This window comes from Balaenoptera physalus (genome assembly GCF_965194825.1).
Source record: "Balaenoptera physalus genome assembly, chromosome: 3".
Classification (NCBI taxonomy): domain Eukaryota; kingdom Metazoa; phylum Chordata; class Mammalia; order Artiodactyla; family Balaenopteridae; genus Balaenoptera; species Balaenoptera physalus.
In genome coordinates this window covers 2,240,682-2,379,197 of record NC_138890.1, presented here as the reverse complement: position 1 = coordinate 2,379,197, position 138,516 = coordinate 2,240,682, and the positions used below count along the sequence as shown (strand labels likewise).

General features: G+C 55.8%; 5 protein-coding genes and 1 long non-coding RNA gene across 11 annotated transcripts; 2 read left to right on the top strand and 4 right to left on the bottom strand.

Moving 5' to 3' along the window:
* Window positions 1–38,233: 38,233 nt before the first annotated feature.
* Window positions 38,234–104,549, top strand: NFIC (nuclear factor I C). 5 transcript variants are annotated; one of them, XM_082456977.1, is made up of 11 exons: window positions 44,601–44,761; window positions 54,093–54,624; window positions 80,441–80,512; window positions 84,212–84,286; window positions 85,082–85,205; window positions 85,839–85,963; window positions 92,806–92,931; window positions 94,704–94,888; window positions 95,472–95,619; window positions 97,618–97,703; window positions 101,857–104,549. In XM_082456977.1, exons 1-11 carry the CDS (start codon window positions 44,732–44,734, stop codon window positions 101,872–101,874), a joined length of 1,521 nt encoding a protein of 506 aa, XP_082313103.1. In that variant the 5' UTR covers window positions 44,601–44,731; the 3' UTR covers window positions 101,875–104,549. The 5 variants fall into 5 exon arrangements, with proteins under 5 accessions (XP_082313105.1, XP_082313103.1, XP_082313104.1 ...); XM_082456979.1 differs by lacking the exons at window positions 44,601–44,761; window positions 95,472–95,619 and adding an exon at window positions 38,234–38,391; XM_082456978.1 differs by lacking the exon at window positions 95,472–95,619.
* Window positions 104,550–110,238: 5,689 nt separating this feature from the next.
* On the top strand, window positions 110,239–118,630 carry LOC309658029. Its single transcript, XR_014262000.1, has 2 exons — window positions 110,239–111,068; window positions 118,181–118,630. It is a non-coding gene; the product is annotated as an uncharacterized lncRNA (long non-coding RNA).
* LOC309658027 (small integral membrane protein 24-like) lies at window positions 110,482–113,318 on the bottom strand. Its single transcript, XM_082456116.1, has 3 exons — window positions 112,610–113,318; window positions 112,409–112,520; window positions 110,482–111,556 (listed from the first exon to the last, which is right to left on the bottom strand). Exons 1-3 carry the CDS (start codon window positions 112,686–112,688, stop codon window positions 111,457–111,459), a joined length of 291 nt encoding a protein of 96 aa, XP_082312242.1. The 5' UTR covers window positions 112,689–113,318; the 3' UTR covers window positions 110,482–111,456.
* SMIM24 (small integral membrane protein 24) lies at window positions 114,078–116,810 on the bottom strand. Its single transcript, XM_082456115.1, has 4 exons — window positions 116,682–116,810; window positions 115,914–116,025; window positions 115,588–115,653; window positions 114,078–114,492 (listed from the first exon to the last, which is right to left on the bottom strand). Exons 1-4 carry the CDS (start codon window positions 116,746–116,748, stop codon window positions 114,360–114,362), a joined length of 378 nt encoding a protein of 125 aa, XP_082312241.1. The 5' UTR covers window positions 116,749–116,810; the 3' UTR covers window positions 114,078–114,359.
* A 101-nt stretch (window positions 118,631–118,731) lies between the features above and the next one.
* On the bottom strand, window positions 118,732–119,407 carry SMIM44 (small integral membrane protein 44). The gene is made up of 2 exons (XM_082456117.1): window positions 119,172–119,407; window positions 118,732–119,028 (listed from the first exon to the last, which is right to left on the bottom strand). Exons 1-2 carry the CDS (start codon window positions 119,371–119,373, stop codon window positions 118,790–118,792), a joined length of 441 nt encoding a protein of 146 aa, XP_082312243.1. The 5' UTR covers window positions 119,374–119,407; the 3' UTR covers window positions 118,732–118,789.
* Window positions 119,408–122,755: 3,348 nt separating this feature from the next.
* Window positions 122,756–132,061, bottom strand: DOHH (deoxyhypusine hydroxylase). 2 transcript variants are annotated; one of them, XM_082456066.1, is made up of 5 exons: window positions 131,937–132,061; window positions 127,475–127,799; window positions 125,737–125,813; window positions 124,391–124,631; window positions 122,756–123,130 (listed from the first exon to the last, which is right to left on the bottom strand). In XM_082456066.1, exons 2-5 carry the CDS (start codon window positions 127,746–127,748, stop codon window positions 122,811–122,813), a joined length of 912 nt encoding a protein of 303 aa, XP_082312192.1. In that variant the 5' UTR covers window positions 127,749–127,799; window positions 131,937–132,061; the 3' UTR covers window positions 122,756–122,810. The 2 variants fall into 2 exon arrangements, with proteins under 2 accessions (XP_082312192.1, XP_082312191.1); XM_082456065.1 differs by lacking the exon at window positions 131,937–132,061 and adding an exon at window positions 131,750–131,873.
* Between the last annotated feature and the right edge of the window lie 6,455 nt (window positions 132,062–138,516).

Below are 138,516 nucleotides of genomic sequence, written 5' to 3'. Positions count from 1 at the left end.
CTTGAACAACCTCATTCTCTTTCCAAGCCTCAGTTTCCTCATCTGTAAAATACTATGCACCATCCAGGATTGTTGATACGATCAAGAAGATTAATGCACACGAATAACAGCCGTTGTCATTATAATATAACATTGAGAGAAGGCAACACAGGATCTCCCGAATCAGAAACGTGAACTCTCAGCCATCACTCCTACTGGATTCGAACGTCAACAGGCATTTACTGAGCGCCTGCGGTATGCCAGGCGCTGCTGTACGTAGGTACTGGAGACACAGCCGGGAACAAAATGCACCAAGACACCCCCTGACTACGCCCCCAGCGCATCGCCCCGCCCCAGACCCGCCTCCTCTCCGCCCCCTCTTTCCTGAGCCTACCAGAACGAGGTAGAGGTGGAGCTTATCTACATATTCATGAGCCCATCAGCCAATCCACAGCCTGAACTCAGGCCTGTCTTTGGAGCCCGGGTGATTGTGACGTCAGGAGTGACGCAGTCAGTGATACTTAAAGGCGCAGTAACCTCCTATAGAGTAGGGAGTTCGGAACAGATTTAGAGCGACACACAACTGCCTCTCTTTGGGGGTCTGTACAATACAGGTTGGGATGTGCGAGGCATAGAAACCAACTCAGACTAATAGCACGGAAAGAGTGTTGCTTTCGTGGGTGAAGTCAGGGATACCTTTGGCGCGCGCACTCCCTGCCAGGCACTTGTCCAGCGCCGGGTTCTTGCCTGGAGCTGGAGCTTCAGCACCGGGGGTCGCGGACAGCTCCAGGGCCCAGACAGAGGGCCCTGAGTGGGTGGGTGTGCGGGTATGTAGAGGGCTCTGGGGACAGGGTCCAGAAAGAGCCCTAGGCCCTCAGCCAGCCCACGGGAACAAGGACCTACTCTCTCTGCCTGTCTGCCCCCCTATCCAAGCCTCAAAGGAGCCCAGCCCCCCATATCTATGAATCCACCTGACATCTCCAGGCGGATGTTCATTAGGTCGAAACTGTTCCTGGTCCCCAGTCCTGCTGCTCCCACGTCGTCTCCATGTCTGCAGATGGCAGTTCCATCCTTCCAGGTGCTGGGGACAGATATCTTGATGTTATCCTTGACTTCTTGCTTGCTCACTCCATAACCAATCTATTGGTAAGTCCTGTCGCCTCTGCTTTCAAAAGTCTATCTTAAATCTGTGCACTTCTCCCCCCACCTCTGCCTCCCCTTGACGCAGCCCTAGGATCTCCCACCTGGACCAGTTCAGTCTCCTCCATCCAGGCCCTCAGCTCCAGCCCTCACCGGCGCCCCCCCCGTCTGTCCTCCCCGAAGCAGCCACCAGGGGGCGCCTGTGAGCACCTGAGTCAGGGCCCGCCCCCCCTCTGCCCACAGCCCTCCAGGGTCCCACCTCCCTGGGGGTAAAAGCCCAAGTCCTCCCCGCGGCCCACAAGGCCCTGCACGGTCTGCCCCGTCCCCTCCCTGCCCTCCCCTCCTCCCTCTCTCCGCCTCCCTCACTCTGCTCCAGACACACGGGCCTCTTCGCTGATCTTCCAACATGCCAGGCATGGCTCTGCCTCAGTCTTTGCACTGGCTGCGCCCTTTGCCTAGAACCCCCTTTTCCCTGGATATCACCTCCTTTCCACTCACAGCGAGTGAGGGTGGGATAAGTTAGCAGAGGGCTAACTTTCAGGCATCATAGGCCCTGGAGACCTGGTGGAGATGTTGGTCTCTATCCCAAAGGCAATAGGGAGCCATGGAGTGTTTTATAGGCGGGAGAGGTGAGACAATCACATCTGCATCTTTTAGTTTCCCTCTGGCTGTTGTGTGAAGAACAAACTGCCCAGGAGACTATGTAAATAGAGGAGGCTTGTGCCGGCTCCCAGGCGGGCAATGGTGTGGCTTAGATGAGGCCAGGGCCCCACAGAATTCCCCTTGGGAGAATCTGGGGTCTGCCTTGAGTGTGCTATGTCCCCCAGAGCTCAGTACAGGACCTGGCATACAGCAGGTGCTCAACAAAAGTCTGAGGAAGGAAGGAAAGAAGGAAGGAATGTCCCATGCCCAGAACCCTGGCTTGGAGACATCTGACATTGCATTGGGACCTCACAGCAAAGCCGCGAAGAGGACATCACTGGATCCATTGTACAGATGGGGAAATTGAGAGTCAAAGAAAGGAATATGCCTGAGCAAACCCAGGCTGACTCAAGGGTCAAGGCCTCTGGTGGTAATGGAAGGTTTCCAGGGGGAGGTGGCATTTGAGTGGGGCCTGGAAAGACAAGGATGAAGGTCAAGGGCCAGAGGAGGGCACTCTTGGCTACAGGAAAGGCATGAGCGAGCGTAACGTCGTGCGATGGTAGGAGGATGAAATCCAGCTGGAAACCTGATGGAGAGATTGTGCAGGTCTGGAGGTCGGGGATAAAGGTCCTGAGCTGGGAAGGTCTGTCCGGTGCAGAGAAAAGAGCTTCCGTATCTGCCCCGCGCCCAGACTGGGGGTCAACCACTCCCCTTGAGCGTGGGAGGGGCCTGCGACTTGCTCTAACCAATGGAATATGCGAAGGTGATGGCGTCACTCCCACGGTTAGGTTACTTTTTCCTCCCTTGTGGTTTTTCCAATTGTAGTTAAATACATGTAACATAAAATTTACCATTTTAACCATTTTAGGAGTACAGCTCAATGACATTAAGTACATGCATATAATTTATAATATAAGCATTTAATGCTATGACTTTTCTCCTAAGCACTGTTTTAGCTACATCTCACAAATTTTGATTTTCATTTTCATTGAATTAAAAGTATTTTCTCATGGCTCTTCCATCTAGGTTAGTAAGAAGTTTATGGTTTAATCTCCAAATCTTTGGAGAATTTTTTCATATAGCTTTCTGATTTTTTTTCACATAGTTACTGATATCTAGTTTAATTGTGGTACATACTTTGGATTATTTGACTTTTCTTAAATTTAAGGTTCGTTTTATGACCTACCTTGGTGCATATGATTAAAGAATATGGTCTATCTTGTTGAATGTCCCATGTTAACTTGAAAAGGATGTATATTCTGCTGTTGTTGGGTGGAGTGTTCTAGAAATGCCATTTCAAGTCGGTTGATAATGTTATCAAGGTCTTCTAGTTCGTTGCAGATTTTCTGTCTACTTTTCCCACCAACTGCTGAGAGCATAGTTTGAAGTCTCCAAGTATAATTGTAGATCTGTCACTTTTCCTTTCATCTTTATCAGTTTTTGTTTTGTGCGTCTTGACTGTATATTGTTGGATTGTTTGCTGGTTGTATGTGGTGAGATGCATACACATTCAAGATGGGTAAATTGGACCTTTTATCATATATGTCCCTTGCTATGATGTCTGCTTTGTCTGCTTTTTAAATTTTATTTATTTATTTATTTATTTATTTATTTATTTAATTTTTGGCTGCGCGCGGGCTCCCTCTAGTTTCGGCGAGCAGGGGCTACTCTTCGTTGCAGTGCGCGGGCTTCTCATTGCAGTGGCTTCTCTTGTTGCGGAGCATGGGCTCTAGGCGCGCGGGCTTCAGTAGTTGTGGCACACGGGCTCAGTAGTTGTGGCTCGCGGGCTCTAGAGCGCAGGCTCAGTAGTCGTGGCGCACGGGCTTAGTTTCTCCGCGACATGTGGGATCTTCCCGAACCAGGGTTCGAGCCCGTGTCCCCTGCATTGGCAGGCGGGTTCTTAACCACTGCGCCACCAGGGAAGCCCCCAGTATATTTTAAATGACTGTTTTCTTGGTATATTTCCCCCGTCCTTTTGCTTTTATCTATGTCTTTATATTTAAAATGGGTGTCTTGCTAATCATGAATTTCCTCAGCCTTTGTTTGCTGGAAAAGCCTTTATTTCTCCTCCATATTCAAATGATATTTTCACTGGGTATAAGCTTCTGGGTGGACAGGCTTTTCCTATCAGCACTTTAAAGACATCCTTTTTTTTTTTTTTTCCCACAGTTAAGTCTGTGATCATTCTTGTCTTTGCCCCTCTGTAAGCCATGTGTCTTTTTCTCCTCAGCTGCCTTCAAGAATTTTGTCTTCATTTTTAAATTTCTGCGTTTTGAGTATGACATGTCTGGGTATGTATTTGTGGGAATATTTATTCCGTTTGGTATTTTCTGAGCTTCTTGGAACTGTGATTCGGTGTCTTAAATTTTGGAAAATTATTGGGCCATTCTCTCTCTCTCTCTCTCTTTTTTTTTTTAAGACAGTTGAGGGAATCCCCTGGTGGTCCAGTGGTTAGGGCTCTGAGCTTCCAATGCTGGCCATTCTCTCTCAAAATATTCTTCTGCCCACTTTTCCTTGTCCTTCTGAGATTCCAGTTACACATCTGTTAGATCATTTGAGCTTGTCCTATGGCCTTCGGGGGCTCCCAACCTGTCTACAACACCTCTTTAATGCTTGATCATCTTTTTAGGAAAGACAGAACAGGTTTCAGGCTTGTTTTCTGGTTAGAGTTGGATAGGACTGGGGAGGATTTTTATTGTATTTATCGTTTCAGCTGACCTTGACTGGTGGCAGCCTGTAGTGGTGAGTTGTACTTTTCTCTTTAAACACATCCAAATCTTTTTCTAGAAATGGTCGGATGGGAAGAAAAATGTTCAGTAATACTCGGACACAGACAAAAGGGGGAGGGTGGTCTGTGAGTGGCAGGAGGTTGAGGGGGGCTTTCCTACCTAACCTCCTCTTTTGGCAGCTGGGGAAACTGAGGCTCAGAGTGGCCCTGGGCCCTCTGTCCTTGGGATTGGGGGGTGGGAAGTGGGGGAGGTGCTGGGGGGACCCTCACTGGGCCCTGGTCCAGCTCAGCTGCCGCTGAGGGTTTGGGCATCCAGCTGGCCCGCAGGGGTCTCAGTTTCCTTGAATGGAGATGTAGCTGATGAGCCAGGCCCCTCGACCGGATGTGTGTATGTCGGGGCGGGGGGGGCGCCCAGAAGCCTCACCAGCCCCCCTGTCGCACAGGGCATGGCTGGGTCTCTAGGCCTTTCTTGTTCTGTCTGTCTGTCTGTCTCTCTGTGTCTCTCTTTGTCTCAGTCCCTCTGTCTCTCCCTGGCTCTCCCTGTGAAGTCTCCTTCTCTCGCCCTTCCCGTTTGAAAGCCACCTCCTACATCTGCCTTCCACCACGGGGCTCTGACCCACTGTCTGAATGGCTGACCCCCAGTGCACATCTGTGGGGTAATGGTCTCCTACGATCACAAGGTACTGAGGCAAATTATAGTTACGGGGCGGGGGCCTCCATGCGGGTGAACTGCGTCTGCTGGGCTGGGCCCTGCCGGCCTCAGCTGGGCAAGCTGGCTGAGGCGTGGCCCCGCTCGGGCCACGAGAGCTATGCCCAGCCCCTTGCCCCTCCCCACCCCCCTTGCCAGACCTGCAGCTTTTGTGCCAAGAGGAAAATGCCTTTGGGGAGAGTCAACAGGAAATGCCAATGTTTGCAAAATCCTGACCCGCTCTTCATTCATTTATTTCAACAGATAGATTACCGAGCGCCTACTCTGTGCCAGGCACTGTTCCGGATACTGAGGCCAAAGCCGCGAAGAAGACAGACAAAAGCTGACATTCCCCTCCACCAGCTGGGGGCCGCAGACAATCAATAAGTAAAGTGATTAAGGGAAATAAAGCTGGGAGGGGGCTGCATGTGCGTGGTGGCGAGCACTATTAAGCAGGGGGCTGGGCGGGCACCTTCCTCAGGAGGTGTCATCTGAGCTGAGACCCGAAGGAGGTGAGGGTGGAAGCTGGGTAGGTGTTCAGCATTCCCCCAAATCACAGAAGTGAGTTCTACTTGCTGTGTGTCCCTGGGTTCGTGACTAAACTTCTCGGAGCCTCAGTTTTCCTGTCTGTACTGACCTTACACGGCTTCTGGCGTGTAGTAGGTGCTCAAGAAACAGTTGCTGTTAATAACAGTGATCTGAATAATCAAATCTGATCCACACCCTCACGCTTGGTCAGGGATCATTGGAGCCTGTTGTGTGTGGGAGTCCCAGCTAGGGCTCAGACACAGGTCCTGTCCTCTGGGAGTCCCCAAGCCAGACACAGAAACTCTCAGTCCCGTGTGCTCAGGGTTGGAACCTAGGGCCAGAGGGTGTGGGTTGCACAATGTCTTTCCAACAAGAAAAAGGTGGCTGAGGGACTTCCCTGGTGGTCCAGTGGTTAAGACTCCGCCCTCCCAATGCAGGGGGCCCCGGGTTTGATCCCTGGTCATGGAACTAGATCTCACATGCCGCAACTGAAGATCCCGCACGTTGCAACAAAGATCCCGCGTGCAGCAACTAAGACCCGGCTCAGCCAAATAAATAAATAAATATTAAAAAAAGAAAAAGGTGGCTGATAATCCAAGCCTCTCAGGGTGGGAGGTAAGAGCGTGTAGCCCAGACAGTGGACAGGGCATGGCTGGGTGTCTCTCTGTCTCTCTCACTCACTCTGTCTCTTCATCTCTGTCTCTCTCTTAGTGTCTCTGTTTCTCTTTATCTCTGTCTGACTCTATCTCTCACCCTCAGGGACAGGTGGGGAATATTGGGCTGGTTTTGAAGGATGCATAGGAATTCCCAGGTAACGAAAGGAGGAAAGGTGTGCCGGACAGAGGGGACCAGGAGGAAGCCAGGCCCAGTGTCACTGGGGGCCTTAACCTGGGGTCACTGGGGAGCATGGAGGGTGGTAGGCAGGAAAGAGAACCCGTCAGAGCCATGTTTGAGGAAGAATCCGCCAGGTTGGTGGCAGAGCAGAAGGGGCGGGCCTGGGGCAGCCATTCCCAGCGTGCCACCGTGCTCACTCCCGATGCCACCGGGGTCAGCTTCGGTCCCCATTCATGTCCAGTCCTACTGCCACCATCTCCCACTCCCTCTGTCCACTCCTAATTGGCAGGCTTAAAGCCCAGTGGAAAACCAGATGCCACACGCTCTCCAGCCAGACCCCGCTGCTCTGCTGCCACTTCAGAGCTCCCAGCAGCCCCTGGCCAGGCCGGGGGGTCCTTCAGTCTCTCCTACTGCCAGGGCATCAGCCCACACAGAGCAGAGACCAGCCCCTTCTCATTAAGCTTAGGCACACCTTTGGCGCTCCATAAATGCACAACAACCATTAGATGATGAGACCAAAAGAATCCCCCTGGCTGGCTTCTGCTCAGAAGTTGGGAGAAGGAAGGAAAAAAGTGAGATGACGATCCCACCCCCTTCTATGCGCATCTGCGTTTTGTCTCATCCCCCATCCCCACCTGTACCACTGTCCTCAGTGGTCAGCTGACATCTTCAAGACAGGGAGAGTGAAGCCCAGAGAGGCCCAGGGGCTGGTCCGAGATCACACAGCCAGGACTCAACGATCCAGGGCCCTCGGATGCCACCCTCTTTGTGCACCGAGAGTGCCTCTCTCTCCCCACCTCTCAAAACGTACCATCTGCTGTGCCTTGGCTTCAGGGCCCCTGCCTGGAATTAATGAGGCCTCGGGGCCTGGGCACCTCCCCAGCCGGCATCCAAGACAGGGGTGGGTGGGAGGGAGGGAATGGGGGTCGATGCCCCCCGCTGCACGCACCCCAACTCCCTCCCGCCCCCGAGCTTTCTTCCCTGATGGAGTTGATGGGAAGCTGAATCAGCAGGGGAGGGGGAGAAGGAAAAGCCACACGCCTTCCGGGGGTGGGAGGGGGGTATTCCCAATCAGAGGCTCATTCACAAATCCACGAACTGACCGCTCTCTCTCTCACACACACACACACAGACTCACGGCCTGCGACGGCCTCCTTGGGCTGTGGGTGGCCACTTGCAAGAGACCGGCCTGGTGTGTTTCAGACCAGTGCATCTGCATCCCTCCCCCTCTCTCTCAAGCCTGTGATCTCCAGCTCTGAGAGTCCCCGGCACCCTCTCCCGACTCCCCTAGAGAAAGCCCCTCGCTAGGGGCTATGGAAGTCTGGACCCCGGACCTGCACCCCAGGCAGCCGGCCCAGCCTGTGCTTCTGACCGAGTGAGGCAGCTCGGGCTGCCCTTGCCTCCTTCCAAGCATGGAGGTGCCCAGGCCCCTGGTGTCCAGCAAGCCGGGCGAGACCTCGGTCAAATGGCAGCTCTGCTACGACATGACGGCCAAGATGTGGTGGATGGTGAGTGGGAAGGCACCCACCAGTGCCGGGTGAGGCTCGGGTGGAAGTCTTGGGGGGCAGGAGGGGACAGCGGGGAGCCGAAGAGCTTCTCACCCCGTTCTCTGGCCTCTTGGATTTGGGGACACTTGGACATTGGTGAAGGGGGTTCAGACGTGGTTGGCGGCAGCAGTGACCCCTCCCTGGGCATTTGGAAAAGGAGAGGTGGTCAGAAGGGGGGAAACCAAAGCCAGACAATGGAGAGAAAGCCATTCCGGAGTCTTCCATCTGGAAGCGTGGCCAGGGCTGTCCAGAGGCGATTAAGAGTCCAAATGTGCCGGTGTCTGTGGCCAGGAGGGTGCCAAGGCTGGCCGTCCTCTGGGAAGGTTTGCAGTATGTTAGCTGGATCTGAAACCTTGCAGTAGCCATGACTCCGTTGCCCCAGGGCCTACGATGGGAAGTTCTGAGTCGAGCGAGGTCTGGGGGCTAGGGGCGCTGGGTGGGGGGCTCAGGTTAACAGACAGGAGACAGGAGACTCAGGTCTGAGCTGCTGTGGGACTCTGGCCACACCTCTGCCCGTTTCTGTGCCCCCAGACCCTGGGGAAGGAATGGGCGCCCTGTAGCATCCGCCCTTAAGACTGGGCACCCTTCTGGAAACTTCGAGGGGGATGGCCATGTTCCCTGTGTTGGGACCCAACTGATGGGAGAGAAGACATTCTGGGGCAAGGCAGGCTGTGGCACCTGGGGGCTGGGTGTTTGCTGTCCGAGGCTCTTCAGCCAGCATGAAGCCACAAGCCTGTGCACCATTGTCTGTCCCGCCGTCCATCCATCCCTCTGTCCCTCCAGGAGCTGACCTGACACCCAAAGTGGAACTCTGAAATCTTCTACCTACCTATTCAGTTCTAGGTCTGAACCTGGGTGTGCTGTGTGACCTTGGGCCTGTGGCTTGCCCTCTCTGTTCCTCAGGTTCCCCTATCAAGGAAATGGGTTTGGGGCCTAGATGTCTCAGGCTTCTCAGCAAGTGTTCTCCAAGGAGAGCTGGGCCTTGGGTGGATGACCTCCCACGACCCCTCATTACTGCTGCCCCTGGGGTTCAGGTGACTCAGGTGGGTTGGGTGAAGTGAGAGTTATAGAGTATCAAGGTTTTGGGGTCCATGAGGACAGAGATGTTCCCCCATCCCTGAGTAGCGTCACACGTCGGTTTCATTTTTCATTCCTCATTTAGCCAACATTGATTAAACACCTACTGTGTCTCCAGTCCTGTTCTCCTGCTGAGGACACAGCAGTGACCCAGACAAAGACCACTGTCCTCTTGGGGCTGATGTTGCAGTGAGGGAGACGGAAAATAAAAGTATCAGTGCACAAAATCGGACTTAATTATGATTGTGGAAGGGGTTCTAAGGAGCTGGGGGCTTTGAATTAGGCTGGGCAATCTAGGAGGGCTTCACTGAGGAGGTGACATCTCATCTGAGACCTGGCAGATGACAGAATTTATTAGAAGAGAAGGGGGGAGAGCATTCCCAACACGAGGCACAGCCCGTGCAAAGGTCCTGGGGCAGGACCGGGCCTGGCGTGTTGGAGTAACAGCCAGGAGGCCCTTGTGGATGGAGCAGAGTGAGCGAGGGGGAGAGAGGGAGGAGGGGAGGGCAGGGAGGGGACGGGGCAGGTTGTGCAGGGCCTAGTGGGCTTGTGGGGAAGACTTGGGGTTTTATTCCAGGGGCACTAGGGAGCCCTGGGAGGGCTGTGAGCAGGAGAGGGCCCCCCCCCATCTGCCGAGGGGGTCCCTCTGCCCGTCTGTGAGTGCCACCCGCTCTCTCCCCTGCCGTGTGCCCGGCGCTGGGGTGGGATTCGGGGGGCACGTAGTCTCCCCAGCCCCCGGCCCGTGCCCGCCCGGCCGCCGCCCACTCTGCCCACATCTGAGGGACCGAGGAGCCGGAGCCGGACAGTCTGCTGCAAACCACGGAATGTTTCCCGGAGTGTGCGAGCCGGGAACGTCGGCGGTGAGGAGGGGAAGGGCGGGGAGCCCCGGAGAAGAGAGTTGGGGAGACACAGAAAGCAGGGCCAGGGAGGGGGGCGGACCCAGGCAGCACAGAGGGCTGAAGAGGTCACCATAATGTCCCCCCCACTTTACAGACGGGGAAACGGAGGCACGGGGCGGTGAATGGACTTGTCCACAGAGCTGGGGTGAAGCAGCACAAGGATTTGAACCCGGGCTACAGAGCTTGTGGGCTTAACCCCTAAAGGAGTCAGTGCAATTCTTTCAGTGAATGCATGAAAGAAAGAAAGAATGAATGAATGAATGAATGGTCTCTGCAACGGAGTGAATGAAGGCAGCCAACACCGCCGGCCCCGCCTCTCACTTGAGCCTGAGACAACCAGTACCTGACCGCACCCCGTCAGCTCCCCACCCCACCCCGGCTCCAGGTCCCAGCACTTTCCTGCCTTCTGGAAGTCTTTCCTCTCTTCCGTCCTTTCTTCTCCTGGGCAGGCAAACATGGGGTGTTCAGAGCCTCCCCTGGGGGCTCCTGAGGCTGCCCCTCCAAGAGCAGGGTAGAGCCGGGCTGCTGCTCATTCTAGAAGTCAAGAGAAGGGAAAGCCATGGCTCAGAGAGGGACAGTACTTTCCCCAAAGTCACACAGCAAACTACTGTAAATTTGCAGCACTGAGCCGAGAGCTCAAGATAATAGCCAATTGGAGTCCTCCCAAAAAGCCTATGAAGAAGGAACTGCTATGATCACCATCTTACAGATGGGGATACAGGCTCGGAGAGGGACGGTCACTGTATGATGACAAAGGGATGTGACAGGATAATGCGGTGGTTCAGAGTTTACCCTCAGGACCAGCCTCTGTCTGTCATCCATGAGAGGCTGCTATTTTGGGAGGTCACTTCACCCAGGTAGTGGGTGTCACACCCCAGCACCACACAAGCTGATGACACAGTGCTTCTGTCCACCTTTGCCCCTGGTGGCCTTGAGAGGCTCTGAGAGCCCGAGGCCTAGAGCCAAAGACAGGGTGGCAGTGCCTGGTCTTTGGATGGAAACTCAGGGAGCAGGGAGCGGGCCCTGGCCGGGGGCGGCGGGGGAGCTCCCTGGAGGAAGTGGCATTTCAGCCAAGCCTGGGGGGATGCTAAGGCTTTCAGCTCAGAGAGATGGTGGTGTGGGCATTCCTGGCAGAAGGAACTGTGCAGACACAGGTGTGGCGGTGGGAATGTGCTGGGTGTGACAGAGCTAAAGGCAGGAGGAGGTGAGTGAGGTAGCAGAGGGAGGCGAGAGAGAAGTGTGAAGCCAGACCCTGGTGGGCCTTGCATGCCGGGCTGCAGAGCTGGGCTTTCCCTCCCGGGCAGCCGGGAGCCATGCGGGGGTGAATGAGCGGAGAGGGGCATGGCCAGATCTCAGGCAGCTGTGGGATTGGGAATGGGGGCTGGGAGGAGAGTGAAACGGTGATCCAGATGTTAGAAAAGGAGACCTGAGGAAGGATGGGGGAGAGCCCCGAGGGGGAGAATGGGTAGAACGTGAGGACCCACAGGCTGCGGAGAGGGAAGGGGGAGGAGGTGAGGTCGATGCTGCGATCCCAGCCTCAGGGGCGGTGAGCAACGGTGGAATTGTCCCTGAGGTGGGGACATGGGGTGGGGGAGGGGCAGGAAGATGCTGAGTCTAGGGACCCTAGGGGATGTCCCTGGGGGGATGCTGAGTAGGGTGTGGAGAAAACCACTGGGGCCTAAAGTAGTGCGTGGTACCTCTTACGTGATCAGTAACTGCTTATCCATGGGAGGGAGGGACAGAGGGTCAGGGAGGGATAGATAGAAGGATAGAGGGATGGATGAGTGGGTGGGTAGATGGATTGTGGATGGATGGATGGATGGTTGGATAGATGGGTAGATAGATTGTGGATGGATGGATGGGTGGATGGATAGATGGGTAGATGGATTGTGGATGGATGGATGGGTGGGTGGTTGGATGGATGGATGGATGGATGGATGGATGGGTGGATGGGTGGATGGATGGATGGGTGGATGGGTGGATGGATGAATTGTGGGTCGGTGGATGGGTGGATGGATTGTGGATGGATGGATGGGTGGCTGGTTGGATGGCTGGATGGATGGATGGGTGGATGGGTGGATGGATGAATTGTGGGTCGGTGGATGGGTGGATGGATTGTGGATGGATGGATGGGTGGGTGGATGGATGGATGGATAGATGGGTGGATGGATGGGTGGGTGAACATATGGACGATTGGATGGATGAATGGACAGATGGGTGGGTGGAGGCTGAAGACAGAAGTGGCTACCCTGAGTGTGAAGGCAAAAGGGCCCAGCACAGCCTGGTGAGGGCCAGGCCAGTGAGATTTGGGGGGCGGCCCAGAAACCATGTCAGTTTCCCCATAACTCTCTCGCAGTGAGGCCCCCCCAAGTCCTCTCCTCTGTCCTCACTCTCCATAGACAGCTGTGGGGCTAGATATTCCTCTCCACACACACATGGCTCAGCTCTGGGGGGCCCACCGCAGACAAATCAGTGGAAAATTAAAATAGTGCCTGTGTGCTGGTTATCGGCAGCCTCAGCTGGGCCACTTAATGACCGCTTTCTGGGGATTGTTACCAGCTGGAGGTGGCTGGGGGTGGGCATCAGCGCCGAGCCACCCAATCTGAAAGGGAGAGGGAGGGGGTGGTCCCTGGAAACAGTGCTGCCGGGAGAGGGGAAGGGCCATACGGTGGTCACGATGGGAATCCAGGAAAAAGATGGTGCTGAGCTCTAGGTATGGACCAGCCTGGGCCCTGCATTCTGGTGGGTCCTCCCTCAGGGCCTCTGCCCTGCAATTCCTCCTGCAGGGGTGCCTGGTAGTTTCAGCTCATCTTTTAAGTCTCAGGCCCAATGGCACCACCTCCTGGAAGCCCTCCCCAGACCAGATCAACTCCTCCAATCATTTACTCTCTGCCCTGCTCACCTGTATGTATAATGTTATCCTCATGGATACACAGGTGTTAAGAGCAAGAACTTCACTTTGCCACTCGCCAGCTGTGTGTCCTTGGGTAAGTCACTTTCCCTCTCTGTGCCTCATTTTCCTCATCTGTAAAACAAGGATGATAATAACCCCTTCCTCAGAGAACTGTTGGGAGGATTCAGTGAGCTATTCAGGGCAAACTGGTAATTACTGAACACTTACTATGTGCTGGGTAATCCCATTTTAGGGATGGGGTCACTGAGGCCCACAGTTAGATAAACTAACCTGATACCGTCATTATGTTGTGTGCCTGGACCAGGACAATCCCTTCTGCCCTGATTCCCCAGCTCCCACCCTGGTCTCCACAGTCTGTCCTCCCCATAATGACCACCAGAGGGTGCATGAGCACCTGAGGCAGGTCCTCCTCCCTCTTCTGCCCACAGCCCTCCAGGGCTCCCACCTCCCTGGGGTAAAAGCCCAAGTCCTCCCCACCGCCCACAAGGCCCTGCACGACCTGCCCCATCCCCTCCCTGCCCTCCCTTCCTCCCTCTCTCCCCCTTGCTCACTCTGCTCCAGACACGTGGGCCTCCTCGCTGTTCCTCCAAAGGAACCAGGCCTGGTCCTGCCCCAGGGCCTTTGCACGAGCTGTGCCTTCAACCCGAGATGCTGTTCCATATCCTTTGGCCAAATTGGCTTTGTCTCATTCCTCAGTTCTCAGCTCAAATGGCCCTCGGACAGTCCCCCTTCCCAACTAAAGCAGGTCCTTCTGCTGTTCTGTCCTTACCCCTCCCCAATTCTTCTCCTGAATGCAACAAATGCAAGTTGCAATTATATTCTGTGTAATTCTGTATCCCCCACTGGACCACAAATGAGAGCAGGGATTTCTGCCCTGGCCTTCTCTGGGTCCCCAGCGCTCCACATAGGACATGGCACACAGGAGGCGCTGAATAAATGTTTATTGAAAAATGAACAAAGGAGTAGATAAACATCACACAAATAATGTGCATGACAGAGCAGTCACAAACTCCCATCTCTCCAAGCTCAGCACCTTTATTCGCCCTGCTCTGGCTGACTTGATAATAATTTTAAAATAGTAGTTCATAGATGCCACTCTTTTTTTTTTTTCGCTTTCCATTTTTAAGATTCAGTTACATACGGGATAAGACAAATCCAGAGGGCAGAAATAGACCTCGATATATTTGGGGACTTTTCCAATTGGTGGAGAAATGATGGCTTCTTCGATAAATTTTGATCGAAGGACAGCTTTAAGGAAAAAAACTCCAACATTTTATTTTGGTATAGTTTTAGAGAAAAGTCACAAAGGTAACACAGAGAATTCCCATATACCCTCACCTGACTGCGCTGATGGGAAAATCTTTCTTAACAGCTGTGCATTTGTCACAACTAAGAAATTAACATCAGGATAGTAGTATTAACTAAACTCCGTCTTTTAACATCACTACCTGAGTTTTACCATTTTTTCTATTAATGCCCTCTTTTTGCTCCAGGGTCCCACATGGAGTTTCGTCATCATGCCTCCTTAGGCTCCCTGGGCTATGATAACTTCTCCATCCTTTCTTGTTTATCATGACCTTGACTGTGTCGAGGAGGACTGGCTGACGTCCTGAGAACATTCCCTGATCCAGGTTTCTTGCATATTTTCTCATGATTAGACCGGGATTTTGGGGAGGAAGACACAGAGGTGAAATGCCCTTCTCATTACACCCCATCAGGGGTCCCTGACGTGCACACAACATCACCCTGAGGATAACCTTTTTAAAAAAATTGAACAGTAGTTGATTTACAATATTGTGTTAGTTTCAGGTGTACTGCAAAGTGATTCAGTTACATATATATAGTCATATATTCTTTTTCAGATTCTCTTTCGTTATAGGTTATGACAGGATATTGAATATAGTTCCCTGTGCTATACAGTAAATCCTTCTTGTTTATCTATTTCATATATAGTAGTGTGTATCTGTTAATCCCATACCCGTAATTTATCCCTCCCCCCACCTTTCCCCTTTGGTAACCGTGAGCTTGTTTTCTATGTCTGTGAGCCTGCTTCTGTTTTGTAAACAAGTTCATTTGTATTATTTTTTAGATTCCACATATAAGTGATGTCATATGATATTTGTCTTCCTCTGACTTACTTCACTTAATATGATCGTCTCTAGGTCCATCCATGTTGCTGTAAATGGCATTATTTCATTATTTTATGGCTGAGTAGTATTCCATTGTATATATATACCGCATCTTCTTTATCCATTCCTCTGTCAATTGACATTTAGGTTGTTTCCATGTCTTGGCTATTGTAAATAATACTGCTATGAACACTGGGGTGCATGTGTCTTTTTTAATTAGAGTTTTCTCCGGATATATGCACAGGAGTGGGATTGCTGGATCATATGGCAACTCTATTTTAGTTTTTTAAGGAACCCCCATCCCATTTTCCATAGTAGCTGCACCAACTTACATTCCCACCAACAGTGTAGGAGGGTTCCCTTTTCTCCACACCCTCTCCAGCATTTCTTATTTGTAGACTTTTTGATGATGGCCATTCTGACCAGTGTGAGGTGATACCTCATTGTAGTTTTGATTTGCATTTCTCTAATAATTAGCAATGTTGAGCATCTTTGTTTTTTTGATATTGAGTTGTATAAGCTGTTTGTATATTTTTGAAATTAAGCCTTTGTTGGTCGCATCATTTGTAAATATTTTCTCCCAGTCTATAGGTTGTCTTTTCATTCTGTTTATACCCTGAGGTCAACCTTGATCACGTGGTTGTGATGGTCCACCAGGTTTCCCCACTGTCAGGCTACCCTTGTCCCCTTTTCGTGCTTTGCTCTTTGGAAGCCAGTCACTAAGTCTAGCACCCCTAGACTCACCTCCAAGAGGGAGGAATAGCTACATGAATTATGTAAAATTCTTCTGCAAGGAAGATTGTTCTCATCTCCTCCATTTATTTATTTATTAATTCATTTATTATGATCAGTATGGACTGATGACATGTTAATGTTAGGTTCTAGTTTATCATCTGATACTGCATTATTCATTTTTTTGCTTTGATTTTTTTTTTGGCTTTGACATTGGAGCTCTTTCAGGTGGCTCCTGTGAGGGGGAAGGACAATTTTTTAAGCCTCGGAGAAGAAAACTTAAATTGCCTCCCTATACTATATCTTTCAGCAATATCCATTACAAATGGGTCAACAGTGAAGCCATAAAAAAATTAAAACACAAAAGTACTAGAAGAAAATATGGGAGAAACTGTTTATAGGATCAGAGTGGAAAGGCCTTTCTAAGCAAGCACAAAGTCCCCTGAAGTCATAAAAGAAATGTTTTATTACATAAAAAATAAAATTTCATGGAGGGCAAAAAGGCCCCAAAATCAACAACAAATGTGAGAGAAATATTTGCAACATACTTGCAAAAGATTTTTGCCAGACAACAAATATGTAAAGAGTGCCTACAAATCAACAAGAAAAGACCAACTGAAAAAAGATGCAAAGGATATGAACGGACCATCCCAGAAAAGACCTGAAAGAAATAAAAATGGATTCAAAATCTGTGAAAAGATGTTTGACCTTATAGGGTGGGACATTCATAATAAAACTACTACTATCGTTCGGATTGCTAAAAAGCTAAAGTTTTCTTGTATGCTGCATTGTAAGTCATGGGGCACTGGTTCTCAACCAGGAGTGATTTTGACCCCAGAGGATACTCTGCGATGTCTTAAGACATTTTTGATTGTCATGACTAAGGGGAGGAGGCTACTAGAATCTAGCGGGAGGAGGTCAGGGGATGGGGTTCAACACCCGGCAATGCACAGGATGCCTGCCCCTCCCCCAGCAAAGAATGGTCCAGCCCAAAACGTCAATAAGGAAGCAAGCTCTTTTGTGTATTACTTGGGAGAACATACATTTTTTAGAGGCAATTTGGTATTATAGCATCTGCCAAAGTTTAAAGTGCAAACATCTTAAAAAACATTTCTTTTTAATTGAAGTACAGTTGATTTACAATGTCGTGTTCGTTTCAGGTGTACAGCAAAGTGATTCAGTTATGTATATATTCTTTTGCAGATTCTTTTTTTTTTAATTTATTTTTCTTATTTATTTTTGGCTGCGTTGGGTCTTCATTGCTGTGCAAAGGCTTTCTCTAGTTGTTGTGCTCGGGCTTCTCCTTGCGGTTGGCTTATCTTACTGCGGAGCACGGGCTCTAGGTGCCCAGGCTCGGTAGTTGTGGCTCGCCGGCTCTAGAGCACAGGCTCAGTGGTTGTGGTGCACGGGCTTAGCTGCTCCGCGGCTTTTGTGGATTCTTTTTCCTTGTAGGTTATTACAAAATATTGGGTCTAGTTCCCTGTGCTATCCAGTAGGTCCTTGTTGGTTATCTATTTTATACATAGTAGTGTGTATATGGTTTTTTTAAAATATTTATTTATTTGGTTGCACCAGGTCTTAGTTGCAGCAGGCGGACTCCTTAGTTGCAGCAGGCGGACTCCTTAGTTGCGGCTCACCAACTCCTCAGTTGCGGCATGCGAACTCTTAGTTGCGGCACACATGTGGAATCTAGTTTTCTGGCCAGGGATCAAACCCGGGCCCCCTGCGTTGGGAGTGCAGAGTCTTAACCACTGCACCACCAGGGAAGTCCCTGTAGTGTGTATATGTTAATCACAAACTCATAATTTACCTTTCCCCCCAACCCCGCAAACACCTTTTAACACCACATTTCCAATTCTTGCAATATATCCTCCATGTCTGCAGAGATACATGTGTAAAGGTATTTGGCACCATATTGTTTGTGGTAACAAACACTGGCAACAACCAAAATTAGCCTCAAGAGAAGACTAATTTATAGAAACCGTGGTCAGCAGAAAACAGGATGGTGGTTCCTCAAAAAATTAAACATAGAATCACCATATGACCCAGCAATTCCACTCCTGGGTGCATCCCCAACCGAATCAAAAGCAGAGTCACAAAGAACTATTTGCACACCCCATGTTCATAGCAGCATTATTCACAATAGCCAAAAGGTGGAAGCAACGCAAGTGTCCGTCGACAGATGATGGATAAACAAAATGTGGTCCATCCATGCAATGAAATATATTATTCAGTCTTAAAAAGGAAGGAAATTCTGACATGCTCTCCAACATGGATGAACCTTGAAGACATCGTAGTGAATGAAAAAAGCCAGACGCAAAAGGACAAAGTGTGTGATTCCACTCACGTGAGGTCCCTAGAGGAGTCAAATCCATAGAGACAGGAAGTAGATGGTGGGGACCAGGGGCTGGGGGGAAGGATGGGACGTCAGTGTTTAAAGGGAACAGAGTTTCAGTTTGGGGAGATGAGAAAGTTCTGGAGGTGGATGGAGGGGATGGTTGCACGGCAATGTGAATGTGCTTTATGCCACTGAGCTGTGCACTTAAAATGGTTAACATGGTAAACTTTATGTTATATATCTTTTACCACAATTTTTTTTTTTAAAAAAGTGTGCATCCATGCAGTTGACTTCAGTCCTTTACAAGCTGTTTTGGCTGTTGATGGGCAACCACCTCTTAGGACAAACCAAGTGATAAAGGCTGCAATGCTTATGGGTCCCGCGAGAGGGCAGCACATGACCGGGAGACCCGCCTTAACGCTTTGATCCACGTTCGCACGTTACTGAAGGTTTCCTTTCTGTTTCCCACCTTTTTTGTTTTATTTACCTCTGTATTTCTATCCTTTTTTCCTATTACTGTCCCTCCATAGGCAAACGTCTCAAGTGTTCAGCGTGTGTCTTTTTTACATCTACGTGTCATTGAAAATGTATTTTGTTAGGTTGCATGCATAGGTAATATGCCTGGAAAGATGATGCATGAGTGACTGTGTGGCTGTGTGCCAATAAAACTTTATTTATAATAGCCAGGGATGGGCTGTGTATTGGTCAGGGTTCTCCAGAGAAGCAGAACCAATAGGGTGTGTGTGTAGTGTGTGTGTGTGTGTGTGTGTGTGTGTATAGACATAGACAGACAGATAGATGTAGAAATAAAGATAATTATTTTAAGGAGTTGTCTCATGCCATGTGGGAGCTGGCAAGTCTGAAATTTGTAGGGTAGGCCAGCATGCTGGAAATTCAGTTATGAGGCAGTGTTGCAGCCTTGAGCCTGAAATCTGTAGGCCGGGCAGGCTGGAGACTCAGGCAGGACTTCTGTGTTACAGTTTTGAGGCAGAATTCCTTCTTTCACCAGGAAACCTCAGTGTTTGCAGTTAGGTCCTTCGACTGATTTGACGCGGCCCACCCACATCCTGGGGGGCCATGTCCTTCACTTAAAGTCAACTGATGCAAATGTGAACGGCATCTACACAATCCTTGCACAGCAACATTTAGACGAGGGCTCACAAAATGTAACCATCCCAGGCTGAATTCGATCCATAGGCCACAGTATGCCAACACCCATGTCTTAATTTCCTGGGGCTGTTAGAACAAAATGTCACAAATCAGGGGTCTCGAGCCACAGAAATTTGCTGTCTCACAGCTCTAGAGGCTAGAAGTCCAAAAGCAAGGTGTCCGCAGGGCTGGTTCTTTCTGAGGCCACGTCGAAGAATCTGTTCCACATCCCCCTCCTTGGCTTGTAGACGTCTGTCTTCATGTTCACACGGCCTCTCCCTGGGTGCACATCTCTGCCCAAATTTCCCCTTTTTAGAAGGACACCAGGCATATTGGATTAAGGCCCACCCTAATGACCTCATTTTTAGCTTGATCACCTCTGTAAAGGCCCCATCTCCAAATACCGTCACATTCTGAGGTCCTGGGGTTTAGGACTCCCGTGTACACATTTGGGGAGGATACAATTTGCCTCGTAATACCCCATTATAAATGTGGATGGTTCTTTCTCCTTACTGTGTAATATTCCATTGTATGAATATACCTCACTTTTTTCATCTGTCCTAGTAAGGATGGGCATTCTGGTTGTTTCCATTTTGGGGTTGTTATGAGTGAAGCTGTTATGGCCGTTCCTATATGTGCCTTCTGGTGGATAGATGCAGCATTGCTGTTAGGTGTGTACCTACCTGTGTCAACCGGTAGTGACGGGCTGCTTCCCAGGGGGCTGCCGCAGTCCACACACACACACACACACACACACACACACACACACAGGTGGGCTCCCAGCAACCCTCAGCATCATCCGTCTTTCTCATTTTGCCCCTCAGACAGGTGTAAAGTGATACAGCTGTGCTACTCTGCATTGCTCCTGGGTTGACCATTTCTGCTTTCCTCTGAAAGTCGCCTGTTCACACACGTTGTCCATTTTGCTCTAGGGGTGCCATCTTTTTGTAATGGTTTTGAGGAGCAGGGCCACTGTATGGCACACCTCCAGGGCAAATATTCCCACTGGGATGTCTTAGAACTCAATTAGACTAGAGTGAGAATGACTTCCCCTGCAATATGCAATACAGCAGCCCTGGGTAGGAGTTCCTTGTATACTCCAGCTATTGGCCCTGCCATTTCTCCTCCTGTCCCGTCATCTCTCTATTCACTCTGTTCCTAGTGTCCTTGACTGGACAGAAATCTTTATTTTTAATGTCATGGAATTCACACATCTTTTGCCTTCTGGCTTGTGCTTCCGAGGCTTTGTTTAAGAAGTTCTTTCTCACCCCCAGGTCCTAAAGTTCTTTTCCTACATCTTCTTCTATCAATGTTCCTGTTTTTTCTTTCACATTTAGGTCTTTAATCTGGGGGGCATCCATCTGCAGGTGACATCAGCCAGGGAACCAGTTTGAGTTTTCTCATGGAGCAAGCCAGTTTTCCCCAATGCCGTTGGTCCAGCCACCCCAGTCTTTTCCTCGTTGGCTTGAGGCATCACCTCTGCAGATATCCAAGGATGCACCGCTGGGCTCTCAAATCTCTCTGATGGGCTCATTTGATTATTTTAAACATCTTGCCCCATTGGATGCCGTTGGTGAGGTGTGGACACTTACTCTATTTGACAGTTGGGGAAACTGAGGCTCGGGGAAGGGAAGAGAGCTCCCAAAGTCATACTGTGGGAGGATGAGGGTAGAGTCAGGACCGGAAGCTGGGGCAGGTTGAGTGTTTTCATTGGTTCTGTTTATATCCGTTAGTGTAAAGCAGGGGGTCGCAAGTTTTTTCTATAAAGGGGTAGATAATCAATATTTTTAGCTTTGTGGGCCAGTCAGCCTCTGTCATGACTATTCAACACTGCAGTTCCAGCATAAAAGCAGCCATAGATGACATGTAACTAAATGAGATGGCTGTGTGCCAATAAAACTTTATTTATAAAAACAAGTGGTGGGCCGGACTTGGCCCCTGGGCTGTAGTCTGCTGACCACTGGCCTAAATGTTTAGCAAATCCTGCTGGGTGTCAAGCTCTGTTCTGGGCACAGGAGATAGAGCAGTGACCAAGACAGATGTGCACAAACACAGAAATGAATAACTTCTAACAATGAGGAGGCTATGAAACAAAAAACAGGATGACAGGTGGGTGGCAAGTGGGAGGGGAGAAGGGAGGGAAGGCCTCATAAAGAAAGTGTCCTGAAAGATGAGAAGCCAGCCTTGAAGAAATTGGGGAAAGATGTCCCTGGCCAAGAGCACAGCCCATGCAAAGGTCCTGGGGCAGGACTGGGCCTGGAGTGTTGGAGGAACAGCGAGGAGGCCCATGTGGCTGGAACAGAGTGAGCGAGGGGGAGAGAGGGAGGAGGGGAGAGCAGGGAGGGGACGGGGTAGGTCGTGCAGGGCCTTGTGGGCTGTGGGGAGGACAGTGGGATTTTATTCTTAGGGTGATGGGAGCCATGGAGAAATCGAGGGCCTTTTTACAGATGGGATGGGGTAGGGGCAGGAGTGAAATCCAGGAAACCAGAAAGGAGCTGCAGCAGCCCCCCCTTGGGCAAATGGCTTCACCTTTCAGATTCTCAGTTTCCCCATCTGTAAAATGGGACCCATGAAATCCACTTACTCCACAGCAAAGCAAGAGCCCACGGTATGTTCACACGCGCAGGTCTTGGAGTCAGATGAAGATCCGAGGTCTAACTTGAGCTGCTGGAAACCACCTAGGCCCGGTCAGTGCCCCACACACAGTAGGCCTGCAGGGGTGCTACAGGGTGTGAGCAGTGGAGGAAACTGTGTAAATGCCCAATTTCAGGAAGACAGAGGCACGGGATGGGGGTGCAGAGCAGAGGGTGAAGGGTTGAGGCCGTTCCCTGCTTGGCAATTCCTCGGGGGCAGAACCCCTCCTGTCCTCTCCCGTTTCACTCTCCCTGGGTCTGTGCCAGTCACGGGGTGGGGGGTTCCCCAGAACTTCCTGGTAGATTCAGTTACTATGACGGGTGTGGTTCCTGAAAAGGCTGGGGACTGGTGGTCGGGATGGGGGGGAGTGGACCATGGGGTGAGCCAGCACGGGGACCACCCTGTGGCACGGCCTGGGCCATATAAGGAGCCTCTACTGCCCCCTCCCTGCCTCCGGGGACATCAGACACCTGCAAGGGGCAGCGGGCAGCCAGCCCGGGAGTTGGGAGGAGTGGGAATTCCAGCCTCTCCCTCATCCAGTCCAGTTACTGCTGCCAGCCGAGGCCCTGACCTTTCTCCCAGAGCCCGGAGCTGAGTAATCGTTACCGGAAAAATAAGTCAGGCAGCTGAGTGGCTGCAGCGCATCCTCATGGGGTTGGGGTCACTCTGGGTCCCCAGTCTGGTTGCTGGAGACCAGGGTACCATGGCCACGATGTGTATCGGGTCAAGGTTCCTCCTCCCCTCCCCCTGCACTCTCTACCCCCTACTGTGCCCACACTGCCCCCAACACAGGTTCCCCACCCCCCAAAAGTGACACTGCCCACCCGTCTCACAGCTCCCTGCAAGGTCTGACAAGTGGGTGCAGAAAAAGGCCCAGGCATCCCTGGCTGCCCCAAGCATTCTCGAGCCTTGGTCCCGCAGACGCCTGGGTCCAGGAGGAGCAGGGCAGCAACTTGGCTGGGAGTCTTGGATGTCAAAGGGAGCTGGATTTGAACCTCAGCTCTGTCATTTCTTTGCAGGGTGAGCTTGAGCGGGTGAGCTTGAGCAGCTGACCCTCCCTTTCTGAGCCTCAGTTTCCACCTCCGGGAAATGGGAACAATAAAACAGCCCTTCCTGGTTTTGTGAGGCTCCCGAGGGATGCCCACGTGAGCATCCCAGAACAGAGCATGGTCCTGAGCGGCTATGCAGTACACACGAAGAGCTCCCCAGGTGTGTGCAGGGTGCTTCCCGGGTGCCGGGTCCCTGTGGAGCTGGAATTCCAGGGAGAGAGACAGACCACAAAGGAAAAAGAACACAGTGTTGAGGGACGCTGAGTGCCATAAGGAAAACTGAAATGATCGTTAGACTTTACTACTGTTTCAGCTGGCGTTGTTGATGGCCAGTGGGTAGTGTGGATAGCCCATGTTCCACACAAGGCCTCCCAAGGCCTGGGATTATTTAGTGCCAACTGTGTACCATGCTCCAATCGCGGCTTAACCCTGCAAAACGCATTTCCCAGAAGAGAGTGTGAGGTCTCGGGTTTGTCCAAGGTCACGAGCCAGTTGTGCAGGCAGGGCCTGGGAGCGGACCTGCCGGGCAGCACACTTCCTGGACCTGCCTCCCCTCCTTGGGCAGAATTGGCATCCTCCCAACTGCACCGGCCCCACCAGCCCTGAGCTTCCCCCAGTAGGGGTCCAGGAGGTCTGGACTGGGGAGGGGCGTGGCCAGGGCGGACACTGGGGCAGGGCATAGAGGGAGCAGGGTGCCGCCACTGACCCCCAGGGCTGCCTGGGAAGCGCCAACGCCTAATCCTGGCTCCAGAGGACACGTTGTACTAGAGATTATATAAACCAACCTCTCCATTCGTTGGCTTAATTCTTTCAGGCTTTTCCCCTCATCTGTCATTCTTTAATCGCCCTGTTAACGGAGCTCCTGGCCAGGCCTCTCTCTGCAGCCTGACCCCAGCCACTCCCGTCTCTCTCCGTGAAGATCCAAGTGGGGGCCTCTGCCAACCCCCAAGGCCAGGTCGAGGTGGTGGAAGGGATGCCGGGGGGAGGGGTGGGCATGGCGGATGCAGCGTGTCTGAGAGACGGGAGCATAGGGCCCAGAGCAAGGGCGCCCAAGTCAGGCTCTGACCCCACTCTCAGTTTCCTCCTCCAGAAAGTAGGGGTCCCGACCTCCAGGTTGTGGAGAAGGCCACGAAAGAAGCGAGCACATAGTAGGTGGTCAGTTAACGTGGGCCGGTCACCATTCTGATGAACCAAGAGGTGGGATGCCCACCCCCACCATGGGGCAGTGGGTACAGGACAGCCCGGGACTGGCCCTGGGACCCCATGACACTGGTGGCCCTCGCCAAGACTCGGTGCGTCCCTCTGTGAAGTGGGGAGGCCACCTCCCCTCAGCTAAGCCTGTCAAGAGAGTAAATCCTGAGAGTTCTCATTATAAGGAAAAAATTTTTTTCTATTTCTTTAATTTTGTATCTACATGGAATGATGGATAAATATATGGTGGTCATCTGAAAAATTAAAATAAATTAAAAAGCCTCTTATCCTTGAGAAAAAAGAAAAAGTTAAAACCTAAAAATAAGTAAATAAATACATAAGCCAGGCCCATTGCACAGACGGGCAAACTGAGGCTCAGTTCCCCTGTGCGTCCGGGACAGGGCTGGGAGTTGGCGCCCAGTGGAGGGGAGGCTAAGATGGAGAACTGAGCTGAGGGCATCAGTCTCCATGGCCCGATTCCAAGTCATGGCCACCCCTGCTCTGAACCTCTGTTTCCCTCCTCCAACAGATGGGCCGGGTGGGCGGCGATGTCAGGGTGCCCGCCCTCCCCACCCTGCCGCTCTACCCCTTTACGTAACCCAGCAGCACAGCCGGAAATCATGGTGCCAACGACTCTCTCCCTCTGTAACCGACTTCCTGCGGTTATGGCCCACCTTGGATGCCAGCCGCCCTCTCCCCACCCCACACCCCCGGGCCGCAGAGCCAGGGAGTCCAGTCCTTATCCGAGGCTCCCACTCCCAGGAAGCCAACCCCCTCAAGTGGCATGTCTACCTGGGTGACCGTGGCTGCCTCCTAACCCACAGCTGGAGGTCAGAGGGCAAAGGGCAAAGGCCAAGGAGTTCCCTTTTCAGATCTAGAGGAGCAGGAGTTGCCTCCTGATTTCTGGAAGGGAAAGAAACCTCCTATTTGGCAGGACTTTTCTGAGCTGCTGGCAGGAAGTGGGAGGGAGCCCCCACGGTGGGAAGAGGAGACCCCAGCCCTGCTCAAGGGACATGAGGAGGCATCTGTGGGGACACTCCTCCAGCCAGCAGGGCAGCCTGCAAATAATGGCAACCACGGCCATCATATGACTGTGCCCATTTTACAGATGGGCAAACTGAGGCAAGGATGCCTCCTGCCTGAGGCCACGCCATCTGTGAGCAGCAATGCTAGGGTCTGAGCCTCCAAAGGCCTGACTGCTGGGGCCTGGCGGGTGAGGGTGAGGGGAGGAGGTCTCCTGGGCTCTCTGGGGCTGGAAATCACAGTGCCACTCTGCTCCCATTGTTGCATGGAACTGGAAGGTCTCTTCCCTGCAGTGGCCCCTGCCAGGCACGTCAGTGAGTTCCTCTGGGACAGATGGGGAAACTGAGGCCCAGAAACCGGAAGCAGCTTGTCTGAGTTCCCACGCAACAGTGGGAGACGCCTAAGCTGGGCAGTACTGGGGGCCAGGTGGGCAGTGTCCCCACACCCGCCCTGGATGGCTCAGCAACTCCCACCCCGTGAGATCCAGCCTCAGTTTCTCCAACTGAAGGAGAGATGGCAGAGAGACATGAGCAGGACCTTGGAGGCTGGGCCCGGGGCCGGCGTGTGTGGGCAGGCTTCGGAGTTCCAGGCGGTGCCCGAGCCTACACCCAGGTGCCCGCGCCAGGCCCTCCGGCAAAGGCGCTGGGTGGAGGCCTTCCCCGATCGCCTCCATGGAGGGCTGGGCTTGACTCCGGCCGCCACATTCCATGGTCTTCTCGCTGTCCCCAAACATGGCAAGCTGCCCCTCCAAGTCACTGGGCAAGCATGTGGCAAAAGCGGGATTTCAACCCAGCTCAGCCCGACTCCAGAGCCAAGGCGTCTGGAGAATTTCAAAGCATTCAAGGATACAGCTCGCCAGCCAGCCAGGAGTCCCCTGCCCACAGGCAAGGGCTCACATCTTCCGGAGCCACAGTTTCCCTGTCTCGTCCAGAAGGGTCATCATACACCTGCTTTTTGCTCTGCTCCACTTTCAAGGGCATGAAATGTGTCCAGAGGGGGAGAAATTTGGGGTAAATTTCCTGTTCCCCGGGTCTCCAAACCCAGGAAGTTCTACCAGGTGTCTAGCCCCAGTCTCTCTTTCTGTTTTGCTTCCCTTCCCTGCTGTTTGGAGGGCTGCAGAGATGAGCCCAGGGAAGCCGGGGGCGGGGGGGTGCTGCACCCTGAGCAGGTCGACAGCAGCACCTCCCACATTCTGGGAGGGTTGGGGTGAAGGGCTAGGGAGGGCCCAGGTCGGCAGAAACAGGGGTGCAAGTCTGAGGTGACCTGGGAACTTGTATGTCGCATGGGGCCACAGAGCCCTGGAACGGACCTGCTCTTCTCTGGGCCTCAATTTCCCCATCTGTAAAGTGGGGGCAATAGTACTACACCCCCCCTCATAGGGTGGCTTTGAGAATCCCCGCATTGAGTGTGTAAAAGATTTAGCACAGGGTCGGGCTCCCAGCAGGTGCTGGTTGATATCGGCTATTGATGTTCCTATTATGATACAAGTGAGCGAGTCTGTCTACACTGCAGGCAGTGGTGCTACGCAAAGCATTTAACAAGTACCAGAGCCCAGGCTGACTAATAAGAATAGATTTCAGCTATGGACGCTGGGAACCCACCTCTGGATAGGTGAAGAGGAGGCTCTGTGTCCCAGGGAAGCGACCCTTGTGGGGGGTGGTGGGTGAGCTGGACCACAGGCCCGCGAATTGTGCGCTCTTGTGGAGCCCAGGGCAGCCTGGAGAAGCAGACGCAGTGGTCACAGGGCAGAGGACAGAGAGCCCAGGACAGGACCAGGGCAGTGAGGCGGAGGGAGCCTGAGCTGGTCTCGGGCTCAGTGTGTGATTGTGGGTAGGTGCCTCGGTTTGCACTCCTGTGAAATGGGTTGAGGAGAAATGGGCCCGTCGATGGGGGATGTGTGTGTACGAGATGGAGTCACATGTAGAAGAGTCATGGGAGGTACCTGGCATAGAGTAGGTGCTCGATAAACCTGTCGTGCTTTCGTTGTCCATGCCTCCCACAGCTGTCAGGAGGATCAGTGAAGTCCACCCTGTAAGGGCCTGGCCTGCGGCAGCAGGCAAATACGTGTTTGTTGAGTAAATGGTGACGTTCAGGCAGCCTCTTTCTCGCACACAGTGTTTTCCAGTTTCCAAAACGCCTAGACCTCTCCTGCAGAGATCCTACCCCCGGGGACCCTGTGGATATTTGGGGCCGCATCATTCTCTGTGGGGCTGTCCTGGGCGCTGTGGGTGATGAGCCGCTTCCCTCTCCCCCCGACCCGTCATGACAACCACAAATGTCCTCAGACACGGTCCAGTGTCCCCTGGGGGGCAGAGCCGCCCCCTTGAGAACCTCCATGGCCTCATTAGCACCCTCACGTTCAGAGATCTCCTTTAGCAGAGGAGAGAATTCAGGCTCAGAGAGGGCGCACAGCACATCAGGGTGGAGCCAGCCCCTGCTGCTGCCCCAGGCGCCCGCGCTGCGCAGGACTCTGGTCCCACCTGGGGAGAGGTGGGCAGTCAACGCCACCGGCCATGCCAGGGTTCCAGGAACTGGCAGAAGGAGCCCAAGACATGCCACAGTTGCAAAATCTAAGGGCGGCATGCTGGCATGCCTGGGCAGTGCCACTGCCTCGGCCCCGTGGGCACCGCCAGGAAAGAAAAAGCAACTCAGAACTGGGCACCAGCACAAACGGTAGAAACCCAGGCATGGGGATGCGGGGGGTGGGGGGGGCGGAGAAGAAGGATCCAATCAGAGACTGCGCCTTGCTGTGTGGCCTATCAGGACACGGCTGGGTACGTGCTGACCAATGAGAATGCCACAAAGAGTCAGGCCCCATCTCCAAGCGAAGCCCATTGGCCCAGTGAAGGGGTGCGGGGTGGGTCCATTTGGTCCCCCAAATCTAGCACTCTGGGTCCCTTACAGACATCCCTTTGCTGGTGCTTCTTAATTTGGGGGCCTCAGGGTTGGTTTGAGGGAGCTCCTTGCTCAGATATGTGCCCCAGGGCTGTTATCACCTTATCAAAGCCAGAATTATACGTAAAAGTTCAGTAAGTCATTCACTAAACACTTATTGATCAATTGCCACGTGCTGGGCAGTGAGCAGGTGAAGATGAGCAAGGCAGATGTGGAGGAAAAGCCACACTGGAAGGAGAGGAGTCTGGGAAGAGGAACAGCCCGTGCAAAGGCCCTGGGGCAGGACCGGGCCTGGCATGTTGGAGGAACAGCTGGGAGGTCTATGTGTCTGGAGCAGAGTGAGCGAGGGGGAGAGAGGGAGGAGGGGAGGGCAGGGAGGGGACGGGGCAGGTCGTGAAGGGCCTTGTGGGCCGCGGGGAGGACTTTAGTCATCCTGAGGGCAACGGAGCCCTGGAGGTCTTTAGACAGTGGGAAGATGTGCTGTGCCACCGAAGGACTGGGGTTTGGGGTACGGTCCTTCCTTTCTCTGGGCCATAATCTCCTCATTCATCAAATTGGGGAGTGATAATACCTACCTAGGGAGCTGATGTGACGGTAAAGGAAGGTTCCAGCAAGGTAGCTGGTACATGGTGGGTACACAGCCTTCACCTGATCCAGCCCAGCCCCCATTACCACCCACCTGGACCAGCACATCCCCTCATCCTTGTCCCCAGCTCCCACCCGTGCCCTCAGTCTGTCCTCTGTCCTCCGTGCAGTAGCCAGAGGGCCCCTGTGAGCGCCTGAGTCAGGCCCCGCCCCTCCTCTGCCCACAGCCCTCCAGGGCTCCCACCTCCCTCCCAGTAAAAATCCAAGTCCTCCTGGGACACACAAGGCCCTGCACGACTTGCCCCGTCCACTCCCTGCCCTCCTCTCCTCCCTCTCTCCCCCTTGCTCACTCTGCTCCAGACACACAGGCCTCCCCACTGTTCCTCTATTGCACAAGGCATGGCCCTGCCCCAGGGCTTTTGCATGTGCTGTGCCCTTTGGAACACTCTCCCCCCAGACACCTACATGGCTCCCCGTCCACCTCCTTTAGGTCTCAGCTTATTATATTACACCCCCAAGCTTGACCCCCACTTCCCCTCCCTCTCTCTCCCTTTCTTTATTTTTCTCCGTGTTGCTCATCACCACCTGACATCTCCTTCCACATCTTGCTCCCCATCTGTCTCCCCCACTGCACCATCAGCTCCATGAGGGCAGGAATTTTGCCTTTTTTGTTCCCTATGGCAACCTCAGTGCCCAGAACAGCGCCTGGCACAAGAAGGTGCTCTATAAATGTTAACGGATGAATTAATGAAAGAAGACTTTAATTATCTTTACCCCCCTCCCTGAACTGTTCCAGCTCAGCCCCTGTCCCCCTTCCTGTATCCCCTCCAGCCCACCCCTTCCCCACCACCCCCAGCCCTGGGGGCGCCCCTGGGGTTCACTGGGCCAAGAGCGGGAACAGCAGGTGTGGCGAGAAGAACCAGGCAGGGGCCCCCCAGCGCTCCGGAGTCTGGACAGGGCCCCCCATCGCTGGCAGCAGGGCAGCCCCCTCCAGCAGCCGTCAGCCACTTCCGCTGTCCACAGGATTTGCTTTTTGAATTAGAGGAGGGGGAGTAATCAGGGCGGGCCGTGTTTGTGTTTGTGGGAAGACTTCGTGGCCTGGCGGCCTGGCGCGGCCTTGCTAGGCGGCTGGCTGGGACTCAGTTCTGGCCCGATTCCCGGGAGGGAACCGAGCAAACGGGTCCATGTGGGTGTGTGCAGACGTGTGTAGGGGTCTTGACCCCCCATCCGGCCCAGAAGCCCAGCTTGGCTCATCTTGGGGGGCGCTGAGGCCTGGGCAAGCCCTCTGCTCCTGTATTTGGGCCCAGGGTCCCTGCCCCGCAGCTCCAGAATCTCTGCCAACCAAACCCCGGTGCTGAGGTTTTCGATGATGAACAGATGGTCTCAGGCCTGGCGGGGAGTGGGGTGCCGGGCTGAGCCCTGGAGGGGCACCGCGGCCCCCTGGAGGGATCACCAGGGCAGGGAGTGCCTCTGCGTCCGGGGTTTGGGGGGGTGCCATCCTCGGAGGGTCCCCCGGTTTGGCCACGTCATGGTTGGCAGAAGACAGCCTTGTGGGGAGGGCGGAGGCCTGGGCCCGCTGCCATGTCAAATTCCTCCCGGCAGCAGTTGGGGGGTGGGGGGAGGGAGAAGTTTTTTTGTTTTTTGTTTTTTTTCCAACAGAATCCAAAGGAGGAGAGAGAGCTTTTGGCAGGAGGAAGGGATTGGAGCTAAGCCTGGGCCCGGCTCACTCTGAATCACGCTCCTGGCCTTGCGCTCGGCAGCTGGAGGGGGCTGGCGGGAAGGGACAATGGCACTTATCCTCTGCCTGCACCACCTTCTCAGAAAAGGGGTGGCCTCCTCGAAGGACAGCAGATCTGGCCTTCAACCAACCCCCAACCCCGGCTGCTGTCCCATCTCCCACCAGCTGCTCAACGGGCTTTGCTGCTTCCACACCTTTACTTAGGCTGTTCCTTCTGCCTGGATGGCCTTCCCATCCATCTCAGGGTCTCCCCAGGCCACCTCGGATCTGGTCTTCCGTCCCCCTGGGCCTAGAGGCCTGAGGCTGGAGCCTGAGGCCAAAAGAAAAATAAAAAAATCAACAATACCAATCCTGACTTTATTTAAACATGACATTTTGTTTGTCACAGATTTTCTGCAGATGCTTTAACAGATTAGTTGTCTTGATGACTGAGCTTTTGGTGCCCCCTTAAATATTGTACCCCTCTATAAGTGCCTCTACTGGCCTCACCCACGTTTCAGCCCTGAGGATCTAGTTTGTACCAGGCTGAAACCAAGGCCTGGGGATGGAGACAAGGCAAAGAATACAAAGGTCAGGCGTCTGGCCCCCATTACTGGAGATACACACTGAACAGGAGAGAGCCACGCGGGCGCTAGCGATAGTGGAGAAGCGCCAGCACTGAGAGGCCCACTGGACACTCAGCTTACCTGCTGTGTGACCCTGGGTAAGTCATTTCCTTCCCTGGGCCTGAATGATGCCTCTTCTATCACACAATCTAATAAGGGTTTCCCTGCCGGCCCCGAGGGCTGTTTGTGCATGAAATGGCATAATAGCCGGAGATGGCTGCCTACACAATGTAAGCTGTTATTAGGTTTTCAGGCCCACCCTTGGGCCTCAATTTCCTCATCTATAAAATGGGCGTAATGATACCTGCTATGGCTAACCTCCCAGGGCCCTGGAGGATTCAAAGGGAATAATGATGCTTTGCAGAGGGACCTTGTGAAGGCTGAGAAAGTGGGGACAATCGCTTCTGTTGGGAAGTCTGGACCCCCCGCCCCTCCATTAGAATAACACCTCCTGCAGAAACATTGAAAAGGCGTACTGGCTGTGTGACCTTGGGCAACTCCCTCAACCTCTCTGGGCCTCAGCATCCTTATCTATACTATGGGAATGATGACAGTACCTTCCACTCGGAGCTGTAACAGTGAGTTAATGCAGAGGTCAGCAAACCACATCCTAGGGGCTAGATTTTTCTGTTCAGCGATCGAGCTAAGAATGTTTAAATGGTTGAAAGAAATCATAAAGAATAATATTTTGTGACAATTATGTGAAATTCTCATTTTGGTGTTTGTCAATAAAGTTTTATTGGCACCCAGCCATGCCCATCCGTTGACATGTTGTCCAACGCAGCTTTTGAGCTACAAGGGCAGAGCTGAGTGGGTGCAACAGAGACCCTCTGGCCGACAAGGCTGAAAAGAGTCATTCTCTGGCTCTCTGCTGAAAAAGTTTGCAAGCCCTGGCTTCCTTTGAACTGCAGTGGGCACAAAATGAGCTTGGTCCAGGTGTGTCCACTGCTGTTATTAAATCTGGGCTACTTTTCCCCTGTCAACGTCTAATCTCCAGCTTTTTCCCCACACCACTGAGGATTCTTGAAAGTCTGCCTTACTCCCCCATCCTGTGCCATCTCCTCCACAATCCCCTGCGGCTGGGCACTTAGGTTGTTCCTATTTGCTAAGGCAGAGCTGCAGTGGACAGCCTCGTGTCTCAAGCTCGTTTGTTTTTATGCAAAAAACGCCCTCCATCATTCACTGGGTGCTAGGTCCTGTTCTAGGCACTTGGCAAATATCAACTTATTTCATCCTCGGTATGACTACTGTGTTCCCCTCCCCCATTTTGCAGATGGGCAAACTGAGGCTCAGCAAATTGAGGTGACTTGCCCAGGGTCACACTGCTGGGATTTGAACCCAGGCTGGGTGACTGTCTGTGCCTTGGGCCGCTCTCCTCGTTCCTTGAGGTAGAGACCCAGAAGCCCAGTCCTTGCAGCAGAGGGGACAAGGATTCAAAGACTCCATTGGTTCACTGGCAAACTGTCCTCACTGGATATATTTGAAGATCACTTAGGGCCAACGTGGCGTTTGATGCTTGAGCCCCACCTAAGGCCTCCCGAAGGCAGGCCCTGGACTCTGAGATTAGCCAGGAGAACTGGCCATTTCTGCCAAGACAGGGAAGTGACAACCCTTGGGTAGAATCCAGGTGTGGATTTGGGGGCCCCGCCCCAAACCAGTAGCTGCTTTTCGATTGGGCCTGGGAAGGGGGGCGGGGCCAACAGGGCTCTGCAGAATCCAGCAAGCTTTGGATTTATCCCTCACCTTCCCCGCTCCCCCACCCCTGCTGCCATCTGATTGGCACTCTCCCCATCACTCACCAGGTCTGCAATGATGCATCTGCTCCTCTGTTTGTTCAGTCTTGGCCACCGGATGTGGGGCAACTGAAATTCCCCATCCCTCTGGAGGGCGTGTCAGATGGTGCAACCACTTTGGAAAATAGTTTGGCAGGTTCTTAAAAAGTTAAACACACACCTGCCACCGTGGGATCCAGCTTTTACTCCTAAGTCTTTGTTCAAGAGAAATGAAAGCCTATGGCCATGAAAGACTTTGACATAAATGCACTTAGCATACGACTCAGACTCATTCCACTGCCAGACATTTACCACCACGAGGAACAAAAGCAAATGTTCATACGAAGGCTTGTGCACGGAGGTTCATAGCAGCTTTATTTGTAATAGTCCGGAACTGGAAACAACTCAGGTGTCCCTCAGCAGGTGAAGGGATACAACGTTAACACATCCAGACAAGGGAATACTAGCCAGTGATAAAAAGGCATGAGCTATTGGTACATGGAACAATGTGGATGAGCTGCAAAATAATCATGCTGAGTGAAAGAAGCCAGACACAAAAGAATGTTATTGACACTTGACCACGCCCATTGGTTTACTTACTGTCTGTGTCTGCTTTTGTGCTAGAGACAGAGCTGAGTAGTAAGTGACTTTGGGTAGTCAGTAAGTAACTCTCTGGGCCTCAGTTCCCACATCTGTAAAAATGGGGCTAGGCATATCACCTACGCACAGGTGTGGGTATCTGTGTGGCTTTCTTCATGTTCTTACGTAAATGTTGGACGCATGTCTTTATCATTCAGCGATTTGGGTTTTCTTTTTTTTTCCTCTGCATAATAAAGGATCTTGGAGATTAGCTCATATCAGTGCTGTGGTTGAGGAACGCTGGTGCGTGTGTGTGTGTGTGTGTGTGTGTGTGTGTGTGTGTGTGATTCTTTTAAATATACATTTAACATATACACATATAATGTACAAATATAAATTATATAATATATAATAATTATACATGTGTTCATAATATATACTACATAATACATGTTTAGTACACATGAGTTTTATATGATTCATTTTTATATGTATATAAAGACTTAAGATACACACACATATGATTCTTTTTAAAAATGGGATTTTAAACAGGCGCTGTCCCTCTGAGACTTCCACTTATTCAACAAATCTGTATTGAGCACCTACTATGTACCAGGCACTGTTCTCAGTGCCAGGGACACAGCTGTGAACCATACAGACAGCGCCCCCTCCCCTGACATGGAGTTGACAGTCTGTTCCCAGCACATCCTAATTTTGAGTTCGTGATTTAGCTGTTTATTTGGGCTTTAGATGCTGGCATGAGTTTAATCCCAGTCTGACTCACGACTTGCACTTATCATTGTTCCATTTATTAGTAACTTTAAATGTTTGCTAATAGACTAAATACCCAAATCCTCAAAATAAATACCACCAGGGTAAACAGAACTTTCACAATAACACCTCAAAGTGCTTCTTCCTCATCCTACTTTCTGGGCTCCTCTCCCCAAAGTTAACCATACTCCTGAATCCTCTCTTTTCTTGAAAATAATTGTATCTCAAATATATATTCCCCCAAAATGTTGTCTCATTTTAGTTACTCTGAATTCGTAAAGAGGGACTCATGCTGCGTCTAATATTTGGGAGTTTTTTGTTCCACTCCATGTAATGTTGCTAAGTCTATCCTTACTGTTTGCCTGTGGCTGAGAACACCACTGTGGTTGCTGATTAATATGCCACTGGATGAATTTCCCACAATGCATTTCTCCATTCTCTCAGCGATGAGCACATTTGGGTTGTTTCTGGGTGTCCGCCTTCTTCACAGTGCAGTAATGATGATTTTGTGGCATGTTTCCTGGGGCAAAAAGCCAGGGTTTCTTGTGGATATGTATCTGGGCGAGGAAAGGCTATGTTATGTGGCACATGAATGTTCAGTGTTGTCATTAATATCAGTCTGTTTTCCAAAGTGGTTGCAGTGTGGAAGAGCCCTGTGTACCCACAGCCTCTCCATCGTTTGGTATTGTTGGACGTTTTAAATTTGGGGCAATGATAATGGGGCCTTGATGTGGCTTTGTCATGCATTTCCTTGATCCTTAAAGAGGTTGGACATCTCTTCATGCACTTATTGGTCACCCATGTTTCATTGTTTGCGTGCTTTTTGCACATTTTCTTTTGGGGTAGCTGCCTTTTTCATACTGAAACTTCTTTTTAAAGGATTGTGTCATCCCATCAGAAGGCTATACCATTATTAATAGCATGCATTCTCAGCAAGGACAAAAATCAGTTCTTGGGGGGGGTGAAAAAAAATCTTACTCTTTTAATGTACAAAACACAGATATACATACAGTATATAAACAAATATTCAGTATATCTGGGTATTAAAATTTCATAAGGGGTGATTAGGAAAAAAATGTCCAAAACAACTGGGGGGATAATGAAAAAAAGGCTGAGAAACACTGATTTATAGCAATTTTCACAAGTCTATGGTGATTAGGGGTATACATACCTTTTCCCAAGTTCAGGATAGACTCCCGGGAATTGGACCATAAGGTCTGAACTTGGCTTAGGCCTCTGCCATGCCTGCCAAACTGCCTTCCCGTTCATATACACATTTACCTCCAGGCAATTTATGAAAACGCCTGTTTTACCACATCCTCACCAGCACTGGGTTTTATCAATTTAGAAATCTTTACTGATTTTGATGCGTGCCAAAGCATGGTAGGTTCTTATTGTTCATTATTCTTTCTTTGGTCTCTGTAAGCCTGGACATTTTTTATATGTTTACTAATCAGTCTGTCTTTTGGGAATGTTCTAGGGTGGAAGAAATGTAAGCCAACACATCTGGAAGAAAGGGGATCTTTTATATACAGTGGCAGTAACTTAGCAGAGTTGTGTCCTACAGTTATACAGAAAGCAGAACTTGTAAGTGATGAACTTGGATATTTAGCAGAGGGGACTTTCCAGTCAAGTGTCGAAGGTGCAGCCCCGTTTCTTCTCGCTGCTTATAGCAAAATGTGAGAGGAAAGAGATAGATAGATAGAGGGAAGAACTGTTAAGCAAAAAGGAACCAGGACTTGATAATTTGGGAGATTCTCGCAAAAGAAGCCAAAATCAGGAGATTCACTGTCAGGAAAGCGTCCTCCGGACCATCACTCATCACTTACTGACTGTGTAAAATTGGGCAAGACTCTAAACCAGTCTGAGCCTCAGTTTCCTCATCTGTGAAATGGGGATACAAAGGTAATAGCAATCAACTACGTGCCAATAAAAATTAAAAAAAAAAAAAAGGTAATAGCACCACCCACCTCATGGGGCTGCTATGAGGGTAAATGCGTAGCCTCGTGTAAAGCATTTAACTCTATGCCTGCAGGCCCAGGGGTGGCCTTGTGGGGAAAATGATGGGTGGGGGGGCAGCTTCTGTGCCCCCACTACTGCCATCTGGACCCGAATCCCTGCCTGGCTGACATCAATCCACCCCCCCCACCCCCCACCCCCCGCCTCTCCTCCCAGGTACCTAATTTCCTGAGGTAGGGGAGGAGCTGAAGGTTCAAGCTGGGGATTAACAGAGGCCGATTAGAGTCGAGCTGAGAGCAGGGGGTCTCTATCCTCTTGACCCTTTCTTCTCCGGAGCCAGAGCCGGTGTATCCACCCTGGCTCCTTTTGGCTTCAGGTGTGTGAGAGGGGAGGCCACCTCCAGAACCTCCCCCCTCACCTGCAAAGCACCCTGGAAGAGCCGTTAGGATTAGGACCCTTGGGCTTCTGACGTGCTGGTTGAGGAGCTCCCCCTCTCTGGGCCTCACTTTTCTCTTCTTAAAAATGGGGAAAGGAATGTGCAGATGAAGCCGGAAAACCTCAGCGTCCCAGAGCGAACGCTCCCTGCACGCCTGAGATATTGGCTACATACTGAACACCTACTATGTAGGCAGAGCTGCTGTTAACCACCGTTTGCCTGAGATTTTCCGGCCCCTGGGGTGCCCAACCACGCACAGAATTAACTTCCAGAAGACCCCAGAGTCAGCCATGGCTCCAGAAGGGCGGTCCAGGGCCTGATTCTGCTCCCGGGGTGCTGCCTGCCCCCGCCCGAAACCCTGGCGTCCTCCCTGGGGGAGCTGAGAACCACCTCCCCAAAGGGGTCCCTGAGTCCTGGAGCCCCAGTTGGGGGGAAGTGAGGTCGCACGCAGGGGGAAACCCAGACAGAAGGACGGCAGCAGAACCTCCTCCACCCCACCAGGTCGCGGCAAGCCCCCCTCCCGTCGTCCCCCAGTTGCGCCAGACGCAGAGCCTGAGAGGGGGCGGGGAGAAGGGGGCGGTGCCTACTCTGCGGCTGCCGGAGGAGGGGGACTGCGGGAGAGCGCGTGGCGGGGGGCGGGGGCGCTGCGGCACGGCTTCCCAGCCCGCAGCAGCCCGCGCAGCAGGGGCGGGGGCGCTGACCCTCCACGGCCCGGCCCCTCCCCCCGCTGCGGAGGCTTCTCCCTTAATCCCGACCCGGGGAGGGGGCGGCCGCTCCCCCCCACACCTACCGAGCCGCCGCGCGCGCTCCCCGCCCCCCGCCCCGCCTGGAGCCCCTGCGGGACCCCCAGGGAACCCCTGCCCCCCAGGTCTGTCACCCTCAGTGTCCGAGTCTCTGTCTGTGTCCCCATCTGTCCCGTCTCCCCGCTGTGCGTGTTTGTGTCTGTGTATCCGGGACACCTGCACTCAGGGGCAGGGGTGGCTGCTGCGATGGCCTGGGGGAGGGGTCCGGGGGGGTCGGCGTGTGGCTCAGTCCGCGGTCTGAAATGTCTTTCTACGATTGTCAATCTGTGTGCGTGTCTGAGTGACACCCTGCTGGCTGTGAGTCTGTGTATGTGACAGCGTGGAGGCTGTGGGTGTCTGGGTGACACCCCGAAGGCTGTGAGCATGTGGGTCCCCCTGTGTCTGTCTGGGTGACACCGCAGGTTGTGAGTGTGAGTCTGTGTTCGTGGCATCCTGCAGGAGGTGTGAGTCCAAGAACCGCATCGGCTGTGAGCGTGGGCCCCGGTATATCTGGGTGACACCCGCAGACTGTGTGTGTCTGTAATACGCCGCAGGCGCGTCGGTGTGCGTTCTGTGTCGGTGTCGGAGTCGAGGAGGCCCGGGCCCCGAGTGTCCCCAGCTGTCTGCGTGTGTGTGTGTGTGTGTGCGTGTGTGTGTGTATGTGAGCGCGCGCGCGCCGTGAAGGTGGATCCGCTCCCTCCGCAGCGAGCCCGACCCGGGCCCCACGACCCGCCGCCGCGGCCGTTCGCCTGGCCTCCCCTCGCGCGGGCCGGGCCGGGGATGGAGCCGCGGCCGGAGCCGCCGGAGCCGGGGCCGGGGCGCGGAGCGGCCTGAGGCGCGGGCGGCGCGCGGGACCCGGGGGAGGGCGGGCCGAGGGGAGGGTCCTGGGCTGGGGGGGCGGGAACGGCGCGCCCCCTCCCTCGCGCGCTCGCTCCCTCCCCCGCGCGCCCTCCCTCGCCGCCTCCTCCCGCCGCCTCCGGCCCCCCCTCGCCGGGGACCGAGCGCGCTCGCTCCGGCGCCGGCCTCGCCTCCTCGCAGCAGCGCCATGGTACGTCGCCGCCCCCACTTTCGTTTTCGCCCGGGGAGTTTTTGGGGTGGTGAGTGGGCTCCGGGCGAAAGTTGAGAGGTCTGGGGGGGCAGGGGGCGGGGGCCGCCCGGGGGAGGGGCTCGATGCGGGGACCCCCCACACAACCGCCGCCCCGGGACCCCCGCCCGCCAGTCCAACCCCCCCCCGCGGCTGGGGGCGGAGCTGGCGCGCGGGGCGCAGCGGGGGACCCCAAGTGGGGGGCCCCTCGCGGGCACCATGGAGTTGGAGGGGAGGGCGGGGCTCCCGGGAGAGGGTCCCCCCCAGGCCAGGCCTCCGCCCCCTCCCTGGCCCGGCGGGAGAAGGTAGGCGGGAGGGCGCGGCTCCGGGCGCAAGACCCCCAAGCGCGCAGCCGGCTGGGAAGCCGGGCCCAGGGAGGGGGCGCCCGACGGGGCCGTGCGGGGTGGGGGTCGCGGCGGCCCTCGCGGGTTGCCCCGGCCCGGGCAAGCGCTGCGCGCCAGCTAGCGGAAAATGGCCGCTGCGGAGAGGGGCGGAGAGCGCGCAGCGGCCGCCGCCGGGCGCCTTGAACTTGGAGCCGGGCGGGCGGCCGCTCTCGGCGCCGCGCAGGGGCAGCCACCCGGCCGGCCCTAGCGCCGCCTGAGCCCCGCCCCCCGGCCGACCCCAGCCCCGCCGCGGTCCCAGCCGGGAGGGGTCACCGGGTCTAGGCCGGGCGCGCCCCAGGCCCGCAAGCGCCGGTAGCTGCACTTGAGGGTTCCGGTGTCCGGTCCGCTGGTGCAGTGGCATCTTCACTCGAGGGGTGCGTTTGGGGGCCCCTGTGCTCTCAAACGAGTCAGCACGGGAATCCGGGGGTGCATTCGCGGGTCTGTGCAGCTAGGTGGTCCCATGCCTGTCCGTGGGTCCGTGGGTCCCCGGGCGTGGGGTCCTCTCCTTTATGTATCTGTGTGTCTGCACATCCACGTGGCTGTGTGTGTGTTGTGTTGAGTGTTGTTAAAGCATTGTGCGGCTATGGGACAGTGTGTGTGTGTGTGTTAGGGTAACTGGGCGACTGTGCCACGGGTCCCCGTGGGGCGGTGTTGTGAAGCTGTGTGGCTGAGTTGGATGTCCCGGGGAACGTGATGTCCCTGGATGACCATGGGGGTGTCCACGTATGAGTGTGTGGAGGTTAGGGGGTTGCCAGTGAGTGGGGAACTGTGTCGCGTGGCTGCGTCTCAGGGGACAGTTGGGTGTCGCTGTGTGCGTTTGACTGGCGCTGAGTGACTATTCCTGGGGATGGGTCTACACTCTCCCCCGCACCCCCACCCCCCCGCCCAGTTCCTTTTTTCCTGTAACCCGGGCTGCCGGATGGGGAACGGGTGCTTCCTCCACCTCGCCAAAGCTCTGTCCCCTCCTCTCACTCCCTACCCCGTCCGCTCCAATTACCCCTGCCTCGGGGTCCCCTATCTGCATGTCCCCAGGTGGTCCCAGCTTGAGGTTCGGGCGCGAGGTGGCGCCGGGACGCGATCACTCGGCGGCGATGTCTCCCGCCAGGGGCTGCGCGTGCGCGTGGCCCAGAGGGGGCGGGGCGGCGGGGGGGTCCCCCCTCCCCCCCAGAGGAGGTCTCGAGGGATGGGTGGTTACCGAAGCGCGTGGGTTAAGTCTGGACCAGGGGGGTGGCAAAGGAGACCCCCCTCGCCCGGATGGGCAGGGAGACGCGCCCCCAGCCCTACCTCCCAGCGCTTGCCCGGGACCAGGCCAGACCGGGCGGGCACACAGGGTTGTTTTCTCCCCTCCAGGGGAATCCCCGTCGCGCCCCCATCCCCACCCCAGGGCGCTTTATATAATTTTCTAAATATAAAAGCCCCAAGGCCAGGTGGGAGTCTCTGCTTTCAACTTTCAACCTGCATTCCCTTTTGGGGGGCTGTTTGGGAAGAGGAGAAAAGGGGTTCCGCGTTGACACAGGGATGCATCCATACGCAACACTCAGGGATCCCAGCTCAGGTAAGATCACCCATCCTCACCCCCCTCCGTTCCCCGTGCTCACCCTGCCCTACACCCACTGCCGGTGCTCAGACGCAGCGCTCCCCCACCCCACGCCCGGACACTGCCCTCCACCACACTGGCCTCCATCCCCACCTGTCACCTGGTGCGCAGTCAGCAGCACACGCTCATGACACGCTCTTACAGCTATCTGTTCACAGCCACACGTGTACAGAATTCTGCCCCCACACAGGTGCACACACAGCCACACACAGAGGCACGCAGACACACATACTCGTAAACAGGCACCTGCGTTTGTGGGAGGGGGAGGAGCCAAGCCCATCGCGCCCTCCCCCCACCTCCACGTCTGAGCCAGGTCCCTGCAGGATCTGGAGAGCAAAGACCCCAGCTGTGGGCGCATTTGGGGGGAGGACAACCATGAGGGGGAGCAGGAATGCGGGTGCTGTGTGTCACCGTGTGTGTGTGTGTGTGTGTGTGTGTATGTGTGTGTGCCAGTGTATAAATAGTGGGAGGGGTTCTGTCCATGGGTTAGTGTGCTTGTAAGTGTATACTTGTGTTCTGGCATGTATGTGTTATTGTGGCTGATTGCACGTGTGTTGTGCTTGGGCTGTGCATGACCTCATGTGGGCCTGTGTGTCTCTGTGTGAGTCTGCATGAGTCTGTATGTGTCCCCTCGGGTCTGGGTGTCTGTATCTGCTGGAGTCTGTGTGATGTGTGAGAATCTGTGTGTCTCCGTGTGGTGTGTTTCTGTGTGTCTTTGTGTCTCTTTGTGGCATGTTGTGTGTGTGTGTCTCTGTGTTGTGCCTGTACCAGCCCATATGTCATACCGCATTACTTCTCAAGGCTGAGGACCTTAACATCCCCTTCTGCAGGCTCAATTTCTCATCTGTAAAATGGGAACACACAGGATGCCCCACAAGGTTGCAGGAGGGGTGGCAATGTCAGCCGTGCATCCACAGGTCCTGGCCCCCTGGCTGTGTCCTCTATTCTCTGGGTAAGGCCGCTGTGGAGTTCCCTGGTGGTCTCAGGCTTTGATCATCCCTCCCTGAGCTGCTCTCACTTTTGAAAGTGCTGCTGTGAATTCCACTCACATGTTTTAAGTTTGCTTTTTAATAACATGAGCGACTCATGAACATCTAAAGAGGATGCAAAAGTACCCAGAGTAAAAATCAAACCTTCCTCATCACCCCCACCCCGCTGGGACCCCCCTACTCCAGAAAAGCCCTATTTCATCCAGCTTTGTCTGAGCAACTCCACATGTAACAGATACACATTCTTATAAAGGATACACATATATTCTTATAAAAGATATATGTATATTCTTTTTTTAAAAATCCCAAATGAGATCTTGAGTCTACTTGCTGAGTCTACAGCAAGGGTTCTTAACTGGGGTGGTTCTGTCCCAGGGGATACTGAGTGATGTCCGGGGACACCTGTGGTTGTCACACTGGGGGGCTCCTGGCATCCAGGGGGTGGGGGCCAGGGATGCTGCTCCACCCCACAGTGCCCAAGACGGCCCCACCAGCTATGGTCCATAATGCTGAGGGGGGAGGAGCCCTGCGCTTGCAGCATGCTTTCCCCTGCGCGTTTCTTGGAGGCATCTCCATGTCGGGGTCCCTTGTTCTTTTGTGGAGCTCCATAGTATTCCAGCCTGTGCCCCCAGGTGGCATTGCTGAACTGGTCCCCACAGATGGACACGGTGGCTGGCTCCAAATTGTTGGCATTAGTGTTACAGGGTGACAGTCAACACCCTCATGCGTCCGTATCTGGGACAGTCACAGATACAGTCCGTATCTAGCCTAAGAGTGAGTGATGGGCAGCGTGCATTTTTCAACTGAAATGAGCTAAACTGTGCGCCAAAGTGCCAGGAGCTAAATCATGCAGCCCCTTTCTGGGATGTTATACACACAGGTCCAATCCAGCAATTGCTTTGTTTAGAAAACACTAGGTACGGTCCAAACACTGGCTGGTTTACCCACAACAACCCAGAGGGGTAGAAACTATTATCATCCCATTTAACAGAGCGGGAAGCTGAGGCACAGGGAGTTTTAGCTCCTGGATGGAGAAGACATAGACCCAGGCTGCAACCCTGCACTGCAGCTGGCCTGCTTTGGACCTACTGTGTACACTGTAGGGACCACTCCTGCTAAACTGGATGATATATATATATGTAACTCTTCACTGATGTTTGTGAACTGGTATCTGCCACCACTAATATATTAACACAGTCTTCCCACATGTTATCTTAAGGATTCCCATCCGCCCAGACTTCCAAAATGCGAGATGCGTCTATTGTTGCCATTTTACAGATGTGGAAACTGAGGTCCAGAGAGAGAGAGAAAGAGAGAGTGTCTGTGGTCTCTCCAAACTGTGCCTTCCAGAGTAACCTAAACTGCCTTGGGAAGGCTGCCCGTGGGGCGGGCGTGGTGGGCAGTCTGGGGGTCACTGCCACCTGGGAGGATGCTCCAAAGCCAATTTGAACTTGGAAATGTCTGTGAATTGGGGATTCTGCCCTCCAGATGTTCATGGCATTTTATTAAATAATAAAATATTGCTTTATGTTACGTCGGCATTTGGATTCCTAGACACCTGCCCTTCCCTTTCTTTCTGGGGTTTAAATGCCCCCCATGGCTGCACAGTGGATTTTTTTAAAAAACCATCTGTGAAGTGCTATTTGAATGACCGTCACCCACGTGCAGGGGGAGCCGGCGGGACGGAGGGCATATGTGTCCTGTGTGAATCCTGCTCACTTCTGGTCCAGCTCCAGGGCCCCAGGTCAGTAGCATCCGTTCCTGGGGTGTCGGTTTCCTCCCCTGTAACACGGGAGAATAACAGAGCTGTTGGCGTCTTCCATGCCCCTGGGCATGGGGCAGCTGCCTGAAGTTGGCGAGAGGTTATCATTTGTACTCGGGACACACGGGGCAAAATGGCCAAGCTTTCTAAGAATGTCTCTGTGCATATTTGACGGAAGGTCAAGGCGCTGCTAAGTGCCAGTATTCTTATGCTGATCAACCCCATGGGGTGGGCACTGTTCGTCCACTTCACAGGGGAGGACACCAATGGGGGAGCATCCTGGTCTGCTAGGTGGCGGAGGCCTCTGAGAGAGCCTGGGAGGATTCTCGGAGTGAACTGGGGGAGGGGTGAGGCTAGGTCATCAGCAGCAGGTCTGTGCCCATCTATTCCAGAGGCAGAACAACCGAGCTTGCAGAGTGTGGGCCCTGGGGCCAGGTAGCCGGGCTCCAAGCCACTCCGCATGCCTCAGTTTCTGGATCCGTGAAATGGGCACACTGCGGGGGTCAGTAGGAATTACCAGACACCCGGGAAGAGGCTGCGAGGTTTTATCTGGCCAGCCTGAGGTACTGCCTGGACATCTTCCTCCTGGGGTAAGGGGGCGACATATGGGGGAGGCCGAAGCCCCCCCAACTCCCAGTTCCCCTTTGATGCTGGCTGAGGAGGAGAGAGCAGATTTCTGGAGGCTCCCCTGTTGGTTGAGGCCCTTCTGGCCACGGAAGGGCAGTTGTAGCCAAGCTCCTCTGCCTAGGAACTGCAGACCCTGTCTGGCTCTCGGGAGGAGCAGGGGGAGAGGATGCCGTGGGACCCCTTCTCCCGCCAAGCACCCCGGGTTGTACATCTTTAAGGGGAAAGAGGCGCGCTCGCGCCGGGCCTCTGCACACGTCACTTCTTCGTTCTTTCCCAACCCCCCCACCCCCACGCCGCTCCTTTCTCCAACTTCCCGGCCCGCTCGGGGCGGGTTGGGGGGGGGTCTTCAGAATCCACCTATGGCCCCCAAATGTCCTGCAGCAGCCCACCCCCTGCCCACTAGACTCGGGCTGGCGGTCCAGGGGGACCCGCTGTGGTCGCGGTGTGCATGGGCCCGTGGGTCCCCGTCCGGTGGCCCTGCCCAGGGCGGCTGGAAATTCGTAATAATAAGCAACGATGGGGGTTCAGGAGGCATGGAGAGGGGGAGGCGGCTTTCGTTCCTCGCTCGCGCTCTTTTTTCCCTCGTTTCTTTGAAAGTTGGATGTTGAGAAGTGGGAGGTTCGGGGTGGGAGGGGAGAGAAATTGGGGGAGGGAGAGAGGAGGTTGCCAGAGGGAGGAGAGACAGAGACACAGAGAGAGACAGAGACAGAGGAGGAGGTGGGGGGGGACAGGAAAGGAGGAGAGAGAGACAGAGAGAGGGAGAGAGAGAGGGAGTCGGGCGCAGGAGGGAGGGAGAGCGCGGGAGGGAGGAGGGAGGGAGACCGAGGGAGGAGGCGGCGAGGAGCGCGCCGGCCGCGGCCGCGGGGGGGGGGGGGGTTTGGAAAAATGACTCAGTAAGTTCAGCGCGCCCGCTCCGGCCGGCCCTGCGCCTCCCGCCGCGCCCGGGATGTATTCGTCCCCGCTCTGCCTGACCCAGGTACGCCCCCCGCCCGGCCCCCGGCCCGCGCCCCACCGCGCCCTGGCCCCGCGTCCCCCGCAGCCCGGCCCCGGAGTTTGGAAGCCCGAGGAGGCGGGACGAAAAAGGCGCGCGTCCCTCCCGCCGCCGCGGCCGGGATGCCCCCGCCGCCGGCCGGGGTCCGGTGGGGGGTTGGGCTGGGCCGGGGACACCTCCCCCCAGCCCGGGACCCTCACCGGGGACTCCCGCCCCGCCCCCCGCGACCTCTCCCCCTGGCTCGCCCTACAGCCTCGCCCTCCCCGGACGCAGAACGCGCTCCCCCACCCCAGCCAGGAAGGTCGGGGGGCGCCCGGGAGAAGGCCAAAGGTGGGGCTCTGCGCGAACCCCCGGCCTGGACCCAGGCCTGCTCCTAGGAGGAATCGAGGGAGTCCTGGTTGGACCCTGGACGCCCGGGGACTCTTGAGACGAGGACCCCTCTGATGCGTTCCCCGGACCACCCCCCAAGCTTGTGCGCCGCCACCCCGGCCCTGGGCAGCCTTTCCCCCATTATTGGCCCACGTGTGCGCGGAGGGGGAGGGGGCCCGCAAAGTTGGAGGCGCCAGCAGTGGGGGGAGGGGTGCCCCGACGTCCCGGCTCGGTCTCCCTCTCCCCCCCCTCCCCCCGTCCCTCAACCCCATCCCCATATTTTCGCCGCATCGATTGTGAGTTATTGAGCCGCCGCCGCCGGGAGGAGCCGGGAGGCCTGGCGTTCTGGGGTCTGGCCTGGGCACTGCGGCGCTGCGGACGCCCTCGCCAGCCCGGCACCTGCCCCTGCCCCCGCCCGCTGCCTCTTACCCCTGGCCGAGCTCCCAGACTGCCCGGGGCTCGGCCGTTGTGCAATGACCCAGGGGATGTGTGGGAAGGGGGCGGCTGCCCCTGTCCCGGGTCGCCCCTGGGGGACCCCTTCCCTCCCCCAGCTCCATGGCAGGGAGGGGGGGCACCCTCCCAGGTCTACTGGTTCCACCCTCCAGCTCTGCCCCCACCCCGGGTCCTTGTGTGTACTTAGGCCATTGGGGTCCCGGCCTCAGTTTCCCCTGAAGTGACACGGAGCTAAGGCAGGTTCCAGAGAGGGGCAGTGTGGCCTCCAAGCTGTAAAGTGCGGGGCACAGGGAGGTGGGAGTCAAGCGGGTGGCTGAGTGTCCTGAGGACCACTGTGCAGAGAGCACGTGGACGCCAGTCTCCAATGGGGGGCCCCCCTTTCCTGATCCTAGGGTGCCCCTCACTCACGGCAGGCTCCCTCTCACCCGCCCCCTCCAGCTCCTCCAGTTTCTGGCTCCCCAGGGGGGAATGTGAGGGCCGGTGCTTAGGGGGTCTCAGGGCCTGTCCTACCCATCATCCCCGGGGTGACCTTGGGCACGTCCCTGCCCCTCTTCAGACCTTCCTTCCCCTCCAGAGCAGCTTTGGGGGTCCCCCGACGCAGTCATCACTGGCCCCCCTCTGCCTCTTGTGTCCCGAAGCTCCCCAAGAACCACGAGGGTCCTAGTCAGGGTTGCCCGGTGACCTTGGACCTCCCAGTCTCTGGGCTCAGGGGGTGGCCTGGGTGGCCCCGGGGTGCCCCCGCCTCCTCCACCCTTTCCTCGCGCTCGCTCCCAGAGCCGCCCAAGGGGGCTGAGCCCAGGGAGGCTATTCCAGGCGAGGAGGTTGGACGGCAGCCTATTGTCACTGGGCCCTGGAATTCCCCCGTCAGGACTCCTCGGGAGACAGGCCCCCGTCCACGTTGCCCAGAGTGGGTGGCAGTGAGAACCAGAGCTGGTGTTGTGCTCCCCGGGCCTGGCTTTCCCTGGGGCGCAGGGCAAGGATCAGCCAGGCGGGCTCTTGGTGGAAACGTGACAATAAAAATACCTGAGGTTGCTGTGTGCGAGGGACAGGGCGACCAGGAGACGGAGACAGGCAGAGAGGACCAGGGAGCTCCCAGGCTCGGATGGGGATGGGGTGGCCCAAGCGCAGGGGGCTCCCCCTCCTCTGCTTTTTCTCCCATGGGTGCCCCCACCCTGGAGGGGAACCCAGGTCCCCCTCCCAGGACCCCCTCAGTGTAATCCTCGCAGCTGCTTGCAGGCCCAGCCTGGTCTGGGGTCTCCAGCTGGGGAACCCGGAAGGACCCAGACTACGCATACAGGACCCCCACTCCTGGCTACCTCATCGCGCCCTACCCATTCCTCTCTGTCTCTGTCTCTCCCTCTCCCTGTCTCGCTCCCTTTCCGTCTCTGTCTCTCCCTGTCTCCCCCCTTGACTAATTTTACAACCTGAGCCCATCCTAAAATAGCTCCCTTTTTAGCCGATCCGACCCGGATCCTGAACCGAGACCGGCTCAGGGCTCGGGGAGTGTGAAGTGGGGGGGGAGGGGGCTGCTCCCGTGCCAGCCTACCCTGTGCCCCCGGGGTCCTGCCCACCGAGGGGGTGGCAGCCGCGGCCCGGGTGGCCCTGGAGGATTCTGGGAGCCCCGTCCCTGTTTCAGTGGTGACTCAAGTGCTTTTCACTTTTACTCTGAAGAGGAACTGTGGAGCAGCCGTTACTTCCATAAATCCTGCCGGCGGGAAGGCCGGCCTCCCCGCGCTTGCCCCGCTCTGGGCCTCCCTCCCACCCGCCTCCACCGCCACGTTAGTTATTCCGGGTTTGGGGCCAAATCCCTCTTGGCTGCAGTGCCCAGGATTCCCCGGGGCCGCAGGCTGGGCCTGGGCTGCAGCCACGGCAGTGCGGCCGCCAGGGCCCCCTTCCTCATTCATTCATTCTTTCCTTCATTCCTTCACCTCGTTGCCTTGCTGGGCAGCACTCTTTTTACCCCATTTCTCCAGTGGGGAGACTGAGGCTGGGAGAGGGTCCCCGACTTTGGCTTGATCGAATATAATAGATCTTCATTAAGCACCTCCTATGGGCCAGGTGTCTGTTGCGGGTTTGGGGGGGAAGGCACGAGGGGCCAGCCTGGTGTGGGTTCTGGGAGGCTCTGCTGGGATTGAGGGTCCCCCAGCACCTCAGGGCTGGGACAGGGGCCAAGACCAGAGAGGGCTAGGGCCTGCCCGGGGTGGCACAGCATGGCTGGTGGGGCTGGGGATTCGGGGCCACTGCCCACCTGGCTGTTTAGCCAGGCCTGGGCAGGTGGGTGCTCCCTGTGCCCCCCACACCCGTGGTCTGATGGCCTCTGATTGGCTCCTGTACGCACAAGCTCGCCCCACGTCTCTCTCCCTCTTTCCGTCTCTCTCCGTGTCTGTGTCTCTCCCCCAACTTTTCTCTGCGGCGGAGGTGCCTCGGCGCGTCAGGGTCGGGCGCCTTGTAAATCACGACGCTGGGATTCTGGCCGAGTCAGCGTTCTCTCCCTCCCTCTCTCCCTCTCTCTCTCTCTCCCTCTCCCTCTCTCTCTCTCCCTCCCTCCCTCCCTCCCTCCCTCCAATATCTCTCTTCTTTCTCTCTCTCCAATGTCTCTTTCTCTGCCTGAACCTCCTACCTCCCTCACACCAAATGGATGGGACACGCCGAATGTCCTGGGACCTCCTGCCCCACGAAAGCACGTGTTCACAGCGACCCGCACGCGCGTGCACTGCCTCCTCACCTGGGTGTGTGTAGACCCTCGGCACGTAGTGCCTGCAGCCCACGCTCCCACACGTGTGAGCATGCAGACGTGCACACGTGCGTGCCCTGACGGGTCACCGAGCAGAGACCTAGGGCGGCCTTGGATCTGCATGCAGATCTCGCCCAGGTGGCTGTGTGTCTCTGGGCAGGTGACCTAGCCCTTCTTCAGATGTTTCACCCTTAGCACAGGGCCTGGTATACAGTAGGTGCCAAATAAGCTTGGCTGTGATTGTGGTTGTCTCTAATGTAATAACTGTATTAAACATCCCATAGGCATTTTCCAACTTACCCTCCTTTCCTTCTGTCGCTATCTGCTCAGCTTGGGCCGGGTGACAGGGACAGTGGTGACTCCCCCAAACCTTTAGCCCTGAACCCCCAGCCAGGATTTTTCTCTTGGTCTTTCCTCCCCGCTCGCCCAGCCCTGTCCAGGGTCTCCCTGAGTTTGGCCAGACCCACGTGGGTACCAGCATCCTTTGTCCGTCGGGGTGTGTGCATAGGTAACAGGCAAAGGATGAGATTGCTCCTTTGCTGATCTGGATGCTGAGGACGCAGCAGTGGATGAAACAGATCAAAGCCATGCCCTCGAGGGGCTGCAGTGTAGGTGAGGGGCTGTCAGGACCGTGCTGCCGCTTTGGCACGTGACCCAGGGCTGAGCGGGGAAGCGGGCCACACGGGATTCAGAGAGAGCAGGTGGGGTGCAGAACGGGCGTTGCTGGGAAGTCCCGAGGATGGGGCCAGACCCTGTACTCAGGGAGCTGGCAAGTGGGGCCAGGGAGTCAGGAGGCACCCAGGTCCAAGTCCCAGATTGGCTCCTTCCTGGCTGCGTGACTTTGGGCCGGTGGCTTCAGTGCTCAGTGCCTCAGTCTCTCCCTCTGGGCAATGGGCACATCAATTGTTCCCATTTCGTAGAGTTGACAGTTCAGTACATGCTCCGCCTCGCTCCCTGTCTGTCTCCCCCACACCGTGGCCTTCTGGCTCAGCCCCCAGCATCCACCCAGGACACCACAGCACGGAGAGGGAAGTCAGGAGGCCCAGGGCTCAGACTCGCTCGTCACTTTGGTGGGGGACTTTCCACTCCCTGGACTTAGTTTACCCAAAGTCTTCCCAGGGGTCCTTACCTTCCTGCCCTCACCACCTCCACTTTCCCTATTGTTCACTCAGCTCCAGCCTCACTGGCCTCCTCACTGTTCTCCCCAAACATCAGGCATGGTCCTGCCTCAGGACCTTTGCATGTACTGTGTTCTCCACCTGCAAAGCTCCTACCATGGAGTGTCATCTTGTGGGTCTTTGTTCAAGTGTCCTCTCCTATGAGAGACCCTCGCTGACCCTCCCTAGCTAAAAAAAAAACAACCCCCGGCCCCCTCCTCAAACTCCTTTAAATTTCTCCAGAGCATTTTGTTCAACCTGGTATTTTATTCCATGTTTATTAGCTTGTTTAATATCCATCCCTGCCCACGTCAGGATCTGGGTGAGGGCCGAGCCGAGGACACTGCTGGGTCTCCAGCATCATGCATGGAACTGACACAAAGTACATACTCAGTTAATGTTTGTTGAACAACCATATGAATCTCTCCCTCATTGGATAAGAGCTGTTCATAAGCTATGATGCTCTGAGCTTGAGGGGAGGAACCACTCTAGGTTAGGAACACTTACTCTGGCACCAGATAGGCCTGCGTTCGAATATGAGCTCTGCTGTTTGACACTTAACCTGGAGGAGGGGACATTGGAACCAGGGCTTTGAAGGGTGCATAGGGGTTTGGGATAAAAGCTTAGGGATGGATAAGAGATTCTCAGTAATGTTTGTTGAATCACTGAGTGAATGAAGGAGAGAGAATCCTTCGTGGAAAACTTTTGGTTTGGGAATTGGAGTTTCACGTCCTGGTTTGCTGCCCTGGACTGTCAGGATGGGAGGGCTACAGGGAGGCCCAGAGTGGGGCACAATCCAGTGCGCAGTTGACCAGTTCATAGCGCCCAGCAGGGGCTTGAACCCAGGTGTCTACCTCCCAGCTTCTGCTGTCCTCTTTGGCCAGGAAGTCCCAGCAGGGAGAGCAGGAAAGGCTGCCTGAAGGAAAGAACACTGAAGACAGGGTTTTGAGGGATGTGTAGGAGTTCAGGAGGATTCTTGGCATCTAACTTGCCTTGGCCAAGTGAGGTTTCTGGGAAAGGCCTGGTCTTGCTGCCTCCCCTCACCTTGCAGCTCTGATTACCAGGGCAATGGATAAGCCCCCCCACCAACCCCCAAAAGGGTGCAATGTCTTTTTCTGCCCTTTGTACAGAATGAGAAACAGGCCCAAGGTGGAACAGTGATTTGTTCCTGGATCATACAGAAGGTGAAAATGGAGGCTGTTGTCACCCAAGCTCATTCCCTCAACAAGTCTGTCTGGCAGCGAGTGCCTCAGCCCTGGGCCTCAGGGTTGGGGGAGAGCAACTGAGCTGGACTCAGAGACCCCAAGTTGTGTGGTCCAGGCTGGGTCTGGGAGAACCCTGAGGAGAGCAGGAAAGGCTGCCTGAAGGAAGGAACGCTGGAGAGAGGGCCTTGAGGGATGTCTAGGAGCTCAGGAGGATTCTTGGCATCTAGCTTGCCTTGGCTGTCTCCCTTGCCCTGTCAGCCAGTGAGGGCATTGGGAAGTGCCTGGGGAAGAGGCCTTGGTTGTCACAGGTCTTATGGGACAAAGAGAGTGACAGGCCTGCCTCTCACCTGGGTTGACCTCCCCAAGAGGATGTGGGAGGCTAGGGCAGCAGGTCCATGACCCAGTTACAGGCTGTTTGTCTTCCTCCAGGACCAGCTGGGGTCACCAGTGACGTGGGCTCCCGCCCCTGCCCGCCTCCCTGGCATCTTTCCCCAGAGAGGGCCCGGGGAGGAGGGGGTAGGGATAAGGCAGGGGCACGGGGGCTTGGAGAGGGGAGGAGCCGGAAGAGGAGAGGAGCTCGGAAAAGGGGGAGGGGGCTCAGAGACAAAGGGGTTCAAGGGGAGGAAGAGTCTGGGCCCAAAACAATCGTAACAACAACATCAATAATAATAATAGCGCGATGCAAGCTTTTGAGAGCCGGGCAGATAATGGGGTTCATGTGCTAGGAAGAGATGGCACCCCGTTCAAGAAGGCCTGCTAGCTGGCACTCCAGCTGCCCCTTCCCAGCTGCCTCTTATTACCGCCCCAATAAGCTCCAGGCCTCGGGTGGCAGCCACAGCCACTGCCCAGGCCTCCTGCCACCCTGGCGTCCCCTCCACAGGGGACAGTGTCCTGCGCCTCCATCGATTTCCCACCCCAGCTTCTCTGGCCAGACGACCTGGGCTCTGCTCCCGGCTCTGCTGACCGGCTGTGTGACCCTGGGCGAATCGCTCCCCACCCCTGGGGCTGGCATGTCAAGTGACATGATGACACAGAAAAAGCACCTCTGAGGTTGGATAGGACCTGACAGGGGACCGGCCCCCTCTATCCTCCCTCTGCCTCAGCAGGTCAGCTGGGGTGGGGACGGGATGGGGGAGCGGCTGAAAAGGGCCCCGAGGTCCGGTCCCCACCACAGCTGTTACGGTGACTCACACGTTGGGTGCCGTTGGCATGGGGGAGCTGGGCTGGCACAAACGGAGCCCCGTTCCGCCCCACCCCGCGAGGGCAGGAGGCTATTTTCAGAGCCTCAGTAATAGGGGAGATCTGAGGTCATCCCCCAGCCCCAGCACCCCATGGCCAGAGGTGGCCCAGGGGAAATGGAGCTCAGGGCAGGGAGGGGCGCTGGGTGGGTGGTACCGTGGGCATCCAGGCCTGGAGGTGGGAGCAAGCCTGGCCACATCCATTTAGAAAAACCAATGCGTGGCCCAGAGCAGCGGTTTCCCTGTCTCCCCGAGAGACCCTGGCCTCACAGAGAGCAGACTGCTCTGAGAAAGGGGCCAATGGGGTCCTGGGTTCTTGTTCTTACACGGACTCTGAGACCCTCCAGGACCTTGGCCAGGTCTCTGCCCCTCTCTGAGCTTAGTTTCTCCATCACACAAGGCGTAGTGGAGCCTCGGGCCTTTTCCTGCCCCTGGGAGATTGTAAGCAACTGAAATAACCTTTACAGCGACAACAATGTCAATAACAATAATAATAATAATAATAATAATAATAATAGCATAACGCAGGCTTTTGAGAGCTGGGTGGATAATGAGATTCACATGCTAGGAAAAGACATCACTCCCATTCAAGAAGCCCAGCACAGGCCCCAGGCAAGAGCGGGGAGGGGGGACCAAAGTTTCTCTTCTCTGTCTTCCTTTCTCCTTGAATTTCTCATCCCTTGAGGCTGAGAAACCAGGTCCTGGATGTTATGCAGACTCAGTTTCACTTGCTGAAAAGTGGCGAGAATGAGACAGCCCCCTCCCACCCCTGTAGCAGGGGATGGGGGCCTCCCATGGCCCCACGTTATTCTCTGAGGGGCCCGATGGGGGCTGCCGTTGTTTTCGTGGGGAAGTCAGATGGGTGAGGGTTCCTGTCTCAGCTCTGCCCCTCATGATTGGGTCCCCTCTTGGGGTCTGTTTCTTCATCCATAAAATGGGTGTTGTGGCCACCCAGCAGCACCACTCAGGCAGAGGGAGGGGGATGTTGAAGTCACAGCTCTGGCCAGGTCGCTGAGCCTCCCAGGCCTCGGTTTTTCCATCTGTGGAATAGGTCTGTGGGGGACAGGGTAGGGTGAACTGGCCCCCAGGGGCCTCTCTCTCCAGCTCTAAACCTCCATGGCTGAGATCCCCTTTCTCTGGTGCATTCTGTTGTCTTGCCTCCTTGGGCCTCAGCTTTCCCTGCCCCTGTAATGGGTCTATGCAGGAACCACCCCCTCTATGCAGGAACCGCCTCCCCACCCTTCCATCAGCCCCTGACATCCAGGTGGCCCATCTTGGCCTGTGGACCTCAGCCAGTCCTGTCTGTACATCTGGGCTATAGGAATGACGTCTTGTCCTCATTTTTTTCATCACTGCCAAGAGCCGGTTGAGGCAGCCCTTGGACCCCTGTCTGGTGTCAGCTTCCTCTGCTGAGCAGTAGGTCTGACAGACAAGCCCCAAGTGACCCTCTGAGCCTGGTTGCTCCTGGAATCGTGAGCATCCAGTGTGTGCTCAGCCCTGCTCTGGACATTTGAGCTCACACTCTAGTTCAGTGGTTTGCAAACTACAGTCACAGGGCCCAGTGCCCACCGTCTGTCTTTATAAATAAAGTTTTATTGGAACACTGCCATGCCCATCCCTTACATCTCCTCTGTGGCCAGTCTTGCACTACAGTGCAGAGTGGAGCAGTTGAAACAGACACAAAAATACTCACTATCCGGTTCTTTATGGTACTTTTAAAGTTTGCTGACCCCAGTTCTAGAAGGCAGAGAATGGATCCGTGCCACCAGCATTCCACCATCCTCAGTTTTCCCCATCTGTACAAAGGGTCCCCATCAGCCTCCACCTGGGACCACCAGCTTGTCCTGCCTGTACATTGGGGTTCAAGACAGTCCTCCATGAACGACTGCCTTGGCCTGTGCCTCCCACGTGGTCCAAGCCTCAGTTTCCCCATCTGGGCAATGGGTTCTCAAACGACCCAGTGAACCTCTGCTGGGTCCCCACTGGCCTCCACTTTTTTTCCCAGGACATGGAGGGATCTGCAGCAGCCCCTTGCACACCTCTGCCTGGCCCTCCTTCTAGCGGGTCTGCCTGGGGCCCCTGCAGCCTCATTCTTACGGGCGGGGCAGTGGGTCCACGGGCCCCAGCGCCTCCTGACCTCTGGTCTCTCCCGCCCCGCAGGATGAGTTCCACCCGTTCATCGAGGCGCTGTTGCCTCACGTCCGCGCCTTCGCCTACACCTGGTTCAACCTGCAGGCGCGGAAGCGCAAGTACTTCAAGAAGCACGAAAAGCGGATGTCGAAGGACGAGGAGCGCGCGGTGAAGGACGAGCTGCTGGGTGAGAAGGCCGAGGTCAAGCAGAAATGGGCGTCGCGGCTGCTGGCCAAGCTGCGCAAGGACATCCGGCCCGAGTGCCGCGAGGACTTCGTGCTGGCCATCACCGGCAAGAAGGCGCCGGGCTGTGTGCTCTCCAACCCCGACCAGAAGGGCAAGATGCGCCGCATCGACTGCCTGCGCCAGGCTGACAAGGTGTGGCGGCTGGACCTGGTCATGGTCATCCTCTTCAAAGGCATCCCGCTGGAGAGCACCGACGGCGAGCGCCTGGTTAAGGCGGCGCAGTGCGGCCACCCGGTGCTCTGCGTGCAGCCGCACCACATCGGCGTGGCGGTCAAGGAGCTCGACCTCTACCTGGCCTACTTCGTGCGCGAGCGAGGTGAGGCGGGGCTTGCGCGTGCATGCGGATCTGGAGGCCGAAAGGGGGTGCGTTGGAAGGTCCTCGAGGTGGGGGAGGCGGGCCCACGCGCGAGCGGTCTAGGTCTACCCGAGGTGGGGAGGTGGGTGCATGCAAAGGTAGGAGCCAGGAGGCTGGCCTTAAAGTCCGAGGGCGGGGACAGGTGCAGGGGGAGGATGTGAGCCCTGTGAAGGGCCAAGGGGACGAGGTGCGGTTCAGGGAGAGTCTGGGGTGGGGGGCAGGTGCGTCCTGGGGCTCTGAAGGTAGAGGCAGGCCCTGACCTTGGTGGGTCAGGGGTCCAAGGAGGGTGGCAGGTCTCAGGAGGTGAGACCCTGTCCCAGGAGGTCTGTTGGCAACAGGGGTGAGGATAGGCCAGTGATGGATGCGCGGGGGACAATCTTATCCCTCCTGGGAAAGCTGGAGGAGAGCTGGGGTTGCACTTTGTGACTGATGGTTGATCGACTCTCGGACTTCCCCCAGAGACCTGACAGGTCCCATATTTCGGCCGAGTGGGAAGCTGGGGCGCTGTGTGACTTTGGCTAGGTCAGCAGTCTCTCTGGTCTCCAGCGGCCCCCACCAGCCAGCTGGGTGTTTGCTGGCTCTGTGATCAGATGGCCCACATGGAGACTAGCAGGGTTTGCGGATGGGGAAATCCACGGCAGCTTCCCAGAGGAGGGGGCTCCACGGAGCTGAGCTCTGCAGAACGACTGGGCAGTGATGAGTGTGGGGGTATCCCAGGAGGTCAGCCGCCTGTACAGAGATGTGGAGGCTGACGGTCGGCAGGTCTTGGTGGCCAAGGGCAGGCCCTGGCTGGGAGGGCAGTGGGGTCTGTTGCCCCGCTGTTCCTGGTGGTGTGGCCAGTGGAGCTGTCAAATGGAGGGTATCAGCATCCTTACCTGGATTGGGCCTGGGGAGACTCGCCGATATCGTGTGTGTGTGTGTGTGTGTGTGTGTGTGTGTGTGTGTGTGTGTAGCACGTTGGACTCTGGCCTGCCACGTGGCGGGTGGCAGCTGTGACTATCTTCAGGCGGATGGAATCAGGTGTGCCCGGAGACCCTAACAGGCACATGTCCCATGCCCCACCGTGCCCACCCAGGCTGGTACACACGTGGGTGCGAACCCGCACACACCCGGGGGTGCCTGAGCGTGTCAGGTGGGTGCACTCGGGTTGCAAACCCAGCCCCAAGCCCCCGTAGACCCCACAGGAGCCCATGTGATCACAACCAGAAATGATGGAGGAAGGCTGGGGGAGGGGTGGTGAGAGGAGAGGGAACTCCGGGGCTGGACCGCCCAGATTCCGAACGCAGCCCTGCCAGGTGGTGTGCTGGCTGTGTGACTTTGCCTCAGTCCCCGTCCTGTGCCTCAGTTTCCTCCTCTGTACAGTGGGGGTAACAACCTTGCCAACTCTTAGCGATGCTGTGAGGATTCCATGAGGTCTCCTGGTCTCCACTGTGTGTGGGAGGGAGAGCTGGGGCAGAGTTTCCCAGTCTTGACCTTGATTCCTTGACCTTGACCCCATCTGCCCCTCCCCCGCCCCCACCAATTAGCACTGAACGCAGGGGGGCCAGAGGCAGAGGGGTAGACAAGGTGACTGTTTGCTGCGGGCGGGATTGGGGGTGTGGGCAGGGGCAGCCTTGGGGGCTGCAGTGCCCATTACCATGCAGGTCCTGGTCTCTCTCACCACATCCATCCTCCTCCTCCGCGCTGAGCTGATAAAATTTTGAAGCGAGTTTTCTGCCAGCGTCAGCACAATCTCCGGGCGCCTCCCCTCCCCCAGCGGTCCCCTCCCCCCTCAGCTCAGCAGGCAGGCCAGGCCTCCAGGCCTCCCCAGACACCTTCGCGTCCGACTGCCATGACTTTGCTAGCCGGTCTGGTCAGCATCCTCACGTGAGGGCCGGGGAAGGTCAAGGCTGCTGCGCCCGCCCGTGCAGGCTCCATCATCCCAGGGGACCACTGCTGCTCAGACAGGCCCCAGCTGACCCAGCTTCAGCTGGCTGGGAGTGAGGGTCGGGCGTGAGGGCCGGGCCAGGAACCCACGCCCAGCTCAGCCGCCTGCCTAACGGCTGGGTGATCCTAAACAAGTCACTTAGTCTCTCTGTGCCTGCTTTCTTTGTTTTTAAAATGGGGCGCTCAAAAATAGCTGTCCGGTAGGAATGTTGTGTTCTCATGGTAAGCGTTCAACAAATAACCCCCATGCGGTCGTGAACACAGGTACCAGGCACAGGGCTAGGGCTTTGTGGACCGTTGTTATCAACGTTATCGTCCTCATTAGGATTATGATTTCCCGCCTCCATGCATTTGCCCATGCTGTTCCCTCTGCCTGGAATGCCTTTCCCGTCTGGAAGACTCCTACTTGTGCTTCAAAACCCCAACTCCCAGCTCCACTTTCTCTCCGTCAGGCATTTTTTCTGAGGACTTAGCAATTCTCTTCCATTCTCATGGCAACCCTGCAAGGCAGGGATCATTGTACCCATTTTACAGATGAGGAAACCAAAACCCAAAGAAGATAACTGCCCGGTGCAAGGTCACACAGCTAGGAAAGGGCAGAGTTAGGGTTTGGACATGGGCAGGTTCTGTTGCTGACACCCCTGCTAGCCTTCTACGCTCGGTGGCGGAAGGGGATGGAAGTAAATCACAGTGTAGGATGTGGGTATCCAGTCAACGTGGCTTGGCCACCTCCGGGCTGAGTCTGTGTTCTAGGCTCCTACCAGCTAGGGCCTCATCCGGGGTTCCCAGGCTGAGGCTGGCTCCCAGAACCCCCCTGCTGAGCTTCAGCTCCCCAACTTCCACCGCAGGACCCCCGTCTTCATCTGGGCTAGAGTTATGTCTCTCTTCTCAGCCAGGTAGTCATCTGACCTCAGAGACAACTGGTCACCTCCCTCCTCTCACCTTGTGGGTCCCAGGGCTGCAGGGGGTCCAGGCCAAGGCCAGAGTGCTGTGCCCACTCAAATCAGCCCTGCTAGGAGGCCATGGGACTGATGGGGAGTGGGGGAAATGGGCCTCGGTTGGCTTCTGGGGGCGGGTGTCACAGGGTGGGTGGTGGGACAGGCACCCGCCATTCGGCTGAAAGGAGGTACCACCTCTAGCGTCAGAAGCGGGGCCTTGGAGCCGACGGAATGACAGTGAGAGAGAGAGACAGAGAGACCCAGAGACATGGGGAGACACAGAGAGACCCACAGACGCATCATACGCTCGACCCTTCCCTGTCCCAAGACAAGGGGACGAAGTCCAGCTCCCCACACGGCCTCTGTCCGTATCTCTCCCAGGGGGTGTCAGGCGGACTGCTGGAACCGCACCCCAAAGGGGAATCCCAGGCCTCCATCCTCGGGTTTATTTTGGAGGAGAGAAGGGTGGGGACGAGCCGTGAGGAGGTCCCTTTAGCGCTGGGGCTGCCAGGCTGATCAGAGCCCAGGGCACCGCCTGGAGCCAAATTTGGCTTCTCCAGGCATCCATCTGGCACCGTTGTGGACACAGGGGCCTGATTCCAGGGGTGGACTCCGTGTGTGCCCTGGAGGTGGGCTAGGGGGCAGCTGGGGGGCCATGATGAGGGGGAGACATGAGCTCCACCTTGGGACATTGGAGCTGCCCACTCAATGCATGCACTTTAGGGGGAGGGATGTGTGCAGTTAAGCAGGGCATGGGCAACCTGACAATTCTCAGTTAAATTAATAAAAACCTAATGACAGGGAAGGGTGTGGAGAGGGATGGCAGGGCAGGCACTCTCGCCAGGGAGGGCCTGAAAGAAGTGAGGGAGCTGCAGAGGGATTTGAGTGAGAGTGTGTGGGGCATTGGGGGGGGGCACAGTCAGTGCAAAGGCCCTGCGGCTGGAATGGCCCCGAGCACAGGTGCTAGAGGGGGAGGTGAGGCCCTGTGCCTGGCGATGGGGAGGCCGGGAGTGGGTGAGCCGGCTCGCCTCTCTCCTGCCTCCCATTTGAGAAGGAGTCTGGAGAAAGCAGGGCCCAGAGAGGGAAGCCGCCTGCCCAGCCCCGAAGCCCAGCCAGGCCTCCCCACCCCCTCTGGCGGCCAGAGAAACCTGAGGCGCGGGCGGGCACCGTGCCAGGGCGGGAGGGGGAGGGGCTGCCAGGCCCGCCCGCTCCGGCAGCTGCCAGCCCGCCCCGAGCCCCGCCAGCCCAGATGGTGCCCATCTGCTGACGCTGCCGTGGGCTGGCCTCCCGTTCCCGCCTCCTGTTCCCGCCTTGTTCGGTGCCAACCTCCCGGAAGGGCGCTGTGGGCAGGGGCTGGCTTGGGAAGCTCGCAGCTGCTAGAGGAGCTGCCCAGGGTGCCCAGGGAGGGGTCAGGAGGAACTGGGGGCAGGGGTCCCCGTCGCCTCCTGGATGGACCTGGGAAACAATAATAACAACAGCGATAATAGTAACAGCAAACACATATCGTGTGTCCGGTGCTGAGCCCATCCTACATCTGGTTTCATTCTCTCCACCACTCTGGGAAGGAGGGACTATTACCTTCTCCCCTGTTTCTGATAAGGAAGCAGTCCCAGAGATGGTCAGCCACTTGCCCAAGGTCACACAGCTCCTAAGAGGTAGGGCGAAATTAGAACCCACAGATCCTGACTCCTTGAAACCATTAAAGGAAAAAACCTAAAAACCGCTTTTGAGGTTATCAGATGGAACCCACACCTTCCTAGTTGTACAGATCATGAAAAGAGCTGGCCCGGAATACACAGTGAACAAATGAATGAATATCGGTGAACGTTCCCGAAGTGCCTACCGTGCCCAAGCCTGGGGGCTGGGGTCTCCATAAAGCGCACCCTGGGCTCGGATGGCAGGAGAAAGGGCCTGGAGCAAGGGGGCCTGGATCAGTCTCAGCTCTGCTCCTGGCTTGCTGTGTGACTTAGGGCAGAGCCCTGCCCTCTCTGGTCCGGGGTTGGAGGAGAGCTGAGGCCAGGAAGGTAGGGCCTTGTGGGGCCACAGAGAGAAACAAGCCAGACCCTGACTGAGGGCGCTGCCGTCTCCTCCAACCCCTGTTAATCTTCATCCCAACACTGGCCCTGTGCTGGGGAGACAGAGGGCGGATGTGGACCGGAGCGCGTGTGAGGGCACCGGTTGGCTTGAGTAATGAATACAGTTTGTGTCCACACGTGCTCCAGGCTGTGTGAGGTGCATTCCCCTCTCTGCGCCTTAGTTTTCCCATCTGGAAAGTGGAGAAAATAAGAGCTATGTCCACTGCATTGATGATTGGAGTGATCCCCGGACAGCACACAGGAGGCCCTGGATAAACGCTCAGTCCCTTCCCGAATCCTTTTCCCAGCCCCAGGTGGCAAAGGGGAAGAACCTCAGTGCATCTAGTGAACCAGCAGGGGCACCTGTGACCCAGGATGGGCCCCCACTGGAAGCCGCCTCTCCAGGTGTCTGGGTGGCGGAGGGGTGAGGGGCTCTTGGCAGCCTTGACTCCCCCGGGGCTGAGCAGCCAGGTGGACCAGCCGTCTGTCTGTGCAGAGGAGGTGGCTACCCGGGGGTGAGGTCCAGACACCAGCTGACGATGTATTTATAGTGGCAGCAGGAGGCCTCTGGGCTCCTGGTTCGTGGTGCTGAGGGAGCCGCTAACCCAGCAGGTGGGAGCCCAGTGTCCGGAAGAGGTAGGGGCACGATCTGTAGCCAGATGGCCCAGGTTCAAATCCCGCTGCTCGTGAGCTGTGTGACCTTGGGCAGGTGACGTCACTGCTCTGGGCCTCAGTTTCCTTCCCTCTGAAATGGGCATGATACAGATGGTGCCTGCTTCACCGGGCTGGGTAGGGTTAAATGAGTTAATGCATGAAGAGTGCTAGGACAGGGCCTGGCGCACAGTAAATGCTCAAACATGATTTGGTGCCTTAAAAAGGAAGGCTATTCTGACACCTGCTACACCATGGATGGACCCGGAGAACATGATGCTCAGTGAGAGAAGCCAGACCCAGAAGGACAAATACTGCCTGATTCCACTCACAGGAGGTCCCTAGAGAGTCACATCCACAGAGACAGGAAGTAGATGGTGGGGGCCAGGGGCTGGGGGAGGGGCTGGGGAGTCAGTGTTTCATGGGGACAGAGTTTCAGTTTGGGAAGATGAGAAAGTTCTGGAGATTGATTGTGGGGATGGTCGCTGGACAGTGTGAATGTACTTAATGCCACTGAAGTGCACACTTAAAAATGGTTAAAATGGTAAAGTTTATGCTACTGATATTTTACCACAATTTAAAAAATTATTTGTTGTTGATAATAATAATTTGTAAATCAACTAGACTTCAATTTAAAAATTCAAAAAAACCGATAATAATAATGAATAATAGTACATCGTCTATTATACTGCAATGATAAATAATAAAAATAAAATCAGTGATGGTAATATAATCCTAGTTATTATTATCACCACCTTTATTATCATCATCATTCCTTTGTTTCTAGCCCCAGCTCTGCCCTCTGGCCAGCTGGGCAACCTTAGGCAAGTTAGTGCCCATCTCTGTGCTTCTGTTTCTTCATCTGCAAATTGAGCATAGGGAGTGTCCAGCGATTGGAGTTAAGATCGTATCTATGAGAAAGGAACCTCTTAGCACAATGAGTGCTCAGAAATATTTGGAGTTCTTTCCTGAGTAGCGTGAGTAGGTCCTCCCTCCCCCATGGACACCCCTGCATGGGCGCCCAGCTTGCACGCCTGCACCTGCCAAGGCAGGGCCGCAGAGGATCCTGAGGCCCCGAGAGGTGCGGAGCCCTCAGAAAACGGGAGGCAGCTCGATGCACCTGTGGCGGCCACCCCGGCGTGGCGGGGCTGCAGTTGCCACCCTGGCCCTGTGCCCAGCGAGCCAAGGGGAGGCTGAGGGCAGCTAGGGACATCTCCGGGCCCCCCCTCTTCCGCAGACAGCTGCCAGGCCGGCCCCTCTCCCTCCAGCTGGGCGTGGGCAGGAAGTCACAGATGGTCAGAGTCGATGAGGGACAAGGGAGGGGGCACGTGGGAACACTGGATGTCTTGTCCAGATCAGGAAACTGAGGCCCAGAGAGGGGCGGGGCATTGCCCAGGGCGGCCCAGTAAGGGCCCTTCCTCTGGTCCATTCTGTCCCATCTTCTGTCCCAGGCTGACTTGGATGGGTGCCAGGATGGGAGACCCTGGTACTTCAGGGTAAATGGCTTGCAAATGGGAAAGGGGTTTCAAGGCCCAGGGCGGGGTTGGGGGGGCTGTGGCTGGTGGTGCTCTAGATTGCCAGAGCTGAGGTCTGCTCTAGATCCTCCAAGGGACAAGTTCTGGAATTTCCAAGGCCTGAGTTCTAGACGCTTCAGAGCTGGGATCTTTACCATCTGACAATTCTAGAATTCTCCCGGGTGGGTTCAGAGCAGCACAATTCAGTAGAAATACAACTCGAGCCATACAGGTAATTTTTCTGGTATCCACACTTAAAAGTATAAACCTACAGGGGAAATTAATTTTAACAGCCTATTCTGTTTAACCCAGGACATCCAAAATATTGTCATTTCGACACATAATCAATATGAAAAATTTATTGAGATGTTTCACCTTCTTTTTTGTCCTAAGTCTTTGAGATTCACTGTGTGTTTCGGACTGGCCACATTTCAGGCGCTCAATGCCACACGTGGCCAGTGGATGCCGTGTCAGCACTAGAGCATCTGCGTTCCAGAGAATTCCAAGGCAGATCTCAAATCTCCCAAGTTGGGTTCTTGAGAATGTGAGGTCCGATTCTAAAACTCCCAAATCAATCATCAATTATCCAATCAAGTATTGGTTTTGTCAATATCCAAGAAGCCCTTAAGTGTATTCGTGACCATGGACGACAGTTTCCAGAATTCCACTCGTTGGGTTTTCACACGGCCAAGGACAAGCTCTAGAATGTTCTCGAGCAGGGTTCTAGAACATCCAGGGCAGGTTCTAGAATTCTCTGAGGCAGGGATCCAGAAAGTTCAGGTCAGAGTCGAGTAAGCCTGTCCTCAGACCCCGGGTGACTGAGCAGAACATTACAGAAAAGATGCCTGCAGAGGGAGAAGGAGGTCAATTTTCATTTTTTTGAGGCTTTTTGCAGACTGGCTGAGTCAGGGGCTGTGTGCTTGGGGGCAGCAAGGTGGATGGGGGCCCTGTTGTGGGAAAAGGTTTGGGAGCAGTTTGTGAGGATACATTACTATGAGAACCTGGGACTAGGGGGGCCCAGGAATAAGAATCAGGACTTTGTTTAATCCCCAGTAAACGTCTGTTATTTATTAGATGTTTGGACATGGAACCCTGCGTGTGTTTCCAGAGGCGCTTGTGGGGCTGTTGTGGGGAGGGGGCGCTTAGTAGGTCCTCGCTGGAAGGCAGCGGCTGTAGTTGGGGATTGTGACATTTGGCAGGAGGCAGGGGTTGTCTGTCTGTGTTTGGGGTGTTGGGGTGCATTTATGGGGGAACTGCAGGCATATTGAGGGCTTACTAAATTAAATTCTCAGTAAATGTCAGGAATTGTTAGTACCATTTCGTTTCACCTTAATTCCACAAAGGTAGAGATTATCATGAACCGCATTTATCACATGGGAAAATTGAGACCCAGAGAGGTTAAGACACCAACCTGAGGTCACACAGCTGAAAGGTAGCATCTGGATTCAAACCCAGGTCTGAGGGCAGATCTGAGGGCCTACAATGGTCCCTTGGGAAGGGGCTGTTTGGGGTGTGTCAGGGACCTCCCCCAGAATGTCCCAGGATCCTTCCTTTGGGCCTAGAGGATTTTGGTGCTGGTGAGTGGATGCCAGGTTCAGCTGGATCAAGGAGCACCTTTGGGGGCTGCAGCCTGGCCGGGGCCCGGTGAGGGGGGTGGCTAGCCTCAAACCCTCGACATGGGGAAACCAGGAAGGCGAGAGATGCAGCCAAGGTCACGTGTTCCCTTTCAGTCTCTGTCTCTGGATCTCTTTTTCCGTCTCTTTGTCTCTCTCAGCCCCTGTCTCTGCCCAGCCCCAGTCTCTCCTGGTCTAGGCCAGTCTCCTCCCCTCACCACCTCCGGGCAGCCTGTGGGCTGCCCGGAGGCGGCAACAGCAGCTGAATGGGCCCCTTGTTCCTGACCACACCCTCCCCTTAGGGTCACCCCGGGACAAGCTCTGGCAGCCTGCTGTCTTAAAGAGCCAGCGCCCAGAGAGAGGGGAAAAGAGGGGGCCGCTTCGCTCTCAAGCCCCACCCCCCAGCCTCCCAAGGATGGAGGAACTGAAGTGCATACATGCGGGGGAGCATCGCACCTGGACATCCCAGCCCCACGTGATCAGACGGTGGCCCTGGGGCTGTGTGTGCATGGTGGGGCTTGGGTTTCATCTGGGACAAATTCCTTCTCCTGTCTTGGCCGCCGTTTCCCCATCTGTATCTGCAGCTCCTTGTGCCCACCCGGCGGGGGAGGGGGGTGTCGTTGGGCAGATGGAATAGTATCTGGGCCAGGTTTAGTACACAGTCGGCGCTCTTCTGTGCCCATCGTGCAATTATGTAGCCCCATTTTACGGAGGAGCTGAGCGGTAAGGCTCTGGCTGAGGCTACGCAGCCCAGACTTCACCCAACTCTGCCACCTCCACCCTCCGCTTGGGGCTGTGAAGCTTCAGGTTGCTCGCTTGCCGTCTCTGGGCCTCAGTTTCCCCTTCAGAGCAACGGGAACCGCCCCTGCCCACTTTCAGGCTAGAAGCCTTTCACTTCTCCCGCCCCGAGGATGCTGTGGCTGGGAGTTCCGGGCATCCCCCAGATAGGAGCCAACCCAGAGGGCCTCGAACGGGGCTGCACCCGGTAGCCACTCTGGGCGGCCTCGGCGCTCCTGTGCCCCAGGCCGGCCCCACAGACAGCCCGGGACAGGTTGCTGCCGGATGGACAAGCCTGTTCCCTGCTTCCTTATGTAACCAGGTTATGCAAGGGCAGCTGGCCTGCTTACATAAGGGGAGGCCGGGCCAGCCCCAGCTGGGGAGGGGGAAGCTCTTAAAGGGGCTGGTGTCTCCCGAGTCTCCCCACCAGGGCCCTGTGCCAACCCACGGAGGGGAGCCTTATAAACTCTGGCCGATTCTGTACCCATCAGCGCCATCATTGCCATCATTATTATTATTGCTGTTGATGTTGTTTATCATCACTCTGTTCTTTCCCAGGAGGCACAAAGCCCACTCTGCTTCTGACCCTCGGCTAGTGCCTTTTCTCCCTGAGCCTTAGTTTCCCCATCTGGGCAAGGGGGGTGGTGTCAGTGAAGGAAGGCAGTGGGGCGTAACGGGGGTGCTGGCCCCGCCATCTGCTCGCTGTGTGACCTCAGGCAAATGGCGATCCTCTCTGGGCCTTGGTTTCCGCATCTGTAAAATATGCTTGCCTCTCTAGGTTACTGAGAGGGAAATGAATTCAGACATGCGAAGGGTTAAGATGGCATCGAGCACACACTCAGCCAGTACAGCTTCTTGGTAGTCAATAAATATTTATTAAGCGCTTACTGTGTGCCAAGCCCTGTACTGCGAACAAGACAGACAAAATTCCAGGCCTTGCAGGGCTCACAGTCTGGTGGGGGAGATGGACAAAGAACAAGTTCGTGATAAGGGCTATTGAGAAAAATAAAGAAAGGCAAGGAATAGAGAGTGGTGGGCTATTTGGGGAGGGACTGTCTGAGGACTTGACATTTGAGCTGAGACCTGAGGGTGAAGAGGAAGCAGTTGTGTGAAGAAGTGGGGAAGGGCAATTTAGGCAGAGGGCACAGTCTATGCAAAGGCCCTGGGGCAGGACCTGGTGTGTTGGAGGAACAGCCAGGTGGCCCTAGCGGCTGGAGCAGAGTGAGGGAGGGGGATAGAGGGAGGAGGGGAGGGCAGGGACTTGGGCTTTTACACCTAGGGAGGTGGGAGCCCTGGAGGGCTGTGGGCAGAGGAGGGGCGGGGCCTGACTCAGGTGCTCACAGGCGCCCTCTGGCCACTGTGGGGAGGACAGACTGTGGGGGGTGAGGGTGGGAGTTGAGAGACCAGGGCTGAGGCCACCGCACTGGTTCAGGCATAGGCGGGCGACAGTGGGGGCCAGCCAGGCAGAGGCTGATTCCAGAAGCGTGAGAATTCAGTGGCAGTGGTCATCCTGGGTGGAGCAGGACAGGGCACGTTGGTCACCTGGATCATGGGGCCCCTTCGGAGGCTGGCGCTGGCCCCGTTACCTCCTGCTTGGACCTAGGCAGGGAAAGGAGGGGCGGGCAAGCGCAGGGCCCCCGGTCACACCCAGGGCCCCTCCTGGAGTCAGGACGTTGTTTGCGGGCAAGCTGGGGTAGGGCTGTGGTGCCTGGGTGGCCCGCGGGGCTCTGGGCGGGCTGCGCGGGCAGCTGCCGGGTGCCCAGTCCCAAGCTGGGTGTTCCACCTGCGTGGCTGCATTGTTCCCGTTTTTATTCCCCATCTCGTCAGGTGAGCTTGGGCTGGCATCTGCCCCGCCCTGCACCTCAGTTTCCTCATCTGTGAAATGGGAATGATCATCTGTAACTGCTCGGTGGGTTCCAGGAGCACTGGCACACAGTAGGTGCCCATTCAGTGACCAGCAGCAATAGTGCAGGAGGCTTGGGAGTGAGGGAGCCCCCCCGGTATGGGAGGCAGGCATGTGGAAACCCACGGTACTCACTGAGATGAGCCACTGGGCAACTAACTGAGTCCCCGCGACTGAGCCCCTGTTTTGTCCCTGCAGAATGGGACCACAGTCACAGAACCCCTGTGACACCTGGTCAAAGGCCAGCACAGAAAGGCATGTAGGCTGCTAGCACACTGTCCCAGCCCCGTGTGACACCTGGGGAAACTGAGATCCAGAGAGAATGGGGGTGCTTAGCCTGGAGTCACACAGCCAATCGGGCAAGGAGATGCCCCTGGAAGAGATGGCCTGGCTTCAAGCCATTCAGAGGGCCTCAGTTTCCAAATCCGTGAAATAGGAACACTGCGGGGGTCAGTAGTAATTACTGGACACCCAGGAGAGGCTGCAAGGATTTATCTGGCCAGTCTAGACACCTTCTTCCTGGGGTACTGGCATGACCTATGGGGGGGGGGTCTTTGGTCTCCCCCCATCCCCATCACCCAGTTCCCCTTAGGTGCTGGCTGAGGAGGAGATTCCTGGAGGCTCCTGGGTTAGCTGGGGCCCTTCTGGCCAAGGAGGGGGCAGTAGGAGCCAAGGCCCCTCTGCCTGGAAACTGCAGCCCTGTCTGGTTGGAGCAGGCCTGTCCTCCTCTGCCCTGTAGAAGGGCTGGAGCTGGACAGTCTGGCCCACCCCAGACAGACAGGGCTGTCTGTCTTTGCTGCATACCTACCATGTGCCTGCCTAGCCTCTGCCAGACCCAGACACGTTCAGTGAGGCAGCAGGTGGTGCGGCCAAGTCTGTCTGCGTGGGTCGAGTCCCAGCTTTGTGCACTTGGCCCAATTGCCTAACCTCCCTGAGGCCTCCTCTGGCCCTCTGTAAATCTGTGTGTAGCTCCTAGGATTATATGTAGCTCCTGGCAATATAAGCTCTCAATAAATGGAAGTTATGATTATTATCATTTTCATACACTGTTCTCTCTCCCTACAAGCCCCTTCTGTGCCTGGCAAACTCCTACTCAGACATCAAGGCCCCAGCTCCAATGTCGCCTCCTCCAGGAAGTCCTCCTGGGCCCCCAGGCCAGGTTTCTGTTATTTTCTTGGGTTCCTCCTGCCCAGAGGTCCTGCCCTCTGATATCCAGGACCTGGAGCAGTTGGGTGGGCTTCCCAAAAGAGGATTTCTGCTGATCCTCAAACAATGAAAGGGGCCCCGAGATAGGCAATGCTTAGGTGATATTCTATACCCTGCCCTCGGCCTGTTGTAGAAATCCCTTGTATCACCACTGGTTGGAGTGCACGCCCTTAAACCTGGTCTTTCCCTCTGAATATCCCCCAGTTTTCCCAACATTCCTCAGATTCCTTTGTCTGACAAGCATATATTTTGCACCTGTTGTATGCCAGGCCCTATCAGGATCATCCCAATTATTCATGCAACAGGCATGTATTGGGTGCTGTGTGCCAGGCTCTGCTGGAATAATCGCACTCACTTGTCTGCAGACATCTGTCGAGTGCCAGCTATGTGTAAGCATTGCTTGAGCACCGACTGCATGCCAGGCTCAGGGAAGAGAGGAAGCCCAGGGGAGGAGAAAAGTCTCCCACTAACCCTCCCTCCGGGCTTGGGCCCTCTAGTCTCCACCCTCCTCCTGCATTCCAGGCAGCTGGTTAAAAACGTGGGCGCTGGAACCAGAGTAACTGAGTCGCCATCCGCTTGTCCACTCACTGGCGTGAGACCTGGGGCGAGCCCCTTCCGATCTCTGACCCCCTCTGTAAAGTGGAGCGCCCAGCAATCTGCTTGCAGCTCAAAACCTACTTTCTGCAGAGAAGGAAACTGAGGTACTAAGCAGGCAGGCTCCCCAGAAACCCCTCCGGGCAACACTGGGAGGGAACCCATCTTAGCCCAGAGAGGGGCAGGGCTGGCCCGAGGGCACACAGCTCTGGTCGGGACCCTGCCCTGTTCTGGAGCCCTCCCCTTGGTGCCCGCCTCCCTGGCCTGGCTGCCAGCCTCCGGCCTTCCCCCCACCCCACCCCCGACTCCCGCGGGGCTGCCGCGTTGGTGACGCAGCCGGAGAAACTTCAGAAGGAAGGGAAGCTGGGAGGGGCCGGGCTCCTCGGCAGCCCCTGGCTGGCCGGCCGGGTGCCCCCACCCCGTCCCTGGCAGGGGGGATGCTGCGGGCTTCCGCCGCCTCCATCCACCGCGTGGCCGCAGACGGCTTCCGGGGCCGCGTCCCCTCCTGCGGCCACACGTGAGCACTTAGCCCGTGGGCACATGTGGCTCCCCGGCTCCCACCCCCCAACACCCCCCCCCCACCACCCCGGTCGGGCTGCCAGGGAGGCAGGCCGAGGCCTTGGCTTGGCTGCTGGCAAAGCCAAGAATTTGCTCCAAATGTAAACAGCGAGTTATTTTAAGTCTGCCCCCCTCCCCGGGTGGCGCTGACACATTTGACATTGGAGGGGACCGGGAGGGGGGAGGGGGGGCCGAGGTTGCGCGTGTGGGTATTTTTAACCTTGTTTTTCACATCCTTGGTGCCACCCGGAGTCTGGTTTGTGCCGAGCGGCGGCGGTGGTGGGGAGCGCGGGGCTCGGGTGGCAGTGGGCGGGCGCCTCCCCCCGCCTGGCACGGCTGCTGCCCTCCTGGCACAAGTGCCTTTAACCCGCGCAGGCCGCCCCAGCCCCCCCCCAACCATGGCCACCCCCCCACCCCACCCCGGGAGGGGAGCCTGGGCTCCAGGCCCCGCCAGCCCGCTCCTCCCGCGCCTACAAAATGGCCGCCAAGGCCAGAGAAGCATCTGGAAGCCGGGAGGGAGCGTTGAGAAAATGGCCGCCAGAGCGCTGATGTCATCGGTGGCGTGGCCGCCAAGAGCGGCCGGGGTGGGACGAGTCCCGGCCTGCAGGCCTCAGAGTGGGCCCCGCGGCCTATGGGGGCCTCCTTGCTGACTTTTCAGCCCGGACGCCCCCAAACCACCTGTGCCAAAGCCCCCCTGGCGCCCGCCGGACGCCCCAAGTTCAGCCCAAGGCCGCGCGTTCACCGCCCGGGCCTGCGCTGGGGCCGGCGGGGGGCGGTGGACGGCCGCTGCCCTGACCCGCTGGCCCGAGGTGTCCACCAGTGCCCGGCAGGGCCTGCAGCCAGGCCGCGGAGCAGGCGGGGGTGAGAGCCAGGCCGGGTGGGAAGAAAAAAGAAACTTTTCTTTGAAAGTGATTCCGAAGCAGGTTGGCTGGGGCCCAGGCGGCCGGCGGCAGGGCAGAGGGAGATGGAAAGTGTGGTCCAGACTCGAGGAACGCGGCGGGTCAGGAAGGACAAGGCGGGGGAGGCCCGGGCGGGGGCCGGCGTCCGGGAGGTCACCCCGGCCGTGGCCTTCTGCCTCTCGGCCCTGACGCCTTATCCAGATTTCCCCCGGGGGCGGATGAAGGCCGTGAACGTCTAGCATCTTGCTTTTTTCCCTTGGATTTGTCCAAACAGCCCTTGGAAGAGTGTCGCCTGGGGGTTTTAGATCCCGTGTACCAGGATGTGGAGGCTCAGAGAAGGAACGTACTTTTGCTGAGGTCACACAGCATTGGTGAGACTGACATCCATTTCTCGTGATTGCTGGCCTTGCGGGCCTGCGGTCTTGAGCCTGCAGGGGCAGGACGGGGTGTCTCCAGGGAGAGTCAGGGTTTGTACTGGAACTGCTTGAAGCCCAGGACAATTTCGGTTCTCGTCCTCCTGCTACACTACCAGGGAAGTCCAAGTTCAGTCTAGCCTGAAGCCTTCGTGCTGTGACGCAACTCCTGGACCTCCTCAAGATGACCAGGAGGAAGCCTTGACCATGAACCTCATGCGGCAGAACTTTGTGTCTGTTTTGTTCGTTGCTGTGTCCCTGGATCCTAGGACAGGGCCTGGTACACAGTAGGTGCTCAATACATGTGTTGAGTGAAAGAATCACCGTTTCCCCTTATGCTTGGGTTTGCACAGACACTCATATGGGATGGGGGTGGAGACTCAGGACACAAAACAGGTTGTAACATAGCTGGACATACACGGGAATCCTTTGTCACAGTTCTTAGAAGGGATACGAGGACATGAAACCCAGACTTCCAGAGCGTCAAGCCCAGGTCCTGTGGACACATAATCCCCCCCTTGGTCTCTTGGGCAAGAGAGGGAGCTAGACCAGGCAGGCATTTGCAGGAAAGGCATTCCAGGCAGGGAACAGCATGTGCAAAGGCCCTGGGGCAGGACTCTGCCTGGTATGTTGGAGGAACAGTGAGGAGGCCCGTGTGGCTGGAACAGAGTGAGTGAGGGGGAGAGAAGGAGGAGGGGAGGGCAGGGAGAGGACGGGGCAGGTCGTGCAGGGCCTTGGGGAGGACTTGGAACTTTCATACATTTAAAGACCCAGACTCAGTCCAGTGTGATGAGAACTAGGACAAGATTTGCACAAGGGGCCAGGGGAGGGTGTTCCAGAGAAGGAGACGTTAGAACCGGGCTTGGAGAGATGGTTGGAGTTTGCCTGAGAGCGAGAGGGGCAGGGAAGGTTCATGGCAAGAGCGAGAAGGATGAAGGCCAGGGTCGCGTGTACGGCGTGGCCTTCCAGGACAGAGAAAGTTGAACCTCAGCCGGCGATGTTTAAAAATGGCCGGTGACACTGGGGAGCTGGGAATTCCAGGGCCTGGCTTTGGTTCTCTCTCTAGCTGGCTGGTGTTGGGAGGCGGACGTGGCAGCAAGGCAGAGCCAGCTACATTTGGAAGCCCGCTAAGGTTGGAAGAGAAATCCTGCGGGCGAGCTCACCGTGGCAGCCGAGGCGGGTCCAGCGGACGCACCGCTGGGCCCCAGTGGGAACCCTAGGCTCTCCCGTATCCCGCCAGGTTTAAACAAGTGCGATTATGGTATCAGCAAGTCCTGTCCTTTGTAAATCCCAAAAATAAATTAAATATGACCCCCCTCCGTACACCCCAGGCCATCACCCTGGGCCAGGCTGTTATGCGCGCGCTTTATTGTGGTAAAATATATATAATATAAAATTCACCATCTTAACCATTTTTAAGTGCACAGTTCAGTGGCACTAAGTACATTCACATTGTCATGCAGCCATCCCCACCATCCATCTCTAGAACTTTCTCATCTTCCCAAACTGAAACTCTGTCCCCATGAAACACTCCCCATCCCCTCCCCCAGCCCCTGGCCCCCACCATCTACTTCCTGTCTCTATGGATTTGAGTCCTCTAGGGACCTCCTGTGAGTGGGATCAGACAGTATTTGTCCTTCTGTGTCTGGTTTATCTCACTGAGCATCATGTCCTCAAGGTTCATCCATGCTGCAGCGAGTGTCAGAATTTCCTTTCTTTTTAAGGCTGAGTAATATTCCACTATAGGGATGGACCACATTCTGTGTATCCATCACCTGCTGATGGACATTCGGGGTGTTTCCACCTATGGCTGCTATGAATCATGCTGCTGTGAACATGGGTGGGCAAGTATCTGTTTTCAATTCTTTTGGGCGTATACGTGGGCGTGGGTCACATTGGTGATTCTATGTTTAACTTTTGGAGGGACCGCCAAGCCATTTTCCGCTATGGCTGCACCATTTTACATTCCTGTCAGCCGTGCATGAAGGTTCCAATTTCTCCACACCCTCATCACCAGAGACGTTTTAAAACGTAGCATAGATCATCGCCCTTGAGACTAAAGCCCAAGCTTCCCACGCGGCCCACGGGGCCCTGAGTGGTCTCACGTCTCCCTGCTTTGTGTACGTGTTGGGGCCACGTGCTCTCTCTGTTCCCCAAACGTCCCATGTTTGTTGCTGCCCCGGGGCCTTTGCACTTGCTGTGCCATCTGCCCTCAGCTCTCCCCATGGCAGGCTCCGTCCCATCCCTAGGCCCTTAGAGAGGTTTCGCCTGACTTTTCCGTCAAAAGTCACCTCCCCCACCCCCAGCCACTGTCTGTCCTCTCACCCAGTTTTATTGCCTCGGTGGAACTTAGAACCACCGAAATTATCTCGGGCTCCTTCTGTCGGCTCGTTTCCTGTCTGTCTCCCCCGCCTTGGCTCCCTGCCATTTCCCCAGTGCCTGGCAAGTGGTAGGTGGTCGGTAAACATCTGGGACATGAATGCTGGGGCGGTGCCTGGATCTCCCAGTTAGGAACTGCAGGAGCCTCAGCAACCAGGATGGAGGGAGTTGTCCGGTGCAAAGGGGGCGGGTGCTCTGGGGCGGGAAGGGCTGGACCGGAGGCCACGGCGGCGCCTTTGTCATGGGCTGGGACGGACCAAATTTGGGCTCGTGGCCACGGACAGGAAAGAACAGTTTGTACACTCCGTCAATGGGATCCAGTTTACATTTCTATTGTCGGTATGGTCATGTGTTTGTTTGAGGGAAAGGCCACAGGCGGTGGTGACGTTCCAGCCGCCTATGAACACCCAGCAGACCTGGGAAGTCGAGAAAACTGGTCCCAGGCCAAACCAGGGTGTCACTTGAAATACAGCCGCTGTCCGGGGCCAGTCTCACTTATACTAGCATGAGTGTGGTTAGCTGTGCTTCATGCATCGTGCTGGAGAGCCTTTTGTGTGTGTCTCGGGAAAAAAGACCTTTCAGGAAGGTCCCGGCGTGAGGGGAGAATGTGAGCCACATAGATACAGAAGGAACCGTGTTGTGGGCAGAGGGAACCACATGTGCAAAGGTCCTGGGGCAGGACCGTGCCTGGCGTGTTGGAGGAACAGTGAGGAGGCCTGTGTGTCTGAAGCAGAGTGAGCGAGGGGGAGAGAGGGAGGAGGGGAGGGCAGAGAGGGGACAGGGCAGGTCGTGCAGGTCCCTGTGGGCCACGGGGAGGACTTGGGCTTTTACCCCCAGGGAAGTGGGAGCCCTGGAGGGCTGTGGGCAGAGGGGGGACAAAGTTTGTTTAACTTCTGAGTTTGGAAAAATGCTGTCACCCAAACAGTATTTATCCCTTTGTGATTGGCCCCTCCCCTCCCGGGGCTCCTCTGATTTCAACCTCACACCCGTATAAAGTAAGGCAACAATGGAGAAAGCCCACTTTACAGACGGGGAAAGCTGAGGCTCAGAGGGGAGAGAGGCCTGACTAGTCCCAGGTCACACGCCGGGTTGTGCCAGGGCTGGGGCTTCAACCCAGGTTTCAGGGTATGACTCCAGCTTCTACAAGATGCCCCAAGGTCATACGAGTTTGGAACCTGGAGCCTCTTCTTCACCACCCCAGTGCATTTGAAAGACTTTGAGGAGTCCAACAGCTGCCCTGAGAAACCCGCAGCGATGCTCATGCTTTTTGACCATGAACCCCACGCTCGGGTGGAGTCTGCAGACACCCCCAAGGCACACCCATAGAAAATCCCCCAAATCCCCTACTCGGCAGCTGAGAGCGTGCATTTTGGTTCCGTGGTCCTGCTCTGGCCTGTTCATGTTTTCCTCGTGCGGTCGGGAATGTATTCTGAGCAGCACAAAGCACCACATCGAACGCCTGATCTAAGCAGGGCTGCAGAAAGCCACGTATTCAGGGATGGGCAGTGGGGGATCTGGGGGACAGCGACCAGGTCAGGAAAGAACTCATTAACGGGCAAACGTTTTAAAGCCGGTGATGGACATGATATAAAATTCAGTAAGACATTCAATAATATTCCCCCCCTTTTTTAAAAGTAAATCTTATTGGAGTATAGTTGATTTACAGTGTTGCATTAGTTTCAGGTGTACAGCAAAGTGATTCAGTTATACATATACATATATTCATTCTTTTTCAGATTCTTTACCCATATATAGATTATTACAGAATATTGAGTACAGTTTCCTGTGCTATGCAGTAGGTCCTTGTTGGTTATCTATTTTATATATAGTAGTATGTGTATGTTAATCCCAACCTCCTAATTTATCCCTCCCCACCACATTTCCCCTTTGGTAGCCATAAGTTCATTTTTGAAATCTTTGAGTCTGTTTCTGTTTTGTAAATAAGTTCATTTATATCATTTTTAAAATTAGATTCCACATATGAGTGATAGCGTATGATATTTGTCTTTGTCTGACTTACTTCACTTAGTATGATAATCTCCATCCATGTTGCTACAAATGGCATTATTTCATTCTTTTTTATGGCTGAGTGATATTCCATTGTATATATGTACCACATCTTCTTTATCCATTCCTCCGTTCATGGACATTTAGGTTGCTTCCATGTCCTGGCTACTGTGAATAGTGTTGCAGTGAACACTGGGGTGCATGTATCTTTTCAAATTATGGTTTTCATGGATATATCTTTGAGAGGAGCAGATAAAACCTGGTCGGCCCATCAGCTTTCCTTGCTGTATGGCCTTGGGTAACTTACTTACCCTCTCTGGGTAACCCATGGTTGTCAGCCTTGATCAAGGATTGCTGGAGGGTGTTAGACAAAACTGTTAAATACGTAGCCTGACATCTGGAGTTCAGTAAGCTGTCTGTGCTTAGCAGTTGCCATTATTATTGTTGTTATTGTTATTATTATTATTATCATCATCATCATCCCATATCTTCTCACTCTACACCTCAGTGAGGTGGAGGTGCTCTGAAATTTCCCTGGCCTGTGCATCAGAGTCTGGGGCCTCTGCTCCCATGGAAAGTAGGGTCTGGGGGCTCTGCTTCCATGGGGTGCTTTTCAGCATAAGTGGAACAGAGATATGCAAACAATTTATCTGCCCCCAGCTGTCCCCAGCACCACAATTAGTGACAGAAGGGACCTTTGGCAAAAGCAGAGCAGCAGGGGACCCCCAGCTGGGGCCTTTATCTGACTGGTCAGACAACAGGGTCCAAACACAGGGGGTCACTCCAAACCACTGATAAGAAAGGGGTCCTGGAGTTGGGGCAGGACCAACTGAGCCCCCCTCCAAGGGCCCACTGGACACCTCCTAGTCAAAAGCACAGGACCCAATTGTGAGGCCTCGGGGTGTCTGGGGGTTGATCCCAGGCCCTTCGGTGCCACCTGGTACTGCCTGAGTTTGAATATGTCGCCTGCCTCTCTTTGTGCCTCAGTTTCCCCATCTGGAAAATGGGGATGATAATCGCATATCCCTCTTGGGGGAGTTTCGAAGATTAGATGAGTCAGTGGAGGGGAAACTTGTAGCTCAACATAGTCAAAGGAGTGACTCACCACGTATTAACTATTGGGATGTACCATTTCACACGGTGTGACCTTGATGACCCTCCCAGGAGCTCCAGTCACAGCCCCTCACCCACCAGGGGCTGCCACTCACATCTCTGGGTTGCATGGCCTCCCTTGCACCTGGCACAGCCTGGAATTATACTCCTGGTTTATTTGCTTACTTGTTCATTGCCTGTCACTCCACCATTAGGATGTCAGTGCCACGAAGGCAGGGAATTGTGTCCATCTTGGTTGCTGCTGTGTGTTAGACACATGGCACCCTGGAGGTGCTCAGCAATCAGTTTGCCAGGTGATCAAAGGAGAGAAGTAAACGGTAGTGCAGTTCAGCTCTAATTTATGGATGAGGAAATGGAGGCTCAGAGATGTCAAAAGTACTTTGCACAAGGACACACAGCAGAGGTTGGCAGACTTTCAGTGAAGTGAATGCTTTAGACCTGGTAGGTCACCTACAGTTTCTGTTGCGTACTCTTCTTTCTCTTTTGACAGCCCTTTAAAATTGTACAAGACCCTTTTCTTTCATTATTGCCTCCCCCTAAAGAGCCCTTTTAGACAGTTTTTTTCCCTAATCACTGCACCTCATGAAATTTTAATAGCACAGGTATATTATATATCTATTTATATACTGTATCTATATCTATCTATGTTTTATAAATAAAAAGAGCAAAAATTTTTAGCCCCCTCCATCGCCCCAAGAACCAATTTTTGCCCCTACTGAGAATGGACGGATCTGGAACAGAGTCCCTCCGCCTCCGCACTGCTGACACTGGGGGCCGGATGACTCTGGGGGGCTATCCCGGACCAGCCTCCCTGTCCCCGCCCCCTCGATGCCAGGAGCCCCCCCAGTCGTGACAAACACAGATGTCCCCAGACATCGCCTAGGGGTGCAGGATCACCCCAGTTAGGAACCTCTGCGCTAGGCAGACAATTTCTTTGAATTGACATCAGCTTTGGGATATAGACTCCCCGAGCTGGGCCTCAGTTTACCAACCTCATCAGTTGGGTAAATTTAATCAGATGGTGCTATGGCGCTCCTAACACAGTAAAAACTCAGCAAATGAAAGCCGCCCACTTGGGGTCTGGGGCATCTTGGGGCATTGGGCATTAGCTGGCCTTTAGCGTTATACGCTCTGGGTCCCTCTGTTCAGACCAAAGGAAGGTCCATTTTAGGACTGGGCCTCTAGATGGGAGGAGGAAGAATTATCGGTGTCCTCTTGTTTTTCTTTTTTCTTCCCTTGATTTTTCATGGAAACATCCAGAGCAGCTCAGCCCGATAGAACTTTGTGTGGTGATGGTGGGCGTATTCGGTGCCGTCCAGTTCGGTCGCCACCAGCCACGTGTGCCTGTCGAGTATTGAAAGGTGACTGGTGCGGCTGAAGTCCTGAAAATTTAATTTCAATTTAGCCAATTTAAATTTCAAGTTGCATGCGACTCGGGGCTCCCATACTGGACAGCTCCAGAAGACAGGGTTTCCAGGAGCCAAATGACAGGCAGGTGGTTAGCAAGTGGGTGAGAAATAGTTCGAGGTTTTAGAGGTGATTAAAGATAAGGTGGCAGGGACTTCCGTGGCGGTCCAGCATTAAGACTCTGTGCTCCCACTGCAGGGGGTGGGGTTCAATCCCTGGTCGGGGAACTAAGATCCCACATGGCCTGCGGCATGGCCAAAAAAAAAAAAGTAAGATGGCACAATAAAAAGGAAGGAGATTCTGACACCTGCTACAACATGGATGAACCTTGAGGACACGATGCTCAGTGAGAGAAGCCAGACACAGAAGGACACCCAGTGTGTGATTCCACTCACAGGGGGTCCCCAGAGGAGTCACATCCACAGAGACAGGAAGTAGATGGTGGGGGCCAGGGGCTGGGGGAGGGGTGGGGAGTCAGTGTTTCATGGGGACAGAGTTTCAGTTTGGAAAGATGAGAAAGTTCTGGAGGTGATGGCGGGGATGGTCACAAGATACTATGAATGTACTTAACGCCACTGAACTGTACACTTAGAAATGGTTAAATGGTAAAGTTTATGTTATGTATATTTCAACACAATCTAAAAATCAAATTTAAACAATTTTTAATGAATGGCGTATAATTACAGCATCATATTATTTAGAAACTACACTTATTTAAATTTAAAAAGAACTACCGGGAGTATAGGAGTATGGGAGAAAAAAGAGAGAGAGCCTTCTTCAGCCCAGTAAAGGGATCTGCAGAAACCACAGCTAACATTATTCTTAGTGGTGAGAGACCGAATGGGTTCCCCCTAAGATCAGAAGCAAGACGAGGACACCTGCTCTCACCACTTCCAGTCAACAGGGTTCTGGAAGTCCTAGCCAGTGCGATAAACCAAGAAAAAGAAATCAGAGGCATACACATTAGGAAGAAAGAAAGAAAACTTGCCCTATTTGCAAGCGACATGATGGTTTTCATAGAAAATCCCAAAGAATCTACCAGAAAAAGAAAAAGACTCTTAGAACTAATATGTGAGTTCAGCAAGGTTGCAGAATACAAGATTAACACCCCCAAACCAATCGCATTTCTAAATGCTAGCAATGATCAATTAGAAACCAAAATTAAAAACACACTCTCATTTACAATTGCTCCCCAAACCTACCATGTATTGAATATCAACCTGGCACCAACCCTTTTACACTTGTTATTAGCTGACTTGGAGACCCAACAAACCCTGGGAGGTGGGTTTTATTATAGTCCCATGTTACAGATGAGGAAACTGAGGCTCAGACAGGTGATATGGCTGGCCTGAGGTCAAGAGCAGTGAATAAGGGCTCCAGACTAGAGCCAGCCGTAGCCTAGGGCCATGGCTTTCAAGGTACAAAGTAATAGCACCCAAGACAAAAACAGCAAGGAGATAGCAATAATAGTAATAAAACCCTCCCTCCAGTTGGTGAAGTGCTTACTACGTGTCAGCCACTGTTTGGGGCCCTTGATTGCATTCATTATCACCTTTTCCCTCCCGAGCAGCCTCTGAGGGAGATTCTGTAATTGTGCCCATTTCACAGATGCGGGGAGTGAGGCACAGAGAGATGAGGGGTGGCGTCTGAGGCCCACAGTCTGGGCTGCTTGGTTCCAAAGCATAAGCACACAGGCAGCGCTCAAGAAACATCCCCCTTCTCGGGTAGGCCCCTGAGTGCCAGCCGGGCACTGTTGCCCGCTGAGTCCGTGTGTGTGCCGGTTCCGGAAGAGGGTCTGTGCCCAAGGCCTGGAGCCCGACGGCTGGCTGCCCGGGCTGGGCCCTTCCCAACCCAGTGGCCACCCGTGCCCAGCCATGCGGCCATCCAAGCAGGACGGGCCGGCTCCAAGGGGCCGCTGGCTGCCCGAGCCCGGGAGCGGCCACAGGGCGCGGGGCCGAGCCGGGCACAGCCCTCTCACCACTGCCCAGCCTAGTCGGCCACGCGGGGGCTGCTCAGCCCAGCCAAGGAGGGCTGCCTGCATCCGCTCCTATCGTGGATGGGGAAACCGAGGCAGGTGGGGCCGCTCCTGTGCTGTTTACAGCATCCCTGGGTCTTGCCCGCCAGTAGGTGCTCAGCGCACAGCGTGTGCAAAGGCAACAGCGCGATGCCAGGCAGACGGCGAGGGCCCAGTGACTGTTGTGCGAAGTGTCATCATTATTATTATCCCCAAAGCAACCCTGGGTGCACTGAGGCCCCAGCAGGGGAAGTGACCCCCGCCCCCCGGGACAACGTGTCCTTGGAGGCTCCCAGAGCTGGGATGGGAACGCGCGTCTCATCGCAGAATGCAGGCGGCTCACGCAAGCGCCGTTCTGGATGTCGGGATGTAAGCACTAGCTACCGAATTAAAACAACAAGGGGCAGGGAACTTCCCTGGCGGTCCAGGAGTTAAGACTCTGCTTTTCCACCGCAGCGGGCAGGGGTTCGATCCCTGGTCAGGGAACTAAGATCCCTCAAGCGGTGCGGACAAAAAATAAATAAATAAAATAAAATGATACACTACTGTGTAAAAAAACAACAGCAAGGGGTGTGGGGCGGGGCACTTTTTCGTCATTCTAACCCTCCCTTTTCCTTGTGTACGAAATGGGTACACTAACAATGCCAGATTTGTGGCTCTCTTCATGATTTAAGGGAAAGTATGAAATGAGAACAAGAAAACACATTTGTGGTCATGTTAGGGACTTAAAAATAACAGTAATAATAATAACGGGGTGGATGTTACCGTGGATCTAGAGCTCAGTATGCCCTAAGCGCTTCATATGTATCAGCTCCTTGCCACCTCCTGGCAACCCAGTCAGGCCTGTGAGATGCTTTCGCACATTTGAAAGAGAAAACTCTGAGGCTCAGGGAGGTTAAGCGACTTGCCTAAGGTCACACAGCAATTAGCTCTGGGCCTTGGAGTATGGCAGGTGGGAGGGGCCTGATTCTCTTTCTCTGGCATTTGATGGTGATTCCCGCCACCTTTGTCCTTGACCTGAGAGACAAATGGGGGGGGGGCTAGGGGTCCTGTCTGGCTGGGCTTGTCCATTTCCTCCCCCCCGCCCCCACCGCAGTCTGGGGTGGAGGGTGTGAGGGCTGCAGAGGGGACTGGCTCTACTCACCCTCCATCTAGGCCTCCGGAGCCAATAACGCTGAGCTCAGCGTCTGTCTGCTTCACCCGGCTGCCAAGGAGCCTGATTATTTTTAGATAAGATGGAGGGGCGGGCGCCGGGGTGGGAGGGAGCCCCCAAGCCCGGCGGGTGGGGCCGGAAATGTCACAGCTGCAGAAATATGCCCCTCGGCCCCCTCTCCGGGGATCCTGAGTGGCAACTCAAGACCACAGGCTGGGCCCCCAGGACTCGGAAGGCAGAGGCGGTGGGGAGGGGGCCCGAGGGGCCAGGGACTCACCTCTCTGGCCCTCTGTTTTCCTGTCTGTGAAATGGGCATGAAGAGTTCCCACCTCATACGGCAGAGGCAGGATTAAATGAGTTATCCTCACTTGACAGATGAGGAAACTGAGGCTCAGAGAGCACTTCCCCACGACTGAGCCAGCCCCTCCACTCGGGTTCTCGCCATGGTTCAGGACACAGGCAGGCTGGCGCTTAGTGACCTCAGACGTCCATGACCCCCTGGGGCAGCAGCCAGGGAGGGGGCCATGCCATGCTCCAGACCACGGCGCTGGCCCAGCCTAGCACTGGGCTGATGTCTCCTCCCCTCCTGAGTGGGGGTCCCTGCGATGTCACCAACTCCCCCTCCCTCTCTTTGCAGATGCAGAGCAAAGCGGCAGTCCCCGGGCGGGGATGGGCTCCGACCAGGAGGACAGCAAGCCCATCACACTGGGTGAGTCTGGAGGTGGCGGGGGTAGAGGGCACGGGCCCATCCCCATCTTTTATTTAGGAATTGTTTCCGGAGCGCCCCCTGTGGGTTCTGTGTGGTCCTGTGTGAGCACCTGAGTCACTCCTCCCAGCCATGCTGTAGAGTAGGTGCTGCTGTTGTTCCATTTTGCAGAGGCGGGGACTGAGGTCCGGAGAGGAATATGGGCCTTCCCAGGGGCATCCAGGGAGCTGGGGTTGGAACCCACGACCCTGAGCTCCAGCGTCTGGGCTCTGAGGTGCTCCCCCCATGGGAGAGGCCCTGGTGGGCCCTGCAGTCTCATGGGACATTGAGTGGATGAGTAGGACAACTCAGTTCTGTGTTGCGGGTGTGGGAGCAGAGCCAGAAGGACAGAGAGGATTTGGAAGCTTCAGAGTCCCTGCTTCTACTCTGGTGCCCTGCCTACTCCCTCCCACAGTCTGTCCTCCCTGAAGTGGTCAGAGGGTGCCCGTGAGCACCTGAGTCAGGCCCCGCCCACCCTCTGCCCACAGCCCCCCAGGGCTCCCACCTCCCGAGGGTAAAAGCCCAAGTCCTCCCTGCCCTCCCCTCCTCCCTCTCCCCCCGTCGCTCACTCTGTTCCAGACACACAGGCCTCCTTGCTGTTCCTCCAGCACACCAGGCACCATCCTGTCCCAGAGCCTCTGCACGTGCTGTGCCCGCTATCTGGACAGCTAACTGCTTTCTCTCGCTCCAGATCACCCAGGTCTCAGCTCAAATGCCTCCCTCTCAGAAAGGTCTTCCCTGAGCCCCTCAGCTCAAGCAGCCTCAGTCACTCTCAATCTCAGCCCTCTGTTTTATTTCCTTTCGAGGAAGTTAGTGATTGCGTATGTATTTGCTTAGTTGCTTAGTGATTGCAAATGTGTTTGTCTATCTCATGTAGTGGAACATCACCTCCTCAAGGGCAGAGGTGTTTGTTTTGATCACTACTGTGTCCTCAGTACCTAGAACAGGACCTGGTACACACTAGGTGCTCAAAAAACATTTCTAGAAAGCAAAAAAGGAGAGAAGGATGAAGCAGAGGGAAAAAGAGAAACTAGAGGGATAGTATATTAGGGGCAAGGAAGGAGGAGAGATGAAAAGGGAGAAAGGAAGAAACAGTCAGTGGATGAGGGCATCCCCGTTGGAAGGTCTGTCACAGGCATGCACAAGGAGGCTGGATGGTTCCAGGAGGTTCACAGGCCCCCAGGCCACACCTCACTGGCCATCTGTGACCCGAGTCCTCCTTGACCTCCTGTGATCCCCAGGCGCCTCCCTCCAAGCCAGATGTTCAAGGCAGGCGGCGGGGGCCATGGCGCTTGGCCTGGTCCCGTGGGGAGCTCCAGCGTCTGGTAGAGGAAATCACTTCCTCCCCGCCCGCCAGGGAGTCCCCTGGAGATGGAGCTGGGCGAGCACTGCACAAACAGGAAACCCCGGTGGGGGTGGGGCGGAGGGGCGTGCTGACAGCAGCCGGCCAGCTGGATCAGCAGGAAGTGGCCACGGCCACTTCCCCCTGGACACTGGGAGCCACCACCCTGTCCTCCTCGGGATGTTGTGGTCCCGAGACTCCCATCATGGGCCTGGGCAGGTAGTAATTGCTCAATGAATGGTGGACACAAAGCTCATAAGCAGGGGGCTTGGGTGGCAGACAGCTGGGGAGCTGGGCACTGCTGTGAGCTCCCTGCGGCCACTGCTGCCCCCTGGGGGCCTGGACAAGAACTGCTCCCACCCCCCCGCCCCAAAGCCAAGAGCTGCCATTCTGTGGGTCCCACCTCCACTCTGACCACTCTCTCTGGCTCCTTCAACTCCAGCCCTGTTGGCCTCCGATTTGCCAAGTGCATCCCAACCCCAGGCCCTTTGCACAAGCCATTCCCGCTGCCAGGAACATCGTAACCCACAGGGAGGTGGCAAAACGTCGAGTTTAAGATCATCCTCATCGGGGTAGCCAGTTCTCACAAGGCAGTTTCCCTGTGCCAGGCGCTGTCTGGGCACTACCCAAATTTTAACTCACGTGTTCGCCTTATCCACCCCTACCTTGAGATCTTGGTTGAATGTCACCCTCCCAGAGAAGCCTTCTCTGAGCCCTTCGTGTAAAATAGGTCCCCTCCCCAGCAGGCTCCCCCGACCTTGACTGCCTCACCACTGCCTGACACATCTCACATTTAACTGAATCATCTTTAATAACTTTCTTTTTAAATTGTGGTACAACACACATAAATGTAGAATTTTAACCCTATTCAAATGTACCGTTCAGTGACATTAAGTACATTCAGAGCTGTGTACCCATCACCTCTGTCTAGTTCCAGAACATTCTCATAAACCCACAAAGCAACCCCATTTCCATTAGTCACTCCCCCTCCCCGAGTGACCATGAACCCACTCTCTGTGTCTGTGGATTTGCCTGTTCTGGACGTTTCCCATCAATGGAATCACACACTGTGTGTCCTTCTGTGTCTGGCTTCTCTCACTAAGCATTGTGTTCTCAGGGTCTGTCCACGTTGTAGCGAGTGTCAGGGCTTCACCTCTTTTCACGGCTGAGTGACGTTCCCGTGTGTGGAGGGACCACATTTTGTGTATCCATCATGGTTGATGGACATTTGGGTTGTCTCCAATTTCAGCTACTGTAAATCATGCTGCTGTGAACATTCATGTGCAAGTGTTTTTGACTTCCTGCTTTTATGTGGCGTCCTTCGCCCACCATGGGCTGTGAGTCCAAGAGGGCAGCTGCTCCTGTACGTCTTGTTCCCCACTGTGTCCCCAGTGCCCAGCTCAGGGGGCGGACACTAGAGGTGCCTGGTAATGGGTCCTGCCTGTGAGGGTCTCCAGGTGGGACAGGCCTGCTTCCAGCTGTCTTGGGTTGGCCAGTGCTCCTGCCCTCTCGAGGCCAGCCTCAGTTTCCAAATCCGTGAAATGGGTCTAAACCACCCCAGCCCAGAGAGGAGGGTCCCTCTTCCTTTGACATTAGGCGGGAATGGGTCCGGGCACACTGAGGATTTTGACTGCTGTCTGTGGACCCTCCATTCACCCCATGGTTCTGAGCCCCTGCCGTTTGCCAGGCTCTGGTCCGGGCACTGGGGACACCACAGAGCTCACAGCCTGGAGGCAGAAGGCTAAGAGACTGCAGCACTGCATGGGGTGATGAGTGAGGTAAAGGAAGCAAGCTGGTCCCTCCTAGGTAGTAGCATTCATAGCTCACAACCACCCAAGACGACAGGGTGTATGGTCCCCACTTTTGAGATCACGGAGCATCAAAGCTCAGGGAGGTAAAGTGACTTATCCAAGATCACACACCGAGCGGGCAGCTGAGATGTGAACCCAGGTCTGGCCTCCACTTGTGTGTGCAGCCTGCCACAGCACGGGGGCTCCCGAGGAGGGCTGGGAGGCGGTGTGAAGTCCCAGGCTGGAGAAGGGGAGGCTGGCTGAGGCTGCAGTGAGAAGGACTGAGCAGAGACTCAGGAAGGGAGATCCGCTCCAGCTGTGTTAGGGTGGAGGAGTCCCCGTCGGCTTGGAGGGGCTGAGCTGGCCATCCTCCTGCTGCAGGGCTGTGGTGGTTGGGGAGGTGGGTAGACAGGGTGACTGGCCAGGCTGGGTCCAGCCCCCGGAGTCTGGGCAGCCCAGAGGTGTCAAGGCGGGGAACAGACCCAGCTCAGCTGGCTGCCTGCTGACCCCCATCCTTCCTCTCTTTTCCAGACACCACCGACTTCCAGGAGAGCTTCGTCACCTCCGGTGTGTTCAGCGTCACTGAGCTCATCCAAGTGTCCCGGAGTAAGTGTCCCCGCCCACCCTGTGCTGGGACCCGAGGTCGGGGGGGTGGGTGGGCTCACACAGGGGAGGACTGTCGGAAAGGAGAAGTGGCTTCGGGATGGGGGCTCTAAGAGGGAAAGGGACTCGGGGAGGGAGGAGCAAGGAGCCCATCACCCTGCCCCACTCCCCCACGTCCTCTCCAGCCACCCTTGTCACCAAGCCTAAGTCCCTAGGAAGGGCAGTATCCAGGCCTTTCCCAGAGTCCAAGGTCAGGGTGACATGCTCTTCCCCAGAAAAGACTCCAGATGCTGGGTGGAAGGGCTAAAGAACCTTCTGCCCCAGTATCCCCCATTCCTGGGACCTCCCTCACCCCCACCCAGGAGACCCCAAAGGGCCCCCCCCCTGCCTATTTCACCTCTTGTCTTACCTATGGACCTGCTGGGGACCCACCCCCATCCCCAGACACCCCCATTTGAATCCTACCCCAGGGACCTCTGGGCACTATCCTGCCTTAACCCTAACCCTTGCCCTCCCCATCCAGATCAGCAGAGCCTGGCCTCTGAGAGTTCTGGGAAGCTTGGCCTCCAGCTCTGGCTATGCCTCTGCCTCACAGTGTGACCTTGGCCTCTCTCAATGGCCTTGTTCTTCTGACCCATAGTATAAGGCCAGTTTCAGCCAAATTAGGAATCAGGCCAATTTGGGAAGCGGTTCCTTTTCGTTCTGCCAGCCCCCAGATGGCTCTCCCCACCACTCCAGGGCAAAGTGCAGCCCTGGACCTTGTTCCTCCCTCATCCTCCTCTCTGTCACCCTCCGCAGCACCTGTGGTGACTGGAACAGGACCCAACTTCTCCCTGGGGGAGCTGCAGGGACACCTGGCGTATGACCTAAATCCAGCCAGCACCGGCATGAGAAGAACGCTACCCAGCACATCCTCCAGCGGGTATGTCCCCGGGACCCCACCTCTGGGCACTTCACACCCCACCCCCACCTCCATCTAGCCCCAGCTGGTTCATTCCTCTCCCTGTTTTCACGTTCCACCTGGGAAACTCTTATTCATCTTTCAAAACCCAGCCCCCAAGTGACTCTTTCCCCAGCCCTGACATCCCACGCTGGACTCCCACAGCCTCGAGTCCTACAGCCCTAGCCCCTGCGACTCCATGAGAACACAGACACCGGTTCTTGCTGAGATATGCTGTGTGATCGTCAGCCGGTCACATTCTGTTTGCCTCGGTTTCCTCACCTGCTAAGTGGGATCATAATCCTACCAGGTTGTTCTGAGGATTACAGTAGGTCAAGCGATCAGCCAGGCTTTCAGGGCTTTAGTCTCCACTCTGCTAGCTTGCTAGCTTGGCCCTCTGCTGAGTCCCTCCCTGCCTATTGCCCTAGGTGTCCCATCCAAGTGATGGGCAGGTTAAAGCGGATGTCATCTGAGAAGCAGCCGAAAGTCCGCGGCTCGCGTGACGTCTCGCGATAGCACCCTCCTCGCCCTGCCCCCTAAGAGCCGGAAGTAGCAAAGCCCGCCGGGCCCGTCTCCGTGGTAACCGGTCTGCTGGCTTCCTTCCTCGCCCCTTAGGAGCAAGCGGCACAAATCGGGCTCGATGGAGGAAGACGTGGACACGAGCCCCGGCGGTGATTACTACACCTCACCCAGCTCTCCCACGAGTAGCAGCCGCAACTGGACGGAGGACATGGAAGGAGGTGGGGCTGGCGGCGGGGGCTGACCGACCTTCCGGTCTGGGTTACCGCGGCAGTGACTACGTGTTCCGGCAGGCACTGCGCGGGCGCCCCGGGGCGGAGAGTCGGCCTGGAGCCGCGGGGCCTCCTGGGAATTGTAGTCTCGCAGGCTGCGCGCGGTTGGAAGTAAAGTCCGGGTTCGCGTTCCCGGAGCTCTTTGGTTCCGCTCTGGCGGGGGAGGATGGAGATTATCCCTTGCCCGACTTTCCTGCCCTCTGCCTGTTAACGGCCCATCTCTGTGGGGTTCCTGCTATACAGAATTGACTCAGTAGCGATTCTGATCAACAGGGTGCTTCATCCTCGGGTCTGCCGTAGACCCTCAACTAGAGCGTCCTGATACGTGGGTTCCCTTTCCACTGGGGTCCTCCCTGGAGTCCTTTTTTTTTTTTTGCAAGATTCCCATCTCCATGGGATCTTGCTCTCTGTGAGTCCAGTTCCATAGGAGCCCCGCCTCTTTTCTTATAGCGTCCTTTTCCTGGTAGATTTTCTTGTTGCTCCTCTGTCTTCATAGGGTCCTCTCCAGAGTGTCTGTCTCATGTGGCTCCTGTTCTGTAGGGTCAGCAGTTCCGTAGAAGCTTTTTTCTGTTGAGCGCTGGCTCCTCCTGATTCTTTGTTTACTTACCGTCTCCCTAAGGGCATTCTCCAAAGATTTCCCTTCTTTGGAGTCTCCATCTCCATCACGGTTCTAATCTAAAGAATCCCTTTCTGGGAAGTCCCTGGTGGTCCAGTGGTTAGGACTCGGGGCTTTCACCACTGCTGTGGGCCGGGTTCAATCCCTGGTAGGGGAACTAAGATCACGCAAGACGCGCCGCGCGGCAAAAAAAAAAAAAAATATATCCCTTTCACCTTAAGATTCTGCTCTCCAGCGGACCAGCGTTGCACTTAAAGGAAATGGTTTGCAGAGTAGCCTGTGGGGAGGACGCCCCTGGCATTCCTCAGATTCTCAGCGGGGTCTGTGCCCCCCAGTTTTAGAAGCATATCTCTACCCGGTCCCTTATCCCTTAACAAGGGTTCACCCCACCGTATAGCCCAGTGGTTATGAACGTGGACACTCGAGTCCCCCAGCCCTTACAGCTTCCTGGTGACCCCACCTCTCTGGGCCTCGATTTCTTCATCTGTAAAATGGGGGTGTTAATACCTGCAGTACCCACCCCATAGGGTTATTGTGGGGATTAAGTGAATTAATACATTCGATGTCCCTAAAACAGGCCTGGCACATAATAGGTACCCAGTATACCTTAGGATTTGTTTTCTTCTCTGCCCCTCCTTCTCTTTCCCTCTTCCCTGTAGAGTCTGATTTCTTATAAAGATCTGTCTATACAAAGTGCCATACCTATAGGATTCTTGAAAAGCAATATAACATTACAATTCAGAGGGCAGGTTCACTATAACAGAAAAGAATCTGATATATATATATATATATATATATATATATATATATATATATATACACACACACACACATATATATATCTATGGAACTGAAACATTTTGCTGTATACCTGAATTATTGTAAATCAACTCTTCTTCAATAAAAGAAAGAAAGAAAGAGAGAGACAGAAAGAAAAAGAGGGCAGGTTCAGGCATCAGAGAGACCAGGGTTCAAATCACAGCTCTGTCTTTGTCTCACTGTGTGGGCTGTGTAACCTTGGGCAGGTGACTTAACATCTCTGAGCCTCGGTTGCCTCATCTTTAAAGTGGGAGTGATGAGAACCATCATTCTTTTGGAGAGTTGGAAGGAGGACACGGTAGAATGTGACTTAAGCAACCATCTGGCACATAAGTGACCAGGAAACAGGAGAGTTTCTTTGGTGTTCATGTCTTTATAAAATTCCCATCTCTTGGAATCGGTCTCTAACACAGCTGGTTGTGACATTTGAGGTCCCAGGCCTCCTCCCTCTTCCTCAGTGTGGGCTCCCAGGTATCTAATGCTGGGAGGACCTCTCTATTTATTAGGCTTTAATTTATGGGTCAGAGTGTCTCTACGGTTCTGTCTCTGTGGTTTCCCTATCTTTCTAAAGTTTGTCTCTATAAAGACCTGTATTCAATAAGCTTTAAGTCTGATTGTAGATAACAGAAAATACAAAAGGAAGTGCATTTCTCTCACAAATAAATGTCCAGCCATCAGCCGCCCTGGGCAAGTGTGATGTGAGGGACTCAGTCTCCTGCCTTATGCGCCACTGAATGTGGTTTTCATCCCTACCTCATGGTCCAATATAACTGCTGGAGCTCCAGCCATCATGTCTGCTTTCCAGCCAGTAGGAAAGAAGGGTCAAGTCTGGGCATGTCCTCTCCCTTTAAGAATAATTTTCAGAAGATGCACTTACCCCTTCTGCTTATCTCTGGGCCCCTGAGTTAGTCCTAAGGCCATACTCTGCTGCAAAGGATGCTGGGAAATGTAATCTTATTTGGGCCAATTATGTGCCCATCTCAAATCAAGGGTTCTGTTACTAAGGAAGAAGGATAAAGCAGATATTGGGAGACAGTTAACTTCTGCCCTATCATTTACTGATTGGGAACTCAAAAGCACTTCTCACTAACACTGTGATTGAAGAGGTTGTCTACATATAAAGTGAATACTATTTAGAGCTGAAAGACAGCCTGTGCTGATGTAGCCACAGCAGCCCTGAGAGGAAAAATTATAGCTTTAATTGGAAAAAGAGAAAGGCTGGAAATAAAGAACCCAGCATTCAATTCAGGATGCTCAAAAAAGAAAAACAAAATTTTAAAAGGAAGGAAATGCTAGAGGGAGTCACTGGGGCTTGATCCAACCTTCCTACACTGAGAATAAAGTGGCCATGATGGGGGAGGACAAGGAGGAAGCCCGTACCAGCTTCTGGTGTGCGATGGGGAAATCACAGAGCTGGAAGGGAATGCCAGAGGGAGTCAGTCCTCCTATAGCTCCCATTGGTTGCCTCAGGTGATGGCAGACTCACTCCCCGCTGTGGGAGTCTCAGTACAAACCTCTAGTCTGTGCCTGCCCCTGCCTTCCGGGTGCTCACAGGCTCGTGGGCAGATGAATTCTATCTTTTCCTCCCCCTCCTCTTCTCCCTCCCTCTTCTTCCCCTTCCTGCCCCTCCTCCTCCTCCTTTTTCTCCTCTTCCTGGCTTCCTCCGGCTTCCTGTCTAGACAGCCCCCAATTAGCTGTTCATTAAGGGGGTTAAGCTGATTAGAGTACTCTCTCCCTTCCTCCGCTGTGGCCACCATGGGCAGCGCCCAGCTAACCCCCCAGCCCCAGCCTCCTCACTCCAGTGCCCTGGAGGGGCAGACGCCTGTGGGGGCAGAGGCCTGGGGGAAATCTTGCCAGCCCCGCCCAGGCAAGACCCCTGCAGCCACATCTCTCATACCCCATACACCAGCTTCCAGCCCTTTGCCCCTCCCGGGCCCGGGCCAGAAGGACCAGGAGTGCCCCTTCTCCTCCTGGCCACCTCCTCCTGAGGCCTTCCCTGATTACCCAGCCAAGCGGGGCAGAAAGGGGGTCCCAGAGTGCTTTGCTCTTGCTGCTTCTGTGGCCCTCCCCCAGGGGACATGGGCCTCCCACAGGCAGTTATTATACGGAGTGAAGCGGGGAACTCCCATCTCTCTCCTCTTCCCGCATCCCTTTTTGAACTTGGGGGGCAGGAGGGGGTGTCAGAGTGTGGCCTGAGGAGTTACAGAGTTGCCTTTGAATCCCAGCTCCACCACTTCTTGGCTCCCCAGGACCTCACAGAGGGTCACTTCTGCCCCTAGAGGACACTGGGCGGTGTCCGGGACATCTCTGGCCATCATGACTGGGGGGCTCCTGGCATCCAGTGGGTGGGACCAGGGACGCTGCTCCACACCCCACAGCGCCCAGGACGGGCCCGCTGAGGATGACCAGCCCCCGTGTCAGCAGTGCTGGGGGTAGTGGGGGAGGCCATCCCATGTGGTAAGTGCCCAGTGAGTGGTGGCCGATCCCAGCAGAACTGCGCTCCGTCCACCCACCCGTACACTCCGCACACTCTCTGCCCACCCTGTGTTCCGGGCCCTGGAGACCCACTGGTTGGCTGCAGTGGGCCCCCCAGGGGAGCTGGCATTGCAGGGGGACAGGCTAGTTTGTCAAGCAGACGGGTGGGTGCTCAGATGGGGGATGTACAGGCCCACCTGTTAGATGAAGCGTGTGTGCTTAAACGGGGGACAAACAGGCACGCGTGACAGGCAAGTGGAAAGATACTTGGGGGTGGGCACCTACAGGCACGTGCGTCCGTTAAGGTTTGTATCTTCGACAGGGGACGTAGGGATACTTGACGCGGACGTGGAGATATGTATGTTAAGCAGAAAGATGGCCACTCGGATCGGGGAGGTCAAGGGCACGCCTGTTAAATGGAGAGACGCGCGCTTTGATGGGGCATATACGGGCACTGTGTTAACCAACATCGGTTGCTCGTGTGGGGCCGTTCCCAGCATGTTTGTTGAACGAACGGGGGACATTCAGACGCAGGAACGCAGGCACGAGGGTGACTCTTTCTTGCAACACCAGGCGCCCTCCGCCCCGCTCCTGGACCCTGGCTCCCGAAGGCCCCATCTCAGGAAGCTCTAGAAGGGCCTGTGGAGGTGCAGCTGGGGGCGGGGTCCACGCCGGGCTATTTCCATCCAGGACAGGCTGTTCTAGGAAATCCTCCTAAGTGAGCGTCTGACAGCCGTAACCTCATTCCCCCTGCAGCCCTGAGCCAGCCGGGAGCCGAACATACACACACACACACACACACACACACACACACGCACGCACAGCAGGGCCGGCCTCCTCCCTGCCGGCCGCCTTGGATGCCACCAGCTCCTTCTGTCCCTGGGAAAGCCCGGGCCTGCACCCAAGGCGCCGCTTGGCCGCCAGGTCCCTCTGGGGCGCCAACTGCATCCCAGGACACGCTCCCCCACTCACACACTGATGCACACCCAGAGCCGACCAGGGCAGCAGCGTCTGTAACAGCAAAAGCAGATGGTGGCCTGAGTGCCCTCGGGGGGCTGGTTCGCAGATCCGGCTCACCCCTGGCCGTGCCATCGCGGAGGATGAAAGCACCCCACGTGGAAACGCCACGGTAGGGGTGGGGGAAATGCAGCAGCATCCCAGGTGGGACAGCCCTGGGGACCCACGCAGATGCCCACTCACAGAACCATCAACCCGAGACCCCAGAAACAGTGGTGGCAGGCCTCGGAGGAGGGCGTGGGTCCTAACTGGGGTGGCTCTGCCCCCAGGGGACACTGAGCCGTGTCTGGGGACATCTGTGGTTGTCATGACTGGGGGGGCTCCTGGCGTCGAGTGGGTGGAGCCAGGGAGGCGCCGAGGGCGACCCACAGAGAATGACCCCGGCCCTGGTGTGTGCAGCCTGAGAGGCCACCTTTTGCGGGGTGGCAGGCAGTGTGTCCCTAGAGACTGTCATACTGGGTGAAGTAAGTCAGAGAAAGACGAGTATCACATGATATCGCTTATGTGTGGAATCTAAAAAAAAAAAAAATGGTACAAACGAACTTATTTACAAAACAGAAGTAGAGTCACAGATGTAGGAAACAATCTTATGGTTACCAGGGGGCAAGGGAGGGGGAGGGATAAATTGGGAGATTGGGATTGACATATACACACTACTCTGTATAAAATACCTGGCTGATAGGGACCTGCCGTGTAGCACAGGGAGCTCTACTCAGTACTCTGTGGTGACCTATGTGGGAAAGGAATCTAAAAAAGAGGGGATATATGTATGTGTATAACTGATTCACTTTGCTGTGCACCTGAAGCTAACACAGCATTGTAAATCAACTATACCCCAATAAAAACTATTTTTTTAAAAAAAACAACCCTCACCATGTGTGAACCCACTGTGGGCCTCAGTGGGTGTGTTTCACTGTAAAATGAATTTTAAAACAATTCCTAAACATGTCTATCTCCAGTTCCCCACTTCCCCCAGAGCCCAATTCCAGAGAAGGGGCCAGGCCAAGGACTCTGCCTTTTTCAGACACGTCATCATCCTTTACTGTCACTAGAAAAAGCCTCTGCAGAGGGTGGTGGGAGTGGGGGGTGGGATGCAGGGAGGCAGGCGGGGGGCATTCATGGTTCTTCAGGGCGGACGTGTGCCCCGCATCTCTGGGGTCCGTCTTCCATGTCATGACAAGGCTCCTCCTGAGCCAGCGTCCGTTCTGTGCCACGGCCTCCACGGAGTCTGTATGTGCCCATTTTACACCTTTTATTCATTGAGGCCGAGCTGGAGACCGTCTGGGCTCCCCAGGGCCACCAGGGGAGGTAGTGAGACCCCCGTCTGCTGAGGAATGGCAGCAAGTAATTCCAGTGCGTGGGTGTGTGCCAGGCCCTGATCTAACGGCTTTACATGTTGTATCGCATTTAATACTCACGATGACCCTACAGGGAAGGTTCTTTCCCCCGGGTAAGGATCGGTGGGGGGGGAGGGGCACAAGCACAGAGCCACTTGGGCTTTGGGGCTTTGGACCAATCCCTCTTCTCTGCCCACCCTGCCGCCTTCTCCAGGGCTCTGGTGTCCCTGGGGGGCAGAGGGCAGCCCTGAGCCGACTTATGTCTGGAAGGAGAGAAGGTGGGGGCCGGACTCTGTCGTCCAGGGGCCCGTGTGGCGTCAGACTCCTCCTCCCGTGGGCCGTGTGACCCTGGGCGGCCCCCTTCCCAGCTCTCAGCCTTGGTTTGCCCCGCCTTACAATGGGCTCCCAGCCCCTCGCCCATGGGTTGCTGGGAGAAGGGGGGGCAGGGGCTCTGCGGGGAGGTCCAGGGGTCCTGGGAGTGGAACAACCCTGCCTGCCGGCCCTTGACCCTCTGGCCCTCCCCGCAGGCATCTCATCCCCGGTGAAGAAAACAGAGATGGACAAGTCCCCTTTCAACAGTCCGTCTCCCCAGGACTCGCCCCGCCTCTCCAGCTTCACCCAGCACCACCGGCCCGTCATCGCCGTGCACAGCGGTGAGCGCCGCGGGCCCCGGGCGGGGAGGGGCGGCTGAGCCCTCTAACCAGGCCCCTTATGGCCGGGGAAGTCCCACCGGCCGTCTGACCACGAGTCCTCTTGCTGTAGCCTCCCACCCGGGCAGGAAATCCTGCAGCTGCCATGGTAGAGAGCACCTGGGCCTGACTCTTTTGGGGCCTCAGTTTCCCCTTCTGTACATGAAGGTGCAACCTGGGACTCACCCCTCAACCTGCTCCCCACGTGCCACACTCGAGCGACCCACCGACAGACCCCGGGGCGGGATGGCCGCGATAGGAGGCAGACACCCAGAAGGACACACACAGGCCACGCAGGGGTATGGGAGCTCTCAGGAAGCAGCACGCTCACAGCGTGGGGTGTGAGCTGAGCCCGTCACCCGTCCACTGGGCTCATAAACGACCCCCTCCCAGGGCTGTCCGTAGGACCAAATGAATTAAATCAGAATGAGTTAAATAAGAGCTTGAATGTCACCTGTTGCCCCTTGGTTGTGATAATGATGATTTAGTTCCATACAAGGGCAAATACACATACAGGGCAGAGGCAAACATCAAAATAGCACAACAGTTTAGACTAGGAGCCAGCCAAGCAGGCCCCCCAATTGCCACCGTTCTTGTAAATAAAGTTTTATTGGCGGAGGGCCACACCCATCTGTTTACATGTCATCTGTGGCGGCTTTCAGGCAACAAGGGCAGAGTTGAGTAGCTGCATCAGAGACCCTATGGCCTGGAAAGCCAAACGTATTTACTGTCTGGCCAGGGGCTAGAGAGAGAGGAAGGGGGAGTGACCACTAGTGGACACAGGGCTTCTTTTGGGGGCAGTGAAGTGGTTCTGGAATTACAAAGTGAATATACTAAAAGTCACTGACTTGTTTAGAAAAAGAAAAAAAAAAAGCAAATACCACACTGGAATATTACTCAGCCATGAAAAGGGGTGAAGTATGGACACTCGCTACAACGTGGATGGACCTTGAGACCACAGTGCTCAGTGAGAGAAGCCAGACACAGAAGGACACACAGTGGGTGATTCCATTTATGAGATATCCACAGACAGAGAGTGGCTTCCCGGTTGTCAGGGGCTGGGGGAGGGGATGGGGGTGGTGCTCATGGGGACGGGGCTTCCTTTCAGGGGGATGAGAATGTTCTAAAAACACACAGTGAATTGTACACTTTAGAAGGGTGGATTTTATAGTGTGCAAATAATATCTCAATTAAAAAAAAATATTGACCCACCAGCCATTTATGGAAAGAGCTAGCCAAGCCTTGGGTCAGGGTGTGGCCAGTCAGGCTGGGCTCGAACCCCGGGTCTGCCACCTGCTTGCTTTGTGGCTGGGGCAGAGGACATTCCCTCTGAGAGCCACGGTCATACTCTGTCTTAAAAAAAGACGTGATGGGACTTCCCTGGCGGTCCAGTGGTCAGGACTCAGCAGTTTCACTGCCGAGGGCCCAGGTTCAATCCCTGGTTGGGGAACTAAGATCCTGCAATCCAAAAATAAATAAATTTAAAAAAATAAAAATAAATAAAAGTGCTCAAAGGGGTGACACCAGAACTCTGTGGGGTCTCAGTAGAGTCATCGAATCCGGGTGTGTAAATGACAGCAGGGCCTGGTCACGGCAGGTGCCACTGGGTCTCCACATATTCGTATTATTAAAGGTGCCGCAGCGTGGGCGTGACGCACACCCACAAACACAGTCACTCGGAGACAGGGCGGCCTGGCGGGAGCCCCCGGTGACCACTGCCCGCCTCCTCTCCACAGGGATCGCCCGGAGCCCTCACCCGTCCTCGGCCCTGCACTTCCCCACCACGTCCATCCTGCCGCAGACGGCCTCCACCTACTTCCCGCACACGGCCATCCGCTACCCACCTCACCTCAACCCCCAGGACCCGCTCAAAGATCTTGTCTCGCTGGCCTGCGATCCGGCCAGTCAGCAACCTGGACCGGTGAGTTTGGGGGGCACGACCTCCCTGGGGCCCTGGCGCGAGTGTCAGGCAACCCTTCCTCTGCCAGGGCAGCTTCTATTTTACAAACGGCGGGGTCCGCAGCCCCTGGAGCCAGACCGGGTGGGAATTCAGGCTTTTTCAGATGTCTGAGCGGACGGTATTTTAGGAAGCCCCCAAATCAAACACGGTTACGGCTGAGCTCAGGCCGCCTTTGGCCAGACTTCCACCAAAGCTTTTGGTGTTCGGAGCCTTTCAGATCTGGGAACCGTGGGCGAGGTGGTGGATGAATGAATGCGTACTCGCGGCAAATGCGGGGAGATGCGTCTAGGCCGCCCGTGAGGTCCAGCGATGCTGTTTAGGAGGCGTGGAAGGAAAGCAAGTGGGTACACAGTAGCCTGAGGAGGCAGGGAAGGCATGGCGATCCCAGGATGCTGGAGGCCTGCGGGGTCAGGCGAGCACCGGGCACCCACCAAACTCGTCCCGGCCGTGCCCACCAGGCCGGTCCACAGCCCTGGGGTGGACGGCAGCCCGAGGCGGAGGGGGCACCCGCCGCCTTAACCACCTGTCTCTCTGTTCCCCCCAGTTAAATGGAAGTGGCCAGCTCAAAATGTCCAGTCACTGCCTTTCTGCTCAGATGCTGGCACCCCCGCCCCCCGGGCTGCCGCGGCTGGCGCTCCCCCCCGCCACCAAACCCACCTCCGAGGGAGGAAGCTCGTCGCCGACCTCGCCCTGTAAGCACCCGGGAAGGCGTCCCCGAGGGGCCCCTCCCCTCCCCGGCCCTGCTTCTGGGGTCGGGGTCTCAGGCGCAGCCCAGTGGGTACCGGCGAGTTTGGTGGGTCCCCAGACGGAGGCCTGGGGCCCACGTGGTCAGGTCCACACAGGGCCAAGGCAGCCTGAGGGGATGGCCAGGGGCAAGTCTGGGGTCCACCCCCGTTGGCCGAGTGGCCTGGGGCCCCCGTGTCCCCGCTCTGGGCCTCTGAACCCTCTTCCATGCAACAAGCAGCTGGCAGTAGGTGAAGATCTCAAACTGGAGGTGGGAGGGCCCGACTCGGCCCCCAGAAGCCTTTTGTCTGCGGAAAATGAGAATCTGTTGTGGTGATGGTGGTTTTAAAATCAGGACATCTCACATAGAAATTCCAGAGTTCCGGATTCTCCGGGGAAACTGGCCCCAGTGGGCCCTGTTCCTGCTGGTAACCTGGGCTGGGCCACATCTTTAGACAGGACACACCCTGCCTGCCCACCTGACCCCAGGAGGCCCTGGGTTGGCTGCCTCGCCTTCTACAACTTTCTGCTCTCTGGACGTGGGTCCAGGTGGTAGCCTGGTGGGAGGCCCTGGCTTGGTCTCCTAATCTGCTAGAACTTTCCACTCTCTGGATGTGGCTCCAGATTACGGCTCGCCAGCCCCCAGGGCACCTCCCCCCCACCCCGCCACCCCCCACCCCAGTCCAGGGCTGCTCCAGGCTGGGAAGAGGTTCCTAGAATCCCCATCCTGGGGTCTATCTACCCCATCAGTGGTGGCTCTGCCCCCAGCCTCTCCCTAAACCCCCTTCCTCTCTGGGTGTCTCTCTCTCCCTCGCTCCCCAGATGAGATTCCTCACCCCACCCAAGCAGGAGGGGCCAGCCCTTCCATCTGGGCCCCATCGGCCCCCCTCCCCGCATGCAGCACCCCAGTATTTCTTCCCCAGCATCCACTGCCTGCCGAGACCCGGGGCAGCCTCACGTGCAGACGGGCTTTCTCCAAACACCATGACGGAGCGCAGGGCACTGGGTTGCAATCCTGCCCCTGCATCTTGCTCCCTGTGTAACCTTAGGCAACCGTCCTCCCCTCTCTGAGCCTCAGTTTTCTCAGCCGCAAAATGGGAGAGTCACCAGAGGGTGGTGGCGAGTGAGTCAGTGCAATAGATCAGGGAGAACATTTAGCGGGAGGCCGGGCGCAGAGGACAGAGTTGGCATGTGGCGCTGGTCTTCACCTACTCTCCCTGCTTTCTCATCTGTGAAATGGGCATAATGATCACGTCTGCCGCGTTGAGGCTGCCGAGGGTTAAAATGGGATGGTGCCCAGTGCCTGGCTTACAGTGACGCTTAACAGCCGAGGGAGAAACATGGATTTCTTCTCCTTCCCCTGCACCGGCTTCTGAACTGCAGGTGCAGCCTGCTTCCCACCACCGCCCCCCCGCAATCCCCTAAGCCTCACCACCTCCCACTTATCTGCGCTCTGGTGGAGACCACATGGGGACCCTCCCCCCACCCCCGTCCCCTCCCCAGCCTGGGTTGCAAATCATTCAGTCACCGGCAAAACATGGTGCGATTAAAATATAATCATATATATATGTGCGCACACGCAGCCTTCCCCATGGCCTCTCCAGGAGGGAAATTAATAAATAAAACGCCCTCAATAATTCATGGCACCCCACGCGGTGGGATGCAGGCCGCAGGAGCAGGATGGACCAGGCAGTGGAACACTCTGAATAATTCACAGGCGGTTTCTGGATTATGAAACTTTCATCCTGCGCCTTCCCTCTCGGCAGACACCTGCCCGTGTGACTCCGGGGGCCCGAGACCGTGGGCTTTTCGGGGTGCCCGGACCATTGGGGGAGGGCGGCAAGCTCGGAGGCACCGGGTGCTGGGTGTGAAGGCCTGGCTGTGTGACCCTGGGCAGCGGCCACCCTCTCTGGTGCTCCCGCGCCGCCCCCGCGCTAACGGGCTTTCGGTCTCTCTCCTCCCCGCAGCCTACTCTACGCCCGGCACGTCCCCTGCAAACCGTTCCTTTGTGGGATTAGGACCAAGGGATCCAACGGGCATTTATCAGGCACAGGTAGGGGCCAAGAGGCCGGCTGGTGGGTGGGTGGGAGGGGCAGGGCAGAGGGGCCGGCCTGGGCGCGCAGGGAGAGGCCAGCCTGCTGGGTCCCGTGCCGCTCCCGCCAGCTGCACCCCTGGCACGGTGGCCAGCCTCCCAGCCCCTTCCAGGGCCTCGAGCCCACGCCCGGGGACGTGGTATGGCCCCAAATCCTGCCAGGGGACGCTCCTGGCAGAGCTGCTGTGGGGCTGGGGTTTTCACCGCCCTGGCCCCATTTGTACCTATGGGAAGACTGAGGCTCGCAGAGGCAAGGGGATTTGCCCAGGATCACACAGCGCGTCAGCCCAGGCTTTCAACCCCCCAGCCTTCATCCCCTCCCACGCCGGCCGGAGGGAGGGACCACAGGAGAGGGAGGTAGGGGGTGCCAGAGGACCCCAGGATGCCAGGCGCAGGTGGGAAGCTGAGGCAGCCCATGGCAGGGGGCGGGGCCTCCTGGTAGAACATGCAAGCCCTCCCCCCTGGCTGCAGCCTGCGAAGTGGGAGTGGGGCGGCAGAGCTGGGGTTGGCACCACCGCAGCTGAGTGTGCACCAGGGTCGGGGGCATGAGGCTGGCTGAAGACAAGACAAGGAGGCTCAGAGAGGAGGAGTGAGTTGCCTGAGGCCGCACAGCAGTGCAGGGCAGAGCCTCGATGGGTCTGGAACTGAGACTCATGGCTCCCAGCTTCCCTCGGGGTGGGAGGTGGCCTCAGCCCCTGCCCACGTGTCCCTGACATCCGCCTTCGGGCCGGGGTCCACATCTGTGTTGCGTGCAAGCCGGGAGTGTGTTGGCGGGGGGTGTTCAAGGGCGGTGGCTGGACCCCAGAGCCGTGCTCCTTGGTGCGTGTTGGGGAGGGGGTCACGGGGTATGAAACAGCCAGAGGGCAGCACCAGCTGCTGCAGGCCCACTGAGGCCCAGCCGCACAGAGAAACCTCTTCAGGGCTCCCCAGCTACTCCAAATCCCCAGAGCCAGAGAGTACGGGGATTTGTGGGGTCCCCAGGGGTCAGGTTCGGATCCTCAAGCCACTCTGGGAGGGTCCCCTGCAGTGGAGTTCATCGGGAGGGGCTGACCAGGCCCAAGGAACCTCCCGCCACAGCCTGGGCCCCTGGCGACCGTCTGAGGCTGGCCAGGTTGCTGCTGGCAACTCAGGGGGACAGAGTGGGTGGGCAGGACCTGGCTATCCCCCTCCCTACCTGCCCAGACTTTAGCTGGGGGTGCTGGGGTCAGGGCACCAGGGCTAACTGCGGGGAGCTCTGAACCTCAGTCTCTTCTTCTGGCCTTGGGCACCTCCTGGGAGTCTTCGAAGGGTCTGGAGCATTAGGGGACCAATTTTATCCAGAAAGGGCACTGAGAGGCCAAGACCACCCCAACTCACCCTCACACACCCAAAATATAAGTGTCCTGCTTTACAGAGCCCCAGCCAGGATCCAGACAGAGGGATCACTTGGTCAGGGTCACCCACCGAGTTGGGGTGGCCCCAGGATTCCCCGCTTTGGGTTTTGGGTTCTGTCCCGGCCTAGACACCCCTGCCCCCCGCCCCCGGTGCTCAGGGAGCCAGGCGTTTCCTCTCCCACCCCCACCTGACAGCCCTCCCCGCTGGAGGCTGGGAATGTCCTAATTGCTGCAGAAAGCAAAGCTAATAAAAGTGACAGGGAGGGGGCCCTGGCCCCTTAACCCTTCCCCAGCCTCCCCCCAACCCCATTGTCAACCCCTGCATGGGGGGATGGGGGACCACCCGGAGCCAATGGCCTGCAAGGGGGGGGGAAACCAAGGTGCCAGAGAGGGGGGCACCTTTGGTCACCACCCCCCTTGGCCAGCAGGCCCCGCTGGGGACCCAGAGAGAGTGGGTCTGGGGCTGTGGAGGAACCTGGGGGTCGGGGGGCGCATCCAGGGCCCTGCCTGGGTGGGGAGGGGTAAGAGCCTGGTGTCAGGTAGAGCAGGGTGTCCAGGCAGGGGGATCAGTGCTGCCAAGGGCTGGAAATGATGGGGAAACAGCCTGAATGTGGAAGACCTCAAATGTGGGCTGTGGCCTGGGGGCCAAAGGGAGCCACTGAAGGGATGAGAGGGAGGGAGGAGCACAGCCAGGGCTGGGAGTTGGAAAGAACTTTGTGGGGCTGGTGGGGGAGGGTGGCACGGAAGGTGACAGACGGATGAGAGACCCCAAGGCTTATGGGAAAGGCGAGGCCCCCCATCTAGGTCTGGTGGAGGACCCCGCCAGCACCACGCAGGCAGGACCACCGGTCCCTGGACTAAGGGCGCCCAAGTCCCCCAGTGGGTTCAGGCGCCCCCACCCCCACCCCCGGCAGACCCCAGAAGGAGGGAAGGGGGGAGGAAGGGGCCATGAGACCCGCTCCCCCCTCTTGGAGCCCCTGTGCAAAGGGCTCAGAGCCCAGAGGCCTCTCCTTTCTGGCCCAGTCAGCACTTCCTCCGCCTTCATTATTCCTGGCCAGTTGGCTTTCCTCTGCCCCCACCCCCCGCCCCTGCCCCCGAGCCTGCAGCGGCTACTCTCCCCGCACCACGTGCCCTTCCATCTCCTGCCTTCCCCGCAGTCAGTGCCTTGCCCCCTGATCAATATCCTCTCCCCCAATCAGCGCCCCTCCCCCAATTGATGTCGGTTGATCTCTCCCTGATCAATTGCCCACCTTCTTCATTCCCTCCATCCCTGTCTCTCTCCATCAGTCCCCCCAGTCCTGAGCCATCCATCACTTTGGCCCCCAGAGTGGGGCTCTTGTGGGCTCTGACACCCCCGCCCCCTCCCCTGTGTGAAGGGGTCCACCCGGCTAAGCATTTTACACCAGAAGCCCTTTGCCCATCACGCCCATTCAGCAGATGAGCAAACTGAGGGCCAGAGGAATTTAAGCCACATGCCCAAAGCCACACTGGTGGCTCCAGCCAGGCCAGGGGGATGCCAGAAGAGCCCAGACCTCACTACTGGCACCGCGTGGCCTCCGTCTCCCCCTCAGCTGATGGGGGACAATGTTGAGTTGAGGGCGCCCCCCCCACTGTTACGGGCAGAGAGCCTAGGAGGGGAGGAGGCAGGGAGGAAGGGCCTAGGGGAGGCCGGCCACCACCAGGGAGGGTCACGCCCAGAATCTGTCTGGTTGCCAACGGAAACCAGACATGAGGTAATGGCCAAGATGAACTTGAACTTGGCTGGAGGTGGGGGGCTGGGAGCCATGGCGCCAGTTCGATGGGATGGCCCAGCGGCTGCAGGGCGGCCTGGTTGGAGGGGGTGCGATTGATTTACAGCAGGGGGCGGGGGAGCAGCGCCGCTGTGACCCCAGCGGGGTGGGGATGGGGGTTACCTACCCCCAGGCCTGCCCCACACAGGCGAATTGGATGCATATCCAGGGGAAGGGTCTGTACAGCGGCTTTCCTGTGGAGACCCAGGCCAGAGCTGTCCGTGCAGACCTGGCCACCTGACCCGGAGCCTCAGTCTCCCCCTCTGGAAAGGCCAGGCTAAGGGGTCAGCCCCAGGCAGGGGGACAGGCGAGGACTGAGGCCTCTCAGGCCTGAGTTCGAATTCTGGCTTCTCCCCTCCCACGCTGGTGGACTTGGGCAAGTTACTTTGCCTCTCTGAGCACCGGTTTTCTTCACTGCAAAACGGGGTCAGGGGGCAGTAGTCCCTCTTTCATGGGGGTTCTGGGGGAACCGTTAAATGGGAAAATGTCACCCTCCGCGGACAAGGTGGGCAGATCCCCTCCCCTATTTTATACTCAGGGCAATGAGGTGCGGGGGTGAGGTTGCCGGATTTAGCAAACAAAACCACAGAATGCTTGGGTAGATTTCAATTCCAGATAAAGGATTTTAAAAAAAAAAATTTTTTTTTAGCATAAGTATTTCCCAGAAGTTGCATGAGATGGACTTATATTCACAGGTTTATCCATAGTTTATCTAGAATTCAGATTTCACTGTACATCCTGAGGTTTATCTAGCAGCTCTGCTTAGGGGCAAAGTCACTTGCCCAGGGTCACCCAGCAGGTTATGCCAGGTCTGGGATAGGGGAGACAGAGGTCCCAGGTCCCAGGGGGTAGGGGGGCCTCAGTGGGTATGGGCAGTGGCTGGCGGAGCCTGACCCCCATCTCTCTCCTTCTCTCTCCTTCTCTTTCTCTGTGTCCCCCTCGGCCGCCCAGTCCTGGTATCTGGGATAAGAAAGATTTCTTCCCACGCCCTGCTCCTTCGTCCAGGGAATCGCGGGGAGCCGCACAGCCGGCCCCCGGCCCACGTTTTCGGTGGCAAGCTAGAGCAAGCAAGAACACCCCGCTGACTCCCAGCCCGGCCGAAAGACAAAACACACAGACACATAACACACAGGAGGAAAAAAAAAAAAAGAAAAAAAAAAAAGGAGAAAAAAAAAAAAGACAAACGGGAAAAAAAAAAACAAAAGAAAACCACACATAAAAATAAACCCACCCAACCAAGAAGATAAAAGGTAAAGATGGCAACGCTTCGGACTCTTGGGATGCCGCGGCCGGACGGACCGGACCGGACCGGACCGGAGGGCCAGGCCCCACCGCCCCTGGGAGCGGGCGCTCGGGGCGTCCTAAGTTATTCATCTCCTCTCGCTGCTGCTCTGGGAGGGCTGGCTGCCCCCACCTCCGCCCTGGACCAGGTGAGCGCAGCCTGGTGCCCGTGCCCGGCCGACGGGGCAGGACACCCAGCGAGGCCGCCTCTCCCGCGCGCCCCCATCGCCACTGCCACCGGGACAGTGTTTGCCAAGTGGGGAGGCAGCCCCCGGGGGGCCGGCGAGGACCCCGGCGGCCGGCAGCAGAGGCCACCGCGGAGGCCGGGGTGAGCAGGGGTGCGACGGGGGCAGAAGAGGGTTGCGGGGAGACCCCGGGCGTCGCCGGGGGACAAGGACGCATGGCCAATACTCTCTCAGGAGTGCCCCGCGGTTGTGGACCTCTCCGCCCCGCCCCAGAGCGCGCCGGGGACTCGGTCTTTGGTGAAGCCCCGCGTGCCGGCCCGGTTTGGGAGACATCTCTATGCAAATGACCCCCAGCCCGCCCCCCCCCCAGGCATAGGAGGCCACCCTAGCGCACCCCAGCCCCCGGGGGAGGGCCCCACGTTGCACACACTGTAAGAAATGCACTTTCCGAGGAAGGGGCTGGGGGCGGTGGAGCGGAGGGGCCCGGAGCTGCTCTGGACTTTCCATCCACCCAAGCCCTGAACGGGGAGGACCCCACCACCCCGCTTAGCCCATGGAGGTGTGGGAGGTGAGAGCGAGTGGTTTAAGTGCCTGATTCCCACCGCCCGCCCCCCCTCCCCTTTGTCCAGCTGGGACGCGAGTGGCCGTGGGCATCCTCCAACCTCCTCCCCCGCAACCCGGCCCCTCCAGTTGCTGACCCCTCATTGCTATGCCCCCCTCAGAGCTAGAGCGATGGGACCCCGCCCAGTGGGCCCAAGGGGCAGAGCTGGGCATCCCCCCAGCGTCCTGCCGTGCTGGGGCACGGGGGTGGGATCTGGGGAAGGCGATGTGCCCCCCGTCAACGCCTCCTCTGCCAGTGCCTTACATCCTGGAGCGACACCCCCTCCCTGGTGCCTCCCGGCCCAAAGGGGGACCACGGTTTGCACTTTCATCCCCCCACCCCCCGCCGAAGTGGGGCACAGCCGGGAGGTGCATCGCAGCTGGGCCGCCAGAAGGAGAGAAGGCCAGGCCGGGTGCAGTCCACGTGTGCCTGGACAGCGCAGGGGGTTCTGGCTGGGGGCAGGGAGGGTCAGCGCCTCGGGGCTCCCTGCAGCCTTGTAGGGGGCCTCCCATCTGCTAAACATTTTCCGTTGAGCCGCTCCAAAAACACTAAACCTGGGGCCACCGGGTGCCCCCTCACCCCAGCTGCCCGGCCCCATCCATGCCTCCACCCCGGGATGGCCATCTTGGGTGGGGAGCCTGGGAGGGGGTGTTAGGTGTTCTAGGGTCACCAGGCCCAAACACAAGGACCCCTCCCGGCCCATCCGTCTGAACCCCAACTGGCCTCCTCCATGCCTGGCTCTGGGGAATCCTGACGTCCATCCCCGGGCCCAGGCCAAAGCCATGGCCCTGGGCAGGCCTCCGCTTCACCTGCTCCCAGCCTGGCCCTCCCCTCCCTCTCCCGGTGAAACCCCGGTGCCCCGGGGCCTGGCCAGCCTCCCCCCACCTCCCCAGACACCAGACTTTCCTCCTCCCAAACCAGCCCAAGGGGCTTGGCAAACCCACTCGATCATAAAGAGAAACGATCCCTCCCCCCGAGACCCTTCCCCACCAGCCCCACTCCCGCTGTCCGGAGGGGTTCCAGAACCCTTGGTCCGTCCCTCTGTCCCCAGGGCCCCTCCACTGGGTGGCTGTTGGGAACCAAAGCATGGGCCGCTCTCCGGGAGAGCAGGGGGTTGTGTAGTTGGGGTATCCGGAAAGCTTCTCAGCCGGGAACCTTAGGGTGAGGGTAGGTGGGGGAGGGGAGGGGGCACCTGGCAGCCCCCAGCTACCTAACTTTGCATGGTGCTTAGTCGAGGATTCCTGTGACCTGGCTCCTGACGTCAGCTCGCGGCGGCTGAAACTGCATGGCGAATGATACTGGCTCTATCTCCCTCCCCCAGCCCTCCCCCCCAACTCCCTCCTCTTTAAAAGAAAAAAAAAGAGATACAAAAAAAAAGAAAACCTTAAAAAAATTCCATGTTTCCTAATTTGCACGAAATTTTCTACCACATGATGTGCCTTGCCTTCCAAAAATAAGTATTACCTTTAAACAATATCAGCGCACACAGATAGCTGCATGCACTGCTCGTGTAGTTAAAAAAAAAAAAAAAAAAAAAGACAAAGCAATGACATGAAATAAAAAGTAAAAATTGAAAAGGGATGTATTTCTATTTGTAAAAAAAAAAATTAAGAATTAAAAAAAAGAAAAATCACATTGCTTAAAAAAAAAATCACACGCTTAAAAATCACATTGCTGTAAAAAAAGCAATCCACGGAACAATCGCCCCACGGTTTGCTCCACCCCCAGCCCACCCCTGGCCGCGTCTCCATGTCTCCTGCTGCATTGGGGGTGCCCCCTGGTGCTCTGCGACCCCCCCCCAGCCCCACCCTCGGTCTCCAGAGGGGTTGTTTCCGAATCCCCTGCCCACAGAGGCTGGCGGACAGACCTCAGGGGTGTCCCCTGACACCGGGCAAGGGCTTCTCCCCTCACCGGGCCACAGGCCAGCCCCCCAGACGCCACGCATGCACCCGCGACCCATGCGGTCCGCCCACGGGGCGGCCGCGCTGCCGACAGCCAGACTCCCCACCCCGTCCCACCTCGCCCGCAGGCTGGCGTCCCCCTGGCTCAGGGTCAAATCGCTGTCCCGCCCCCAGCCCCTTCTCCCCCTGTGCAGCCCCCCACCTTCTTGCCAAAGGACCCACCCCACCCCAACCCACCCCTGGAGACTGGCCTTGGGTGGCAGGAAGGACCCTCCTGCCCTCCCACCCAGTTCTATTACGTCTTCCAGCTGTAACTGTGGAGGGGGGGTCTGGTGTGAAACAAACAAAAAGACAAAAACCGAACCCAATATATGCAATATTTGTCTGTCTGTACCTGTAGGTCTAGTTCAGCCATCGGAGGCCCGGCCGGGGGACCAGGGGGCAGGGGCAGCCGGAGGCACCGCGTCCCAGGCTCTGGCAGGGGTGGGCAGGGGGCTGGCCGTGCTGTTGTCTTCTCCTCGGTTTTATTTTCTCGTATTTTCCTTCCTTCCTTTCTCTGTCTCTGTTTCTTTCTTTTTTTCCCCAATTTCCTTTGCCTTTCACTCAACCAAAGCTGAGACAGTAGCAGTTAGTGGGGTGTCCAGGCAGGAGGACCAAAGGGCCGGGTCCTCCAACCTTGCCACCTCCAGCTGGCCGTCCCCGGGCCCCTCAGACATCTCCTCTGGGGATCCACCAGGCAGACGGTCCCCATTCATTCCCCGGCCACCACCTCAGACTTTAGAATTGTCTCCAGAGCCGGGTGGGGCCTTGCAGACAGGCCCGGGCTTTCATCCACCACCATACGTTCATGTCATGTTTTCTTTCGAAAAGTCACCTCAGCAAGCCCCAGGGGCCAGAGGGAGAGCCCAGACCACGGCCTCAGCTGGGCCTTGACACTGCCCTTGAGAACTGCCCTTTGGCCTGAGAGCCCAAGGCCATGCTTGTCAGTTTCCATGGGGGCTGATTTCTGGTTTTCATTCCCTGCCCGCCCCAGGGAAGTGGGAGCAGCCAGTGGCACAGGGAGTGGGTGGCCCGCCCCTGCAGGACCCCTCCCCCACGGGCTTCACCGGGACCACCTCACGGCCCGCACTCCACAGCGCCCCGGGCCCCACAGCTCCACCCTTCCTCGCCCCCAGCTGTGCGTCAGGATAAGGCAGAAACACTAGGAAGCAGCCCGCTCACCTGCCTTTGCAGTTTGGGTCGATGCCCGGGGAGGGGGGCGGGCAGGGGGTTGGGTGTTGTTTTTGTTTTTTTTTTTTGAACATAGATGAAACTGACATCTCAAACCTGCGGCCCACTGGCCCATTGTCCATCCCATACAGAGTCCCCCAGCCTGACCTTGGGGTCCAGCCCTTGCTGTGGAAAAGACTAAGGAGACCTCCCCAATATATGCAAATTGCCCCCATCCCTCTCTTTGGATGAGGGAGGGCACCGGACCCCAACCTGGGTGGAGAGGGAGGTGTGGAGAGGTCAAGCTGACCTGGCCCTATCTGACTGGGGCGGGGGTCCGGGGTGCCCCGTGCCCAGGTCTGGAACCCCGGTTCTGGCCGAGTTCTGAGCCCAGATTCCCACCCTGAGCTAGACAATCAGACCGGAAAGGAACCTCAGAGGAGACATGGGGCGGGGTGGGGGGCTGCTGCAGCTTCAGCCTCAGCGTCCCCCTCCCTGCTCCGGAACTTTCTCTCTGTCCCCAGAGACAGCAGTGTTGAAGAGCAAGCAGATTTGGCTGGACAGCGGCCAGTGAGGCAGGATCCCGGGGCCCGGAGCAACCGTCCAGACCCCTGGAAGAGACAGCACACAGGACCCCCCCACACACACCCCTCCTCTGGCTTCTCTGACGGTACTTTGACCTCCAGCGTAGGGCTATACTATACATTATATATATATATATATGTGTATAATTTTGGAATTTTTTTCTCATAATACAGATTATACAGTGGCTACTTTTTATTTTGGCCTGGATTCTCTCTCTGAGACCCTGATTTTTACTTTTTTGTGGGGCGGGGGGGAGGAGGGAGGGTGATGGGCGAGAGGTTCCAGAGACCCATCCTCAAATCCAGCATCCCCTGCATCCTCCCATCTTTCCCTGTTTCTGCCACTTTGGACACTTCCTGAGGGTCTCATCTCCACACTGACACCACCTCTCCGCCATCCATGTATCCCTAAGCGTTTCAGAGTGCGTGGGGTCCGAGCTGGCCCCAGAGGCCCACACTCCCCCCCGGCCCCTTCCCCGGGCAAGGCAGGGAGACAGACCCAGAGCGATCCCAGCAGGACTTGTTGCCAGCGATACCAAAACAGACTTTTCCCAAGCAGTGCCTCACATGTCTGCTGGTGTGGCTTTGGGGTTCTCCTCCCCCAGTCCCTGGGGGTCCCCTAGGCCTCAGGAAAGAGGAGGTGGGATCCAACAGGAATAAGGGCTCCAGGAGAGGAAGGAAGTCCCACACCCCCCAAGCTCCCACCCTCCCTACAGCCCTGCCTTCACGCCACCTGGCTAGAAGGGGACCCACTGGAAAAGGGACAGGAGCTACCTCAGCCCCCCCTCTAGTGGTGAACCCCCCGAAGCCCATTCCCAAAAATGCATAGACATCCCATCCTCCCAATCTTGGGCCCCAGCCAGGCCCCCTGAAACCAAAGCCCCTTCACATCCAGGGGTCCTGGCCCCTACCCCCAACTTGTCACCCTCCCACCCCCCAGGGCCGCACATGGGGGCGGGACAAGCCGTGTCTGACGGACAGAACACGTGTCGTGGGGGGAGGGACGACAGAGAGAGGGGAGAGGGACCCATTTTCCTCTCTGAATTTTCTTTCCTTCTTTCTCTCTTTTTTTCTTTCTAAAATTTTTGGTGGTGTTGCTGTTAATTTCCTTTTCCCTCTGAGATGTTTTTTGAGGGTTTTTTTTTCCCCATTTTGTATTTTACCGATATTACCAGGATAGTTTACTCTGCTTCTCGCTTGCTGCCGCACACACCGGATACAACACACACGCGTGCACGCACACACACACACACACACACACACCCCATGCTCATGAACCCATGCTGGGAGAAGGTTCGGGCCGGGCTCACTGCCCTCCTCCTCCTCCTCCCCAAGGTGGGGACAGGATGGGGGACAAGGGGACATCTGAGCAGACCCAGGCCCAACCTTCTCCTTGCCCGGCTCCCCTGCCCTGCGTCCTCACATCATACTCCGATCATAACCTTGTATATTATGCAGTCATTTTGGTTTCCGCCGACGCGCCTACCTAAGTACCATTTACAGAAAGTGACTCTGGCTGTTATTATTTTGTTTGTTTCCCTATGCAAAAAAAAAGAAAAGAAAAGAAAAAATGAAAAAGGGGGGTTCCATAAAAGATTCAATAAAAGGCAAAAAAAAGAAAAAATGTATAAAAATTAAACAAGCTATGCTTCGACTCTTTCTAGCTGTCTTGGGTCCTCCTTTCTGTGTTCCATTCGGGCTGTTCTGCGTTCTGTACCAAAGTGAAGGGAAGAGGCTGGAGGGCAGGCGGCCTCAGGAAACCAGTCCCGGGATTCTCCCAGAGTCTTTGATCAACAAATTCCACGGGCATCTATGGAGCACCTGCTCTGTGCCAGGCACAGGGAAGTCCACCTCCTACCTGGCTCCAAGGACAGAGCCTGGCACACAGTTGGTGCTCCAAAAATGCACAGAATGCCTTCCCTCTTTTTTTTTCTTTTCCACCTAGCAAACTCCCATTCATTCAGCAAAGATTTCCTGAGTACTTGCTGGGTACCAAGTACTGGGGACACAGTGGAGAACAAAAAAACACCCCAGATGATCTGCCTTCCTGGCACTTACAGTTCCAAGTTGGGAAAATGGACAATAAACAATAAAAATAAGTAAATGTCGGAGGACGTAAGTGCCAAGGAGACAAATGAAGCAGAATAAGGGATAGGAGAGTCGGCCTCACATGAGGAAGTAATGTTTAAACAGAGATTTGAATAGAGGGAGAGAAACAGCCCCCTGAAAATCTGGCAGAAGAGTTTTCCAGGCAGAGGGCACAGCCCATGCAAAGGCCCTGGGGCAGCACCATGCCTGGTGTGTTGGAGGAACAGCGAGGAGGCCCGCGTGTCTGGAGCAGAGTGAGCAAGGGGGAGAGAGGGAGGAGGGCAGGGCAGGGAGGGGACGGGGTAGGTCAGCCAGGGCCTTATGGGCCACGGGGAAAACTTGGGATTTTACCCCAGGAGGGAGGTGGGAGCCCCGGAGGGCAGTGAGCAGAGGTAGGACAGGACAACTTGGTGCCAATACCCTCTCCTCCAGAAAGCCCTCTCTACCTGCCTGGGCAGAGCCCCTGCTAGCCCTCCTAGCACCCTAGCACCCCAGCACCCCAGTCTCTTCCACACCACCCCTGACCACTCAGAGCTGGCAGTATCCATGTCCAGCTCCTACCCCGAAGCCACAGGGGCTCCTCAAAAGCTGGGGTCAGGGAAGCATCATGGATGTGAGGGGCAGTCACTTCTCCTCCTTGGAGGCTGGGGTCTGAAACCTTGTCCCCCATCCTGGCCCCCATTCCAAGTCCCCCAGGGACCCCCAAGACGTGCAGTCAAAGCTCTCCGCTGCACAGGCTCCTTCCATCCTACCCACAAGCCTCCCCGGGAAGGACGTTTATATCCCCTTTCACTGGCGGGGAAACTGAGGCACGAAGCGACGGCAAGACGCACGGAGAGGGACACAGGTGCGGTGCGCTGACGCTGACGCGCAGGTGCGCAGCCCCACGCTGCTGCCCAGTAACAGGCACAGAAGACACAATCGTTGTGGGGCAGGGGTGGAGTCCGAGACCCCCCCCCCCCCGCCAAGATGGACACGTACCCTTCCCATGCCCCACCCCCAAGCGGGGTGGGCTCTTCTGCGCTCAGCGGCGAGGTTCTGGCGCCCCCTTGTGGGCGGACCTAGGACCTGGACCCAGAAAGCGGGTCCCGGATGGAGGGGTCAGCTGACCCGCATCCCTACAGTCCGGCTCTCCTGGCGGAGGGGTGGAAGGGGAGCTCTAGCAGGAGCTTCTTTGCGGGGTGGGGATCTCATCTTGGGTGAGGGGCTCAGTCCGGGGGGTGGGCGTTCAGCTGGGATGGAGGGTTAAGCCAGGGGCTGGAGATTCATCCTGGGGCCGCGTCTCAGCCGGGCTGGGGGCTCAATCTGGCCTTTAATCTCAAGGAAAGCCTCAGTGTTTTTCATCCTTTGGCCCCTGGGGTGAAGCAGTTTTTGGCTTTGAGGGGCTGTCCCAGCCCTGGCTCCCCAGTAAACGCCATAAAAGGGTCAGGCTTGCGACAACCAAGAGAACGCCCCCCCCCCAAAAAAAAAGAACGCCCCCCCAGACGCCCCCTAGTGGGGAAGTCCCGCCCCCTACGGAAGGGGAGGAGCCCCGATAGGCCCTCCCTTCTCCCTTCCCGACCCCCTCAACACTGCCACCCACCCGGAAGCCCCAGACCTCGAACAGAGGAGACTGGAGGGCAGAAAACTCCTGCCCTCCCAGAGCTGCCGTCGGAAAACACCCTCTGACCTTCAGGATCCCCCGAGTCTGTGGTGGGAGGCCCATTTGCCCCGCCCCATCTTCACCATTTCAGCATAACAAAAAGCCGACATTTATTAGACGCTTTTGGGGTGCTGGGTTCTGCGCTCAGGATTTCTGTAGACCGTATTTCATTCAAACCTCATGACGACTTGTGAAGAATCTATTATCCTCCCCTTTTACAGGACGGGACACTTAGGCACAGAGAGGTTAAGTTACTTGCCTCGGGGCTACACAGCAAAGAAGTGGGGACTCCAACTCCTTCTCCTTCTCCATGGCGCCTCCCCACAAGGAGTGCAGGATAGGAAGAAGGGGTTATGCTGCTGCTTCCCCCCCCCCTCACTCCCACTCCTGCACCCTCACCCCAGGCCCTGGGAGTCCCAGCCTCCAGAACAGTGCCCTGAAACTCAGCACAAGGTAGGAGGAGCCTTCATCTCCCAGGAAACGGCCTTGCTCTGAGCCAGCTCAAAGTTCACGTTCAGGAGCAGCAAACCGAGGCCAGGAGAGGGGCTGGGAGGCAAGTGATTCCTATGGATTCATTGAAGCAGGCCTGGAAAACTCTTGGAAGAGCTTGCACGTGGGCAAGAGGAGGACCTGGCTTCTCCGATGAAATCCAAAGGGCAATAGAAATCGGAGGTAGGAGAAGAAATCAAAAGGGCCAAAAGCTGCCAGCGATGCAGACTGGGTAGAGATATGAGATAGTAGGGGGTCTCGGGGAGGTGGGTTGCTCCTTGCGCCAGGGGTGTCCTCCAGGCTCAAGAAGAATCATCAGGTGGAGACCAAGCTTGGGAAGGGGTACAGAGCGACCAGGTAACACGCAGAGAGCCCTCCAAGAGGGACTTGGGGCAGGTCCTGAGTCCTCTGCACTCAAGGGCAATTTACCCTGAATCCCAGATGGAGTTATCTCACTGGCCCCAGGACCGGGTCCTTGCTGATGGGTATGGAGGAGGCACTGGGGCATCTTTGGGTGGCTGCCTGGAGGAGATGAGTGGGGAACCTTCACGAGGAGGAGCTTGCCATTGCTTCATGGTTCGGAGGCCCCTCTCTCCTCCAGTTCCAACCCCCAGTCGCCCTCTCCATCCTTCTCCTCTTTTCTCACAGTCTCCTCTTCCTTCTCTTTATTGCTGTGGAGACAAGAAGGGCCCAGGTAACCCAAGTTAATAAGGACTGACAGTGTTCCGGGCTTCTTAACAACGCTCACAGAACCTCTGAGTCCTGCAGCCACCCTTGTTGTTCCCATGGTACAGAAGGGGACGACGAGGCTCAGGCAGCTTAGGACACAGGCCCCGTTTGAACACGAAGGAAGTGCTTGAGCCCATAGTTGAGCTGCATGAGCCAAAACCGATAAGGGGTTTCAAAACCGTGGGTGAGTGGACAGGCAGAGAGAAGGGGGATGGACCGACGGATGGGTGGATGGGTGGTGGGAAGGTGGGTGGTTGGATGGATGGACAGATGGAGGATTGGGGGCTGGAGGGAGGGAAGGAGAGAGAAACGGAGGGAGACAGGGAGGGAGGGCTGATGCATGGATGGATGATGGACAGCTTGAGGGAGGAAGGGAAGGACAGGTGGATGGATAAATGGATGGGGTTCGCGTGGGGGTGATAAAGGCTTTACAGACCCCCTCCCCCCAAAAAAGACTTTACAGACCCCAATTGAAACACATATTAGGGATGGGCTTCTCTGTGAGGAAGCCACCCTCATTTTGCAGGTCGGTAGTCAGGAGAGAAGAGAGTGAGGTTATGTGAGGCCCCCATGGATTCTGAATCAAAGAATTATCCCCTGGTCCTGCCCGGCCTCCTTGGAGGATGTTCGGAAAAGGGAGGGGCTCAGAGAGGGGAGGGACTCAGAGGGGAGGGGCTCAGAGGGGGCTCGACACGGGGAGGGGCTTAGGGGGCGGGACTCAGCGAGGGGAGGGGCTTAGAGAGGAGCGATTTAGAGATTTCGGGAGGGAGGGGCTCAGAAAGATGAGGACCCACCTGTCCCAGGGCTCGCTGCACCAGATGGCGTAGACCAAGGTGAGGACAAAGATGAGGAACAGGAAGGCCAGCGCAGCCCCCAGCCCTACCAGCCACGGCTTCCGCTGGGCCACTGCGGGCGGGAGCAAGGCGGGGTCAGCAGCCCGGCCGCCAGGTTGGGACTCTTCCCCACCCCGCTCCCACTCCCTCCCAAGGCTTTACAGGGTTGGGCCTTAACCAGCCGCGGGACCAGAGCTGCCAGAAGGGAGAATTGGCCGGGGGTCGTCCAGAATCTATCCATCCTTCTCCGTCTGTCCTCGCCCCTGTTCAGGTTCTGGGGTTGCCGCCCCAGCCAGAGGGGGAAGTGGCCTGCGCAGGGCACCCCAGGGCAGGATGTGGCCGGTGCCGCAGGAAGTCGGAGGTGGGGCCCCCTCACTGGGTTCCGGGCACCATGGGGAGGGGCTCAGGGTCCCAAGCGTCCCAGCGCCCGTCTCCCTGAGGCCCATCCTAACCCTGTCACTCCCCACGGCCCGGGACATGGGAGGGGAGGCTCAGGAAAGATGGGGAACTCATTTCCTGAGCGCCTACTATGTGCCAGGTCTTGCAGTGGCTCTTGAGCCCCGGCACCTCCTTCAAGCCTCACACTCTGGTGGTCAGAACTCTTGTCCTCACGTTTCAGAAGAGGAGCCAACTCGAGGCTCAGAGAGGTCAGGCCACTTCCCCTTGGCCACACAGCATCCCAAAAGAACATAGTTCTCCCAGCTAGGAACACCCCCCTACCCCAACCCTCTCCCATCCTGGGACATGAACCTCCAAATTTGACCTTAGCCAGAGCCTGCACATGCCCCATCCTTTGGGCAGCCTGGGCTTCCATCCCAGCTCTGCCAGCAACAGCCAGGGAGAGCTGGGCCAGTGGCTTCCTTCTTTCTAAGTCTCAGTATTTTCAGCCGGAAAATGAGACTAATTGCAAACTGACCGAGACTGAGACCATAACGATGCTAGGCGTTCAGTGGGAGCACCTGTTAGGGAGATTATTACATTTTTTTATTTATGGTTTTTCTGCCCCCTGGTGGACGATCCTGGGATATTCTCAGACAGAAGCTCCCCGCCTTCTGGACTGGATCCTACCAACCCCGGCTACCTGCTCCACAAGGGAGCCCTAAATGCCAGCCTTTATCAAAGTTCTCATTAGGAAATGGTTAACATCCAGGGCAAGGTCCAGGGCCCGGAGAAAGTGAGGAGAGGGGGGAGGTTGGAAACAGGGAAGAGAGAGTCCCTGTCCCTTTCCAAGATCGCGCACGTGGGGGCACCGCACCCTCCAAGACCCAGTTCCCAGAAATGGAGTCACGTGACCCAAAACCCTGGGTTGATGGGGGGCGCAAGGCTTTCCTAGGAGACGGCCCTCGGGGCTCAGGACAGCAGAATCGAGATTGGAGGGGGGAGCGCTTAATCTGCCCAGGGTATCTGGGCACCGTGGAGTTTGGTTTCCCACCCTTGCCTGGGCGTTACCCCCAACCCCAAAAGCTGTCTCCTCAAGGGGAAACTAAGTCCCACGGGATGACAGTAGCCCTTCTGAAGGGCTCTTCCCCAAGAGGCAGTCCCTGGCCGATACTGGTCCTGAAGCTGAGTGGGAGGGAGGAGGCTGTGGCAGATAGATATCAGGCAGAGGGCACAGAAATCAGGCAATGGGTAGAAGCAGGAGGGGCCATGAAATTGCAGGGATTAGGGCTTTCTCAGTAACCAGGAATGCTCTCCAAATGCAAGTGGTACAAATCATAACACATATAGACCACATAACGCACAAAGATCCCTCCTTGAGGTGGGAGGGGTGGTCCCAAGCCTCTTCATTCAGGACGCTGTACTCTCAACCCCAGATGGAGTCACTGCAGTGGCTTCAGGTTCAGGTCATTGCTTCTAGGGTGTGAAAGGGGCACCTCTGGGGGGCTGCCTGGAGGCAGCGGCTGAGGAGTCTTCACATGGCCGTGTTCTTGACTTTCTCCTGGTCTCTGCGCTCCTCTTTCTCCTCCAGCTCCAGCCCCAAGTTTCTCTCTCCTTCCTTCTCGGCCTTTTTCTCCTTCTCTTTCTTCCCCTTCTTGTCTTCTTTACTGTAGGGACACAAAGGCGCCAGACCACAATAAGAAACAGAGTCACTCCCCTTTAACGAACAATTACCTGTGCCAGGTCCTATGATGAGCGCTTTACAAAAAGAATCTTTGCTGAATCTCCAAAACAGCCCTAACAAGGCAGCCTTGTTATTTCCATTTCACAAAGGCAGAAACTAAGGGTCAATTGTCCCATGGAAGGATGGATGGATGGGAGGATGGATGGATGGGTGGATGCATGGATGGATGGAGGAATGAATAAGGCAGGGAGGAAACTACAAATTAGGAGCACCTGTGGGATCTGGAACCTCCAGCACATCCTGGGAGTAGGGATCACATTTTACTGGGGCTGAGCTGGGTCGTAGACAAAGCACAGTCTGGCCCACGCCTGTCCCTCAGGCATCTTGGGCTCAGCTGAGAATCTCCCAGCCAGGATAGTGTCCTCCCAGCTCCTGAGCTCCTACTTCTGTCTCCAAGCCTTTGCCCAAATTGGGATCTTGCCCTGAAAGAGCCCCCAGCCCTGCCCGCATCCCTGAGCCAGGATCATGGGAGATGCTGAGCCCAAGAGAGACACCCACACCAAATCACACACTTGTGCACAGTCCCTACACAATCCCACACCACGGTCTTGTTCGACAAGTATTTATTAAGTGCCTATTGTGTGCCAGGCCCTGTGCCGGGCCCTGGGGCCAGAGCCAGGACCAAAGCTAAGTTCTGTTCACTTACTGGAAGCCACTATCTAGTGTCGAGAAACTGGTAAATGACTAAGATAATTTCAGCTGGTTATACATGCAAAGAAAGATGCAGGGCTGTGGCAGAGAGAGTGTCAGGAAGGCTGGTGGTCAAGGTGGGCTTCTGTGAGGAAGAAACATCTGAGCAGGGACTGAAGGAGAGACGGAGCCAGCCAGAAGATATGGGGAAAGGTGTACAAAGTAGAACCAACAGTAAGTGCAAAGGCCCTGGGGCAGGAACGTGCTTGAGGTGTTCAAGGACAGAAAGAGGTCCTCTGCGCACACCCACCCCTTCCCTCCTCGAGGAGGGGCCTCATGCAGACCCCCTGACCCCCACACACGTCTACACATGCTCACACGGCAGTACCTCAGGTCCACTTCCTCGTTCAAGTAGGGATCCATTCTGAATGCGGACTCCTCTTCATCCTCAGCTCTGCAGAAGAGATGGAGATGGAGGGGTGAGGGCGGGTGAAGGGTGGGAAGTGGGGGCAGTCTCAGCCTCAGTTTCCCCCAGGCTGGGGGAACTGCAGGAAGCAAGAGAGGGGGCTGCATGGCTGTCCTGAGCTGTGGGAGCAGGGGGAGCAGGGAAATGGGGAGACAAGAAAGGGACCAGAGAGGGTCATGAGGTAGGAGGGGATGCCCAGCGCTTTGGGGAGTGGGGAGGAGATGGAGGGTGGGGAAAGGGGCTCCCACCTCTCTTTGGAGCACCAGATATGGTTGGCCAGCATGAGGATGAAGATGATGAACAGGAACCCCACGACAGAAGCCAGGCCCACCAGCCATGGCTTCAATTGACGCTCTGAGGCTGTTAGGAGGTGGGGGGAGAGGAGACTCAGAAATGGGAACGGTGGGGGGCCCCCGAAAGGACAGGGGCGAAGGGTGCAGGGGATGCTCAGACAGAGGGGTCTTAGAAAGGGGCTGGGTTTCACAGGTGGTTTTGTTTTTGTTTTTTGACCGCGCCTTGCGGCATGCAGGATCTTAGTTCCCCGACCAGGGATCGAACCCGTGACCCGTGCCCCCTGCAGTGGAAGCACTGAGTCTTAACCACTGGACCGCCAGGGAAGTCCTTTTAAATTTTTCTTTCTTCTTTTTTTTTTTTTTTGGCTGCGCCGCAGCTTTTGGGATCTTAGTTCCCTGACCAGGGATTGAACCCGGGTCCCAGGCAGTGAAAGCGCCAAGTCCTAACCACTGGACCGCCAGGGAATTCCCTCAGAGGTGGGTTTTAGAGAAGGGGACGGGGCTCTGAGAGGAAGGGGTGCTCAGGTATGAGATGGGAGGCCCAGAGGGAGTGGGGGAGTTAGGGAGGCTGCCTCCAAGAGGGGCCTGACCCTGTTCCTCTTCTGCCTGCCCACTCCTCTCGGAGGCCTCGGTTTCTCATCAGATGGGGAGATGGCGAACCTGTGTCCAAGCCCATCCCCACGACCCGTCCTCCCGCCCCCGCCCCAGAGGTCGGAGCCCTACCCTGCTGGGCCTCAGCCGGCGACAGGAGCAGGGCGCTGAGCAGGAGAAGGGTCTCCAGGGTCCCCATGGCACGGAGGATCCAGCAGTCCAGGTACGGGAGTGCACAGCCTGGTCAGAGTCAGGGGAGACCCTGCCCAGCCCCTGATAAGGGGGCAGGCAGGTCTGGGGGCGGGGCAGGCCCAGACCAGAGGGCCCCTCCTTTTGCCCCACCTGGTTGGCATCCACTCCCTCTCCCCCGCCTTCCAGGAGGGCAGACTCTGGACCTGGGGTAATGATTAACACGGGAGTCCAGCCCCTCTGCCCTGCGCCCCACCCAGGACCGCCAGCCTCAGGGTCCCCCAGGTTCCCCACCACAGGCGCCGGGCTGAGCCGGCCCTGAGCTTCCTTCCCGGCTCAGTGCTTTTACACATCATTACGATTCTTTCTCTGCATGCACCATGAAATTTTGCCACCTGCGTTTTACAGAGAAGCCAGGGAGGCCAGGAGCGTCAGGCCGGGCAGAAGCAGCCAGAACTGAGATGTAAACGCGGGTCTCTCCCACCACCAGCTTATACTGGCTCCTCTTGGGTTCCCGACCCCTGGGGACCCACAGCCAGCTCCAGGGGGAGCAAACGGGGCAAGAAGGGATGGGCCACCATCCACCTCCAAACCCAGTTGCTACCGTGTGGCCGGAGAACGGGGCCCCTGGGGTAGCTGATGACTCAGACTCCTGGCTCTCCTGCGTGTCAACCTTGATCCCCAGGCTGATCAGATAGGGTGCCCTGCCCGGGCGAATGGGGACCCCACCCCAGCTGCCACGGGACAGCCACAGCCCAAGCACATGGCAGGAAGGCTGGGGTGGGGAGGCCTGGCCCTTCTCCAGGCCTGAGACCTCTGTCGGACGCCTGGGGGCTGGGGGAACACCAGCATCATTGCCCACGGACGTACGGAGTGCCTGTGCATTCCTGGAGCCCCCTCCCTTCCTGAGGTCTGACCACGGTCGCTGTGCACGAGGGCCACTCAGTGGAGCCCAGGACAAGCCCAGTTCGACCAGCCAGGCAGGCACAGGTGAAGCTCCTACTGTGTGCCCCAGCCTGTGCAAAACTCAGGAGCGAAGGAAGCCCTCAGGCTAGTTAGGAAGTCAGGACCCCCAGAGACGGACCCATCCAGCTGCCGAACCAGGAATGAGGTGAGAGGCGGGGGCCGAGAAGATTCGGAGGTGGAAGAGCCCAGCGGAGCAGGCTTCTGCTTTCTGAGGCAGGTCGCTGGGCCAGCCTCTTTCTGCAAAACGTTCTCTCTACTCCGACCGAGTCATTTCTGGGCTGTGTGCCTCTGTTTCCCCATCTGATAAATGGGTGCAATAAATCCTACCTCGGAGGATTTAACGAGATAATATTAATACAAGGAAAGGGGTTGCTTAGCATACAATAGCAGGCACATTCGAAGCTCTAGCTAAGGGTTGGCCACTATTATTGTTGTTATTATTATTTTTAATCTTCTTAGTGTTTTTTGGTTTACAGGTTGCCAAGGGCTTGGTGGAGGCCAGGTGGAGTTAGGCTCTGGGACTATGGAGGAAACCAGAGTGTGGAAATAAATCAGTGTCCAGGGCTTCCCTGGTGGCGCAGTGGTCAAGAATCCGCCTACCAATGCAGGGGACATGGGTTCGAGCCCTGTTCCGGGAAGATCCCACATGCCACGGAGCAACTAAGCCCATGCACCACAACTACTGAGCCTGCACTCTAGAGGCCGCGAGCCATAACTACTGAGCCCAAATGCCACAATTACTGAAGCCCGCGCGCCTAGAGCCCGTGCTCCACAACAAGAGAAGCCACTGCAAAGAGAAGAAGCCCACGCACCGCAACGAAGAGTAGCCCCCGCTCGCCGCAACTAGAGAAAGCCCGCGCGCAGCAACAGAGACCCAACACAGCCAAAAATAAATTAAAAACACAATTAATTAATTAAAAAAAAAATCAGTGTCTAACCACTGGAGTCCACCAGCCAAGAAAGAGAACGTTCTCTGTCAAGACAGCGCAGATCAAAGGTGAAAGGGCTCCGATGGGCACAAGTCCAGTTTATACAACCACCAAAGGGGCTGGAACCGGCTCCCGGGCTGGAGAGCAGGGCCCGGCTCAGCCCAGCTTCCAGAAGGAGCTTTGGGCTGGTGGGTCTTTGAAGGCGATGGAGGGGTGGCGACGGGGCTGGGCGGGGGCTTCTGCGGGGGCCCCCTCGCCGCCCCGAGCAGCGTCCTCGTCAACCCGCCAGGCCAGCGCCAGCTGCAGGTCCAGCTCCTCCAGGTCCTCGTCCTCGGGGCTCTCGGGCAGCTCTCGGGGGGCATCCTCCTGGTCCGGCTTCGGGCCGAATGCCCAGTCTGAGGCAGGAGGTTGATGAGGAGCATCCCCGGGCCCGGCCACCCTCTGCCCCCTCCCTGGCAAGGAGAGGCCCTCGGACACCCCCCCACCAAGTGGCCCAGCACTAGCCCAAGCCAGGCTCGTCAAGTGGGTAGCGGCTCACCGGCCAGGTCGTGGGCGAGGTCCTTGATGAGATGCCCGACAATGGCGTAGGCTACGGCCACCACCAGGAACGCAGCCAGCAGCAGGTACAGAGCGTACCTGGGGAGGCGGATGGTGTCCAGCGGCGGCGGGCGGTACTCCTCATAGAGTGGCGAGGCCGGGCTCCAGCCCTCCATCCCCTCCTCGACTGCCAGCGCTGGCATGGCAGCCACCTGGAGCAGGAGAGGCCCGGTGGTGACCCGCCGGGCGGAAGTATTAAGGAGCTTTTGGGTAAGAGGATTTGGGGCTCCCCCACGGCCTCCATCTGCCTGGATGGATCACATTGCCAATCACTTCCGCCCACTGGCCCCCTCCCTCGCTCAGCTTCAGCCACGCCAGGTACTACCCTGCACGTCCATCCCCACCTCAGGGCCTTTGCACAGAATGCTCCCTCTTCTGGGAAAATCCCTGCTCTCGTGGAGCTGACGTTCAAGATGGAGAGATAGACTGAGAAATGCATAACCTTAGAGTAAATGATACATCGTGTTAGAAAGCAAAGAGTGGTTTGAGGGTACTGTGGGGGGAGACCATGGTCTAAGGGGTGGGACAGCTAGGAGGGAAGGTAAAGTTCACAACAGAGCAGCCAAGCCCATGTTCAGATGACATTTGAGCAGAGACCCAGAGGAGGAAGGGAACCGGCCATGGGAGTACCAAAGGCAAGAGCTTTCCAGGCAGAGGAAACATTCGGTGCAAAGGCCCTGGGGCAGGACCTTGCTGGGCTTGTTGGACGGGACCTGACTCAGGTGCTCACGGGCGCCCTCCGGTGGCTTCTGCGGGGAAGACAGGCTGTGGGGCGACGGTGGACCCGACTCAGGTGCTCAAGGGCGCCCTCAGGTGGCTTCTCTGGGGAAGACAGACTGTGGGCTGAGGATGGGAGCCAGGGATGGGGAGGAGGGATTGAGCTGGTCCAGGTGGGCAATAATGATGCTGGACCAGGTGGAGGCAGAGGCTTGGCGGGGGGGCAATGGGCAGAGCTGGGGTAGATTTTAAACTGATCAAACCCCAATGTTTGCAGGCTGAGCAACTGAAATAGAGTTTCCATTTCCTGTGGGAGGAGCCACTTTGGGAGGTAACATGAGGAATTCTAAGGACATACTAAATTTGGGATGCCTCATCAATATCTAAGTAGAGATGTCGAAACTGGACCCCGAGTCAGGAGCTCAGAGGAGGCCCCGGGCTAGAGTCAGGACAGTGGGCGTCATTGGGACATAGATGGGGTTGGAGCCCCAAGAGTGGATGAGACCGCCCGGGCGGGGGTGTGGGTGGGGCCGGAGGACTCAGCCCTGGGCCAGTGAGGGAGCGGAACGGGGAGATGGAGGCGGGCCCGGAGGCGGAGTCCCTGAGAATTTCCCAGGAGCAGGGTGGCTGGCCGGGTCAGAGGCTGCTGAGAGGGGGGAGGGCGCAGACTGGGATGTGACCACCATATTTGGACACTGGGAGGTCACCTGTGGGCAAGGACGGTTCTGGGGACAGGAGGGGCGGGGTTTGAGAGAGCTGCAAGTCATGGAGTCAGGAAGGGCTGTGGGTGGTGGTGGTTCATGTTTTTAAGAAATTACAGATTGAAGGGGGGAAAATGGCGGAGGGGGTGGTGGTGGGATGAATTGGGAGATTGGGATTAACATATATACACTAATATGTATAAAATAGATAACTAATAACCTGCTGTATAAAAAATAAATAAAATAAAATTCAAAAAGAAAAAAAAAGAAAGAAATTACAGCCTGTCTATGCTGACGGGCAAAGAGGGAAAACTGCAGAAGGGAGAAAGGCTGAAGTGATGGCCGAGTTGGCGAGAGGGGCTGGGGGCCAGGGGATAAATGGGGGAGGGGGCCCGCAGCCAGCGCCCGAGGGTGACGCTGTGAGATAACAAGAGCTCTGTTTGGTCTTCGTCCTGGTTCCTGGCTTGGAGCTCCCAGGACCATGTAATTTCCTGAGTGATGGGGGAGAGATGAGCCGCCTTTGTGGTTCATAATCATCCCCTTTCCACCACGCCTGCGTGTATGCTAATGAGGGCAGGGGCGTGGCAGCTTCGGGATGGGGGCTGGTGGCCAGGGGAACGGACGCTGGGATTAGAGGGATGGAATTTTCAGCCCCTTTCCACCAAGCCTGCGTGTATGCTAATGAGGGCGGGGGCGTGGCAGCTTCGGGATGGGGGCTGGTGGCCAGGGGAACTGACCCTGGGATTAGTGGGATGGAACTTTCAGCCCCACCCCCCAGGGAGAGGAGAGGGGCTGGGGACTGAGCTTATTGCCAATGGCCAGTGATTTGCCAAATCATGCCCACGTGATGGAACCTCCATAAAAACCCTACAGGAAGGGGTTTGGAGAGCTTCCGAGCAGGTTAAAAGCATCCACCCCAAACTCCACGGGGACAGACGCTCTTGTGTTTCCGACCCTTCAGACCTTGTGCCTCTTCATCTGGCTGTTCATTTGCCTCGTTTATGATAAACAGGTTAAGTAAAGTGCTCTCCTGATTCTGTGAGCCATTCTTGCAAATCATCAAATGTGAAGAGGGGGTGGTGGGAACCCCAATTCATAACCAGTCGGTCAGAAGTATGGGAGGTCCGGACTTGGGACCTGCATCTGAAGTGGGGGCAGTCCTGCAGGACTGAACCCTGAACCTGGAGGGTCTGCACTGATTCAGGGTAGATAGTGTCAGAACTGAATTGAATTACAGGACACCCAGCTGACATCCACGGAGAAACGGAGAATTGCTTGGTGTGGAAAATGCGTCACGTAAAATTAGGTTCTCTTGTTAACACCCATTTTATAGAGCGGTAAATGGGCTGCTTGAGACTGCATGAGGAGGAAGTAAGGGAGGTAGGTAGGATGGGAACTCATAGCCCGGACTCTTAGTCATACCACTAAACCCCTTCTCCTATGCCCCCAATAGTAGGTGAGGATAAGGCTTAGAGAGGGCCAGGATGTAGGGCTGTTCCCCCTCAACCCCCTTGGGGGGGGGTCTGGCTGGGCAGATTTTACCCCTGGGAACTGATGTGAAACAGGGCCACAGGCTTGTGTCAGTCACACAGTGTCTGGGGCAGGGCAGATCCCAGAGCTGAGCTCTCCAAATGCCCTGGCCCCCCACACTTAGGATATGTTCCTTTAGAGCAGCTGACCCTCACCCCAGAGGCCCCCCAACACACTCTGAGAGTCATCGCTTGGCAAAAATATTTAATAGTCCATTTGGGGAATGTCCTGGGACCTGCTTGTCCCTGCCTGAACTCCAGCCCAGGCCACCCCACCCAGGGACCACCTGCCCACCCCAAGGACAGCCCTCAGACCCTGCCCAAGCCCGACGGGGACGGGTTTGCCCACAGCACCTTTCCCTGCACCCCCTCATTCCTAGAGAAGCTGGGCCACAGCACCCCAACCCCCCAGAGCACAGCCCTGTCCCCGGACCCCCTAGATACCCCTCCCACAGCAACACTGCAGCCCTGCACTCAGAGGGGCAGAGAAGAGACCTCAGCCTGGCCCCGGGGAGCCTGCAGTCCACTTGGGGGTTCAAGATGCGAAAGCGGCTGGGAGACAGGGAAGCGAGACGCCATTCATTCCAACACGGTTTATGGGCAGAGTCCTCGAGGGAGACAGCGGGCGCGGCCCTAGGAGCGGGGTGGGCGCAGGTGCTCCAGCCCGTCCGCGTACTGGAAGGCCGGCCCCGTCTCATACTCGTACATGTCCAGGGCCACCTCGCAGCTCTCCCGCACCACGCGCTCGGGGTCTGCCGCGTGGGCCCGCAGGGCGGCCAGGCAGGCAGGCCGGGCGATGGCCCCCAGGGCCTCCGCGCACTCGTGCCGCACCATGGGGTTCTCGGCGGGTCGCGCCAGGGCCGCCGCCAACTGGGGCACGGCCGCCTCATGCTGCAGCTGGCCCAGGACGTAGCCGATCTCGTGGCGGAAGAGCGCACTGCCGCAGCACAGGCCTGCGGGAGAGAGAGTTGCGGGCTGGGGGCGCCATCGGGACAGGAGGGGACCTGGGGCGGGGCAGCCTGGGGACAGAAGTGTCCAAGAGGGGTGGAAAGGGTTCCCGTCTCGAGGACACCCCGCCCTGGTGCTCAGCGCTGCTCAGAGGGAGGACCCGGAGACACGGGGCAGGAGAAGCAGCGAGGGTCCAGCCAGGCACTGGGAACTCCGCCCTCCCTCCGGCCGGACCAGGCGTGGCCTCCTCCTTCCCAGGCCCAGAGTCCCTCCCGGCCTCTGCCTGGACTTCTGTACTCTGCGTTGTCCTCACACCAGCCAGTGCTATTTGCAGGCATGTTGTGCATCTGTGCTTCTGGGTTGCTTCCCACACGACTCCACACACGATACAGTCTTATCAGTGACACTGGGAGTCCCGGGCCTTTCACCCCACCACAGCCAGACAGGCCACACTTCTCCTGATGGGGACCCGCGGCCGGACCTGGGAGCGACCTGCCTGTGATCAGGTGCCACTTCTCAGGCAGAGCTGGTTTGAAGCAGGCCCGCCAGACTGTGCAGCCCCTGCTCCGAGCATTATCCAGGACAAACCCACCACCCACCCACTCTGTGCTCCCACCCAGCATCCCCTGGGTCCCGGGTCATGGTGATGGCCGGGCATCTCCTCTGCCAGACAGGAAGCTCCAGGAGGGCAGAGGGGACTCTGAGTGCTCTGTGGACCAGAAGCAGACCACCTCAGGCATGGGGGGGGGGTGCCAGGGGACCCCAGGATTCCCTGAGTACCCCCCCTCCTTTTCAGGAGGGGGAACCACAGCCCCGCAGGCTTGCACGGGGCTCCCTGCAGAGCTGGGATGAAAATGACACAAGTAAATGATGACAGGGCCTCTGGGGAATTCCCTGGTGGGCCAGTGGTTAAGACTCTGTGCTTCCAATGCAGGGGGTGCAGGTTCGATCCCTAGTCGGGGAACTAAGATCCCACATGCCTCGCGGCGTGGCCAAAAAAAATTTTAAAAACAAAAACAAAAACCAAAAAAACAGGGCCTCTGGGGATCAAATCCCAACTCTGCTGCTCGGACCACTGTGTGATCTTGGGCAAGTATCTCTGCCTCTCTGGGCCTAGGCTTCCTCCACAGAGAAGAGTGGGTAATAAGAGGAGTACCTGCCCCAGGATGCAAGTGCCCTGGGACGCTGGGCTGCCCCGTATGACAGATGTGGCCACTGGGCCTCCCCAAGGGGCCCCAACCCTGCCCCCCGGGGCCCCTCCTCACCCTCGGCCAGCGCCAGGGCAGCCTCCTCCCCGCCAGCGTCGCGCAGGGCGAACATGGCTCGGTATCGGTCGAAGAGCGGCCGGGCCTCATCCAGCAGCGCGCCCCGCAGCCGCGCCACGTCGCGTTCCTCGGCGGACGGGGCCGGATCCACGGAGCGGTAGGGCCCCTGAGCCACCGGCTCCCCGCTGTGCTGCTGCAGCCACTCCAGCCGCCGGACGGCCAGCTGGCACGTCTCTGCCACCTGCGGGGACAGCGGGGTGGATGTGCCGGGCCCTCCCCCAGCCCCCAGGGCTCCCGGTTTAGCAGGGGTGGAGCCAGCAGACACAGGACCAACTGATCCTTCCAGACTGGAGACAAACCGGCAGGGCTGCTGTGATTAGAAAGTGACCAGGGGCAGAGGGCCAGGAGGGGCTAGCTCGAAGGTGACATCAGAACCAGTGAGAGGCGTCAGGTGGAATCAGCCAGTGCGAAGGCCCCGAGGCAGGACGTGCCGGACCCCTCAGGGAAGAGCCAACAACAGAGATGACCTGAGGTGGCTGGGCCAGACTACTTGGGGGCTGCGGGCTTGGGATTTTGTCCTAAGGGTGATGACAAACCGTGAGTCTTTAGGCACAGAGTAGGTTAACAGATGATGGATAAACAAATGTGGTCCCTCCACACACGGGAACATCACTCAGCCAGGAAAAGGAGAGAAGCCCTGACACTCGCTACCACCCACGTGGATGGACCCTGAGAACACGATGCTCAGTGAGAGAAGCCAGACACAGAAGGACACACAGAGTGTGATTCCACTGATGGGAAACGTCCAGAACAGGCAGATCCAGACACAGAGAGTGGGTTCCTGGTTGTCAGGGGCCGGGGAGGGGGTGGGGAGTGACTGCTGATGGGGGTGGGGTTTCCTTTTGGGGGGGATGGAATGTTCTGGAATTAGATAGTGGCGATGACTGTACAACTCTGTGGATGTACTAAAAACCACCCAAGTGTATATTTTCAAAAGGTGGATGTTATGGTATGTGACATATCTCAATAAAACTGTTATTTAAAGAAAAAAGAAGGAAGGAGGAAGGCAGCAGGGAGACCCTGGACGAGGCTGGGTGGCCCCGGGCGGCAGAGGTGGGGAAGTGGGTGGGTTGGGGGATCTCCCACAGGTGCAGGGACTGCCGGTGGGAGTCCGGGAGAGGGGAGAGGGGGACGGGGCCGGCCGACCAGGGTAGGTGTTACATGTGAATCAAGAGTTCAGCTTTGCCCAGTGGGGCAGTGGTCCTCTCTTGGCATCCCTGGGCCAGGTGGTTACCCTGGCAACCAGGCACAGGGTCTGAGGGGGTGTGGGGGAGGGGCTGCGTTACCTCGATGACAGGGTCGGTGGAGTACTGCTTCAGGATCTCCAGCACCTCTGGGTTCCCAATGGCCCCCAGGGCCTCCCCTGAGAAGAACGGGGCAGAGAGCTCATGTTGGTTGGCTGGAAAACGCCCTGAATGCCTCAGCGGGTGGAGAGGCGCTAACCAGCACCAACGCCTCCTCCGTGATCCCCCTCCCCATCGCTCTGCCTGTATCCTGCAGGCCGCTCCAGCCACTGAGGTTTGGAGCTGGAGCCGGTCCAGCCCTGAAGCTGTGCCAATTAGAGTCCCTTCCCCAGAAATCAGGCTTTGCTGGAACCAGACTCGGACCCCGCCCCGGCCCGCACCCCCAGAGCTCACGGCCTAGAGGGGAGACACAGACAAGCGTGTCATTACAACCTGGGGACACGGGTGGCAAGGAGCCAAGAACAGCTGGCTGAGTCGAGCCCATCAAGGGGAGCCCTGAAAACCTGGAGGAGGTTTTTAAGTTGCAGTGTGGGCAAGGAGGGTCAGCAGACCAGCACCATCCTGCCTCAGGGCCTTTGCAAAGGCTGTGCCCGCTACCTGGAGCACCTTTCCCCAGACATCTACCTAGATAACTCCCTTACCTCACTCGGGTCTTTTAATTGGTAACCACCAATTAAAAATGGCAACACCGGACTTCCCTTGTGGTCCAGTGGTTAAGACTCTGCGCGTCAAATGCAGGGGGTGCGGGTTTGATCCCTGGTTGGGGAACTAGGATCCCACATGCCCCGTGGTGAGGCCAAAAAAAAAAAAGGCAACACCTCCAGCACCCCCATCCCGCCCCTTGCTTTATTTTCCTCCTTAGCACTTACATAAGTGTTTCCACCATAACACGATTGGGTGTTCTACAAAATCACACACTCAAACGAACAGCGCTTATGGGACAAGAGAGGTTTGGGGTCGAACATTCTTTGTAAGGAGAGCTCCAACAGGATCAGTGATTGCGATCTTGAGAGGTCCCCAGGGCAGCCTGGCATAGCTGGAGATTACCGTGGGGAATATTAAAAAGGCCCCAAAACAATCAAATAGAAACAATGCGCCCTGCTGGCTATGAGCTCGCTGGATATATCAATACAAACGCAGCCTCGGCTGCACAGACCCGCCAGGGATGTTCCTATTCCATCTTGTTTGCCGTCTGAGTCCCTTGTGAGAACAGGGCCTGGCCCACAGCAGGCAGTCCATAAACATGTCTGGTGAATGAACTGAATGAGTGACCTCAGGAGTTGACTATCCATGGCCACCATCCAAAGACACCATATGTCTTTGTATGAGCGAAGAATGGTTTTTCCGTTTTTAAATGGTTTTTTAAAAATCTAAAGGGGACTTCCCTGGTGGTGCAGTGGTTAAGAATCCGCCTGCCAATGCAGGGGACACGGGTTCGATCCCTGGTCTGGGAAGATCCCACATGCCACGGAGCAACTAAGCCCGTGAGCCATTTAAAAAAAAAAAAAGAAAAAGAAAAAAAGAAAAAGAAAAAAAGAAAAAATCAAAATCAAAAGGATCACATTCTATGACGCGTAAAAGTGATGTGAGATTCAAATCTCAGGGCCCATAAAGTTGGACTGGCTGGCGGCCACACGCCCATCTGTTGACTGGGGTTCAGGGTGGCGCTTATGCTGCAGTGGCAGAGTTGAGAGCCGGGACAGAGACCGTGTGAAGATATTTATCGCCCACCCCTTCCAGAGCCAGCCTGGTATAGCCCGCACCCTCACCCGCCGCTCACCTGCCTCGTGGCGCACCATGGGCTCCTGGCGGGTGTCACGCAGCACGGCCACCAGCACGGGGATGGCCCGCGAGTCCTGCATCTGGCCCAGGCAGTAGGCCAGCTCGTGCTTGAGCAGGGCCGAGTCGTCGCTGAAGGCCCGGCTGATCCAGGAGATGGCTGCTGGACCCCCGAGCCCGCGCAGTGTGAACAAGGCCCGGAAGCGGGCCTGCAGGGGCTTCTGGGGGTCCACCAGCGTCTGCCCCACGCCCTCCACCTCCTGCTCCGTCACCATGGCGCCGCCGCTGGGCTTGGGCTAAACCAGGCGACTCGTGGGCTCGAGAACCTGTGGCAGAAAACCAAGAGGCCAGGTGAGAGGCGCCCTTCGCCGCTCGCTGACTTGTTCGTTTCAGAGTTAGGACCTCGGGGGTGGGGATGGTTTCCTAACTGCTGACCAGCCTGGGCATCTGGGTTCAAAGCCTGGCTCCGGCCCTGCCTACTTGCTGTGTGGCCTTCCCTAAGGTACTTTCCCTCTCTGAGCCTCTGGCCTATACAGTAAGTCCCCTACATACAAACGAGTTCCCATTCCAAGAGCGCTTCTGTAAGTCCAATTTGTTCATAAGTCCAACAAAGTTAGCCTAGGTACCCAACTAACACAATTGGCTATAGAGTACTGTAATAGATTTATAATACTTTTCACACAGATAATACATAAAAAAAAAAAACACACAAAAATAAAGGAAATTGAGAAGTTTCTCTATCTCCTCCATCACTTTTCCACGCTTCTTTGGTATTATCGTCGACATCATTGGTGCAGCAGATTTCACACGTTCCATGATCTTGTCCTTGTTCTTTAGAATTTTTCTGATGGCTGAACGATTCACGTTACAAGAACGAGTGACGTCTACCATCTTTTCGCCTGACCCCAGTCTCTCAATTATTTTCACTTTTGTTTCCATTGTTACTGCTTGGCGGTTCTTAGCAGTACCAGCTACATCACCACTGCTTTTACGCTTGTTTCCGGACATCCTGGGCTTGAAATAAAGATACTGTACTGCTGTACTCTACACAGTACTGTACAGTAAAGTACACAAAAGCACAACCACTTGTAGAGGATGCACACACGTGACAAGGTACGCCAGACACATGAACTAACTTACTGGACATGTGAACGCACGTCCACGTCTTTGAAAGTTCGCAACTTGAAGGTCTGTATGTAGGGGACTTACTGTCCACTGGCAATGACCTCTGCTGGTCTGCTCTCTACACAGCAGCCAGAGGGAATGTGGTAGCTGGTCCCCAAGATGACCCTCAATGACCCCCACCTCCTGGTATCCGTGCCCTGTGTGGCCCCCTCCCACACCGAATAGGGCTGACCTGGGTGAATAACAGGATATGGGAGAAATGGCAGTGTGACTTCTGAGGGTCATAAGAGACACTGTGGCTTCCTCCTTGCTGGCTCTAGCGGAAGCCAGCAGCCATACTGTGAGGAGGCTCAACCAGCCGTATGTAGGGGCCCACGTGGTGGGGAACGAGGCCTCCCACCTACAGCCAGGTGAGAGCAGCGGGTTGAGAGCAGCTTCTCCAGCCTTCAGATGACGCAGCCCCAGCCAGTGTCTGCACTGCAACGTCACAAGAGATGAGAGCCACAACCACCTGGCTAAACCTGGTCCAGATCCCTGGCCCACAGAAGCTGTGGGAAGTAGTGTTTACTATTCTTTAAAGCTACTAAGTATGGGGTAATTTGTTACAAAGCACAGGTAACTGATACAAGAATCCTTTCAGTATAACTGGACCCTGTGACTCCCTCACAAAATCCTCCTATGGGCCTCAAGACTCCAAACTCCTTAACTGTCCCAATGGCCCTGCACGACCTGCCCCCATCACCTCCCCACCCTCCCCTCCTCCCTCTCTCCCCCTCACTCACTCTGCTCCACCAACCAGGCTTCCCCACTGTTCCTCCAACACACCAGGCACGGTTCTGCCCCAGGGTCTCTGCACGGGCTATTCCCGCCCTCAGGAACACTCTTCCCCAAATGCCCCCATGCTCACTCTCTCATTTCCTTGGGTCGCAAATGCCACTTCCTCGGGGAAGCCTTCCCTGATCCCAGTCTTGTTCTGCTTTATCTTTCTTCGAAGCAATTACCACCACGAGATATCATATTTGATATTTCGGTTTAGCTGCTTATGGTTGGTCTTAACCCTCGTATGAGAACTCTGAAGGCAGGGACTGAGTCTCTCTTAGTCACTGCTGCTCTCCCAGCCCACAACTCCTCAGTAAGAACAATGACCATAATAATAACAGCAACTGACATTTACATAGGATGTGCTATGTGCCACACATCTCTTCTAAGCCCTTTACATTCCTGAACTCATTCCATCCTCGCCATAACCCTTTGAGACAAGCACCATGATTGCCACCGTTTTACTGGAGAGGACACACAAGCACAAAGAGGTGAATCACTTGCTTAGAAACCGCTGAAGAGTTATAAATCCAGGCAGTTGGGCTCCTGAGTCAAGCTCTAAACCACAAACGCCATGTTGAATAGATGGATTAAGATTAAAGGACACAGCTGAGGCTGGGCTCCATCCTCCAGACCAATGACATGCTTCGTGAACCTGACAAGCAGGCTGTAGCTCCCAGAGGTGTCAGTAGGGCTGAGCAGGTATAAGGGGGAAGTGCAGCTGCCTGCACACAGGTGACCATCAAAGGACGTGACATGCAAAAGAGTGGTCATCAGAAACCACAGAAGCCAGGGGTGAGCAAGCTGGCAAGGCATTATGGACCATTGAGACCCAACTCTTTCTTCTACACAGATGAGCTGTGACCTGTCTGGGGTCACACAGCAAGTCAAGTGCAGACAGTGCCCAGGACTCCTGAATCCCGGTCTGTGCAGGGCCTCCCTCAAGACACAAAGGAGAGACACACACTATTTTGTTCGCTGTTGTATCCCCAAGGCCAGCACAGTGTCTGTCGCTATGGCAGCAGGCACTCAATAAGTATTGTTGAATGAACTGAGCATCCACTGCCTGCCAGGCACAGTACTGAGTGGTTTATACACAGTATAAATCTGTATCATCTGTAAAATGGGCGTAAGGGGCACATGGACATCACAGAGTTGCTGTGAATGGAATGATGCTCATAGAGCACTTAGTACCCACTGCTGGTACTTAGTAGGCACTTGATAAACCAGAGCTGGTATTAAATATTTCCACAGGGAGGGCCTTCCCTGGTGGCGCAGTGGTTAAGAATCCGCCTGCCAATGCAGGGGACACGGGTTCGAGCCCTGGTCCGGGAAGATCCCACATGCCGCGGAGCAACTAAGTCTGTGCGCCACAACTACTGAGGCTGCTCTTTAGAGCCCGCGAGCCACAACTACTGAGCCCGCGTGCCACAACTACTGAAGCCCGCACGCCTAGAGCCTGTTCTCCTCAACAAGAGAAGCCTGCGCACCGCAACGAAGAGTAGCCCCCGCTCGCCGCAACTAGAGAAAGCCTGCGCGCAGCAACGAAGACCCAACGCAGCCAAAAATAAATAAATAAATTTATTTTAAGAAAAATCTCCACAGGGAGCCCAACACCCACCTCTATACGCAGGAAGCCAAGTAAGGGGGTACACCTGGAAGCCTGCTACTCATATTTTAGGCCCATTTTTCAGTGGGAAGGGGGACAGGGGTATGGACATGGGGTTGAGGGGATCAGCCCCCAACCAAGGCAGAATCTGGGAATCCGCTCACCCTTGCGAAGGTGTGTCTTAGAGACAGACACGTAGAATTAGCAAGGGATGGAGTAAGAGACGTTTTGGATGCTGGAAATCCTCCCCCTTGAGGATTCTCTAAACCAAGAATTCCCAACAAAAAGATCTCTGATAACTAGACGCGCCCCTCAGAGAGGGGTCGCCCCGACACGGCATACCTCGGGGCTGCTCGCAGGATCCCCCAGCGACGACCAACTCCCCAAAGCTCCTTGGAAGAGACTCCCAGGACCTGGGTGTCTCTAGCTCTGTTTATGTGGATCCCTCAGTACTGGATCCCTCACAGGTTGGTTCTCCCAGAACCCCAATAAAGGGGTTGCCCAACATGGGACCCCCACCCCACGTGCTGACTCTTCAGTGAAGAGATCCCCGGAGGCAGAGTCTCCAGTATTCGTGGGGAAGAGCTCGCCGGGACTTGTCAGAAGAAAGCCCTTCGACACCCCCAGCCAAAGAATCCCAGAGCCGGGACCCACAACGAGGCGTCCTCCACGTTCCGCCCGCCGCCGGAACGCCCCAGCGAGCTCCCGGATCAGAGGACCTACCGGATCGGCCTGCTCCCGCCGCTGCCACCACCCGCGACGCTCCTAAAGCGCTTTGGGGGCCGCCATCTTGACGCCCACGTGACAGGGCCGGACGGTACCAACGCAGCACCGAGGGGGAAATCCAGTCAAAGGCTCCGCAGCGTGAGGAGGCCCGGAAGCGTGAGTTAGCACTGGTGCCATAGCTCACCCTCACATATCAGGCGGAGTCTAAGGGAATTTCTCAGGGAAAGGGAAGAGCAACTTCCGTCCTTTCCCTGCAAGAGATTTTCTCCGGCCTCCCCAGCCAGTACGACGAGTGGAAATGGTTTGTGCCGATTCAGCCCGGAGGTGGGGCCGGCTAGCGATAGAGCATGCGTAGCGTCCCTGGGGCGTGGTCAAGTTTCAGGGGCGTGGCCAATGGAGTCGCGTGGCTAGACGCGAGATTGGGAGGGATGAAAAAAAGGACTTGACCCAGTCGTTCGTTTATTCATTCATTTAACAAATAGTTTATGGGCGCTGAGGACAAGACGGCCTGCAGCCCTTACCCTTATCAACCTCACAGTCTGGTTGTCTGAAAGAGACAAACAGTAATAGGATAAGTAAAAATACATATTAGGTGGTGACAGGCTAAGGAGGAAAAAATAGGCACGTTGGTGCGTGTATGGGGTGGGCAGTTTTAGGAAGGACTTGGCTTTACTCTGACAAAATGAGAAACCATTGGAGTGTCGTAATCAGGGAAATGGCATGCTCTGACTGTTAACAGGATCATTCAGGCTGGTGAGTAGAACACAGGAGGGACGGTGAAGGGAGAGAGAAGTATTCAGATTCTGGATTAATTCTGAAGGTGGAGCAAACAGGATTTGTGGCTGGATTGGATATGGCATTTGGAAGAAAGAGTTCTGTTAAGGCTAAGTGCAAGGTTTTTGACACGTAGGAAGGATGGAGCAACCATGAACCATTAGCCTCCCCATCCTAGACATCCAGGGTCCTGTTAACTCTACCTCTGAAATAGAGTCATAATTCAGGCACTTTGCTCATCTCCCGCCCCCATGAAGGTCCAAGCCACCACTGGCTGCCACCAGCCAGAGAAAAGAGAGCTTGTAAGCGATTGTGTCAAAAGAATATAGCGGTACCTCCAAAAGTTAAACATAGAACTACCATATGATCCAGCAATTCCACTCCTAGTTACACCCAAGAGAAATGAAAGCAGGGACTCAGATAATTGTACATCCATGTTCATCAAAGCATTATTCACAGTGGCCTCAGGCCCTGGTAACCTCTATTATATTTTCTGTCTCTGATTTTGACTACTCTAGGAAGCTTAGAAAGTGGGATCGAACAATATTTGTCCTTTTGTGTCTGGCTTATTTCACTGAGCATAGTTACCCTCAGGGTTTATCCACGCTGTAGCGTGAATCACAATTTCCTTCCTTTTTAATTTCCTTCCTATTGCATGAATGGACCACATTTTGTTTATCTGTTCATCCATCAATGGACATTTGGATTGTCTCCACCTTTTGGCTATTTTAAATAATGCTGCTCTGAACATTGGTGTACAAGTACCTCTTTGATTCCCTATTTTCAAATCTTTTGGGCATATACCCAGGAGTGGAATTTCTGGATCATATGGTAGTTCTATGTTTCACTTTTTGAGGAACTGCTGAACTTTGTCCACAGCAGCTGCACCACTTTACATTCTCAGCAGCAACATTCAAGGATTCCAATTCCTCCACATTGTCACCAGCACTTGTTATTTTCTGTTTTGATAGTAGCCATCCTAATGGATGTGAAGGGTGTGACTTATTTGGAGATGCATAAAAAGTGAGATATATTGATGGATGGATAAAAGGATGGATAAATACATAATAGGGCAAATATAGTAAAATGTTCATTGGAGAAAGTGGACGGTGGGCATATGACAGTGCACTGTAAAATTCTTTCAACTTTTCTGTACATCTGAAAGTTTCCTCAACAAACTGTTGGAAAAATAGGTGGCAGGGAAAAGGAGAGCTACTTCTATTCTCAGTGATTAAACATTGCAAAGTTAAACATTAGAAAAGTGTCTTAACTTTTACATGTGGAACCTTTGAGTCTGCAAATCCATTTTGAGGAATTTCGCTGACACTAGTGTAAAGAAAAGTGAAAAAAGAAGTATTCATTGCAACATTATTTAAAATGGCAAAAAAGGGCTTCCCTGGTGGCGCAGTGGTTAAGAATCTGCCTGCCAATGCAGGGGACATGGGTTTGAGACCTACAAAAGGATGGGAAGATCTACCCACGTTGAATGAAAACTGGTCCAAGATGTACTTCCAAAAAGTGGAGAGAGCAAGGCACAGCATCAATAATGTGATCTCATTTACATAAATGGATTTAGATATGTAAATTACATATGGGTAAGATTTTTGAAAAATGGCCAACAATTTACCCAGAGTACTTACTTTAAATCTTATACCTCCCTGTGCTGCTTGAATTTTTTTTTACTGTACTATTTTATTTGGACATTTGTTAGGGATGTGACAGCAGCCCCTTCAGGGCGAGCTGGCAGCCTTCACAAGGTGGTCACTTTGATCAGGGGACAGAATTCGCCTGGCTACTCAGGGTCCTGTTCTCGGCCATCTCCTGCTTTCTGGGTCACGCAGGAAGCATAAGGGGGTGAATCAAACATAACGGGGCCCTGGGGCACCCAGGCTCCTTCTGTGGGTGGCTGCCACCCCTCTCCAGCCAGTCATTGCCCTTTGTGGCCAGATGTTCCTTTTTTTTTTTAATTTTAAATCTTAATTTATTTTTTGGTCACACCGTGTGGCATGTGGGATCCTAGTTCCCTGACCAGGGATTGAACCCGAGCTCCCTGCATTGCGAGCATGGAGTCCCAACCACTGGACCACCAGGGAAGTTCCCTAGATGTTCCATTTTTAAGGGAAGCCAGGCAGCAATTGATTTTACATGCGATCTCTCCTTTAAAACATGAGGGCGATTAATGAAAAACATCAACATGCCACGCACAGCAAATAAGTCACTTTGATAGGCCAACTGCTGGTTTAAACATTCAGTTATTCATTTTGCAAATATTTATTATCTGCTGTGTGGCAGGCGCTGTCCTGGGACAGAGGGCAGAAAACGAACAGACGGTCTCTGGCCTCATGGAGCCGACATCCCGATTATTGTTACTTTTCTTTTCTTTTTTTAAATTTTATTGGGGTATAGTTGGTTTACAATGTTAGTTTCAGGTGTTCAGCATAGAGGTTCACTTATACATATACCTATTTCCATTCTTTTTTAGGTTCTTTTCTCATATAGATTATCACAGAATATTGAGTAGAGGGACTTACCTGGTGGTCCAGTGGTTAAGACTCCACACTCCCAATGCAGGGGGCCCGGGTTCGACCCCTGGTCGGGGAATAGATCCCGCATGCCGCAACTAAAGATCCCACGTGCCATAACTAAGACCCGGCACAGCCTAAATAAATAAATAATAAAATAAATAAATTTTTTTTTTGAAGTATATTGAGTAGAGTTCCCTGTGCTCTACAGTAGGTCCTTGATGGCTATCTAGCTTATACATAGTAGTGTGTTACTTTTCTATTGTCTTTCTGTGTGTTGGAAAGCTGACGCAGAGAACTGGCTTTACAGTGGACCTTCCTGGCTCACAGGGCCGCCATCTGGACCACGTTTGGTGGCTCACACTAATGTCCACACAGGACTACCCTGGGTGCTGTGTTGACTCTGGAAGGCTTCGGGGCAGCGTGCCAGGTGTGATCGGGCCCAAGGATGCTCTGGAAGTGAGTGGAGATAGACCCAGGGGTGCAGGAAGCAGATATGGGAGGCCACACCCAAAAACCGGGCCTGTGTATGTCCGAGAACTTGGAATCTTGAACCTGCAGATCTATTGACAATAGATCTAAAGCCAATCTATTGACACTAGGTTGTGGTATAGAAAGTGCAGCGTTTATTGCAGGGTCAAGCAAGGAGTCCAGGTAGCTAGTACTTAAGAGACCCAAACTCCCCAAAGCCTTTCAGGGAAAGGTGTTTTTGTTTTGTTTTGGTTTTTGTTTGTTTGTTTGTTTTGTTTTGCTTTTTAATTGAAGTATAGTTGATTTACAATCTTGTGCCAATCTCTGCTGTATAGCAAAGTGGCTCAGTTATACACATATATACATTTTTTATATTCTTTTCTATTATGGTTTATCACAGGATATTGAATATAGTTCCCTGTGCTATACATTAGGACCTTGATGTTTATCCATTATAAATGTAATAGTTTGTATTTACCAGCTCCAAACTCCCAGTCCGTCACTCTCCTTCCCCCCCCACCTTGGCAACCACAAATCTGTTTTCTATGTCTATGAGTCAGTTTCTGTTTTGTAGATAGGTTCATTTGTGCCATATTTTAGATTCCACATATAAGTGATATCATATGGTATTTGTCTTTCTCTTTCTGACTTACTTCACTTGGTATGAGAATCTCTAGTTGCAACCATGTTGCTGTAAATGGCATTATTTCATTCTTTTTTTTACGGCTGAGTAGTATTCCATTGTATGTCTGCACCACATCTTCTTTATCCATTCAGCTGTTGATGGGTTGTTATAAACAAAAAGTCCATTGGAGAAAACTGGGGGTTCAGACTGTAGTTTAAGTTGTTTCCACGTTTTGGCTATTGTGAACGGTGTTGCTATGAACATAGGAGTGCATGTATCTTTTTGAATTATAGTTTTGTCCAGGTATATTCCCAGGAGTGGGATTGCTGGATAACATGGTAATTCTATTTTTAGTTTTCTGAGGAACCTCCATACTGTTTTCCATAGGAGCTGTACCAACTGACATTCCCACCAACTGTGTAGGAGGGAAAGGTTTTTAAAGACAGGGTAAGGGAGAGGGTTTGTGGGGTGTGTGATCAGCTCATGGACATTCTTCTGATTGGTTGATGGTGAGGTAACTGGGAGTCAACATCATCAGCCTTCTGATTCCAACCGGTCTGGGGTCTATGTGCTTGTGGGCATCATGCAGTTAACTTCTTCCACCTGGTGGGGGTTTCAGTATCTGCAAAACAGCTCAAAGGACATGGCTCAGAATATCATCTATAGCCCTTGAGGACGAACTAAAAGTCCTTGACTTTGTTTAATGGCTAAAATATTATTATTTTGTCTTGCTTGACTGTTTTCCTTCCTTTCTGCATTTTCTCACTTCTGATAAAATTTACTCTTTTGAACTTGGGGAAGGCCTAGAAGGCTAAAGTCCTTCTACAGACAAGAGGCAGGCAGAGACTTCCTTGGTGGTCCAGTGGTTAAGAATCCACCTTCCAATGCAGGGGACGTAGGTTCGATCCTTGGTCGGGGAACTAAGATCCCACATACCATGGGGCAACTAAGCCTTCATGCCACAACTAGAGAGCCCACGCACCACAACTAGAGAGAAGCCTGCGCGCTGCAACTGGAGAAGCCCATGCACCGCCTGCCGCAACTAAGATCCAACGCAGCCAAATAAATAAATATTTTAAAACAACAACAAAAAAGGAGGCAGGCGGAGGACATGGAGGTGGGGGTGGTGTGTCTGTTCCGGGAAGGCTCCATAGCGTCCTGCTCAGTTACAGTAGAAATTAAGAATGCCCCATTCTGGCTTCCTGACTCCACTTTTTTTTTTTTTTTTTGGCCGTGAGGCGCGTCTTGCAGGATCTTAGTTCCCCGACCAAGGATCAAACCCAGGCCACAGCAGTGAAAGCTCCGAGTCCTAACCACTGGACCTCCAGGGAACTCCCTACTCCATTTTAAATGAGGTTTCTGTTTACTAATTTTCACACAGATCTCCAATTGTAGGAGTGGAATAGCTGGGCCATCCGGTAATTCTACATATAACTTTATGGGTAACAGCCAGTGTTCCCATAGTCGCTTCCCTATTTTACAATCCCACAGCAATGTATGAGGGTTCCACGTCTTTGTCAACACTTATTTTCCTGGGTTGGGGTGATGGGGTGTTTATTTTTATTATTATTTTTAAAATCACAGCCATCCAGAAGGCTAAAGTGGTAGCTCTGTGGTTTTGATTTGCATTTCTCCATGGACTAAAGGTGGTGACCATTTTCTCATGAATTGGCCATTATTTTCTTGGGAGAAATGTCCGTTTGGATCCTTTGCCCATTTTTTGAGCAGAGATTTTTATCTGTTTTGTTCCCTGCTTGGAGGGCCTGGAGGGGCACTCATAGGAACGCAATAAGTGTTGTTGAATGAATGAGTGAATGTGTTTCAGTAGGCAGTGGGGTTTGCACGACCCTCACCTGCACCTGTTGTGGGTCTCACCTGCGCTTATCACGCGGTGTGACTACATCCTTGCGGTGTGCATCTGCCCAGGAGTACCTGTTTCTGCGACCGTCCCCTACTAAGAACGACACCCTAAACTGAGAGGAGCCACTCCCCCCAGATTCCCACGTAGCCGCCTCCGCGGGCCTCGGATGCTGTTCCCGCGCGGTTACCCTGGGCAACCCGTGGCGCCACGCTTCCTGTATTGATTCGAATCTCGGGCTACGTCACGTCCTCCAGCGACGCCTGAGGCGCGCAAGCGCAGCCGCACGCAGGGGGGACGGGGTCGACACACGCAGCGCGCCGGCGCGGGGGCGTGGCCGGCCGCGGGAGCGCGCCCGCCGGAGGGCGCCGGACGGCGCGGAGTCGCGACCGACGCCATATTAAGGAGCGCGGAGCCCGGGATTCCGTCAGGGGCGACCGCGGCCGGACGCGGCGTAGCTTCGCTCAGCGGAGGCGGGCGCGGCGTGGCGCCGGGAGAGGCGGGGTCGGCGGAG

What these genes read in the sequence shown, in the direction of transcription:
- DOHH (XM_082456066.1), bottom strand. Translation starts at nt 127,748, where the DNA reads ATGGTGACGGAGCAGGAGGTGGAGGGCGTGGGGCAGACGCTGGTGGAC. An exon ending in CATGGTGCGCCACGAGGCAG is followed by an intron (nt 125,814 to 127,474) that starts GTGAGCGGCGGG and finishes CGTTCTTCTCAG; the next exon opens with GGGAGGCCCTGGGGGCCATT. An exon ending in TGCCCTGGCGCTGGCCGAGG is followed by an intron (nt 123,131 to 124,390) that starts GTGAGGAGGGGC and finishes TCTCTCCCGCAG; the next exon opens with GCCTGTGCTGCGGCAGTGCG.
- SMIM24 (XM_082456115.1), bottom strand. Translation starts at nt 116,748, where the DNA reads ATGGGGACCCTGGAGACCCTTCTCCTGCTCAGCGCCCTGCTCCTGTCG. An exon ending in GCCGGCTGAGGCCCAGCAGG is followed by an intron (nt 116,026 to 116,681) that starts GTAGGGCTCCGA and finishes ACCTCCTAACAG; the next exon opens with CCTCAGAGCGTCAATTGAAG. An exon ending in AACGAGGAAGTGGACCTGAG is followed by an intron (nt 114,493 to 115,587) that starts GTACTGCCGTGT and finishes GTGTCCCTACAG; the next exon opens with TAAAGAAGACAAGAAGGGGA.
- LOC309658027 (XM_082456116.1), bottom strand. Translation starts at nt 112,688, where the DNA reads ATGGATAGATTCTGGACGACCCCCGGCCAATTCTCCCTTCTGGCAGCT. An exon ending in GCTGGTTAAGGCCCAACCCT is followed by an intron (nt 112,521 to 112,609) that starts GTAAAGCCTTGG and finishes TCCCGCCCGCAG; the next exon opens with TGGCCCAGCGGAAGCCGTGG. An exon ending in TGCAGCGAGCCCTGGGACAG is followed by an intron (nt 111,557 to 112,408) that starts GTGGGTCCTCAT and finishes TTGTCTCCACAG; the next exon opens with CAATAAAGAGAAGGAAGAGG.
- SMIM44 (XM_082456117.1), bottom strand. Translation starts at nt 119,373, where the DNA reads ATGCCAGCGCTGGCAGTCGAGGAGGGGATGGAGGGCTGGAGCCCGGCC. An exon ending in CCTCGCCCACGACCTGGCCG is followed by an intron (nt 119,029 to 119,171) that starts GTGAGCCGCTAC and finishes CTCCTGCCTCAG; the next exon opens with ACTGGGCATTCGGCCCGAAG.
- NFIC (XM_082456976.1), top strand. Translation starts at nt 44,732, where the DNA reads ATGTATTCGTCCCCGCTCTGCCTGACCCAG. An exon ending in CCCCGCTCTGCCTGACCCAG is followed by an intron (nt 44,762 to 54,092) that starts GTACGCCCCCCG and finishes CCCGCCCCGCAG; the next exon opens with GATGAGTTCCACCCGTTCAT. An exon ending in GCTCATCCAAGTGTCCCGGA is followed by an intron (nt 84,287 to 85,081) that starts GTAAGTGTCCCC and finishes CACCCTCCGCAG; the next exon opens with CACCTGTGGTGACTGGAACA.